The 124825-nt window shown below is 37.1% G+C and overlaps 5 protein-coding genes and 1 non-coding gene across 14 annotated transcripts; 2 read left to right on the top strand and 4 right to left on the bottom strand.

The window, feature by feature from the left end:
* Positions 1-3717: 3717 nt before the first annotated feature.
* On the bottom strand, positions 3718-38438 carry FASTKD1 (FAST kinase domains 1). Its single transcript, XM_068968236.1, has 15 exons — positions 38276-38438; positions 36186-36705; positions 34450-34518; positions 27962-28087; positions 25577-25975; positions 23770-23880; positions 22902-23033; positions 17876-18362; positions 16477-16591; positions 11366-11494; positions 10535-10666; positions 10056-10169; positions 5665-5803; positions 4409-4523; positions 3718-3865 (listed from the first exon to the last, which is right to left on the bottom strand). The coding sequence occupies exons 2-15, from the start codon at positions 36518-36520 to the stop codon at positions 3773-3775; spliced, it is 2496 nt and encodes an 831-aa protein (XP_068824337.1). The 5' UTR covers positions 36521-36705; positions 38276-38438; the 3' UTR covers positions 3718-3772.
* LOC138077336 (small nucleolar RNA U13) lies at positions 19955-20061 on the bottom strand. Its single transcript, XR_011144781.1, has one exon. It is a non-coding gene; the product is annotated as a small nucleolar RNA U13 (small nucleolar RNA).
* Positions 38439-45294: 6856 nt separating the features above from the next.
* Positions 45295-80330, top strand: PPIG (peptidylprolyl isomerase G). 4 transcript variants are annotated; one of them, XM_068967454.1, is made up of 14 exons: positions 45295-45369; positions 59685-59732; positions 59985-60119; positions 60221-60295; positions 60866-60973; positions 62015-62059; positions 62741-62828; positions 67198-67227; positions 67321-67460; positions 74695-74905; positions 75629-75796; positions 77172-77259; positions 78755-78891; positions 79057-80330. In XM_068967454.1, the coding sequence occupies exons 3-14, from the start codon at positions 60059-60061 to the stop codon at positions 80162-80164; spliced, it is 2259 nt and encodes a 752-aa protein (XP_068823555.1). In that variant the 5' UTR covers positions 45295-45369; positions 59685-59732; positions 59985-60058; the 3' UTR covers positions 80165-80330. The 4 variants fall into 4 exon arrangements, with proteins under 4 accessions (XP_068823555.1, XP_068823554.1, XP_068823557.1 ...); XM_068967453.1 differs by lacking the exon at positions 45295-45369 and adding an exon at positions 45695-45780; XM_068967456.1 differs by lacking the exon at positions 45295-45369 and adding an exon at positions 45726-45757 and having other exon boundaries at positions 60042-60119.
* A 4948-nt stretch (positions 80331-85278) lies between these two features.
* On the bottom strand, positions 85279-113282 carry CFAP210 (cilia and flagella associated protein 210). The gene is made up of 10 exons (XM_068968452.1): positions 113205-113282; positions 112938-113157; positions 110028-110254; positions 106724-106897; positions 106435-106628; positions 99453-99609; positions 94255-94394; positions 91673-91865; positions 90854-91018; positions 85279-85620 (listed from the first exon to the last, which is right to left on the bottom strand). The coding sequence occupies exons 1-10, from the start codon at positions 113280-113282 to the stop codon at positions 85279-85281; spliced, it is 1890 nt and encodes a 629-aa protein (XP_068824553.1).
* On the bottom strand, positions 111830-112505 carry LOC138076053 (large ribosomal subunit protein eL13). The gene has a single exon (XM_068968237.1). It carries the CDS (start codon positions 112479-112481, stop codon positions 111846-111848), a length of 636 nt encoding a protein of 211 aa, XP_068824338.1. The 5' UTR covers positions 112482-112505; the 3' UTR covers positions 111830-111845.
* PHOSPHO2 (phosphatase, orphan 2) lies at positions 113216-118617 on the top strand. Of its 6 annotated transcripts, XM_068969133.1 has the most exons (5): positions 113216-113303; positions 113936-113966; positions 114976-115147; positions 115527-115657; positions 117866-118617. In XM_068969133.1, exon 5 carries the CDS (start codon positions 117892-117894, stop codon positions 118615-118617), a length of 726 nt encoding a protein of 241 aa, XP_068825234.1. In that variant the 5' UTR covers positions 113216-113303; positions 113936-113966; positions 114976-115147; positions 115527-115657; positions 117866-117891. The 6 variants fall into 6 exon arrangements, with proteins under 6 accessions (XP_068825234.1, XP_068825233.1, XP_068825238.1 ...); XM_068969132.1 differs by lacking the exon at positions 115527-115657; XM_068969136.1 differs by lacking the exon at positions 115527-115657 and having other exon boundaries at positions 113247-113343.
* Positions 118618-124825: the final 6208 nt, after the last annotated feature.

The raw sequence follows: 124825 nt of genomic DNA, 5'->3' as shown, positions 1-124825 counted from the left end.
GTCCAAAACCATTACATTCTACTGTCTGCAAGTCATGAACTTAATCATGGCATATGGGTCTCATGTGCTTTCACAGACATGTTTGACTTCTACCCTTATCTGTGTTATTTTCTGAGAGGCCTGAATTGGAACTGACTTGGAGTATTCCATTATTACTTGTTAAGCAACTGCATAAAAATATGAATGTTCATATTTATAAAATAAAGCTATAGCTTTATTTTCTGCATCATAAATATGGAAACATTCAATAAAATTTAGCCTTACTATGGATCTCTGAAGTATAATCTTGAGTATTTTCTATATTGAACTGCACCCTGTGTATACAATCAGCAAATCCCAAAGGTGGGCAACTACAGGTTATTTAGCAGATAAATTGTTAAGGAGAGATGCTAATAGATTAAGACAGACTTAAAAGCTGGGGTAGGAGGGACTTCCCTGGCAGTCCAGTGGTTAGGACTCTGCACTTCCAGTGTAGGGGTCTGGGGTTCGATCCATGGTTGAGGATCTTCCTGAATGCTGCATGGTGTGGTCAAAAAAATTAAAATGCAAAAAAAGAATGTTTTTAAAGATTAGGTAGAGAAAAATAACGTAGGGGTGGGAAATTATGTCTAGAGATGCAAACTTGGGTGACAGAATTATTAAGGGAAAGTCTTTACTATAAGAACATGATGGTGGTGATAGAATTATTAAGGGGAAGTCTACTATAAAAGCATGATAGTGGTTACTTTGTGGGGGAGTGCTGATCTATGTAGACATGAGATTAAGTTGTAAAAACAATGCTTTGGGATGATGTTCTAGAATAAATAACTGTTCTAGAATTAGGTAGTGATGACGTTCTAGAATAAATAACTGTTCTAGAATTAGGTAGTGGTGTTGGTGGCATAATCTTGTGAGTACACTAAAAACTGACTATATAAAGTTGGATTTTATGGAATATATAACTCAATCAAAAAAAGGGACACTTTTATTTATAACAACCAAAGTTATTTAGATAGAAAAATCATCAAACAGAAATATAAGGACATAAAACCATTTGCATCAGGCAGCCTAGAGAAAGGGAAGTAAGAGATGTACATGAGAAGTCAGATGGTACCTTAAGGGTCATTTAATCAAGATTTCCATGTATGAATATATTAATTATACAAAAACTGGGTTTTAATTTATATCCAAAGGAAACCACTTATAACCCTCATCAGCTTAATGATTTAACTCTAAAAGTTGGACAGTAAGATATTTCAACCTACTTGGGGGTTTAGTTCCTATAATCATTTGCTTGGGAAATAAAACACACTCATGAATGTGGATAACAAGCCCTTAGAACAGGATTTCAGCAAACACAAATGAATATCATGAGGAAATTCAAAATGAGGGAGATGGGTTACAAGGAGACATTTTCCATTTGCTTCCAATTCTGATTCTGTTTTTCAAAGGTTCTGTGAAGTTCACATTTTGGAGCTCAAATCATGCACAGTAATTGGATATTTTAAACAAGTACTTCAACTAAACCGAAATTAAATATCAATGGACCAAAACACGTGCAGGTCACATGTTCTAAAGCTATGCTTAAGATTCAAGGCACTCTGGCTAACAACTTGTTTTGGGACAGGATGAATTTAGAGGGTCACAGAGTTGGAAGATGAAGTTTCAGATGGCCAATGACCTGCAACCCCACCAAGTAGCCTGTGGGTAGTTACAATATGGCTTTCTGCTAAGCACACATATATAACTCTTGGAATAAAGGTTAGGGAGTTTATCACACAGTAGGCTCTTAGTAACTGTGTTATGAAATAAATATAAGACAGAAAGAAAATCGTTATTCCCTCAAAATGTATGGGATCAGACCAGCTCAAGATTGGCCTACTTTGGGGGCTTCCTGGTGGCTCAGTGGTAAAGAATCCACCCACCATTGTAGGAGACACAGGTTCAATCCCTGGTTTGGGAAGAGCCCACATGCCACAGAGCAACTAAGCCTGTACGCCAGAACTACTGAAGCCTGTGTGCCCTAGAGCCCTAGTGCTCCACAATGAGAGAAGCCACGGCAATAAGAAGCCCAGGCACTGCAACTAGAGAGTATCCCCCTGCTCACCGCAACTAGAGAAAAGCCCTCACAGCAATGAAGACCCCAAAATAAATAAATAGAAACAGTTTTTAAATAAATGAAACAAAAGTTTTTAAAAGATGGGTCTACTTTCCCCTTAGCTACGACCCCCTTTCTTTGCTTCCATTTGTAAGAAAACTATCTCCTCCCACTTTTTCTTGAAGCAGTCAAGCTTTCATACCCACCACTTCACCAAACGTACTCTTTTCAAGGCTAACAGTGATTTGCATGTTACTAAGTTTAATGGACACTGCCCAGTCCTCATCTTACCTGAACCATCAGCAGCATCTGGCTCTTCCTCTTCTTCTTGACTTCATGTTGGGGGGCCAGGACTTCAAATCCTCAGACCTCTCCTCCATTCACACTCTCTTCTAATCACATTTTAGCAACTCCATCATCTCTCATCACATTAAAAACTGCTGTCACCTGACAAATGTGTAACTAAGGCCTGGACCACTCCCATGACCTCCAGATTCATTTATTGAATTGCCTGCTTGATATCTCCTCTTAGATGTTTAAAAGGTATCACAGACTCTATATGTCTAAAACCAAACCCATGATCTCCTACCCCACCCCCTTCCTTTTTTCATAGACTTCCCAATCTCAGTCAATGGCAATGGCATCCTTTTAGATGCTCCGGACAAGAACTTAGAATTATCTTTGACTCCTTTCTCTCATACCTCATTATCCAATCAGTGAGCAAGTGATGTTGCTTCTGCCTTCAAAATACATTAAAAAACTGACAACTTCTCGTTACCTCCACTGCTACTACTCTCTCCAAGTCACTTTTTGTCTGGATTACTGCAATCATCTTTTAATGGATTTCCCTGCTTATACAGTTGCCCCACTGCAGTTTTTTTCTCATCAGCTAAACAGAGCAGCAAAAGTGATCCAGTGAAAATACGAGTTTTTATTTCTTTACTAGGAACTCTCCAATGGCCTCTTATCTCAGGGTAGCCAGGAGGTAGTATATATTTGACACTGTTATCAATCTTACCTTTTCATATACTTCTAACCTCCAACTCCCACTTGTGCTCCAGCCACGGTAGATTTCTTTTATTTTCAAACATGCCAGGAATACTTGCACTTACTGGTGCTTCTGCCTAGAGTTCTCCACTCCCAGATAACTCCTTATGTCTTGACTCAAATATCACCTCCGTGAGCCTTTCCCAGATTACCCTATGTAAATTACACCCACCCACAATATCCCTATCACTCCCCCACCAAGGTTCAAATTTTTCTCTACAGTTTTTAATATCATCTAAGATATTGATATAACAAACTGTGTTAATTTATTGTGTTTAACTCAATCCATGAAAGATATACTGTACTAACTCCAGTATACCCAGTATCTAAAATAGTTCTTGGAACAAAAAATAATTAAAATAAAAAATAAAATAGTTCTTGGCATATAATATGCACTCAAAGAATGAACAGCAAACTATTTAAGTTTCCTAAAAGCTACATATCTTTTATATTAAGAATTTTAAAGTTTCCCAACTAGACAGTAGAGAAAATACTCAATTGTAAAATGTCTATTAATTTTAATATTCAATTGACCTAGAAATCAGTCAGTTCTACATTATTACTTTTTAATTGAGTCAAGCCACTTAATTAAATTCAGTCCAAATATGACACAACATGATAACTCATTTTCAGTAAAAGCTACAATCATCATTTGCCTTCTCCAAATATCCGTTCTCTCAGGTAGTCCATTTGAGCATCCCTTGTTGACAGTGCCATGGAGTTCCATTCGAAATGAGGGATCTGTAAAATAAGTACTGTAGTCTAAACAAAAGCTCGAAAGCAACAACAAAAAAGATCAGGGAAGGTTTCTAAGAATACTGAAAAGAGCTGTAAGACCCTAAGACGTTAGTTTACATAAGCATAGCCTTTGAACCCTTTTTGGAAGGTTGTCCTCCATGACAACAGCTGGAAGACCCTTCTCTGCCTCAAAGCTTTCATGCTCCTAGTTCCTACAATAGCAAGAATGGACGCTTTTTCCTATGTGACTGTCTTATATTTATACACTAGCCTTTTTCTCTTATAACTCCATCCATCTCCATAGAGTCTCTCTTCATTGTAAGATAAATATAAAAATCAAGAGATTGTCTAGAGACAATTTAAAAACTGATTTTTATTTGCTATTCTTCAAAAAAAATGGAGAGTATTCTATTTCAGAGATATTTTAATATAGCTCTTCTTAATATTAAAAAAAAGGTAAATCTATAACTTTCACCTTAAAAGAGGATACATGTAAAACCAATGTCTTGGGGTTTTTAGAGGCTGAATTATATAAGTATTTCATACCTGAATCACATGATAGCCCAAAATTTCCAAATGTCGTTTTTTCATAGCAGATTTTCCTTTTAAATGAGGGATGTTTCTACAAAATGCTCTTGAATCCAAAAATTCCAAAGCAATCCTATGTAAGAAAAATAAATATTTACTTCTGAAATTAAAGTGAGAAAATGAGTAATTAGAAACATTTCAGAAACAAGGGTGTATCCTTATGAACTAGAAAAGCCAACTGACTATACGAAGTTATTTTTATATTTAGTTATTAATGACAGGTAATCCTCTTCATTAGATTAAACCAAATTATAGTATCTACATGCTTTCATCTGTGTTTCTCTGTCCTGCATATATTTATTATTCACCTACCATGTGTAAGGTACTGTGAGAGACATAAAAATAAAAAAGACACAGCTTATAGTCAAACGTATTAAAAAGCAGAGACATCACTTCGCTGATAGGTCCATCTAGTCAAAGCTATGATCTTTCTAGCAGTCATGTACAGGTGTGAGAGTTGGACCATAAAGAAGGCTAAGTGCTGAAGAATTGATGCTTTTGATCTGTGGTGCTGAAGAAGACTCTTGAGAGTCCCTTGGACTGCAAAGAGATCCAACCAGTCCATCCTAAAGGAGATCAGTCCTGAATATTCACTGGAAGGACTGATGCTGAAGCTGAAGCTCCAGTACTTTGGCCACTTGATGCGAAGAGCTGACTCACTGGAAAAGACCCTGATACAGGGAAAGATTGAGAGCAGGAGGAGAAGAGGGTGACAGATGATGAGATAGATGGTTGGATGGCATCATCGACTCAATGGACATGAATTTGAGCAAACTCCAGGAGATAGTGTAGGACAGGGAAGCCTGCCATGCTGCAGCCCATGGGGTTGCAAAGAGTTAGACACAACTGAGCAACTGAACAACAAATAGTCAAACAAAGAACGTAAGATATACAGCATATAACTGTAATTCAGTGCAGGAAGCAGCTGTGTGCTTTTCAGAAAAGTATAGAGGCATAGGAGGTTCAAAGAAGAAGATACTATTTATTTCCAATGAAGACAATGGGAAGGTTAGTGCTTTAGAGACTGCTCAGCTTTGGAAAGTGAAGGATGGAGATTCAGGCAGAAAGCACAACAAAAGCAAGGGTATGTAGGTAGAATTTGTGACATATATGAGGGGTATATTCTACTATAAACAATCCTTGATAGTTGAGCTCATTAAGTTGTGTCAAATTTAGCATTTAGATAATCAAATCTGAAGCTAAAAGAAAGTTACTTTTCAGCTCCTGGTGGCAGTCTTGATCCAGCTATTTGAGTATTTGATTCCAAATGTGTTTTTGGCAGTTTTTCCAAAGTTGTATTATGGCTTCCATAAGGAATAGGGTTTCTCCTTTTATCCAAGATACACTCAAAGTCTATAAGGAAGCACAGGAACCAACAATATGAATCAGGTAAATTCTTATAGGTAAAATTTTAAGATATATCTTAAATATTTACACATGTATAAAAAGACACACACTCACAAACATGAAGAATGAGGTACCTCTCTAATTATCCTCTCTAATTATTCCATTTATTTATTTAGGCCACACCGTGTGGCATGCAAGATCTTAGTTCCCCTGCAGTGGAAGTGCAGAGTCTTAACCACTGGACTGCCAGGGAAGTCCCTATCCAACTTATTATATGATCTTTGAAGTCAGTCAATAAAAATCAACCAGCAAGTATTACCAAACTATTGGTTAGCATGAGGGCTATAATTAGCACTGCACTAAGCCAAATCACAGCTTCCTTGGTAGCTCAGATGGTAAAGCATCTGCCTGCAATCCGGGAGACTCAGGTTCGATCCCTAGGTTGGGAAGATCTCCTGGAAAAGGAAATGGCAACTCACTCTAGTATTCTTGCCTGGAAAATCCTATGGATGGAGGAGCCTTGTAGGCTACAGTCCATGGGGTCACAAAGAGTTGGACACGACTAAGCGACTTCACTTCAAGCCAAATCACATTAAGAAGTTTTATCTCAATCCCTTTAAATCTCTTGTTCACAGTCTAAGAAGCTAAACCAACTCATCAGAAAATTAGCAAAGACAAAGATCCAGGCAAGCATCCTGTCTTTCCTGTATGAACTGTATACCGGGTAACTAAACAGCTGACATAGGAAAGTTCTTTTTAGACATATTCTAGCTAATAAATGCAGAAGAAATGATAGATGCACAATATCACTACTTTGCTACCCCTGATGAATGATGCATTTAAGTAATAATTTAAATGGCTGCTAAAATCATTAGGTGACAAGCTGAGGAGCAAACTTCCTAATGGATGCACTGATGACCTACAAACACACTGATGAATCTTAATATAATAATAGTAAGACAACTAGAATTGTATGTCTTATGATAAGATGCAATAAGCACATACCACTTATGAAAGAGCTGGCAAAAAAAACCACCACTACTGTCCCCAAACTAACCTAGCTGACTAATCTAGTCAAACCTCTAGATCTAACTATTGGTTTACAGGAAAAATGGGGGATGCAGGAACATGTTGAATGACATCACAGAACTGCAACTGGAAAAGTTCAAAATATGAAAAAACAAATAACTTATTTTCAATAAATAAATTGTAAGGGGAAAAAAGACAGAAAGGTAGAACTTAAAAAGACAGATCACCCAAAGGTAAAATTTGGATTCCAATTTTAACAAACAGTAAGATACAACATATACAAGATAATGGAGATACTTAAATGTTGATAAGCAATATAATATTAAGAAATTATTGTGAACAGTTGTAGAGATGAAAATGATGGCACTATGGTTATATATCCTTTTAGATATACATTCTGAAATGATATATTATCTGTGATTTGTTTGGAAAGGATCAGGTGGGATTCTGGTTAGTGAGTATCGATCATTTTTAATGCTGGATGAGGGTTCATTATACTATTCTATTTTTGTATATATATGAAATTTTTCCCATAATAAAAACAATGATAAAAGTATTTAAACCAAGAAAAACAGAAAAATAAAAAAAGAAACAAGGAATGAAAAAGAAGACTGGATTTAATTACCTATTCTTAAGGGAAACTGAGGCACTGAAGCATCTTCAAGTTAATTATGAAACATGAAATATACTTTTCTCATTTTTAAGAGAATGAATTCTGGAGCTAGAATGCATAAGTCATTCTGGCTTTGCCATTTGCCACCTATATAACCTTGGGCAAACAATGTCTCTGGGCCTCAGTTTCCTCATCTATAAAAATATAGTATTTGTAAAACTTAAGGGGATATAATAAGCTTATTATATATAAAGTACTTAAGGGCTTGCCTGGTAGCTTAGCGGTAAAGAATCTGCCTGCCAACGCAGGAGACATTGGTTCGATCCCTGGTGTGGGAAGATCCCACATGCAACAGAGCAACTAAACCCATGCACCCCAGTTACTAAGAACACAACTAAACCCATGCACCCCAGTTACTAAGAATACAACTAAACCCATGCACCCCAGTTACTAAGAACACAACTAAACCCATGCACCTCAGTTACTAAGCCCACGCGTTCTTAGAGCCTGTGCTCACAACAAGAGAAGCCACTGTGATAAGAAGCGCACACACTGCAACTAGAGAGTAGCCACGCTCAGCACAGTCAGAGAAAAGCCCGTGCAGCAACAAAGACCCAGGAAGCCAAAAATAAATAAACAAAGTTTTAAAATAAATAAAATGATTAAATGATGTCTCACATGATAATCAATATGTGAGTGTATCACTTACTATTAGTGTTGTTATATGAAATTATAGCATTGTTTGAGAGATGCACAGAGCAGCAAAAAACCTTAGTAAACTATAGCATGCTCATTCAATGAAATACATACAGTTACTAAAAATAATGTTGTATATTTGCTGACATAGAAAAAATATTCACAATATATAAACAAAGTTGGGCTTCCCTGTGGCTCAGCTGGTAAAGAATCTGCCTGCAATGAATGAGAGCTGGGCTTGATCCCCGGGTTGGGAAGATCCCCTGGAGAAGGGAAAGGCTACCCATTCCAGTATTCTGACCTGGAGAATTCCATGGACTACTACTACAGTCCATGGGGTCACAGTAAGACACAACTGAGCGACTGTCACTTTCACTTCACTTTTAAAGTTACATACTATAAAAAGTCATTTTGGTTTTAAAAATTCAGAATTTTTTAAGATACATATTGCTTGTACACATGAACTCCTTGTAAAATTTAGAAAGAAAACAAATGTCATTAAAAATGAAAAAAAACAGCCAGAAAGAGAAAAACAGACATCAAAAGTAAACAGTGGTTGTATCATGGGTGGTTTTCCTTTTTTAGGTTATCTGTCCCTTCTCTATAAGCATGTGTTATGTATCATATAAGTAAGTGTTTTCTTCCCAATCTTAGTACCATTGTACTAAGTGGTACTAAATGGTAATCATACCATTGTATGAAATGGTACTAAATGGTAATCATACAATTGTATTCATTATACCATATCTTTATATACAAATATTACCAATTAAATCTTATTTTTAATGACATATATATTTTCACATAAAAATAAGCTACTTGACAACATAAGGTATTAATACAAATATGAGCTGGCAATACAATGGGCTTGGGACATAATAATCTCAGTTTCCTGTTCAGTTCAGTTCAGTTCAGTCACTCAGTCATGTCCGACTCTTTGCAACCCCATGAATTGCAGCACATCACGCCTCCCTGTCTATCCCCAACTCCCGGAGTCCACTCAAACCCATGTCCATTGTGTTGGTGATGCCATCCAACACTCTCATCCTCTGTTGTCCCTTCCACCTCCTCCCCTCAATCTTGCCCAGCATCAGGGTCTTTTCAAATGAGTCAGCTCTCTGCATCAGGTGGCCAAAGTATTGGAGTTCAGCTTCAACATCAGTCCTTCCAACAAACATCCAGGACTGATCTCCTTTAGGATGGACTGGTTGGATCTCCTTGCAGTCCAAGGGACTCTTAAGAGTCTTCTCCAACACCACAGTTCAAGAGCATCAATTCTTCGGCACTCAGCTTTATTTATAGGCCAACTCTTACATCCGTACATGACTACTGGAAAAACCATTGCCTTGACTAGATGGACCTTTGTTGGCAAAGTAATGTCTCTGCTTTTTAATATGCTATCTAGGTTGGTCATAACTTTCCTTCCAAGGAGTAAGTGTCTTTTAATTTCGTGGCTGCAATCACTATCTGCAGTGATTCTGGAGCCCAGAAAAATAAAGTCAGCCACTGTTTCCACTGTTTCCCCTTCTATTTCCCATGAAGTGCTGGGACCAGATGCCACTTCGTTTTCTGAATGTTGAGCTTTAAGCCAACTTTTTCACTCTCCTCTTTCACTTTCATCAAGAGGCTCCTTAGTTCTTCTTCACTTTCTGCCATAAGGGTGGTGTCATCTTCCTATATGAGGTTATTGATATTTCTCCTGGCAATCTTGATTCTAGCTTCTGCTTCCTCCAGCCCAGATCAAACCTATGCTCCCTACAAGTGGAAGCACAAAGTTCTAACCACTGGACTACCAGGGAATTCTCTGAAAATCTTCAAGATAATGAAATAACTTTTTTAAAGTTTTAAAATTCCAATTGATGAGATGATTCTATTTAGTCTGATTTCCTGAAAATTGTTAATAACCTATGAAAGACTTACCTATTGTGTAGTAATAAGGTGTAAGAACAGAGGCTTTCACAAAATTGATTCCTCCCAGTACCTCTGCTAACATTTTATAAATCTGCTGTTGTGCTCCATTCATGCTGCCAAAATCTTCATGATATAAAAACAGTTAGCTCACTTAAAATAATCAGTTTTTGAACAAAAATCATTTCACATCTATAAACTAAAAAATAAAAATTAATATTTCCAACAAGAGCCTTGCTGTATTAATAATACCATATGCAATGACATTAAATTCAATATAAGCTCTTTGGCTCTCTCCCAAAAGAGGTTTAGTGTCCTAAATATTAAGAAATTTTTACAACACAAATTTCATCTACAAAATGTTTCCATTAAACAAGTTATGGCACTTTGGAATTCTGGTGTCATGATAGGTTAAACAATAAAAACAGTGCACTACCTAATAATGTGCTTTAGAATTAAACTTTACTTTCTGACCCAAAGAAAACTCAAACCTTTATTATAGTGTTGTTGACAGAAGCGGTCATGAAACCACGGAATCTGATATTCAGGACATTCCAAGCAGACTGCTCTATTTAATTCCATAAGACGAAATTGGACCTTCATATTTAGAGATGAACATAAAACTGAAATTTTTAAAATACATTAACAGACTTTGAACTCAGCAAAGACAATTCATTTTTCACATTCATTTATCCCATTAATGACTGTAACTTTTCTTTTCATATTATAAAATCATTTCATTTGTATATATATGTTCTATATTTTTAAATTATTACACTCAATGGGATCATTAGGACCAACATCTATGTTGTTCTCCCTAATTATGAATGTTAAAACCATATTTAAAAAAATACTGCCAAAGAATATTCATTGACCTAATATTCCACATTTAGCAACTTATCCTAAGGAAACAAAGATGAGGACAATGCCAGATTCTACAAACAAAAAACAAACAATGACATCAAAAAAATATATAATGGCATGGAAAATCTTTCAAAATATAGTTCAATGATAAAAGGCAACAGACAAAGTGAATATATATATAATTCAAATTTTGTCTTAAAACATATAGATATATCAACGTATATATATGAAGGCAGGAGACATAAAAGAAACATTCTAAAATATTAAAAGTGGTAGTTTCACTTGGTGGTAAGATTATGAATAATCTTTCATTTTCTATTTCATACTGTTCTATATTCTACAATAGTAAAGAGAAAAAAATCAGTATGAACATTTAAATGCTTTAAGTAGGTAGGCAGAGCTGAAACTTGGATTTAAATATAAGTCATAATGTAGTAAATTAAATTGTTGATACATACGTTCAAGTTGAGAATCTAATCTGGCTAAGAATTTGATGTTAAAAATTGCCTTCAATAGATCTTCTGGAAAATACTGAAGCGTGGCCAAAGAGTAACCAAGAAACACTAACACAAGAGGATCCAATACACCTACAACAAAATTAAGAAAAAAAAATTAAAATGTACAGCTGCTTCACATACATGTAAATACATACTTTATTCAGTAAAACCAGGTTTTTAAAAAATGATACGAACACAACCTTGACAAAATTAACCTATAGTGTCACAGGTAAGTATGGTAGTAAAGTGGTTACTTTTGGGTGGAGGAAGAACAGAAAAGAAAGCCAGGAAGGTTACCATGCTCTTGATAATATTCTATTTTTTTGATCTGGGTACTGATTTCTTACATGATTCAATTTCTATAAATCCACATACACTATGTATATATGTGTGTGTGTGTGTGTGTATATACAATACATGTATATATATATAAATGATGTATAAACATGTCTGCATTATTATTATACTTCCAATAAAAGTCTTTAAATTGCCTTGAAAAGAGAAAGACTGGAAACAAAAGGTCATACTACCAAGCCATCAGCCACTGCAACCACCTACAATGGTGCACCCAGAGGGGAATTCAGAAACACAGGACACTGGCCCTAGGTAGTTAAGATTCATATCAAAGGAAAAATTTCAGTGAGCCCAGGCTCTTGTATTTTACCACACATAGAAAAGCACAAAAATCATTAACTTGAGATGTCTGTTTCTGTGACTAATAATAACTTTTGATGTTCAAGTACACGTGTTTGTTTTTGGTTTTGTTTTTCAATAAAAACTCCTATATATAATGGGGGGGAAAAAAAGGAAACAAAAAGGTCAGTAAAGTATGTAAAAGTAAGAAAGGCCACCATTCTCTATATACTGATGATAATAGTGCTCAGCCTGTGTGGGGAATCATTCTAAGCACTTTACAAATACTACCTCATTTAAAACCTCATTTTAGTGTACAATAGGAATGATTATTATCTCCACTTTATAAACCAAGTGTACTGAAGCACAGAGAAGTTTAATGTCGTGCCTCAGCATGATTGGCTAGTGGAGGGTGAGATTTAACTTGGGAGAGTCCAGCTCTGGAGTCTGAACTGCTGTGCTATGCTGCTTTCTAGGGTTCTCAGACCCCCAGGCGGAGGACAGACACGTATGAAGATCAGGTCTCATCTAGCACCTCTTCCCTGATAGGTCAGCCAGCACCACACTGTGCATCCCAGAGTACAAGGCTTGTAGTTATTTACCTGATTTGCTTCATCCAAGAGGAATTTCCTTTCTCTCTTTCTTTTTAATTTTTTATTGGAGTATAGTTGATTTACAATGTTGTGTTAGTTTCTGAGGTACAGCACAGTGATTCAGTTATATATATATATATTTTTTTAAAAAGAGAACATATACATATATTCTCTTCTTTCATACTCTTTTCCATTATAGTTTATTACAAGACACTGAATACAGTTCCCTGTGCTATATGGTAGGAACTTGTTTATATACTTTATTTATAGTAGTTTTTATCCACTAATCCTAATCTCCTAATTTATACCTCCCATCCCTTTCCCCTTTGGTAACCAACTGTAAGTTTGTTTTCTATGTCATGACTCTGTTCCTGTTTTGTCAATATGTTCATTTGTATGATACTTTAGATTACCCATATAAGTGATATCACATGGTGATATCTGTTTTGATATTTGTCTTTGATATTGCTATTTGTCTTTCTCTGCCAAAAGACATTTCTGATGAGAGGGAAGAGATCACCTAAAATGCACCTTCAGCAGCAAATGTTCTTTCAAATGACAAAAAACAGATGTTAAATCTTCCAACTGTTTTGCTGAGTTTATTTAATAAAGCAAGATCAAGTCACAAACAAGGTTACGTGATGATCTCTACCAGCAAAACTGATCTGTCAAAACTAATGTTTGTTTAAAATAAAGAAAAGTATCATTCCATAAATTACTTAAAATTCTGCTTTAGGTCTCTAAGAATTTTGCAATCATTTTCACAGTAAAGTCTTCAAAAATCAAAGCTGTACTTCTCAAACTCTCATCTCTTATATCCCTTATTTGAAGAAAAAAAAAAAAAAAAAAGAATGTACTTTCATTTCCTTCTGGTTGTTGACACACAACTGAACAACCAAGAAAGCATATGCAAAGTCTCACCTTTCAGTTTCAAGTCTCATCTTTCTATGAATAGTTCTATTACTAAAAGGGGAGTATATATGAATGCCACACATGCATACCTCTGTACATGAATAAACACACGCATGTCACAGTCGCATTTTACTTGTCTATTAGAGACACAAAAATAGGTCAGATACTATCTGGCACAAAGATCCTACGAAAAATGTACCAAAGTCCATGAACATCTTACTGAAGTCATTAATATATTTATACTGTCTCACACAGACTAACTAGAGGTCTATAAGCCTAGAGAAACATACCATAAAATAGAGCCTAACATCTTATGCTGGACACAGAAGCTCTCAGTTAAGTATTTGTTGCTTGGATAACAGAATGAGTATTTCTTACTCTCCAGGCACAGCAAAAAGTTCTGAGGAAAGCCAGTTTCTTCTCCTATCAACTTGGTCTCCCTCATTCCATTCCTGCCACACTGAATCTGCTGTTCCGAAAAAGAAATCAAGCATGTTCTCACCTCATGGCCCTTTGCACTTGCTTTTCTTTATCCTGGGATGCTCCTCTCCAACTTTGGGCATGGGTCACTCCCTCACTTCATTCAATCCACGGTCAATGATATCTCCTTACTCCACCTGGCCCGCCTCACTATCCTCCATCCTACATACCTGCCCTGCTCTAGTACTGGTAGATTCTTATCACCATTTGAGCTTATGAACTTGCTGATTATGTACAGCAGTTTCACCCCGCCAGAAAGTAAACTCAATGGTGGTAAAGTCTATCTGGTTTTTACTCTCTCCTATATCTCCAGCGACTAACGACCACCTGACAGTAAGTACTTGGTGAATACTGACTGGAAAAGCAGTAACTACTGAGCCAGACATTTCACCTCTAAAACTCTCACATTATCCTGACATGCAAGAAGTATGAGTCTGAGAAGAGAAGCCCCATAAAGCCTTTTTCTTTAAGGTCAAATAGAAACAAATAGAATTCAGGACCAAAATAAATGAAAAGAAAAAAATAATTTCCTGTCTTTGCTGTCCTCACATACTGCTTCTGCTAAGGCCAGTAGTAGGAAGGAATATTTCTATTCCACCTTTTTTCTGGTACTAAAACACTATTTAGACTTTTTAAGAAGTTAGAAGTTAAGTCGCTCAGTTGTGTCTGACTCTTTGTGACCCCATGGACTGTAGCCCACCAGGCTCCTCCATCCATGGGCTTCTCCAGACAAGAATACTGGAGTGGGTTGCCATTTCCTTCTCCAGGGGATCTTCCCAACCCAGGGATCGAACCCAGGTCTCCTGTATTAGAGGCAGATGGTTTAACCTCTGAGCCACCAGGGACGAGACATAATAATCAGCACCAGAGCAACAACCTTTCTGACAATTAATAAATATCTATAAAGGACCTTAAGAAATATTTGTTTTCTATTTTAAAAAAACCAAAACTATTAAAATTGACAAAAACAATCAAATGTTATATGTCTCCAGAAATGATACAAATATCAGATATACAGCTCCACATACAAAACATTTTTTGCTGAAAATGTTTACTCTGAATCTAACCAAGCATCTATAACTAACTTCCAGTTTACTAGGGATACAGGTGATGGAGGAGCAAGTTAAAAGAAAGCACTCAAACAAATCCAGAATGTGGCACAACCCATAATAAATGGCCAATCCCTTTTAGAAAAAAAAAAAGTCAAGAGAAAAAAAGATAGGGAGAAAGTGATGTAGCCCAACATTAGTTTCTTTAAAAAATTTATCAAAGAAAATTTGGTGACAATTGGGAAATTTTTATTATGGATTGAGTAGGCAGTAGCTTCCCAGTTGGCTTAGAAGGTAAAGAACCTTCCCACAATGCAGCAGATGTAGGAGATGTGGGTTTGATCCCTGGGTTGGGAAGATCCCCTGGAGAAGGGAATGGCTACCCACTCCAGTATTCTTGCCTGGAGAATTCCATGGACAGCAGGCTATGGGGTCACAAAGAGTTGGACATAGCTGAGTGACTAATACTAGGTAGTAAGTGGTACTTGTTCATTTTCTTAAGTGTGATACTGGCATTGTGTTTACATAGGAGAATGTCCTTATAACCTGAAGTATTTAGGGCTGGCATTTCCAGTGGTTCATCATATACACAAAACCACACACACACAAACACACAGAGCAAATCTGGCAAAATGTTAGAGAGATAACCTACTGGAATGAGTGAACCTTGTTTGGATCCTGTGTCCAAAATAATCACTGTAAATAAGGTATTTTGGGAATAACGAGGAAGACTTAAAAATAGATTGTATATTATATATTGTTGTTGTTTAGGCTCTAAGTCATGTCTGACTCTTTTGCAACCCTATAGATAGTAGCCCTCCAGGCTCCTCTGTCCATGGGATTTCCCAGGCAAGAATATTGGGATGGGTTGCCATTTCCTTCTCCAGAGGATCTTCCAATCCAAGGATCTTCCGACCCTGTCTCCTGCATTGCGGGCAGATTCTTTACTGATTGAGCTATCAGGGAAGCCCTATATTATATATCAGGAGACAATTAATTTTCTCTATGTGGTAACAGTATTGTGGTGACTTAGGAGATCATTATTCTTAAAAGGTGTATGTCTAACAATTAAATGTAAAGAGTCACATTGCCTACAACTTACTTTGAAATGGCATAGAAAAAATGAGAGCAAGAGAAACGATAAAGCAAATATGATAAAATGTGAACAATTACTGAATCTACCTAGTGAGTTCACAAGTGCTACTTGTTCAAGTCTCTATTTTCTAATGCAAGTTTGACATTTATCATAATAAAAAAGTTTTTAAAAATGGATCCAAAACATTTTTTTGAAGGTATAAAACTCATGGATATTTTTGTTATCCTTTAAAAAACAGTATGTCTTAAGAGTAGCAGCAATAGTATTCTCCAACCTCCTCATCCATGTAGGACTAAACAATATACCTACTTAAGTAAGAATTAAGGTGTTGAATGCAAGTTCCAAAAAATTCATCCCATTGAGGTGGATCATAGTTCAGGGTGCTGAATGGAAGAATAATAGCAAGAATTGCAAAAGGATGAATCTGTAAAAAATAGAACAAAAAAATTACTGTTTAAACCTCAGCAAAACAAAACAAAATTTAGCCTAATTATTATCCTAAGTAGAACTCTTTATCAAACAAGCCTATAGTTAAATGAACATGCCCACAGTTAAATGACACATGTATCACTGTTAATAAGTTCTCTATCTGGCTATAATCTATTTAATTCCATCACTAATCTCTAGTAACTAAATATTAATGTAGGAAAAATAAATCAGATAAGTTACAAATTGATTTTATAAGTATAAAATTCTGTTCCAGAATTCCTTAGTCGTTGAAATGACAAGACAGTATCACTAATTTCCATGATATAAGTGCATTTTATAGACTCTTCATATAACAAGAATGCTTCCTAATTTATAATAATAATCAGACTTCATTTTTCTTTCATTCTTTTTTTAAAGTTCATTCATCCAATACTTAATAAACAGCAGGCACTATGCTAGGCAAAAAGATAGACTTTAATTTTCACTTATTAGAAATACTGTCTTCTAAGTAAAAACCATATTCTGATATATATAACTGATTTTGTAAGCAACTGTTTTCTCACATAATTCAAAAAGCATCACTGGGGCTTCCCTGGTGGCTCTGCGGTAAAGAATTCTGCCAAAGCAGGAGACACGGGTTCCATCCCTGGTCTGGGAAGATCCCACATGCCATGGAAAAACTAAGCCCATGTGCCACAACTCCAGAGCTTGGGCTCCCAGCAACAACAGAAGCCACTGCAATGGGAAGCCCATGCATTGCAACTAGAGAGTAGCCCCTAACTGGAGAAAAGCCCATGAAGCCACTAAGACCCAGCACAGCCAAAAGCAAATTAATTAATTTAAAAAACAAACAAACAGCATTTTACAAGTTCCAGAAATAAAACTGCAAGAAGACACACTGACAATTGCACAGCCAAAAGTAAATAAATTTAAAAAACAAACAAACAGCATTTTACAAGTTTCAGAAATTAAACTGTAGGAAGACACACTGACAATTCAATTATTCTAAAGTCCGTGAAGACCTACAATTTTCTCAGTTTTCACCTTTATCTTACTCTTTTGAATAGTTTTAAATAGTAAAAGTATCACAGGATTATAGAATATAAGAAAAAGAAAGCAAAAATCATACATCTCCATTATCCTAACACAACTATTATTATTTAACCAGAAACTAGAGCTTAAGTTTTAAACTTCAAATTCCAATCAAGCTCTTCAAGCACTTATTATAAACATTTATGCTTCTAGAAGTCGACAATAATATGCAACATTTCAATTTCACCTTTTCAATCTGTTGAAGGACCACTGAGGCTATCTTATCAAGTAGTGAAGTACTGAGGTAGTTGGTTCTAGAAATGAAAGATGCAATCCCTGCAACATTGATGTAATTAATTTCATCCATCAAACGCTGTAAGGTAACAACTGTTTCTTCAAGAAGTGAATCAGCAAACCAGTCTCCTTTTAAAGATTTAACTTCTTTCCATAACAGATTCAAACTTTTACATTCTTGTAGTCTCTGATGACCATAGTGATCTAATTTTTGAAGTACTTTCAACTGTTTCCCAGGAATATTATCCAGATACATGTGATCATACTGAATACATCTTAAAACAGATGCTGCAAAAATATTCAGGTCATGTAGGTCACACTGTGGCAAAACTGCTTCAATCTGAGACATCCTCACTTCGTCCAGATGAGCAGAAAGAAGCATCGAAAGAGCATAGACCAGGATGGAAATCTCACTAGGTATGACACTGACTTTCAAATAACTATAAAGAAAGAAGGAAAAATAAAAAGAACAGAATGAATCTATCAGCAACAAAACTTAGTTATAAGAATTAAAACGTGAATATATAATTATTACTACACTTAATAGGTGTGGCAGTTTTAAAATATAATTTGAAAAGGGTTAGGGGCTTCCCTGGTGCTCAGTGGTAAAGAATCCGCCTGCCAGTGCAGGAGATGAGTTCGATCCTTAGTCCAGAAGACCCCACAAGCCTGGATCAACTAAGTCTGTGTGCTACAACTACTGAGCCTGTGCTCTAGAGCCCGGGAGCCTCAACTGCTGAGCCCACATGCTGCAAGTACGAAAGCCCTTGCACCCTGAAAGCCCACGCTCCACAACAAGAGAGCCACAGCAGTGAGAAGCCCATGTACCACAACTAGAGTAGCCCCTGCTTGCCACAACTAGAGAAAAGCCTGCACAGCAGCCAAGACCCGGTACAGCTAAAAATAAATAAATAAAAATAAATAAATAAAAGGGTTAGATAAATTCAAAGATGACAAGTTTCCCTTACCAAGGGAAGTCAAGGGAAGCTGTAAGATGTTCTAAAGCATATCCTCATTTTTTAATGCAAAAATAAAACCATAGTCCCTGACAAACAAAAGGTCGACGTTAAAACAATGTCTGCAGAGCTGTTGCGAGAGACAGAATTTGGACTGAATTTCTGGATGTGACCTGTCAAAAGCTGGTATGATCTAGAACAGGCAAAGAGTAACCACTCAATAACAGTGATCCCCTTCTTCTGCAACATAAGAAGCCCAACCTTTAAAAAAAAAAAGACAAAAAAGACAAACACAGAGCATACAATCCCTTCTCTACTCCTTCTTTCCCAAATCCCTATGCTTAGAGACCCACCACCAGGACAGCAGTTGCTAAAATACAAATTAAAAACTGGGAGCTTTTAAAGCATCTTTTAAGTTTAGAAGTACTGGAAGAGATGATCAAATATAAATTAAAAGAAAACTGATTGACTTTTAAACAGATTAAGTTAGCATATTAAAATAATGATGATATTCAAGGCTAGCAAGGGTATATTGATACAGACTTTCTCATTCACTAATAGTAAATTTAAAAAGTTGGTGCAACCTTTCTGGAAAGTAATTTAGCAGTATAGCTTAAGAACTTTAAAAGTAATTACATCATTTGACATGATCAATCTTAGTCTAGTAAACTAGCCTAAGAAAATAATGTAAAATGAAGGCAAAGATTTTATGTTACATTATTCATCATATTTTTTTTATGTGGCTAAAATTTGAAAACAGTCTACACACCCAGGAAGGGGAATAGTTAAGGTAATTATGATACAGTCGTACGATGGGCAATATCCAATCACTAAAAATATTTACAAATAGCTTTAAAGGATGTAGAAAAATGCTGTTAACGTTAAGCGTATGGGAGGAGGAACACAAAGCTGTACGTTCCTGATTCTCAACTGTGAGAAAAACATATAGATGATACACACCACAAGCAAATAAACCAAACAATAAACCAAACTGCTCACCATAAATGAAAGGGCTTGCAAATGACTATTTTCTCCTTTATACTTTTTTGTTTTCAAACTGATTTTTTTTTTTTTCACATGAGATGGGTCACGTGTTGACCTCATAACAGATCTGAGGGAAGCACATCTCACCCAATAGTGTGAACACCCAATTATTATGCTTATAAACTACAATCAAAATGATTTTCACATATCTGGCCCACTGCCTGACACAAAGTAGGTACTCAATAAGTACTAAATGAGTATTGTATTCTTATAACCACAAAAAATTAATATGCTATTTTATATAAAGAAAAGAAAAGACCTCCAGAGTTGTATCTGTTTACAGAATTGACCCAAGGGGTAGGAACTCTCAGTATTTGCCAATCTTGTGATACTAATCTGAAAATAAACCTCCAAGAGACACAAACATGCCAGACTCCACTTGATGCTTTCCTTAGTGTTCCCTAAAATTCCAAAACTCACAACAGATGCAATTGCGTTTATTTACGTTCTACCACAAACCTATCAGCATGGCTAAAATAAAAATGTACCAAGAGTTGGTGAAGATCTCAAGAAACAGGAATGCTCACATTTTGCTAGTGGTAAATAAACTGGTACAGTCACTTTAGAAAACTATTTAGAGTTCCCTGGTGGACTAGTGATTAGGATTCCGGGTTTCACTGCTGTAGCCCGGGTGCAATCCCTAGTTGGGAAACTGTTAAAAAGAAAGGAAGACAAAATAGAAAACTATTTAGCAGGATCTGCTGAAGGTGAACATATGATAACATATGTATAATCAACAATCATACTCCTCAGTAAATACCCACAGAGATGTATACATATGTTCACTAAAAGATACAAATGAGGATGTTCACCACAGCAGTATTTATAATAGCCAAAAACTGGAAATAAATCAAATATCTATCAACATTAAAATAGACTAAAAAAAACATGTTACGTTCTTACAAGAATATATAGCAAACACATGGGTAAATCTCATAAATAAAATGTTAAACAAAAGAAGCAAGGCACTAAACAGGCAAAACTAATCCATGCAGTTAGGAGCAGGGACAACAGTTAGCTTGGGGAAGGGTAGGAGTAAAGAGGAGGGAGGAGGGTCAAGAGGAGGGAATATGTCTATTTTATATAGATAGTTCAATATATCATCTTTTTTTTTTAAAGAACATATTATTCCAGTACATGAATTCCCTGGGTTCCCCAGATAGTTTCAGGAGATATTCACACAAACATTTATGTCAACTATTTTAACTAGATTGTATTCCTTCGCACAACCTGCACTGAAGTGGGGGAAGGGTTAAATTTAAAACTAAAGAGGTATGTAGAGGCTCTTGCTATGCAGAATTACTAAACTTCAACATTGCCATATCTGCTTCAAATTTTTTAATAAAGTAAACAAAACATTACCGATAAAGTGAAATCTCCCGTGATGCTCCCACTCCTGTCTTACTTTTCTGTTAGCATACCTGTAGGCCAATCGTATTGTGTAATTTGCTATTTTAAGAAACACTGTACTGACCAAATAAATCATGTCTCTGGGCCAGTTTATGATACCTAATTTAGAACATAATTATATTAAATTCTTAATTCAGAGGCTATATGAAAGTGGATGTTATTAATAAATATGGAGTGAAGAAACAATCCTGTACCTAATCACCTTGATAAGAAAGCTACTTAAGAAAACAGTGAACCTTCTTGTAACATATCTATTATGCTAAATTCTCACCTGATAAAGTGCTACCTCTTATTCCCCAGTTCAAATCCTTAACCATAATAGCATATCATTTTATTACAGCAAAAATCATTTTCAATTATATGTCAGTCTTGATTACAACATAAAGTCACATGCCTGGTCTTTCAAAAATCACAGTAAGAAATCAAACTAGTATGGGAAAAACAGAGGAGGAAAAAGATTAATCTGGTTTTAATTTCATTCAAGTCATTATTTTGATCCTTAAAGTCAAAATTTTTAATTGGAACACTCCATCTTAAAGTAAAATAAAAATCAATGGAAAACTGAATAACTTCTTAGTTGAAACAGGAATGCTATGTTCATAGAAATGCAAAATTTTTTTAATTATAAAAGGGAAAATCATATGAATATACTTGACTAACATTGCCACCACATATTTTAGTTTTAACATTTTAAATTTTAATATGCCTTGGACCCTCCGGGTGTCTCAGTGATAAAGAGTCCACCTGCCTACTCTTGCCTGGAGAATCCCATGGACGGAGGAGCCTGGTAGGCTACAGTCCATGGGGTCGCCAAGAGTCGGACATGACTGAGCGACTTCACTCACTCACTCACTGCCAATGCAGGAGACACAGGTTAGACCCCTGATCCAGGAAGATCCCACATGCTATGGAGCAACTTAAGCCTGTGTGCCACAACTACTGAACCTGAGCTCTAGAGCCCAAGAGCCGCAACTACTGAGACGACATGCCCCAACTGCTGAAGTCTGCGAGTCCAGAACCTGTGCTCCGCAACAAGAGGAGCCATCGCAATGAGCAGCCCGGGCACCACAGCTAGAGACTAGCCCCGACTCACTTCAATTAGAGAAAAGCCCAGGCAGCAGCGAAGACCCTCACAGCCAAAAGTAAATAAATACCTTTTAAAATAAGTTAAATTGTAATTATTCCTTAAAACAGGCAAGCAAGCAGACTAAAGGCCTACAAATGGGAGTACTCCTAAATGGAGCTTTGCCTTCTTCAGCAGCTCTAATCTTTTCATGGATGGTTAGTCCATTCCTGCAGGAAAGGAGAATGGCTTGGTTTTATGTGTTCATGCCCTAGAGCTCTCTCATCACCCCCCTGACCTCACTTCCATTTGAAAATATATCAAGCACAAGCACTGGCAGAATGGGCAAGGCAGCAAGATAAGTGTCTTAATAATTTTAATAATAATCTACCCATTTCTGTTCTCGAAAGTTCCAACAACTTTTATATAACTAAACTTATACATAACTAAACGAAACAGGCTAGATTATACAATGAAAGACTTAAACACATCTATTTTAATCTTACCTAAGTAGTAATTCTCTGAGTCTCACAAAAAGCTCTTTACTTTGAAAATGTAGAAAAATCAACGCTTGAGTTATTCTCAACAACTCTACTGGTTTATAGTTATCCAAATGTTTATGCAGAATTGAAGTAATCCTAAAAAGAATGATAAAACATGCATTATAACCAGTTTACTCTTGTTCTATTATTAAACTTTTACTGAGGAGCTGTTTCATGCCAGACATGCTCTGTGCTAGAGAAATAGCAATGAATGATCCAAGGTTTTCTGTTCTTGAAGAACTGTCTCAAGATGACGACAGAAATGTAATAAAACGATTTTTCTTCCTTAAATCCAGTATGGTCCTCTAATGGAGATGCTTAAAAGCAATGAAAAATGCAAACAGTCAATAAACTGGAGGAACTAGGGCAGAAGGAGTATTTTTTAAAGGAATATATAATATACAATGAAATATTAAATATACACAATCTGAACCACATGTTTGTTTCTCCTTAAATCTCAAGTTTAAAAAGCCAGTATGCTGCAGTATGATTTCAAGGTAACAACTATAGTATGAAACAATTCAAGTTCACGTAGATAGATGTTAACTGTTCTTCAGAAACTGTCTTTTTAAGAAGTCACTTGTGCTTTATCCTCTTCACTTTCCTAGATTATAATCCTCAGCCTGAGAATAAGAATAGCAGCAAATGAAATGAAAGATGTTGTAAACAATTAAAAACCTGTTTTGAAAAATTATTTAGAAAATAAACAATGACTTAAATGTTATTTATTTCTTCAAAACCAAGATTATAGGAAAAAAATTTTTTTTTCTCAAAAATAAGCAACTTATGAATGTCGACTAAACTTAACACAAAAAATTTCAGGAAAGTATACTTTTTAATCAGACGTGAATTTCTGCTTTCCATCTCTTCCATTGCTCCCATCACTGCCAGGGCCTGCTGGCCAGTCAGCTCCTCTGACATCAATAATATAGTTGATTTAAGTCTAGAAGCAAAGAAAAATATGTTAGAAAATTAATGACTAGTTTGTTAAATTTTTATAAATAACAGTTCTTAGGCAATAAATAGAAATAATATAAACAAAAACTAAATTTAAAAAATAGATTAAATATATAATTCTAATTTTCTCCCCACCTAATTGGGGATAACACAAAATATTATTAAATAAAGAAAAATGTATTTTCTTCAAAGAAACTAAGGCCTCAGTATAATCTTAAACTCTTAAAAAATATAAATAAAATGTTTTTAATTAATGATTTTCAAATAAGGTATGGTTTCGTTGGGTATAAAATACAATAATTCAGTGAAATTATTCAGTAGGAGACAGCTATAGAGCAAACAATTGATATTTCAATATTGCCCCAATTTTTTAAAACTTAGCAAGATCTGACCAGGAAGTCACCTTATCTACATATTAACAGAAACCTTAACACTAAGTACTTATTATAACACTATAAACTGAAAATTTACAAAGATGGTAAATTTTGAAATTATCCAAAGTAGTACAGTGATAGGTATATAAGTGTCTTTTAGAATAATTTAAAAGGCAAGTCCAAAAGATGAAATCTGAAGAAAGCATGGCAAACTAATTCTCTATTCATCCTGGATAGTTCCACACCATCCTTTTCACTAACCTTATCAAGTATTTCAAACCCAGCTTCTCCCCATAGCTTTTCCCCAACCATTTTATCCACATTTTTCTCTCACTTTTCTGTCTGCCCACAGCAATTACTATCTATATCTATTTTTTAGTATACTCATAAACTATATTGACGTGTCATGGTATTTACATATTTCAATTACCTATTTCTATACTTCCAAGTGGAATAAAAATTTCCTGAAGTCAGAGACTGCCCTGTCTCTGCCCTGGCATAAGAGATTTTAACAGTACTTGGTGACAAGAAAAAACTGCCAATAAAAGTTTTTTAATACTTATCTTATTCCCATCTTGATCCAGTCTCTTAAAATGTACCCTTAAATTTCTTCATGTAATTTAGAAGACTCTCAAAAACTCTCTATGAAGTCTTTGCTAACAGAAACAAAGACATATACATATACCCAATATGTAATTCCTGGAACCCCTGCTTAACTGAATCGACTTATCACACTTAATCTGTTTGCTCATACCTACTAATCATGTACTAATTTAATATTTGCTCATCTTTACAGGGGCTTCCTTGGTGGCTCAGTGATAAAAAATCCACCTGCCAATGCAGGAGACACAGGTTGAATCCCTGGGTCAGAAAGATCCCCTGGAAAAAGAAATGGCAACCCACTCCAGTATTCTTGCTGGGGAAATCCCATGGACAGAGGAGCCTAGGGGGCTACAGACCATGGGGTCACAAAAGAGTGGGACACTACTTAGTAACTAAACCACCACAACCACCAAAGCCAGTCACGCGGCCTAAGAAGGGAGAAGAATAGCACTGATCCGATGTTCTCCTTCAGCAGTGCTATGTTGACCCCCAAGGGATTACTGGCCCCCATTCAAAACACCTTAGCAGACTGAGTTTGAGATATAAGTTAGGATAACCAGAGAAAGATCAAGGAGCAGAGTACTCAGCTCCCTTCTACTTTTGAGTGGAGCGACTTTTCTGACTTCTAGAACTGCAAGGAGATCTATGCCTGAAGACTCCATATATTCTCAACAGGAAAAGTAAAGCACTTTTAGCTGAACTTACTGTTTCTTTTCTTCAGGTCCTGCCATGGGTCCCAACGCTACAAACAATTTTACACAGCTAGCAGGGTGGTCAAACAGAGGAATCATTTCTGTTAGCCTCTTCTTAGTCATTAAAATAAATTCAAAACTATGAAACTGTAGAGAGTAGTATAGACTAAGTATTTTACTGATGGAGTCCAAATCAAGATGGTTCATATTGCTCAAAAATACTTTATTACACCTTTCTAATAGTGGGTAATATCTATATCTAATATTTCGAAGAAATTGTACTATTCTTCTTGCAGTGTTGACCTGGGAAGAATCCATAGTGTCAAAAAGTAATTCTGCTTTGTTCACTAATTTCTCTTGAAAACGCTGTGATATTAAAGAAGATATGCTGACCATCAAAACAGACAAGGACCTGAAAGAGGAAGAAGATGCAAAAGGTTTACATTATCTAAGAATAATGAAAAATTCTAAGACTAAATGCTTAGAAACAGAAAAGAATTGATAAAAATACTACAGGCTTTATTTATACAACAAAACTTTTCTTTTAAATACTAGTGGAACTTGAATTCTGATCTCCTAGTAATCAAAAGCCTGTAGACAAAAAAAGGATTGAATAATAATTTTTGTTGAATGTGTATAATATCTTGTTCTTTAGATAAATACTTTGAAGGGAAATATTTTAATGAAATTTACTCAGAAATCACTCTGTGCCAACAGCCAATTGAATGCAACACGGAAGGTCTCATTCTATAATTTCCAGAAGCAGACTTTGCTTTATTACTCCTTCCTCTGTATTCATAATCTACCAGTAAAAATACCGGAAAATATTTCTCGCTAATGAATGATTTCATATTTTTCATGTTTTATGCTATATTGATATTAATATATAACAGTAGGACAATATTGAACATGAGTATTTTTTCACTCAATAAACACTTTTAAGAAACATAAATCAATCTTCTGGCACTGTGGAAGACACCAAAATTACAAAGGAGACATATCTCCTTTCAGAAGGAGACAGTTCTTACATAATACAAAAATCATAAAACTACATACAGGAATACACCTAATAATGAGTAAGGAATGTAAAATGTAAAAGGTATGATGTAACAAACATGTGGGGATGATAATTAGAAAACATCTACAAAAAAGACATGAAAAATGTAAATCTAAAACGATCTCAACCATTCCACTATCTCAGTTAGTGGAACTATTTGAAGTTTTTTGTTTCAAAATTTCTTCAATCTTTCCAATAAAACAAATTAGTTTTTAAAAACCCAGTTGTATAATATTTCAGCTTCTCTAATCCAAATGTTTAATGTTAACATCAATTAACAGAAATTAGTAACCTAGTGTTGCTATTTAGTTTAATTATAAACTTGGATATGATTTTTTTAATTGTAATTGCAATTTGGAGTGGGGAAGTACCCAAAGATTTCATTAGATTCTCAAATGGGTCTATAAGAATTTTTTAAAGTTAAAAAAATTTACGGTGCTTTTTATTATCTCTGCTTTTATAAGCTACTTTCACGTGTGGTGTGAAAATAAATATAAAGTAAAATTTACCGTTTTAAACATTTTTAAGTATACAGTTCAGTGGTATTAAGTACACTCACATTGCTATACAACCATCACCATCATCCACTGCAGGACTTTTTCATCTTCTCAAACTAAAACTTCTTACCCATTAAATAGTAACTCCCCATTCTCCCCTCCTTCAACACCCGGCAACTACCACTCTACTTTGTTTCTATGAATTTGACTACTCTAGGCACCTCATATAAAGGGGATTCATACAATATCTGTCCTGTGTCTGGCTTATTTCACTGGCATAATGTCTTCAGGGTTTATACATGTTGTAGGATATATCAGGATTTCCTTCCTTTTTAAGGTTGAATGATACTCCATTGTGGGTATATACAAAATTTTGATTGCCCATTCATTTGCTGACAGACACTTAGGTTGTTTCCTCCCTTCAGCGAGTGTGACTAATGTTACTATGAACACTGGTGTAGGCTACAAACCAAACTATGCCCTCTCCCCACAAATTTATACGTTAAAGCCCCACTGGCAATGTGACTATATTTAGAGATAGGGCCTTTGGGGAGGTAATTTAAGGTTAAATGAGGTCGTAAGGATGGCAAGCAAACATGTTAGCTTGCAAGTAAGGAGAAATCACAGAGCTCAACAATGTTGTGTCATAGTTTACATATTTTATGTCTAATTCCCACAGCAACATTGCACAGTAGATACTACTTACTATTCCTGTTTTGTAGGTGAGGACCGTGAACTTGCAAGAGAATAAAGTCACATAGTTAGGAACTAGCAAGTCTAAGTGTGTGTGCACTCAAAGTCCAGAATCTTTCTACCACAATACAAAGCCCCTAAATAAACTTACCTTAAGTCCTGTATGTTTTCCAAGTTCCTATTCACAATATCAGCTATTTTTCCCATTAATGGACTATAATATAAATGTTGATCTGCCAGGCAAGAGGAAAATTTTGACAGCACACTAATATCAAACCTATTAAAGGAAATATACAAAGAGGATCCTTACTATTTATTCTCACTTAAAACATAATATACAGTTATAAAATAGGCAAAATTTTAAAAAACTAATACATCACTAACATAAAATGAATTTTCTAAAATGTTATCTATTACTAAAAGTAACCCAAGCTAAGAGTTAAAAAGCCACATTCTTCTCGAAGATTTTAAAAAGGGGGGAGAAACACTCAAAGTTATTTGAATCATTTTACTTATTAATTTTTTCAGGTGACAGAACAATTTCAACTCAAGGTTCTATGTGAAAGTGAAAGTCGCTCAGTCGTGTCTGACTCTTTGCCACCCCATGGACTGTGGCCTGCCAGGCTCCTCTGTCCATGGGGATTCTCCAGACAAGAATACAGAAAACAACAAAATTCTGTTAAGCAATTATCCTTCGATTAAAAATAAATAAATTTTAAAAAATCACCCATTAAAAGTTTTCTGCAAAAAACAAAAAAGAAATAAACAACTTTAAATAAAAGACATTGCTTTCTAGCACACACACAAAAAAAGAATACTGGAATGGGTAGCCATTCCCTTCTCCAGGGGATCTTCCCAACCCAGAAATGGAATCCAGGTCTCCCACATTGCAGGCGGATTCTTTACCATCTGAGCCACCAGGAAAGCCCATATTAACACATAAAACCAAAAATATTTTAAAAATAAATAAAACAACCTCTACTATAATCATGCTTGAAAAACTTGATTTTGTCTATAAGACAGATGAGCCAATTTCTTCAACAAAAATGGCAAGACAAAAGAGCAGAAGGGAAAATTGTTATAGACTTCTAAAGACTTTGAATTCACTTAAAGACAAGCATAAGGAATTTCACAGCAGCACGATATGTAATAGCAAAAAAAAAAAAAAGCAACGATCTCAATCTCCATCAAGAGTATAATGAATAACTGCACATATTCCTAGAATTCCATACAGCAATAAAAAAGAATAGTGCAATAACACAGAAGAATCTTTAAAATATATTGAGTGAAAAAACTAGGTATAAGAGTTCTTACTATAGGATTTCATTTTTATAGAAAGAAAACTAATTTCTGGTGTTAGAAGTCAAGACAGTGGTCACTGTTGGGACAGAGAAGTGGGGAGTAACTGGAAGAGAGCACGAAAGGAACTTTGGGGAAACTAGTGATATTCTGTGTTTTGATCTTGGTGCTATTACATAGAAGTATATGAGTATTTTAAGTATGTGAAAATTTATCAAGATGTATACTTATGACTGGTGTAACTATAAAAATCGGTATATTTTTACGATATTCTTTAATGAGTACTTACCAGAAAAAACAAAAGCAGAGAAAAACTTGAGACATGGCAACTAAATACAATGTGTATACCATGTTTGGATAGTTATTTAAACAAACTGCCTTTAAAAAGACCTTTATAGAGCAGGCAAAGAAATTTGAACTCAGACAGTTATTAGGTGATAATAAGGAATAATTAATCATTTTTCTTAGATATAATAATAGCATGGTGATTATACATACTTTTAAAAGAGTGCTTTTTGTCTCTCAGAAATACATATTAAGGTATTTACTGGTAAAATTATACCACAATTTTAACTATACTGAAGGGTAGGGAGGGAACTGGAGAATATCCAGAAAAAACAAGACTGCTGTATGTTGGTAATTATTGACACTGGTTGGTGGGTACATCAGAGAAGGCAATGGCACCCCACTCCAGCACTCTTGCCTGGAAAATCCCATGGGCAGAGGAGCCTGGTGGGCTGCAGTTAATGGAGTCGCTAAGAGTCGGACACAACTGAGCAACTTCACTTTCACTTTTCACTTTCATGCATTGGAGAAGGAAATGGCAACCCACTCCAGTGTTCTTGCCTGGAGAATCCCAGGGACGGGGGAGCCTGGTGGGCTGTCATCTATGGGGTTGCACAGAGTTGGACACGACTGAAGTGACTCAGCAGCAGCGGCAGCAGATGGATACATAGGAGTTCATTATACTGATCTCTCTACCTCACCAAAGGACAAAGATTGTTTTCCTTACCCTCAACAAAAAGACAGTTTCAGGTAGAGAGAACGCAAACCTGGAGATACGAAGACAGATCGGTTTAGATAATGAGATTAACTATAAACACCATTCAGTAAATGGATGTGAAATTTCTAAGCCCAGAAATTTGTTGAATCAGTCCAGTCGCTCAGTCGTGTTCAACTATTTGCAATCCCATGGACTGCAGCACGGCAGGCTTCCCTGTCCAGAACCAACTCCCGGAGTTCACTCAAACTTATGTCCACTGAGTCTGTGATACCATCCAGCCATCTCATCCTCTGTCGTCCTCTTCTCCTCCCACCTTCAATCTCTCCCAGCATCAGGGTCTTTTCAAATGAGTCAGCTCTTCACATCAGGTGGCCAAAGGATTGGAGTTTTAGCCTCAGCATCAGTCCTTCCAATGAACACCCAGGACTGATCTCCTTTAGGATGGACTGGCTGGATCTCCTTGCAGTCCAAGGGACTCTCAAGAGTCTTCTCCAACACACAGTTCAAAAGCATCAATTCTTTGGCACTCAGCTTTCTTCACAGTCCAACTCTCACATCCATATATGACCAAAGAAAAAACCATAGCCTTGACTAGATGGACCTTTGTTGACAAAGTATTGTCTCTGCTTTTTAATATGCTGTCTAGGTTGGTCATAACTCTCCTTCCAAGGAGTAAGCATCTTTTAATTTCATGGCTACAATCACCATCTGCAGTGATTTTGGAGCCCAGAAAAATAAAGTCAGCCACTGTTTCCACTGTTACCCCATCCATTTGCCATGAAGTGATAGGACTGGATGCCATGATCTTAGTTTTCTGAATGTGACTTCCCTGGTGGCTCAGATGGTAAAGCATCTGTCTACAATGCCAGGAGACCCGGGTTCAATCCCTGGGTTAGGAAGATCCCCTGGAGAAGGAAATGGCAATCCACTCCAGTACTATTGCCTGGAAAATATCATGGACAGAGGAGCCTGGAAGGCTATAGTCCATGGGGTCGCAAAGAGTTGGACACGACTGAGCGACTTCACTTCACTCACTCACTTAAGCCAACTTTTTCACTCTCCTCTTTCACTTTCATCAAGAGGCTCTTTAGTTCTTCTTCACTTTCTGCCATAAGGGTAGTGTCATCTGCATATCTGTGGTTACTGATATTTCTCCTGGCAATCTTGATTCCAGCTTGTGCTTCACCATGCCCAGCATTTCTCATGATGGACTCTGCATACATATAAGTTAAATAAGCAGGGTGACAATATATAGCCTTGACGTGCTCATTTCCTGATTTGGAACCAGTCTGTTGTTCCATGTCCAGTTCTAACTGTTGCTTCCTGACCTGCATACAGATTTCTCAAGAGGCAGGTCAGGCGGTCTGGTATTTCCATCTCTTTCAGAATTTTCCACAGTTTCTTGTGATCCACACAGTCAAAGGCTTTAGCATAGTCAATAAAGTAGATGTTTTTCTGGAACTCTCTTGCTTTTTCCATGATCCAGTGGATGTTGGCAATTTGATCTCTGGTTCCTCTGCCTTTTCTAAATCCAGCTTGAATATCTGGAAGTTCACAGTTCACGTATTGCTGAAGCTTCGCTTGGAGAATTTTGAGCATTACCTTGCTAGCGTGTGAGATGAGTGCAATTGTGCGGTAGTTTGAGCATTCTTTGGCATTGCCTTTTTTTGGGATTGGAATGAAAACTGACCTTTTCCAGTCCTGTGGCCACTGCTGAGTTTTCCAAATTTGCTGGCATATTGAGTGCAGCACTTTCACAGCATCATCTTTTAGGATCTGAAATAGCTCAACTGGAATTCCATCACCTCCACTAGCTTTGTTTGTAGCGATGCTTCCTAAGGCCCACTTGACTTCACATTCCAGGATGTCTGGCTCTAGGTGAGTGACCATACCATCACGATTATCTGGGTCGTGAAGATCTTTTTTGTATAGTTCTTCTGTGCATTCTTGTCACCTCTTCTTAAAATCTTCTGCTTCTGTTAGTTCCATTCCATTTTTGTCTTTTATTGTGCCCATCTTTGCATGAAATGTTCCCTTGGTAGCTCTAATTTTCTTGAAGAGATCTCTAGTCTTTCCCATTCTATTCCCTTCCTCTATTTCTTTGCACTGATCGCTGAGGAAGGCTTTCTTATCTCTCCTTGCTATTCTTTGGAACTCTGCATTCAAATGGGTATATCGTTCCTTTTCTCCTTTGCTTTTCGCTTCTCTTCTTTTCACAGCTATTTGTAAGGCCTCCTCAGACAGCCAATTTGCTTTGGGTAGCTTGCAATCTGTTGGGTCCCTTGTTTAATTTAACTCAGCTCACACAACAAAAGCCTACAGAGCTCACCCTGCAGTCATGTACGACTACAACTGTAAGAATTTATCATTGTTTATGCTTTAAAAAGCAATATACTAAAAAAGAATAATGAGGATGACTGGTCCTCTCAATTACAAATAGTTACTATTTCTTATCTTAGGCAATCCCTTCTCTTCTGCCCTAAGTTACTATTTGGTTTAGAGGGAGTGTTGTTCTGTGGTTTCTAAAAGCTCCTGTCTCTTTCCCACCTTGATTTTTCTTTCATCACTAATATTTGTTTTATCCCACTAATTATGGACCATGGATACCCAGAACCCTTAAGTTTAAAAATTCTAAGTTTTCAGAAATCACCAAAATGCCCTCTGGTACAGCTAAGAGCCCTCAGCTGTTTTATAAATGGAGAGCTTTTCATGTATTCTTTTATTATTTTTTATATATTCTTATAAAATATAAATAGTATAGTACAGAATACAATAAGCTTCTCTGTACTCCAAATTTTCTAAATTTTCTGGCAAATTAAAAAGCAGAGGTATTACTTTGCCAACTAAGATCCGTCTAGTCAAAGCTATGGTTTTTCCAGTAATCATGTATGAATGTGAGAGCTGGACTATAAACAAAGCTGAGCACCAAAGAATTGATGATTTTGAACTGTGGTATTGGAGAAGACCCTTGAGAGGCCCTTGGCCTGCAAGGAGATCCAACCAGTCCATCCTAAGGAAGTCAGTCCTGAATATTCATTGGAAGGACTAATCTGAAGCTGAAACTCCAGTACTCTGGCCACCTGATGCAAAGAACTGACTCACTGGAAAAGACCCTGATGCTGGGAAAGATTGAAGGTGGGAGGAGAAGGGGACAACAGAGAATGAGATGGTTGGATGGCATCACCAACTTGATGGGCATGAGTTTGAGCAAGCTTCGGGAGTTGGTGATGGACAGGTAAGCCTGCCGTCCTGCAGTCCAGGGGTCACAGAGTTAGACATGACTCAGCAACTGAACTGAACTGAACTCATAATACTCTGAATAAATTTCATATTTTTCTACATATTTTTAAATTTATTTTTTTCTCTCTCTTTTTTTTCTATTTTAATTTTTTTACAAACACTGTGTCGAGGGCAGACTCTCAGCAGGGAGCTGCTCTGCTGTGTAGGAAACCCCGACCCAGAAGCAAATTGCCTATGAATGCTTTAGCACCAGGTTCCCCACAAACGGGCGAGCAGGCAGCCAACTTTCTGGCGTTCCCTGTTTTAGATGATCATTGATTATGGAAGTACGCTAAAGATATAGCTATGTGTAGAGTAGGAAAGATATCTAAATTGATACTATTCACAGTAGTGGACCTGAAATATTCTAAGATACCTATGAGCTCTGTTCATTGCATCTTCATAAAAATGAAGTGATAGGCAAGTACCTATAGATGTTGTTAAACAGTAAAATCTTTCTTTCTCATAAACTCATTCTTCTTTCTCTTTTTATGAACATCTAGGGATTTTACTGAGAGCCTATCACTCAGAATTTTTTCCTTCTGAAGCAAAATTCTTTCAGAAAAGAAAGTTTAAAAAGCATAGCCTAAGAATAGCAGTGACTTTAGCTTAACTATATTTTGATTAATTACATATGTTTAAAAGCACCTACATTCTGCAGCCTTAAGGAATATTTGAAATACCTTCTTTCTCTTAAGGAAAAAAACACATTCCCCATTCTTTTCCTACAAGATTTCACTGTGCTAGAAAAACACACCTTAACACAATCAAAAAACCCTAAAACTAAACTGAACTTAAATATATTTTTTTCTTTTAAAAAATTTTTTGGCCACATCATGCATCATGCAGGATCTTAGTTCCCCAAAAAGGGATCAAACCCGTGCTTCCTGCAGTGGAAGCACAGTATTAACCATGGGACCACCAGGGAAATTCCTAAATACATTTCAATAAAGCTTGATAGTTAGGCAGCAGCTCCCTATTCCTCCGCTACAAGATTTCACTGTGCTAATCCTGAAAAGAATAACCCTGATCTTAGCTGAAGAACCCAGAGTACTTGCCTTTCCAATCTTCTCCATGCTTCTGTAACAAGTGCTTCAACTAGTGAGTCATGGGCCTCAATGCCAAACCTCAAGAAAATCAAGAGAAAATAATTTTCCACAGAGAAACATTTTAAAATTATTAAAAGCACATATGCAATAAGAATTATAATGCAAAAGTGAACCTCAAGTTACTACATTCTTACACAGTCAACCCTTATTTCTGGTCTGGTCCCATTTCAGTATTCTGATTTCTCAGCACTACCTAATAAACACCTATACTTTATCCCATGCCCTCCTCATCCTTTTATCTGTAACATTTCAGTGCCGTCCACTGAACAATGAAAATGTTCAATGGTATGTTTTATCTTAAAAGTACATCTAACATGTACTACTTTGCTCTGATTACAAAAATATTTTTAAAAGAGAAAGTTTATAAAATAAAGAGAAACTTCAATTGGGTAATAAAAATAATTTATAACTCTGCTACTCATAAATACTCACCATCATTAATTTGGAGCATTTCTTTTCAGTTTTTTCTCTACACACTTAATGAAATATATGTATTTCTTTCACATGTTTGTATCTTGCCTCTTTTAGTAAGTTAACACTATATTGTGGACATTTGCCCATTATCTTCACATATACTTCAAAACATAATTTTTAATGGTTGTATACTATTAATTATGTGAAATAATATCATTTAAACATTTACCTACTTACTACTACTACTAAGTTGCTTCAGTTGTGTCCGACTCTGTGCGACCCCATAGATGCCAGCCCACCAGGCTCCCCCTGTCCCTGGGATTCTCCAGGCAAGAACACTGGAGTGGGTTGCCATTTCCTTCTCCCGTTAACTAGGATCTTAGTTTTTCAATATTATAAACAATGCTGGAATGAATAACCATGTACAGGAATCTTAACTTGTATTTTAGATTACTTTCTTAGGATAAATCTTAGAAATAAAATTATTTTGTTTATAGGTATATCACTATAAACAGTATTATCACTCATATAAAAGGTATATCATTCTTTTTTAGTCTAACCCTACCCCCCAAAATAAGAAAAGCCTTAAGCCCCTTTCTGTATACACCGATCCCTAATAAAAACAACTGTATCTCTGCTCTGTGTGGTGCTGACATCTATAGCTACTTAGACAACTATTTAACTTCAATAATTTCCACCAATGAGACTAATAAACAGATTAATTTTAACTTTTTTGCTCTTTTTTCCTTTGTACAGCTGCTGAATTCCTCTCCAAATAATGTAAAATTTCTTTTTTTAAAATTTTTTCCCAGCTTTATTGATGTATGATTAATAAATATTGTATATATCTAGGTTATACAGCATAATATTTTGTTGTTTTTTTTTAAAAGAAAACATGACTTTAAACATTCATATCTTATTCATTTCGAAATGTCAGAGTTCTCGGTCAGACTTGAAAACACTTCAAAAACAAGTCTTTGGCAACCTCCAAATTATTCTTGGTGACCTTAATATCCCTCTGGCCATAGTCTTGGGATAGAGGGCATATAAAAAGTCACCTTCAGTATTAAGTTTTGATACACATGTACACAGTGGAATGATTACTGTAATCAAAGAATATCCGCCAAGTATCTTTAAAATATTAGATGATCAGGAAAACTATTTTAAGGGAAAAAACCACATTGCTTTTCATTTCAAAGAGATTTGTATAAAGTTAAAATATAAAAATAAACTATAATCATTTCTATAAAACCTAAAAGCACATTACTTACTGTTGTATGATGTATAACACATTCACCAAGGTACTGTCGCTCATGAATCCCATTTTAGTTGTAGCTAAATTACAAAGAGTAAGAAATTGGGGATGGTTTCTGACACAGTCCACATTTTTTACTGAGCTGGTCTTCTGCTTTTGAAACTGCCAAAGCATACTGAGTGCACATCCCACTTGCTTTTCTGAAAGTAGGGATTTGTTTTTTTCAATAAGACCGAATATTTGCTCTTCATCTGTACAGTTATTCATCTGACTAATTAATGGCTCAAAACTAAAGGGTCGAAAGTGAAACACTCTCCAGGAGAATGGACGAATAGCTCTTAGCCAAAGCATATTGTAAATAATGAATCTAGGGAAAAAAAACTATCTTTTCATTTACATCACAAATTTTCTTAGGTAAAGAAAACCATTTGCAATTAGTAGTCAGGTGCAATGTGCTGGTATAAAAATAACTGTTTTTCCTTCATGTATTTTGCTTCCATTATGATGACTCCAAATCCCATTTCAATATGCAGCTTCTGTAAAGAAATTGGTTTAACATAGTCATACTTATGTTATTAATACCAAATTAATTCCAAAATTCTCATTACAGGAACAACTTTTTTTCTGAAATAACTATAGACTTTGTTCTTAGCCCGACCCAGAGAGCAGGATTTGATCCAAAGCGACATGTCCAGGAAAAGGGGTTTCTTTCTGCATTTCATCTAAAAAAATGTTAAGTCTGGACTTCCCTGGTGGTCCAGTGCTTAAGAGTCAACCTGCCAATACAGGGGACACAGGTTTGATCCCTGGTCAGGTACGATTCTGTATGCTGCGGAGCAACTAAGCCCTTGCACCACAGCTACTAAAATCTAGAGCCTATGTTCCTCAACAAGAGAAGCCATTGCAATGAGAAGCCCCTGCTTGCTGCAACTAGAAAAAGCCCATGCACAGCAAGAAAGGCCCAACACAGCTAAAAATAATGTTAAATCTGACACATAGTTTTCAAATTTGACTATAAAACCAGATGGGGTTGGGGGACCCAAACCAAACTCTTTGCAATAAATAAATATACCGCCTTTATAGTTTTTACAAAAAGTAGCCATTAATTCATAGCCACAATTTTTCAAATTTTTTTTCAGAAGGATAGTCTCTGGTATATTTAATTTCAAGATAATTTCTTCCTTCTTTCTCCTTGTACTCTAAAAGCATCCGATCAATTTAATCACTATATTGGCCTTAGGTAGGTTTTAAGCAATAAACGAGATGATTAGAGCCCAATCAGGAAATATGAAGAAATCAAGTAATGTATCAGGGTGTGGTGAAGCAACATGGAAACGAAAGATTATTATGAAACAGAATAATTTGTTTTTAAAGTATGTCTAAATTTCTAGTTGAGAAACAATGGTTAGAAAAGCTGGGACTAAAACCATATTATCTAACACTTCTACAACAGCTTACAACGGACTTTTAAAGTATTATCCCAATAAATTCTCTCAACCTGCCAGAGAGATACTATCATTTGAATTTTACAGATAAAACCTACTTTCATAAAGATTAAAAATCTACTCTAGTACTAATGAAGCTGGGACTACCACGTAGTTTTTTCACCGTTTCAACCTGAACATCCTCATTACACGAACAAACCAATGTTAAAAGTATGCCTCAAAATCCTGTCTATCGCTACGCCAAGCTGTCTGCACGCTACTCTGTGGCAATCTGCACTGAATCCTGACCCAGCCTGACTTGCGACACACACATACACAAAAATCCCCGCACAAAGCAAAGATATCTTCAAGAATCTCCTGCCTGTCTACAGCTGAAAGAGGAAGTAGCTCACGGCTTAGAACACCAGTGACAAGTCTAACCGACCCAGCTAACCGACCTTGGGAAACTGACTCTACCAAAGGAGGGATCTCGGGACTATAGAGATAGGCACCCGCCGCGAACAGGTATAGTGCAGGGTATATAGTGCAGCAGCACCCTTTGAAAATGGCAGGCATCCTCGGCGCTTGGCACACAGTGGCGCTGAACGAATGTGGTCTCCTGGTCCCGCAGGGAGAGAGCTCAGCCCTGCCCTAGTCCTCCGCGCTACGGGAAATACAATACCTGGAAGGAAGCCTCAGAACTCTGTACCGGAACCGAAACGTGCGGGGAAAAGAAGAAAACCTATCGCCGTCACCCGATCCTGATTTTCGGACAAATTATTTCCTCAACGCCAGGGAACTTTTCTGGAGAATCGCGGGGAAAGCTGGTTGGGAGGGCTGAGAACTCATGGCTATTCCTGGTCCCCTAGTATGGGACGCAACAGGCTTGGTTATGTCACTCACGCCTCCCTTCTATCCCAGACCTTTCTTATGGTGGTGTCCTTTTCAAAATCCGGAAAAAAGGCCGAGGGAGCCCAGCGTGCACAGCCAAAAGCATGCACTACATGCCCCAGGGGACCTCGCGGCGAGGGACGTGGAATAGACGTGGCATACGTATTTTGGGGGAATTCTGGGTATTGTAGTTCCTCATTGAGAGAGACTTGGGTAGCACGTCTTCAGTTCAGTTCAGTTCAGTCGCTTGCTTAGTCGTGTCTGACGCTTTGCGACTCCATGAATTGCAGCACGCCAGGCCTCCCTGTCCATCACCAACTCCCGGAGTTCACCCAAACTAATGTGCATCGAGTCGGTGATGCCATCCAGCCATCTCATCCTCTGTGGTCCCCTTCTCCTCCTGCCCCCAATCCCTCCCAGCATCAGGGTCTTTTCCAGTGAGTCAGCTCTTCGCATGAGGTGGCCAGAGTATTGGAGTTTCAGCCTCAGCATCAGTCCTTCTAATGAACACCCAGGACTGATCTCCTTCAGGATGGACTGGTTGGATCCCCTTGCAGCCCAAGGGACTCGCACCGCAAGAGTCTTCTCCAGCACCACAGTTAAAAAAGCATGTCTTAAACCATTGTAATTATAGGTCCGTGTTGTTTAGTCGCTAAGTCGTGTGGGACTCTGTTGTGACTGCATGGACTATAATCCACCAGGCTCCTATGGCCATGGGATGGATTTCCCAGGCAAAAACACTGGACTGGGATGCCATTTCCTCAGGGGGTTTTTCTGACCGAGGGATGGAACCCGCGTGTCCTGCATTGGCTGGTGGATTCTTTACCGCTGAGCCACCAGGGAAGCCTTTAGGGTACTTGTTTCTCGACTATAATAGGTTTTCTCCCAGTCCATGAAACACTGATATTTTTATAACATACAACATAAATGAGTATTTAGAAAAGTGAAATCTGAAAACTTAAATGCGGAAAAGACATGTGCAGATTTTTATTTCTTATTATATTCAATATGTATGGAATAGCTTCTCTGATGGAATAGCTATTGGAATGACTATAAAAGCATCAAAACTTCTCTCCATTTCTGCACTGTGTCATGGCAGGCAGGTCCCAGTTCTAGACCACAATTTTTTTTAACAGCTTTATTGAGAAATTATTTACACACCATACAATTCACCCATTCACAGGGTAAAATTCCGTGACTTTTTGTAATTCAGAGTTGTGGAACATCACCACAATCAATTTTTGCCCTTGTGTTATCTTGTGGAAGTTTAATAGGGATGCTCTAGATTGGCGAGTATGAGGAATTTACTGGGCATCTTAACATATTTTATCTAGAAAGCAGAAAGAATGAAGCTAAGTTAAAGCTGGGATTGGTAAAGAAGCAGCTGTCACCCCTACTGGCCACAATAGGTGGATGTTTGGTCATTTTTCGTGGTTTGGACAATACTGTTTTTTGTCTAAGTTCAGGTATGATTATGGTAGGGTCTTGTTTTGGTCCTGATGCATCAGTCAGAAAGTGGCCTTGTTTCATGTTGGTATTCTGTGCAATTGTTATGTTCAGCAGAAATACCAAGGCTAAGCTATGAGTGCCAGACCAGCTCCCGGAAACAATAGGCCTGAATGATAGTGACAGTCTTCTTTATGGTCCAACTCTCACATCCATACATGACTACTGGAAAAACCATAGCTTTGATTATATGAACCTTTGTTGATAAAGTGATGTCTCTGCTTTTTAATACACTGTTTAGGTTTGTCATAGCTTATCTTCCAAGCAGCAAGCATCTTTTAATTTTGTGGCTGCGGTCACCATCTGCAGCGATTTTGGAGCCCAAGAAAATAAAATCTGTCACTGTTTCCACTTCTCAATTTGTCATGAAGTGATGGTACTGGATGCCAGGATCTTAGTTTTTGTAATGTTTTCCTGATGGCTGAAACTCAAGGCAATACACTCTAATTTAATCATGCAATGTCAAGGCCCTGGAGTATGTTGGAATTACATATAGGGAACGTAAGGTCCTGACTGACTATATGGAGGAGAGTTGCCCTTTGATCTGGTCCACTCACCAGACCTATTATTTAAGAGAGAAATAAGTCCTTTGTTTCTTAAGCCACTATACTGTTGGAGGTAATACTTCCTTTTACTTGCAAGACGTTCTTTCTTAGAACAATAAATCATGTCAAATTTATTTAGGAAAGTTTTCGATTTCAAAGACCATTGAACTTTCAACATGTTTGGGACCCAGCAAAGCACACCAGTTTTTCATTCATTCAAGTAAGGACATCTGGATAAAGAAAGCAACTACCACAGTCTAAGAAAAGATGTGGCTTATGGGATTTTAGTTCCCTGACCAGGGATTGAACCCAGGGTCCCAGTAGTGACAGCGCTAGAGTCCTAACCACTGGATCACCAGGGAATTTCCCCAAAAAAACTCTTCTTAAGAAAAGAATAGTGAAAACTTTGTCATAGTTAACCACCAGCCACAAGTCTTTGAACTGACATTTGTAAAGCTGCATCAAGACTTCTTTCACGAATCCTCTAAAATGTGACCATTTATAATGGATACTATATCTAAGTACTTATTAATTCTCTACTATTAAATAATTCTTCAGTGACTTCATATAAAAGTCTATCTCTCTAAGAAAAAAAGTATATCCTGGAACAAACTAGTAATACTACCTTTGTACACCTCAAAATGTTAACTATGGTATAATCTGTACCATATCCTCAAAGATTGTGTCTAACTAAATGGATGAGAAAGAGAGAAACTACACCAATGTCATAGCAATGTTACACATTACCTCTACAAGTAGAAATCTAAGAAATGAATCTGTATATCACAGTTAAATAAAAGTATATTCTAAGGAATCTGAATTAGCAAAAATCAAATCAATGCTTACAAAAATCTATCTCAATATACTGCTCACTATAAATTAGAATTTTAAAGGTACTAAAGAATTGCCCTCCTCACTGCAAAGTGTGAACTCACATACCCTCTAAATCGTTTGAAGATGAGTATGACGCTGCTGCTGCTGCTGTTGCTAAGTTGCTTCAGTCGTGTCCGACTCTGTGCGACCCCATAGATGACAGCCCACCAGGCTCCCCCGTCCCTGGGATTCTCCAGGCAAGAACACGGGAGTGGGTTGCCATTTTCTTCTCCAATGCGTGAAAGTGAAAAGTGAAAGTGAAGTCGCTCAATCGTGTCCGACTCCTAGCGGCCCCATGGACTGCAGCCCACCAGGTTCCTCCGTCCATGGGATTTTCCAGGCAAGAGTACTGGAGTGGGATGCCATTGCCTTCTTCGGAGTATGACTCTACTTTCCTGCAATGAAAGCAATGGCTTAAAGTGGCCAGGATTGTCCTCTCAGTTTTATAGCTAAAAAAACCGGTGAAGACCCTTAAGTGTACCTACCACACGCTCAGCTGTTGTTGATAATTACTAATTTACCAAAGATAAAGGGGTGAAAATTTTAAATAATTGTAACTTTCTTTTCATACAATAATAAAATCTAAGTCCTCTGTTTCGTTTGTTTTTACAGAAAAACAGATTTATTGTAAGGAATTGGCTTACAATTGTGGGGGCTGGAAAGTCTGATATCTGTAGGGTGGGTGAGCAGGCTCTAAGTGCATGTAAGAGTTGATACTGCAGTCTTGAGTTTGAAATCAACACAGCAGGCCAAGCATGTTGGAAACCCAGGCAAAGTTTCTATAATGCCATCTTGAGGCATAACGCTTTCTTCCTTAGGAAATCTCAGCCTCTGCTCTCAAGGCCTTAAGCTGATTGGATGAGCCCCACCCTGCTTTACTTTAAGTCTTGGAATTGTAAATGTTTACCACATCTAAAATATACCTTGGGAAACACATCTAGACTATCTGACCAAATAACTGGGCACCATATCCTAGCCAAGTTGATACATAACGCTAACCATCACAAGGGGGCTGTTTTCTTTAAAACACATGGCATATCTTCACAATGACTGCCCTCAACTCTCCTGAATATCAGGGGGGATTATTATAATTCTAACAATCTTATTACCAAATTCAGACTCAAATTGAAGAAAATAGGGAAGACCTAGACCATTCAGGTACGACCTAAATCAAATCTCTTATGATTATACAGTGGAAGTGAGAAATAGATTTAAGGGCCTAGATCTGATAGATAGAGTGCCTGATGAACTATGGAATGAGGTTTGTGACATTGTACAGGAGACAGGGATCAAGACCATCCCCATGGAAAAGAAATGCAAAAAAGCAAAATGGCTGTCTGGGGAGGCCTTACAAATAGCTGTGAAAAGAAGAAAGGCAAAAAGCAAAGGAGAAAAGGAAAGATATAAGCATCTGAATGCAGAGGTCCAAAGAATAGCAAGAAGAGATAAGAAAGCCTTCTTCAGCGATCAGTGCAAAGAAATAGAGGAAAACAACAGAATGGGAAAGACTAGAGATCTCTTTAAGAAAATTAGAGATACCAAGGGAACATTTCATGCAAAGATGGGCTCGATAAAGGACAGAAATGGTATGGACCTAACAGAAGCAGAAGATATTAAGAAGACATGGCAAGAGTACACAGAAGAACTGTATAAAAAAGATCTTCACGACCCACATAATCATGATGATGTGATCACTAATCTAGAGCCAGACATCTTGGAAAGTGAAGTCAAGTGGGCCTTAGAAAGCATCGCTACGAACAAAGCTAGTGGAGGTGATGGAATTCCAGTTGAGCTCTTTCAAATCCTGAAATATGATGCTGTGAAAGTGCTGCACTCAATATGCCAGCACATTTGGAAAACTCAGCAGTGGCCATAGGACTGGAAAAGGTCAGTTTTCATTCCAATTCCAAAGAAAGGCAATGCCAAAGAATGCTCAAACTACTGCGCAATTGCACTCATCTCACATGCTAGTAAAGTGATGCTCAAAATTCTCCAAGCCAGGCTTCAGCAATATGTGAACCATGAACTCCCTGATGTTCAAGCTGGTTTTAGAAAAGGCAGAGGAACCAGAGATCAAATCGCCAACAACTGCTGGATCATCGAAAAAGCAAGAGAGTGCCAGAAAAACATCTATTTCTGCTTTATTGACTATGCCAAAGCCTTTGACTGTGTGGATCACAAGAAACTGGAAAATTCCAAAAGAGATGGGAATACCAGACCACCTGACCTGCCTCTTGAGAAATCTGTATGCAGGTCAGGAAGCAACAGTTAGAACTGGACATGGAACAACAGACTGGTTCCAAATAGGAAAAGGAGTACGTCAAGGCTGTATATTGTCACCCTGCTTATTTATCTTATATGCAGAGTACATCATGAGAAACGCTGGACTGGAAGAAACACAAGCTGGAATCAAGATTGCCGGGAGAAATATCAATAACCTCAGATATGCAGATGACACCACCCTTATGGCAGAAAGTGAAGAGGAACTAAAAAGCCTCATGATGAAAGTGAAAGAAGAGAGTGAAAAAGTTGGCCTAAAGCTCAACATTCAGAAAACGAAGATCATGGCATCCGGTCCCATCACTTCATGGGAAACAGATGGGGAAACAGTGTCAGACTTTATTTTGGGGGCTTCAAAATCACTGCAGATGGTGACTGCAGCCATGAAATTAAAAGATGCTTACTCCTTGGAAGAAAAGTTATGACCAACCTAGACAGCATATTCAAAAGCAGAGACATTACTTTGCCGACTAAGGTCCATCTAGTCAAGGGCTATGGTTTTTCCTGTGGTCATGTATGGATGTGAGAGTTGGACTGTGAAGAAAGCTGAGCGCTGAAGAATTGATGCTTTTGAACTGTGGTGTTGGAGAATACTCTTGAGAGTCCCTTGGCCTGCAAGGAGATCCAACCAGTCCATTCTGAAGGAGATCAACCCTGGGATTTCTTTGGAAGGAATGATGCTAAAGCTGAAGCTCCAGTACTTTGGCCACCTCATGCGAAGAGTTGACTCATTGGAAAAGACTCTGATGCTGGGAGGGATTGGGGGGCAGGAGGAGAAGGGGTCGACTGAGGATGAGATGGCTGGATGGCATCACGGACTCCATGGACGTGAGTCTGAGTGAACTCCGGGGGATGGTGATGGACAGGGAGTCCTGGTGTGCTGCGATTCATGGGGTCGCAAAGATTCGGAGACGACTGAGCGACTGAACTGAACTGAACTGAACAATCTAGGAACACTTAACCTCTTGAAACAATTAAATAGCAACATATGTCCTAAATAGTGTTCTCCCCAGAAAGCACTGGATTTGGAGTCAAAGCCTTTCTTTGGTATTTAGGAACAATGTATTTGGGAACGCAGTTATCTTCCTTGAGCCTCAATTTCTTTATCTTTGAAACAAGGATAATAACATATCATGGGGTTGGTGAGAATATTTTTAAAAGACAACAAAGGGCGTCAATGTCCTCTATAATTTCCTTCTTTTCTCAAATAGCACTTGTTCATTTCTTTTTTTTTTTTTTAATGTGTGTCACAGCATTAACTAGAAGCTGACCTGGGAAGCTCTTTGAAACTAGGGTCTCCTTCCCAATACCCTGGCAGAAGCTCAATCAATGTTTATTAAGTGAAGCACTTCCATTTCACGAAAGACTTGGCATTCTAACGGTTACATACGCTATCAATCAACTTACACAGAAACCACTAAGCTACCTATGGGCCAGGCATTTAACTCGCTCCAAAATCCTAGAACTCCAGGGACGGCGAGGTAACGCAAGCAAAGGATCACCAGAAGACGCGGGCCACCGAGCAGTGACGTATTTCCGGCGCGACGTTTCCCCTCCACGCCGGGACTGGGTTGTGGGGGGAGGGAGTCGGTTAGTGGTCTTTAGCGCCTTTTCTGGCGGCGGTAGATTTGAAGCGCTTTAAAGGACCGGACCCCGGGAAGAGGAGACTGGACTGGTGCAAGTAGGTGGCGCAGAGCCTGCGTTGTTTCGGTACTGTCCTTTGCAGCAATGCCGGGGTGCGAGAGCGGGAAGGGCCCTAGAAGAGGGGCGGAGCCGGCGCGATAGGCCCAGACCGACTTAACCGTCTTCCTCTCAAGATATTGGGGCTGCCCGATCCCAGAGCGGTCCCCGAGGATCGTGGCGCTAGCTTTGCAGCAGGTGCTGCTGGAGAGGGCTTCCAGCCGTGCCTTCCGGACCTGGAAAATGGCCCTCCCCTTCCCAGCCCCCGCCCTCCCTTCTCGGGCGCACACCTCCCTCCCTGACGCATTTTGCCGCACAAGCTGTAATATGGCGGCAGCGACGGTGGCCTGAACTCCAGGGAGCTGGGGTGATTTTGATGCTTCAAAATCGTAAGACCGAGCACGAGTGCGGGGTAGGTGGGAGGATAGGTGGGGAAACGGGACGCGTTACCTGCCATCCTGTCACATTAGGGGTGGAGAGTGGCAGGCAAGGAGCCTTGGTCTCAGGGGTTAAGATTAGAACGAAGACAGGCTTTCCCCCTGCTCAGACCTTTTCCTCTCATAGCGACTGTCTTGCGTAGTGTAGTGGCACAGGCCACTTAGTTCTCCCCAAACTCCAATCCAGGCTCTTCCCTTCTTATCCCAGAACTGACTCCAAGTTCTCCCACGTTTCCGAAGAACTGTGAGCAGCGCAGGCCTTTTAGGAGGGATTACTCTTGGAGGAAGGTGATGGCTTCGGAATTCCAAATGCTTTGCGGGAAGTGTGCGAATTTGGCTAGTCTTTAGTCTTTTAAGGCGCTGAATCGAGGTCTGCAGGAATGGGAAACTCTTAGTCGTTTTAAAAATATTGTAAAAGCACCATTTTGTGCATTGATTTTCATTTCTTCCCACAATAGTACTTTATGCAGGACCAAGTGTTTGCAATAGTGGTCAGAAATGCGTCCAAGGAACAATTAAATGTTGTGGAAATTAGGGGGTACGGTTAATTTTCAGTAGTCAAAACGAGATAAAAAAAAAGTGAGTCTGTGTTTTACCGTTTGGCAAAGAATGGCCGGTTTGTACAGATGATGGAGAGGGGGTGTGTAAACAGTTTTGAAATCGCGGTATAAAATCCAGAAAAGGCACCGACATCTAGAATGGCTATTTCTCTAATTCATGTTTTTTATGTATGCGAAAATGTATCCGTTTTATCACTCCTCCTTTTTTTTAGTTTAATCATTTAAGGTGGGATCTTCTCTGTAAGGAATTACGCACATCTGTTTTAAACAGAGCTCCCTTTACCTTAACGTTTTCTTTATGATTCAAGAGTATTGGTGTCCTGAGATCCTAATGGCGTCTTGTCTTGTAGTAGGATTCTGTGCGTTTTTAAAAATTTTGTTTACTTTTTAAGGTTTTTGCGAACTTTTGTCAGGGTTGCCTTCCCCTGTTGTCAGGAGTGTACAAGTAAGCAAACTTACAAGATTCGAAATTTTGAGTTCTTTTCTGATCCAACCATGTTTCTGAACCTCAGTTTTTTTTTCATCTATAAAATTATATTCTAATTTCAGGTTATTATCAAGCTGTGGGCTTCAAAAGTAAATATTCAGGTTTGTTAAAATTCTGTGTAAAATTAGCTTTGAGTAAGAGCTCAGTGGTTCCCCTATGAGTGAAAAGCATACGTTACATTTATTGTGACTTACTAAAGGCCTTTCATTTGTGGTGCTTGATACTGTGGTCTTGCAGTATTGGTGTTCTTTAGGTAAAGTCTTTATTCTTTTGATATTTTGCATATTTTAAATTAGGTTTTCCTGTCAGGCAGCATCCATTCTCCCATACATCGGGAAATTGGTAATAGTTAGAGTGGGATGAACTAGTTCTACTAGTTGTCAGGACATCATCTACAGTTCTTCAAGTGTTGCTCTTTTGAGAAATATATGTTGATGTTTTCCCTTATTGTTTTATGTGTAGGATATTTCAACAGGATTAGAATGTATTATTTATTCTCTATCCTCATGTACTAATGTGTCTTACTTGTTATATGTAGTTGGAATCCATAGATAATTAATTCAAGTTATTTGAAGAGTTTATTGCCAATCTCTCTGCTACACAGTTTTTTTTCTTCTATTTTGTTCTTAATATTAGTGCCAGTTTTTAGTTTTCAGTGGTTTTGACTTGGTTTAATGAATATATGGTCTCCATAAGAACTCCATATATTTTTATTTCTGTAAGGCAGTTCTTGCATCTTGAAATATACTACAGGCAGTGTTATAAATTCTCTATATGCTGTAACTGGGACTTTGTATTTTTAGTACCAGACAGAAAATGTTTTATACTTCGTTTTAGTTTGAGTAGTGGCTTAAAATGATTACCAGCTTGTTCTTGGAATTTAATTATGTCATACTTATGGGTATCAATTTTTGATATTAAAAGTTATTTTTTGAGCATGAATGATTGCTTAATCTACTTATTTTAAAACTGCATGAAGCCTGATTGTATATATTAATAAGCTACTGTTAATTGTGCATAAACTTTAGCTTAAGGTTTATTCATAATTAAATCTTTGCATCGTGGTCACTTGATAAAAAGTAAAATTATGTAACCATTATCTGGAATACTTATGAATAAGCTACTTTCTTTAATTGGAGGATAATTACTGTACAATATTGTGATGGTTTTTGCCTTACATCAGTATGAATCAAGCACAGGTTATAAGCTACTTTTAACAGTGAAGCTATAATCTTAACCAGAAAACTTGCCTTTTTTTTTCCCACTTGGGACTTTGAGCCAGTCACTTCAACTCTCTAGTCTTCTTGTTCCCAAGTCTATACAATTAGAAGATTGGACCAGATTACCTATTTCCTTCAAACTTCAAAAGTCTGTAATTTTTTATTTAGGAGTTACTGGATTAAATAACACAGTGCTAAGATGGTTTGGTTCTTTCTGTTGAGACAGTGGGATGTTTATCGTTATAAGAGCTTAGATAATTGCAGGTACAATATTAAGAATATTAGCAGCGACTCCCCAGTTGGTATATGCTTTTTAGTTTGCACTAGCATAGTTGTCGGAGAAGGAAATGGCAACCCACTCCAATGTTCTTGCCAGGAGAATCCCAGGGACGGGGGAGCCTGGTGGGCTGCCGTCTGTGGGGTCCCACAGAGTCAGACATGACTGAAGCAACTTAGCAGCAGCAGCATAGTTGTACTAGATTTTTATGTCTCTCAGATTGTACGTGCAGTAAGTTATTTAACACCAAACTTGGCGTCACACCAGCTTTTCTCTTTTTAACTTTTCTGAAGGATTTAGGAATTTAGTAAGTGCCTGAAAGTGAAGTGAGTTAGTTGCTCAGTCGAGCCTGACTGTTTGCGATCCAGGGAGTGCAGCCCACCAGTCTTCTCTGTCCTTGGAATTCTCCAGGCAAGAATACTGGAGTGGATGGCCATTCTCTTCTCCAGGGGATCTTCTTGACTCAGGGCAGACCCAGGTCTACTGCATTGCAAGAAGATTCTTTACCATCTGAGCCACCAGGGAAGCCCTACTAACTGCCTATACATTTTTAACCATGTTTTTACCAGTGCAGAGGTTTGTGACTATCAGAGACACTAAGGGAAAAGGAACTATATGGAAGATCATAGTTGCCTTTTCTGACACCCCAGAATGTCAACTTATTTGTACTTAGTTCACTAACAACCTGGCATTCATAAATGTATTTAGATATTTTAACCAATCTGTTTTTATTTCTCATTCGATTTCTGTGAACTACATTAAGGTAGTTCAGTTCAGTCGCTCAGTCATGTCCAACTCTTTGCGACCCCATGAATCGCAGCACGCCAGGCCTCCCTGTCCATCACCATCTCCCGGAGTTCACTCAGACTCATGTCCATCGAGTCAGTGATGCCATCCAGCCATCTCATCCTCTGTCGTCCCCTTCTCCTCCTGCCCCCAATCCCTCCCAGCATCAGAGTCTTTTCCAATGAGTCAACTCTTCGCATGAGGTGGCCAAAGTACTGGAGCTTCAGCTTCAGCATCTTTCCCTCCAAAGAAATCCCAGGGCTGATCTCCTTCAGAATGGACTGGTTAGATCTCCTTGCAGTCCAAGGGACTCTCAAGAGTCTTCTCCAACACCACAGTTCAGAAGCCTCAATTCTTTGGTGCTCAGCTTTCTTCACAGTCCAACTCTCACATCCATACATGACCACAGGAAAAACCATAGCCTTGACTAGATGGCCCTTTGTTGGCAAAGTAATGTCTCTGCTTTTCAATATGCTATCTAGGTTGGTCATAACTTTTCTTCCAAGCAGTAAGCATCTTTTAATTTCATGGCTGCAATCACCATCTGCAGTGATTTTGGAGCCCCAAAAATAGTCTGACACTGTTTCCACTGTTTCCCCATAAGGTAGAGAATAATGTAAAATGTGATGTTAGATTGCTGTCTTTGAAAGTCTTCAATATTTGCTATACTTTTAATTAATTTAACTTAATATGATTGCACTTAGAGGTGCAAGTCTTCTATGAAAATTGCTACCTGTTTTATTAAACTTAAACAGATGAGAGCTTCCCATCATTATTTCTTGCTCTTGAACTGAAAATGCTCTCTTATAGTGGATTCTGTTTAAAGAAAAGAAAATAGACACTTTGTTAACAGAATGCAGCCTCAGTAGGCATATCTAAAGAATAAGCTCCTTTCAGTTGTGGAATAGGCTGAGAGGATTTACTCACTACAGATACATATTAGCAATACTCCCTATGGGAAGCATGTGGGAGAAGAGGCACTGGGTAAGTCTGCTCAAGCCTTAACTAGCATTCTTTTTGGCAGTGTAGTGCTGGACCAGGCATTGTGCTTGGTGTTGAAGATAGAAAGGTTCTAAGTTCAAGGAGTTTGTTATTGTTTAGTTGTTAAGTTTTGTCTGACTCTCTTGCGACCCTATGGACTGTAACCCGCCAGCACCTCTGTCTATGGGATTCTCCAGGCAAGAATACTAGAGCAGGTTGCCGTTTCCTTCTCCAGGGGATCTTCCTGACCCGGGGATCAAACCCTGGTCTTCTGCATTGCAGGCAGATCTGTACCTGCTGAGCTATGAGTGAAGCCCACGTGTGTGTGACTGTGTGTATATATTGCAAAATGATCACCATAGTAAGTCTAGTTGCCGTTCACCTCACATACAAATTTTTTTTTCATTGTGACAAGATCATCTGTTTAACAACTTTCAAATACAGAGCGCAGTATTACTCGCCATGCTGTACCCTGTATTCTTGGGGCTTCCCAGGTGGCGCTAGCCATGCAGTGCAGGAGATGTAAGAGACATGGGTTTGATCCCTGGGTTGGGAGTATCCCCTGGAGAAGGGCATGGCCACCCCCTCCAGTATCTTGCCTGGAGAATCCCGTGGACAGAGGAGCCTGGTGGGCTACAGTCCATGGGGTCACAAAGAGTCAGACCAACTGAAGCGACTTAGCATGCATGCATGCACACTATTTTCTTGGGACTTTATAAGGTCAGATTTGGGGGGTTTTTTGTTTTGTTTTATGATTCCATGTGTGAGATTGTACAGTATTTGTTTTTCTCTGCCTGACTGTTTTCACTTAACACAATGTCCCTGAGGCTCATCCATGTTGTCACAAGTGGAAGGATTTTCTTCCTTTTTTGTGAGTAAATAATATTCCTCAATGTGTGTGTGTGACACATTTTCTTTATCCACTTATTAGGGGACATTTAAGTTGTTTCCATGTCTGTAAGTAATGCTGCATAGTTCACGATTAATATTTTGATGTAAATCCTGTTGTTCCTTTTAGTTTTATTGAGGTATAGCACTGTGCAAGTGTAAAGTGCATAACATAATGAATTGACTTACACATTGAAGAATGATTGCCACAATAAGTTCAGTTTAACATCCACCATCTCATACAGATACAAGGGGGAAAAATGATGCTTTTTCCTTGTGGTGAGAACTTTTAGAACTTTATTCTCTTAGCAGCTTTCAAATATACCAAACAGCAGTGCTAACTGTGTTAACAATGTTGTATATTACATCCCTAGGAGTTACTTATCTTATAACTGAAGGTTTGTACCTTGTAACCATTTCATCCAGTTCCCTCAAGCCTAGCCCCTGCCTCTGGTAACCGTAAATCTGGTATCTTTCTCTCTGAGTTCAGTATGTTTGTGCATGTGTGAATATATTTTTTAATTTACTTTCAGATTCCACATACAAGTAAGATCATACAGTATTTCTCTGTCTGACTTAATTTCACTTAGCTTATTGTCTTTAAGGTCCAACCATGTTGTTGCAAATGGCAGAATTTCCGTTTTTTATTGAATGATATCTTTTTTATGTGCATTTGATATGTGTAAAATTGGAATCTTACAGATAATACTGCTTGCTAACTTGCTTTCTTTCACCTAATATATTATGAATATCTTCTCATCTGTGAGTGGTCTTTGATAATTTTTCTTTTTCAGTTTTATTTTTAAAGAACTTTTAACGGTAGTATTAGTGTGCTTTAGTATTAGTAGTGGCATAAAATTGAAAAGTTATACGGTAAAAAAAATCTTCCCCATCTTCCCCAGCTACCCATTTTCTCTCCCACCAGATGCGTCTGTATTAGACAAAACACATTTTCTTTAAAAGTTCTTTTGAAAAAATACAAAGAAAATATACCATATACGTTTCTGTAGTTTGTTGTTGTTGTTGTTTGTTTTTTGTTTTTTACTTAAAAGGCCTGGGAGATAGCAGATAACCAGCTTCCTCATTCCTTTTTATAGCCAATAACTTTTATGGAGGTCGTATGATTTATGTAACCTTTTCCTCCTTTATGTACAGTTAGGTTTATGGCCTTTTAACTATTACAGATGATGGTGCCTTGTATGACCTTGTGCATACCTTATTTCGTGAATGATACATAAATTCCTCGGAATAGGGTTGTTGAGTCAAAGGGCCGTTAATGCATTTGTAATGTGTGTTTCACGTTGGCAAAGGATTATCAGATTTACCCCTTTGCTAGCGTCAGTAATATATGAGGTCAGCATTTTTTATTTCCTTCAATCCAGTTGGTGAAAAATGTTACCTCTGTTATTTTAACATGTAAGAATATGATTTCCAGTAGCTAGATGAATACCATCCATTTCATGATGATAGCATTTATTTAACCAATTCTATCAGTATACAACTTTTTTTACTATTATAAAAAGCACTACAGTGACAGTATATGAATTTTTTTACCATTAAAATCCTTTATACTACATAATTTTGCTATTTTTTTCACTTAAACATTTTTTCCATGTTATATTAAAAATTATATTTTCATAAGCAGCATAGCAGTCCATCAAATGAATAGTTCTTAATTTACTTGTCATGTTAGACATTTAGGTTGGTTTTTTGTTTCGTTTATTTTTTATAGAAGTAAGGTTAATTTACAATGTTGTGTTAGTTGCAAGTGTACAGCAGAGTGATTCAGTTGTGTGTGTGTGTGTGTATTCTTTTTCAGATTCTTTTCCATTATAGATTATTACAAGATACTGAGTATAGTTCCCTATGCTATACAGTAGGTCCTTGTTGATATAAAGTAGGTCCTATTTGATATAAAGACACATTGCCTGGAAAATCCCATGGACGGAGGAGCCTGGAAGGCTGCAGTCCATGGGGTCGCTGAGAGTTGGACACGACTGAGTGATGTCACTTTCACTTTTCACTTTCACGCATTGGAGAAGGAAATGGCAGCCCACTCCGGTGTTCTTGCCTGGAGAATCCCAGGGACGGGGGAGCCTGGTGGGCTGCTGTCTATGGGGTCGCACAGAGTCGGACACAACTGAAGTGACTTAGCAGCAGAAGCAGCAGCAGCAGTGTGTCTTTGTGTATATAATTCCCAACTTCTAACTCCCTCCCGCCGCATCCCCTTTAGTAACCATAAGTTTATTTCCTATGAGTTTATTTCTGTTTTGTAAATAAGCTCATTTGTATCATTTTTTAAGATTCCACATATAACTGATGCCATGATATTTGTCTTTCTCTGACTTACTTCAGTTAATATGATAATCTCTAAGACCATCCGTGTGGCAGCACTTGGGATTTCATTCTTTTTATGACTAATAGTCCATCTTGTATGTATACCACATCTTTATCCATTCATCTACCGACCAACATTTAGGTTGCTTCCATGTCTTGACTGTTGTAAACACTGCTGAAATGAGCCTGTATCTTTTTGAATGGTGTTTTTCTCTGATTTTATACCTGGGAGTGGGATTGCTGGATCATATGGTAATTCAGTTTTTAGTTTTCTTAAGGAACCTGTATACTATTTTCCATAGTGGCTACACCAGTTTACATTCTCATCAACAGTGTAGGAGGGTTATCTTTTCTCCGCAGCCTCTCCATCATTGGTTGTTTGTAAATGTTTTCAAAATAATTTTATTTATTTTTGGCCGTGCTGGGTCTGTGATGCACTGGCTTCTCATTGCAGTGGCTTCTCTTGTTGGAGCTCCTGGGCTCTAGAGCATACTCTCAGTAGCTTAATTGCTACTGGGGCATTTGGGCTTAACTGCTCCAAGGGAGGTGGGATTTTCCCAGATCAGGGATCGAATGTGTGTCTCCTGCATTGGCAGGCAGATTCTTCACCACTGAGCCACCAGGGAAGCCCTGATTTTTTGATTATGGCCATTCTGACTGGTGTGAAGTGATACCTCGTTGTAGTTTGGATTTGCAATTCTTTTAATAATTGGCGATATTCAGCGCCTTTTCATGTGTATTTTGGAACATCTGTATGTCTTCTTTGGAGAAATGTCTATTTAGGTCTTACGTCTGTCTGTTTTTTTTTTTAAGCTGTATGAACTGTTAGATTGTTCCTAATTACTATTCCCTGGTGGCTCAGACGGTAAAGCATCTGCCCGCAATGCAGGAGTCCAGGGTTCGATTCCCGGGTTGGGAAGATCCCCAGGAGAAGGAAATGGCAACCCACTCCAGTAGTCTTGCCTAGAAATTTCTATGGCTCGAGGAGCCTGGTGGGCTACAGTCCATGGGGTCGCAAAGAGTCAGACACGACTGAGCGACTTCACTTTCACTTTCTTTAAAGAAGATTTTATTTTAAATGGCTGCCTTCAGAGACATTCAGCGGAGAAGGCGATGGCACCCCATTCCAGTACTCTTGCCTGGAAAATCCCATGGATGGAGGAGCCTGGTGGGCTGCAGTCCATGGGGGCGCTAAGAGTCAGACACGACTGAGCGACTTCACTTCCCTTTTCACTTTCATGCATTGGAGAAGGAAATGGCAACCCACTCCAGTGTTCTTGCCTGGAGAATCCCAGGGACGGGGGAGCCTGGTGGGCTGCCGTCTCTGGGGTCGCACAGAGTTGGACACGACTGATGTGACTTTGCAGCAACAGAGACATTCAAAGAGTTTGAGTTACTAAAGTGTTAAAGGTTAGAATGATTATGAATATATTCTTGGTCTACAGTGCCAAGTTGCTTAGCCAAGGTTTTCATACTGTTTATATTTTTTATTTCATTTTTTAATGAATTGTTTGTTTATAGTCCCCTGGGTAGCTTTTGTGCTTTTAATTGTTGCCTTCATGGACCGTACAGTCCTCAAGGAGGGGAAGAGGGACAGTGAGAGGGCTGCTTTTGGTTGTCACATGGACTGATATTTACATATCGGGACCAAAGGTGCTTCATGTTCTTCAGTGAGTAGTATGGGCCTTGCCAGTGTTCTGCAGTAAGGAAACTAGCACATCATGTTTGGAAATATTTCCCCCAATTTTTTACTTTCTAATTTCCCTTTGAAAAATAGAAATAATACATTTTTTCATGAGATCAAATCTGTTTGTCTCTGTTATTTATTTATTTATTATTTGTTGTTCAATCACTAAGTCGTGCAATCCCAAGGACTGCAGCATACCAGGCTGCCCTATCGTCCACTATCTCCTGGAGTTTGCTCAAGTTCATGTCCACTGAGTTGGTAATGCTATCTAATTGTCTCATCTTCTGCCCACCTCCTTCTCCTTTTGCCTTCAGTTTTTCCCAGCATCAGATCTTTTCCAGTGAGTCAGCTCTTCACATCAGTTGGCCAAAATATTGGAGCTTCAGCTTGAGCAACAGTCCTTCCAATGAATATTCAGGGTTGATTTCCTTTAGGATGGACTGGTTGGATCTCCTTGCAGTCCAAAGGATTCTCAAGTTTGTCTCCATTATTTATTTCATTGTTAGTGAACCTGAAAAGTTACTTAACATCCAAAGTTTATTTAGGTAAATACTTAAGTATTTTTCCTTACTTACTTTGGAGCAAATGTACCCTTCGTTTGGAGGGGTACACAGTTTTGTGAAAAGAAAAATAATTTCCTGAAATCTTCTAGATTTAAATATGAAACAACAGTAGTAAGCCTGAAAGTGAAACACTTTAAAAATATGTTAAGTCTTGAATGCTCTTTTGAAGAGTTACTTTTACAGGTCTGTATTTGTCATAGAAAACTTGGAAAATGAGAAAACTAAAACAAAAATCATCTATGACTCTTTCACTTAGAAATACGCTCTAAATATTTTCACATATTTTCTGCTATTTTATTTTACTTTGGAGATATGTCTTTCTTTAAATTGGAAACTAATACGTGAACATATTCTTGTTGCAAATTCAAACATTATAGTTAAAGACCCTCACTGACTTCCGTCCTTACTCCTGTACCCCTATAGAGTACTTACTGTTTGAAGTTTTGGTATTTATCTCAAGACCTTTCTCTCTGTGGAAGCAGACTATTATTTTAGGGTATTAAAAAAAATACTTGAATGCAACTTTGTTTTTTCTTTTCACCTAAACAGGTGTTTTGGATAGTGTGCGTAAAGACTTTTTAAGCTGTTTTATAGTATTAAATAGCATGTATATACCACAATTTACTCAGATATTATCTCATTTGGGGACATTTTGGGTGTTTCCTTTTAATTATTGTTATTGCAGTGTTGCAGAAAAGCATTCTCACACATGCCTAGTCTTCCTTGTATGTTTATTGATTTATTAAATATTGGTTTCCTGCCATAATCAAGTACTGTTTGAGGCACTTTGGAATTAAGAGGGGAGCAAAACTGAAGAGGTCTCACACATCATGAAGCTTACATTCTAGTAAGAGGAAAATATACAAAAACTTAAAATATCAAGTAGCAATAAATGCTAGGAAGAAAAGTAGAGCAGAATAAGGGAAAGAAAGTGCTGGAGGATAGGGCCTGCTTCTGTGAATATACTAGCAAAGAATGATTTCCACGAGGAGGTGATCCTTGAGCACCGACTTAAGTGGAGACGTGAACCGTGTGAAGAGCCGGGGTAAGAGCATTCCTCAGAGGGCACAGTAAATGCGAAAGACTTGACGAAGGCTGGGCCTTGCCTGTTGGGTCTTCCCAGGTGGCACAGTGGTAAAGATTCAACCTGCCGATTCAGGAGATGTGGATTCGATCCCTAGGTTGGGAAGATCCCCTGGAGAAGGGAATGGCTACTGGAGTGGCCAGTGTTCTTGCTTGGGAAATCCCATGGACAGAGGAGCCTGGTGGGCTGCTGTCCATGGGATTGCAAAGAGCATGACTGAACACAGACTTTTGAAGAACAGCAGGATCTCCAGTGTGGCTGAAGCCAACTTGGGAATTTTTCCATAAAGTTGTAGAGATCAACATGAGCTGAAGTATTTAGAACCATGCTGTCCAGTACAGTAGCCACCAGCCACGTGTGGTTATAGAACATTTGAAATGTGGCATAAACACTGATTTCTGGAAATTCCCTGGCAGTCCAGTGGTTAGAACCTGACCTCTGCTGCAGTGGCCCAGGTGTGGTTCCTGGTCAGGGAACAAAGATCCCACAAGCCTCGCAGTAAGGCCAAAAAAAAAAAACAAAAACAACCCGCTCAGTTTCCAAGACTTGTAAGACTTGGTAACATGGCAGATAATTCCCTTATTTTTGCCTGGAGAATCCCACGGGCAGAGGAGCCTGGCAGGCTACATACAGTCCATAGGGGGTCTCACAGTCAGATATGACTGAAGCAACTTAGCACAGGATAGTAACAGAAAGAGAATGTGAATCATCATTAATAGCATGTTATGTTGATTATATGTTGAAATAATGTTTTGGACATACTGAGTTCAATAAAATTTATGTTTTCTTCAGTGGTAGCAGCCGGGTTGGATAATGGTGTTTACTATTTTGAGAGAATCAGGGGTAGAGAAATAAGAATTTCATTTTTAAATAATATTTATTTATTTATTTTTGGCTGGGCTGGGTCTTCCCTGCTGCTCGGGCTTTTCTCTGGTTGTGGCAAATGCGGGGCGACTCTTAGTTGTGGAGCACGGGGTTCTTCTTGCAGTGGCTTCTCTTACTGTGACGTGCTGGCTCCAGGGCATGTGAGCTCAGCAGTTGCAGCTCCCAGGCTCCAGAGCACAGGCTCAGTAGTTGTGGTGTCTGGGCTTAGTGCTCTGCAGCATGGATGAGGGATGGAACCCGTGTCTCCTGCTTTGGAGGAGACACCAGGAACCCCAAGAATTTTGTTTTAGATAAAGTTTTAACAAAGTAAATTTAGTGTAACATAACATACCAGAAACTACACAAATTCTAAGTGGAGTTTAATGTTTTCCCAAAGTAAACTTACCCATATAAGCAGCACTTAAACAACAGCCAAAAAAAAAAACAAAAAAAAACAGAGCAAACAGCTATCCTAGTAGCTTCTACTTATAGTCCTAACTCCATAAATTAGTGATACCATTTATTGTGATTGCAAAGTCTCAGAATTATAAGACTGTTTACAGTATGCCTTAGAATTGAGAAACCTGGAAAATCATCAAAAATTTTATGTAGAAGATTAAGGGTATTAGGAAGTACTTTCTAAGCTTTTATAATATTTACCTGGTTTTCAAATAAAGAATTTTTAAGAATACAGTAAATAGGAGATCAACTGTAATTGTAAACAATGTGGTATGTTCTAGGCAGTGCTATCTATACTCTTTTTCTGAGAATGGAAATCTTTGGGATATTGTGGCTAAACAGCTAACTTTAGAAGTTTTTTATGGAGGAAAATAACTAAGTCTCTAAATTTCCTCTTTTTTCTGCCTCCAAATGTAGAGAATTTAAGAAGGCCTGCACAAGTTATTTAGAAGATAAAAGATAATCAGGTACTAAGTATCAATAATAATTTAATATTTTTCTTTGAGATAAGATAGTTTCCTCAGATTTATGGATCCAGTGTATTCTCAACTTCAGATGTGCATACATTGAAATTTTATACAAATAAAAATGCTCAAACTTAGCAAGCTATTAAAATTAATAAGTTTTGTTTTGTTTTATTGTTTTCAGGAAGTCTATGTCTATAATCTTCCTGGAGGATTGAAAGGCCTCTTTTTGTTTCGTATGAACAAATTTTAGTTTGTTTAGTTAGTATATATATTGTATCTTCTAGAAATAAAAAATGGAGGAGGTTGCAGAAAAAGTAGTTTGTAACCCCCCTTTTCCATACAATAATGAATAAATACATAGGATTTGTATTTTTCAAATTGTTGGTGATTTGGGCAGTCTTTTATTGTTGACTCTTCTTACCTGTGGTTGTGGTGTGTGTAAAATTGATAAGGAATGGTGGTAGATAAAATGTACCTATATATTTAATAAAATTTTGTAGAACTAAGTAAATACACACAAATGAGTACTGCTAGAACTGGGGAAATGTAGATTGTGTCAGCATTGTTATGCTTTTTACCCTACAGCTGTGCTATTATACAATAGTTTTGTAAAATGTTACCGTGGGGGAAACATGTATCTCTGTGTATTATTTCCTATAACTCTGTGAATGTATAAAAATTTCACTCGATTTAAAATATCATTCATTGCTTACTGAGCTTACTGAGCTACTGGCTTTAAGACATAATTTTCACAAAAGCATAAACATTTCATTTAGTCTCTATTTTGAACAGATAGACAGATTTTTATAGTTCATTGTTTTGAATGCTGTTTATACTAAGTACCTTTGTTTCTTCTGCTTTTCACTTTACCCTGTCATTCTCCACCAGGTATTAGAATTTGGAGGAAGTCCTTACATGCTTATGAAAACAATGTCTTAACTAGTAGCTACTACTCTGTAGATAAAACTTACATAGAGTATCTCACTTATTGATGTTTTTGTCTACATTAGATAGATCAGTATAGGCTGTTGTTCATGATCAAAAAATAACTTCATATGTAAAATGTAGTGTATTTTTACTCATAATGTAATCTACCATATATATAACTATTGTTAAAGTAGTCTACTTTCTTTTTTCCTTGGGGAATTATTTTTAGGAATTTGAATGTCTTTCTTTTTAAAACTCCACTATTTAATCAAAATTTATTTTTGTTTTCTAGGAGCAAAAAGATTGGATCAGTTTGTCCTTGATTTTTCCCTATTTAAAGGTAACCTGTCTCTAGTTCACTAATCATACAGACTTGATACAATTTTCTGTTTGAGGTGGCAGTCTATATTTGGTTTTTAAAATAGAAATTGTATTATATAATGGCTAAACCTTTTATGTCTTTTCTACAAGATGCGGTATAATCTTTCAAAGAAAATAATCATGTAATTTATGTCATGGAAGTAAATACTAAAATAAATTCAGACTACATTTCTTGTTTATGCTCCACAGTTTTGTTTTGTTTTCTCTTCAGAAATTTATGAAAAATCTTTGCTGTTTTAATGTGTTTGCCTGAAACCATTTTACTCAGATTGAAGTATTGACGCCATGGGAATAAAGGTTCAGCGTCCTAGATGTTTTTTTGACATTGCCATTAATAATCAACCTGGTGAGGAAATTAATGTCCCTATTTGACATTTATATATGAATATTTAATATTTTAAATTATCTTTACATGAAGAAATATAAACCAGCTACCTTCTTTTTCAGCTGGAAGAGTTGTCTTTGAATTATTTTCTGATGTGTGCCCCAAAACATGCGAGAACTTTCGATGTCTTTGTACAGGTTTGTTGACATTTTCACTCACCCTAATAGTTTCAATTTAACACATTTTAGATTTTTTCATGCATTTTATTTTTCTGTCTCAGGATGCTGATTTGCAACATTGACTAGACATGAAAGTAATTCTTAGACATATTAATTGCAATAGGATTATATCAGAGATTGATTTTTCCACTCACTAGAAAAGCATGGGTGCTTTTTAAATTAATTTTTAAAATAATTCCTGAGAGGAGTGAAAATTCTGTAGCTTAAGAAGTCTTTATAGATCAAGAGAAATAATTTTTTATTTATTTATTTTATTTAAATTTTTCCTTCAGTTTTATTGAGATGTGATTGACATATAGCACTGTATGAGTTCAGGTGTGGAGCATAGTGATTTGATTTACATACATCATAAAGTGGCTATTGCAATAAATTTAGTTAACATTCATCATCTCATCATTCATCATGCTTCCAAAATTAAAGAAGTATGGAAAAAAAATTTTTCCTGTGATGTCATCGTTAATATTGCTCTAATAATATTTCCTTAATTTCTTTTCTACTTAATAGCCTACTAATTTTTCTTCTCTTTAGGTGAAAAGGGGACAGGGAAGTCAACTCAGAAGCCATTACATTATAAAAGTTGTCTCTTTCATCGAGTTGTCAAAGATTTTATGGTTCAAGGTGGTGACTTCAGTGAAGGTAAGACTTTAATTCTTACTAAACAAAATCAGATATTCTTTTTTTATAAATTTATATTCTTTTATTCTTATGTACATTGATCTGAAAGTTAGACAAGTATCTGGAAGTACTGGTCCAATTTTCTTTTCAGCCCACTTAATCATTTGGTCAAACAAAAAGTACTGGAAATTCCTTGGTGGTCCAGTAGTTGGGATACGAAGCGTTCACTGCTGAGGGCCCAGGTTCAGTTCCTGGTTGGGGAACTGAGATTCTGTAAGCTGCCTGACATGGCCAAAATAAAAATTGGAACAACTCATAGAAATAGACATTAAGGAGGAAAAACGTAGGAAAAAAAAATCATCTTTGATGCATGAATTAATTTCAGAAATTTGCTTTTGGATAAAACACAAGACATTGGCTTCCCTGATGGCTCAGTGGTAAAAAATCACCTGCCAAAGAGGGGGATGCAGGTTCGATTCCTAGGTCAGGAAGATCCCCTAGAGAAGGAAGTGGCACCCCACTTCAGTATTCTTGCCTGAAGAATCCCATGGCCAGAGGAGCCTGGCAGACTACAGTCTGTGGGGTCACACAAGAGTCAGACACGACTTAGCAACTAAACAACAACAACAAAAAAAACCCCACTATATATCTCTTAGTAGCCTTTCTGTGTTCATGTTTCATTTTGTCACATCCAATTATCTTTTACTACAGTATAGTTTTTACCATCTTTCTTTTTGTAAAAATACTGAAACTGTGTTTTTAAAGACACTTTGAAAGCTACTAGTAATTTCTGTTAAAGTACCTACACAATCATTAGAATCTGAACAGTCTTTTTTCTACAGATATTAATAGGCTTTGTCACACTCATATTGTTGTATCAGAGAATAGAAAAAGTAATTTGGGAACTTTTCAGTATTATCTTTTATGATTTGCTGTGAACCTTTGAGTATTGTTGGTATAAAGTCATTCAGGTACCTACTTTGTAAGAAGCATTTTGTTTAGGAATACTTCAAGGAAATTACTGACCTAACAGTTCTAAGAGTTCACGCTTTTCATTCGTAGGAAATGGACGAGGAGGGGAATCCATTTATGGAGGATTTTTTGAAGGTAAAAATATTTATGTTTAAATTAAACATTTAATGTTTACTTGTAAATTAAAAGCTTCATCTTAATCTTTATTAAAAGAGAGATTCAGCTGTATTTCTTAGTGATAATACCAACATTTTTGTGTGTCCATTTTTCTATGAAGATTTTTTAAAAAATCTTTGATATTCTAAATTTGGCTGTAATGTTTTCCCCAAATTTAAGTTTTCTCTGTGGAATTTCTATTAATGTGAAGATCATTTGAAAGAGTAAACATGCGGTTGTGGAATTAAGTTCATATTACCCATCTTTAACTTTTGGGAGTCAGTGAAATTTCACATTCTTTTTTCTTGTTCTAATACAATATTGGAAGACAATCTGCTTTCTTTGCAATAAGCTATTTTCTTTATCAATAGCAGAAATTAAGTTAATGAGTACCTCTGTGTGCTAAAAATAATATTGAAGAAAGATTGGTATAGTATTTGGATTTTATAGCAAATGATTGAAAATTAAAAATATTTTAATATGAAAAGATAAGGGAGGGAATTGGTTAATATTAGATTTCTCTTACCCTGACTTTTTAATCTAAATTTTGCTTGGCACTAAAGATCACATGATAGGAACCCAAGATATATAGAGGGTGAAAATGAATTTTGAGAGGAAAATTATGCCTGTAATGTAACTGAAAACTTTGCTTCTTTATAGATGAGAGTTTTGCTGTTAAACACAATAAAGAATTTCTCTTGTCAATGGCCAACAGAGGGAAGGATACAAATGGCTCACAGTTCTTCATGTAAGAATTTATGATCTGATTTAAAATATCCCTTTTTTGGTGTGTCATTTTTCTGTATTCCTGCTACTGATCACTAATAAGAGAGGTACCTATAAGGGGGAGAATTTTTAAAGGTGGAAGAACAAAGAATTTAGCAATACAGCTGGCCTCCCCTTTTGCTGAAAGGGGAGGTCAGCTGTACTGCTAAAGTTTTCAAATGATGAAAACTTTTGTGAAAAGGACACAGGAGCCAGTTTGAAGGGGTAGAGTTTCCACTGGCCAAATGAGGACAAGTTGAGCATTATTTTGAAAATAAGTAGTGATGATATCATATTATCAAATAAAATAGAAATCCAGGCATCCATTTGGAAATAAATAGTAAATGAATAAGAAGGGAGAAAGAAAAACTTCTTAGTAGAATGCAGCTAATACATGTAAAAGAAATTGTAGAGTTAGAGATGTCCCTATTTTGCAATCATCTCAGTAGTAATTGATCCAGGAAAAAATTATCTATGGAGGATAAATTAAGGAACAGAATATTTGCAGTGAGTATCTCTTTATAAATTACTTACTTAAAAGAGAGTAAAAAATGTTCCTCATTTTTCAAAGATTCTGTATTTGTGAATTTGCCAACTTACTAAGTTTATTTGTAATCCAAAGTCAATACTACTACTGTTTTCCAATTCTGACCATTAAAAAATTGTTACTAGGGCTCATATCAGCAATTCATGTTTTTTATCATGTTCCATGGGTAAAAATTTGCTCTGCTCTTCAGTAACATAAACTCTTTTGGTCTCAGAAGAATTTAATCTGTAAGCACCATATGGATTATTTCTATGTTTTCTATTTCATATTTGTAACTCCCTTCTTCAAGCATGAGAAATCTCTCTTTCATTATGTTAAAAACATTCTACTCATTTGTTGACTCCTAGATTTAAAAATTGCCACCCTATAACACTGGGAAAAGTAACGTACTAACTAGAGTTCACTGTTTATAGCAATTTTTGTTTTTAAAGTGAGGATATGTAGTTATCACATTTAAAAGTGACTTTTGTTAGTACTTTCTAGTATAAATTTTGTATGGTTTTATGACTCAAAATGTGTTATATTCATTTGTTTCTGATTATATTTCATTTGTTTTTCCTGCCAGATTGATTTGGTTTTTGTCCTCTTTTTTAAGCTTTTAAAACATTAATATGATTCTAAGAGTCAAAGCAGAGAGAATACCATGGAATTATCACTCCCACCTAACTCTTCACTCCATTTCCATTCCCCCATTTTTTTACCCCTTTTTACACCACCTGTCCATATTAGTAACCAACCTCATTAGTTTCTGGCTTATTTTTCTGTGTTTGTTTTTACAAACATAAGCACAGATACACACTTTTATCTTATTTTTCATTTTTTCTTATACAGTAGGTAGCATACTGTACATAGTTTTTCTCTGTTCACTTGATATATCCTAGAAATCATTTCATATCAGTTCATAGAAGTCTTTTTCATTTTTTTCATAAATCCATAGTACTCTATTGTATTTTTATATACTGTAATTTATTTAGCCAATTACCTATGTATGGATGTTCCTGATTTTTTAAACAGAAACAGCTTATATCACATTTGTTGTTTAGAAGACACAGATAAAAAGAAGAAAAACAATCCTCTCCCCAAATGCATCTTTTCATGGAATAAAAATACAGAGTTGCATATACTCTGTAATCAACTTTCGGATGTAATATAAATTTCTTTGTATGTTACTAAATATGAATTAGTAACATTTTAATAGTACATGTTAATCCATTGTTTGAATGTTCTATGGTTTTATTTATTTAATCTCAGTTTTGAACATTTGGTTGCTTCTTGTTTTCAAACTGCTCCAGTGAACACTGTTGTACCTATTGTTTGATGCATTTTTAAATTCTTCTATGTAAGTGACTGGAGGTTTACTTAGTCAGATATTTATACATGTTTAAGGCTTTACATATATATTGCTGCATTGACTTCCAAAGTGAAAGTGAAGTTGCTCAGTCGTGCCCAACTCTTTGGGACCCCATGGACAGTAGCCTGCACCAAGCTCCTCTGTCCATGGCATTTTCAAGGCAAGAGTACTGGAGTGGGTTGCCATTTCCTTCTCCAAAAGGAAGTGCTAATTTTACCAGATCCTCAGCAACACTGTTACCATTTATTTTCACTTTTTAAAATAAAATCATTCCTGTGCTAACCAAAACCCCTGTGTTAAATTCACATGTATATTCTCAGAATCTTCCTAGTGTTGGTTTCTCCTGTCCTCTTTCCAATTCTGGTTAACTCATCTTTACTTCTTTGTTTTGTTTTTTTTTTTACAGAAACAACTTCAGTTTTTTAATCTTTAAAAAAAATATTGTGGTAACATATAAAATTTGCTGTTTTAACCATTTGTAACTAAGTCAGTGATATTATTTATATTCACAGAATTGTGCAGCTACCACCACTATTTCCAAAACTATTTCATCATTCCATAGAGTAGCCATTTCCCCTTCCACGCAGCCACTTGGTAACCTTTATTCTACTTTCTGTCTCTGAGCATTTGCCTATTCTGTATATAGAAGAGGAATCATACAATATTTGTCCTTTTGTGTCTAACGTATTTCACTTAGCATGTTTTGAAGGTTTATCCATGTTTTATAGCATGTATCAGAACTTCCTTCTTTTTTGTGGTTGAGTATCTTTCCAGTATATATACATACCACATTTTGTTTATCCATATTTATTTGTTAGTGGACATTTGGGCTGTTTCTACTTTTTGTCTGTTGTGAATAATGCTGCAGTGAACATTGGCACATGGACATATTTGTTTGAGTCCCTGTTTTCAGTTCTTTTGGATATATACGTAGGAGTAGAATTGCTGGATTATATGGTGATTGTATGGTTAGCTACTTAAAGAACCATCAAACTTTTCCACAAAGGCTACATCATTTCACATTCCTACAAGCATCGTACAAATAATGCTAGTTTTTAGCATTATTTGTTCTAGTTTTGCCATTCTCATCACTTTTTCACCAGTCTGAGAATGACTGTGAAGCACTGCAAGTGTTGATTTAGGGGTTACAAATAAATTATAGTGAGCAAGCCCGTGGGCAAATATGCAGTCTGTGAAGTGAGGATTTACTATATCTTGATGCAAATTGTATATACTGAATGTAACATAAATACATATATAGTGTACACCTAGGTTTTTACATTTCTAGGTGCTTTTATCAAGTTGAGGTGATTACAGCTGTTACAGTGAGAAAACAATAACAGGTTATCACTTTTTAAAATAAGGTGAGCTTATTTTAAAGTTCTAACTTGTACATGAAATACATGTATACGTTAGAATTTTTTTAGTAGTATTGCTTGTGTTTTAACCAAAGGTTAGCTTAAATTGTGTTCCTTCTTTCAAATTTCTAATGCTTTTTAAAAGATTTTTTAAAATAATGAATCTTAGACAGTACCCATCTTTAGTCTGATGTATCAGTATTCTTCATAGCTACTCAGATAGCAGCTTTCTTAACTACAAAGTTTTAAGACTGATGTGAAGAAAAAAAGGATTTTTTTAAATGACTTTGCTTATTTTAGATTTTGTCTAAATTTTAATGCAGATCTCTTTCTTCAACATGAGATTTACTTTATGTTAGGGATAACAAACTCTTAAGACCTATAGGTCTTAGGCAGGTAACATAAGGGAATAAAGACTGCTGGGATGAGAAACTTAATTATTAATTTTTATACTAGAAAAGACAGGAATACTCAGCTTGACCAATTATTGCCACATGCCAAGTGCCGCATCTTCCAAGTTTTAAAAAAGGTCTGGAATATGGATTTTTATATAGAAGTATCCAAATTTGTAAATCTTGGCACCTAGCTTAAAAATTTATAATATACAGGATGGACCACTTCTGTTCAGGCCCCATGGAACACATGTGAATGCATCAGAATGTGACCTGGGCTCTAACTGTTTAAAATGCTAAGGCTGAAAAGCACTGTTGTTAAACTGGTCCAATGTTTTGGTAAGTTATGGTATACCCAGATAGTAGATATTGTACAGTTACGGATATTCAGTAAGAACCCAGTTTCATGTAAGAAGCATGGATGGATAGATGCAACAACAAAGCATCAACTTTAAGTTCATGTATGTTTTCAATAATGTATAGGTGTTTCAGAACAAAATTTTGAAAATGCATTATGTCAAAAGCATCTTGCATTCGATTCTATTTAAGATTAAGGTAAATAAGATCCTATTATGTTAATGTATGTATGAATTCTTGTTTTCTACATTGTTTCCAATGCAGTTATTTTCTTTTCCTTTTTAGAGATGCTAACTTTGTTTTTCTCTGACTTTGTTTTTATTCTTCTATTTGATGACTTCCAAAAGAACAACAAAACCAACTCCTCATTTAGATGGGTAAAGATGATTTTCATGTATTTTACAACCTATTTTAAATTAATATATTAAAATAAGAAACTTTTATTTAATCATCTTTACTTGACTTTTTAGGCATCATGTGGTTTTTGGGCAAGTGATTTCTGGTCAAGAAGTTGTGAGAGAAATAGAAAACCAGAAAACAGATGCAGCTAGCAAACCATTTGCTGAGGTGCGGATACTCAGTTGTGGAGAACTAGTTCCAAAATCTAAAGGTAAATGCAAGTGTATATTTCTGCTAACTTTTATGTGCACAAAACAGTCTTAAATTAGTTGGCATGAACTTTATACTAGAGTGAACATCAGTATGACATTTTTGTGTATTTTTAATGTATTTTTGTATTTTTTAAATGTTTTACCTTACTCCATGTTTTGTTCATTTACTGTGAAACTGATTAACTTTCCTTGTCATTAATTTATAGTAATTCATCCTTCTGCTTCCACGTTATTTTTTAGATTTTTTGAAAAGTGTAGTTGTCTAAATAGTATGGTAAGTTCTCTTCTAGGAAAAGAGTGTGGGGAGGATGACAGGTGAAGAGATTAACAGGCTAACAAACTTTATGGGGATAAATCATTTCCCCTTCATGCATTGCTTAGATTCATAAGCATCTGGCACGTTTGAGACACTTTTTTTACTTAAACAAGAACACTTCAAGTTAACACAACTGGTAGTTTGCTGTGATACTATCTGAAATGGTAAGAACTTGGTTTTAAGTATTTAAAATCTTTATATTAAATATGTAGTTTCTATTGTTTATTACACATATTGAGTCTGACAGTCTCAAAGTAATGAGGTGAGTTTACCTTCAAATCTGTATGGAAAGCAATAAAATATTGAATTGACCTATTCTTAACGGTCTAAGGAATAATAAGTAATATCAGTACTTAGTTTTTCATGTTTAACAAATGTGAGCATCATCTATAACCTTTCTTCTCTCAGCTTCATGAGAACTGTATAATACTATTTCTCTCATTTTACAGATACAGTCAAGGAAATTGTTCTTTACCACATCAGGGAACTGGACCCAAGTTTGCTGGCTCCAGATCTAAAGCTTTGTTTCTTAGGTGTTGCTAACTCATTAAAATCTTTAATATTCCTTTCAGAATTCCCCTAAGTAGAACATTCTGTTCTCAAGTTTTAAGTATACTGATGTGCTCTGTAATATGTACATTTCATTTTGTTTTAATATAAAAAGACCCACAATGTTTCTGGAGGAGAATCCACAGACACACAGACAGGGTTTGTGAGATCTTAGTTTCCCAACCAGGGATCAAAGCTAGGCCCATGGCAGTGAAAGTATCAAGTCCTTACCACTGGAGTACCAGAGAAATCCCTGGAGAAGACTTATTTTTAATAAAAACTAAAAAGCAATCTATATTGAACTTCGAAAATTTTAGACCCTGAATCTTGCCATTTTATTCTTCAAAGTGTTGTTGGTACAATTAGAATATTTTGGTTTATATTTCTTACCATATCATGTAGAAAAGTCTTCATATTTTATTTTGTACTCAACAGTTGTTTTTTGGCTTTTTTCTTGTGTTTTATGATTTTTAAGGATCTTATGTTAGGATCTATTCTTTGCTTATAACGGTTAAGAATGCTGTGTGGTTACATATTTAGAAAGAGATTGAGGTAATTAAAAAGCTTACATCTTAAACCATAAAAGTTATCATAGACTCTCTATTACATTTGGTGTAAAAATTCTTTTTGGTATTAACTGGTCAGTGTTTGAATATTTGCTGAATGGATGAGAAGGTGAATGAATGTCACTGTTTATATATTATTATGTTTTTATCATATATTTTCACCTGAAGTGATAAATACTAATTTTGCCCGTGCCGTTGTGGCCAGGAAGTTGTGCTGAAAGCTGATGTAGTGTTCTAGTGTGTGTTCCTCAGACTCATGCTAAGGAAGCATATCTTGCCCTTATCAGTTTCATCAGTTGAGGAAAATTTGTCCCTTTGTTAGTGTCTTCGCAGGAGTTATTGAAAAGTTCAGAGTTTGTTTCAAGCATACTGTTCATGCCTGCTCTGTTCTGGATCACAGTTTGGCGCCTGTTACCCTACAGTCCTTCAGTTATCATTCAGAACACTGGTCATAATGAATTTTGTCATGCATATGTATGATCTTTTTTTTTAGGCGTAGCTATGTCTTACATCCAGTTTATGTTTGATGGCCTTCTTACAGTCTTAAACTGGAAATAGTCAAAAAGCTTTGGGTAGCACAGTGGTATTCATTGTCATCATATTCAAAACCTTGTTTGAGGGATACACATCCCAATTTAAAAAAAAATAAATATAGAATTTTTTTTCTTTTCTTTTTCTAACTTCCTTAAAGAAAACAAAAAGACTTCTGAAGAAATCTGACTGTCTGGGCCCACCTATATGTGGTCTTGGTGAGTCTGGGCAATCATCTTGTGCCTTTGTCCCTTTGCTGTTGTGAGATTGGAAATTCTACTTTTTCTGGCTATTTGAATGTGCCTGAGAAGGTTCAGAGTCAAGGGGAACGTCCTTCCAACAGGTGCAGAGGGGGAACACTGGAGACTAACCAAAACTGCATCCATGTAGAGGTTATCAAGGGGCGGGCAGAATGGAGGATAGAACACAGACCACTGCTTTGATAAGAACACTTCCTGGTTTTTTAGAAGTTACCATGATCTCAGATCGTGCTGGTCTCTTCAGAGTTCACTGCAGTTAAAGAGATATCTGTACACCTTTACCATGCAGCATGAGATGGGACCAGTGATATATTAACAGAGTACATAGAAACACAAGAGCTGAGTTATGGCAAATGGCAGTAAACAGTTAAATGAGCAGAAATCTTGCATATATGTAATAGAAAACAGATTACCTGGCAGTACAAAAGAAGAGCACAACAGAGGAAGCAGCTGGTAAACCTTGTTCTTAGGGAACAGTAGACAAGATCAGAGACTCATTTGTATGGTGACAGGATCCCATTTCAGTGTCCTTATTCTGGGATTAAGAGCCATGGTGATGGCACTTTTCATGGAAAATAGTGGGATATTAAACTTAGAAACTGTTTAGAGGGGAGACCCAGTAATTTTTAAATGAAAAGAGGGTTATTTTAGGTATAATTCCATTTTTCAAACCTTATTTTGATGATGGCCTGGAAGTTTTCTTCAATATAAAAGTTTCATGTGAAATTAATTGGTATAAAATTTATAGCTCTCAAAAAGCTAGTAAAGCAGCATTTTCTTACCTTACATTTTTATAAGTAAAATGTTCTGGAAACTTGTCTTTTCACCTTAACATCATACTAGTAAAGTCAGTATCTGGTAATATTACCACACCTACCAAGAGTTTAAAAGTGTTGCTCTTTGTAATTCCTTTTTATCCATTAAATCCATTTATCCAGTTAATGATTCTTACCTTGCATTGTGTTTTGCTTTCAGTACTATTTCATTTTATTTTAAGGATAGTTACATGCTTATAAATGATGCTTTGAAATAGATTTTATTTAAGTGGTTAGATAGTAGGTTTGGGGGTTTTTTGGAGAATGTGGTGACAACTGTTATCAGATTTGAGAGTATTAAATTTTCTTCAATTTTAAAAGTATTGTTCAAAATTTAGAAAGCATAAAACAGTAGTCCTTGAAAAGCCTTTCCTCATCTCTGTCCATATCTCAGGCAGATTATATTCCCCTAAAAATAGTTATGAATCTCCTTCTGATCTTCTGTACTGTTGTGATATTTTGCTTCTCTCAAATGCTTACATGAAAAGTGATGTGAAAACTAAATAATGGTTTCTTAAATGTATTTAATACATTTAGAGGGCTTTCCTGGTAGCTCAGACAGTGAAGAATCTGCCTGCAATGCAGGAGATCGGGGTTTGATCCCTGGGTCGGGAAGATCCCCTAGAGAAGGGGATGGCAACCCACTCCAATATTCTTGCCTGGAGAACTCTATGGACAGAGGAGACTGGCAGGCTGTATGTAGTCCATGGGGTCGCGAAGAGGTGGATGCGAGTGAGGAATTAACACTTGCATCCTCAATACATGTAATAGGGAGACTGGGCTTGCTTTTTAAGAAACCAACTGGAAAGAATCACAATGTAAAATAAGTATGAATTGGAGCTGGTGAGTAAAGCTTTGTTAATCATGGGGTAAAGCATGACTATGTTTTGTCAGGTAATTTTAACAGCTGTATTCTGTGCTTGTTGTTGTTGTTTAGTCACTAAGTTGTGTTCAGCTCTTTGAGACCCCATGGACTTTAGCCTGCCAGGCTTCTTTGTCCATTGAGATTTCCCAGGCAAGAATACTATAGTGGGTTGCCATTTCCTTCTCCTGGGGATCCTCCTGAGCCAGAGATTGAACCCATGTCTCCTGCATTGGCAGGCAAGTTCCTTACCACTGAGCACCAGGGAAGCCCCTTCTCTGCTTAGGTGAAATATTTTTATTTTGCCTGCATATTATATAGTCTCATATTTTTATTTAGAGTTTCTCATATTCATTATGAATTTATTTCCTTCCTTGGGTTTCTTTAACTTTTATTCCCCCTCCTAATCCCCATACCTCAGGTTTTTAGTATATACAAGCAGGTTTTTCAGTTCACATTCCCACTGTGCCTCACCAGCAACAGTGGTCTTGGGATGAGATGAACAGGTGGATTCATGAGACAAGATAGGCTTCCCTCAGCACTAAGCGTATTGATCATTATGAAAGGATGCAGGACAAGAAGTAGCACAGCTTGAACAGCAGTGTCATAGCGGAGATCTCTGGTTCTAGGCAGAGCTTGCATATGTCCCGGGCGTCTCATGCTTAGTATTATTAGGTTCATGGTCCTGAGAAGCCTGATAAGGTGAGAAAAGACTACCTTAGTTTAGTGAAGCTTTTACCTCTGGTATCCCTTCAGCATTTATATCTAGTTGCCATTCTCCAGTGCAGCAGCATCTCATCATTACTAAATCTTGCTGGTGAATCACAAACCCTTGGTCAAGTGTACAGTAACTTAGCCAGATCCTCATTTACCTCTACAAATCATTGCACTCCTATAAATTCTGAGGTAAGAGTTTCAAGAATCCCCAGCAAGATCAGCAGAGCCCTAGAACTTCCCTGGTGGTGCAGAGGTTAAGACTCCATGCTCCCAGCGCAGGGAGTGCGGCTCTGATCCTGCAGGGAACTAAGATCCCACATGCCACACAAAATGTCAAAAACAACAACAACAACAACAATAAATCAGTAGGTCTCAGGCCTGTTCAGCAAAGCTACTCAGCTGACCTTTTGATTTGTGAGAAATAGTAAATAGTTGTTGTTTTAAGCCACTAAATTCATTTAAAAAAAAAGTTTCAAGAATCATTGGGTCCAGTGCCAAATCCTCAGGTGTTCCTGAGAGGGGAACACAGAAAGGTTACAAACCAACTGTGAACCCTTTCAGTTAAGGTCAGTAAACAGAGAGCCAATAGTCAGTCCCAAAGATAGATTTTTTTTGTCCTCTTTGATTTTTTAAATTATGGAAAATATTAACATTTACTAGAGTGGTTGAAATAGTATAACAAATCACCATGTTCATTACCCAGCTTTACCAATTAATTTATGACCAATTTCATGTTTCCTATCCTGGGCCACTTCCATTTCCTGTTTGGAGCAAGTTCTAAGCATAATGTTTTTATTGATAAGTTTTTCACTATTTATCTCTAAAAGGTGACTCTTCTAAAAAAAAAGTAAGCATACCATAAGCATATGTAGGCATATACACATATATTCCTAAATGTAAAAAATCTTCACAGTGTTCACATTTCTAAGTTTATAAATGTTAATTTTTTTGATTTTTGAGTTTGAATCGAAATCAGGTTCAAGCATTTGGATTGGTCTTGTCATTTTTTGGTTTGTTTTTCATAGATTTCCCACCATTTCTTTTTATGTTTTCTTGAGATTTATTTGTTGAGCAAGCTAGATCATTTTACCTGTAGGGTTTCTTTCCTATTATTGCACACACTGAATTTTACTACTTGCATTGTTGTATAATGTAATGTGTTCCTTCTGTGCTTCTGGTTCGTATAACTTTGTAGTTAGACCTAGAAAATTGATCAGATGCTGTTTTGTTTTCTTTTGGCTGTGTGAGTGTTCATTGCTGCGCAAGGACTTTCTCTCGTTGTGGGTGGGGCTGCTCTGTTGTGGTGCGCAGGATTATCGTCGTTGAGGCTTCTCTTGTTGGGGAGCACAAGCTCTCGGCACGTGGAGATCAGTACTTGCAGCACGCATGCTCAGTAGTTGCGACTCATGGGCCCCGAAGTGCTGGCTCAGCAGTTGTGGCCCACGGGCTTAGTTGCCACGTCGAATGTAGGATCTTCCCAGAGTAGGGATCAAACCCATGTCCCTGCTTTGGCAGAAGTATTCTCAACCACTGGATCATCAGAGAAACCACCCCCCAGCCCCCGCCCCTGTTTTAATTGGATAGTTGAATTCACTTCTTTAAGTCCACCATGGTTTGAATTAGAATAATTTTAGGTGGGCCAGACTCTATCCAGTCTGTCACGTCTTTCCCCAGTTCCTGATTAACTTCACTTATTTGTGTTAGTTTCCTAGTCCTTAAATCATTTGAGTTTGGTGATCCCTTTTAAAAATTAAAACTTTCTTTGACCCAAAATAAAATTTCAATTTGAAATTAACTTTTTGGGGGGCTTCCCTGGGTCTTCATTGGACTTTCTCTATATAATACAGCATGTGGGGGCTTCGTTTGTTGGTGAGCACAGGTTCTAATCATTAGAGGGATGCTTAGGCATTGAATAAGCCCATTCCAATGGAATCGTGTTTCTTACCTTTCCACATACATGCAAAGTATTTTTTCTGTTACTTCTCTCCTACAGTTCTGCTTCCAATATTGATAAGAGAAAAAGTTGAAAACTATAAAAATATTAGAATCTGAGATTCTTGAGTGTTACTTCTGTGCTTTAAAAAAATGTTATTCAACTAATTACTGAAATTGACTTAGTTTAGTGTTTTTACCTGTTAACTTTCCCAGAATTCTTTAGATATAGATATAACTCAGACCCATGAATCTAGTGGATGTGTGCGTGTGCACATGTACGTTTTCAGTGATGCCCGACTCTGTGTGACCCCATGGACTGTAGCTCACCAGGCTCCTCTGTCCATGGGATTTTCCTGGCAAGAATACTGGAGTGGGTTGCCATTTCCTTCTCTAGGGGATCTTCCTGACCCAGGGATCGAACCCATGTCTCTGATGTCTCCTACATTGACAGGTGGGTTCTTTATCACTGAGCCATCTGAGCCATCTGGGAATCCCATGAATCTGAAGGTCTGGATTCTAATCTTGAGTCTTAACTGCTTTCCTGTACTGTTCAGTTCAAATAGCTGGATGAACTAAGTGTTAAATACTGGACTTGGAGAATCTGCCAAAAAAAAAATCTAAATTTCCTCTTACAAAGTTTGTCTAAAAAGTATTGACCGAACCATTTTGCTTTTTATTAAAGCTAAGAAAGAAGAAAAGAAAAGGCATAAATCATCTTCTTCCTCCTCATCATCCAGTGACTCAGATAGCTCAAGCGATTCTCAGTCCTCTTCTGATTCTTCTGATTCTGAAAGTGCTTCTGAAGAGAAATCAAAAAAAAGAAAGAAGAAACATAGGAAAAATTCTCGTAAACACAAGAAAGAGAAGAAGAAGCGAAAGAAAAGCAAGAAAAGGTCTTAATTTACTTTTACAGTACTGGCTTTGTATTATAATTACCTGTTTATATATAAAGCTATTGGGATATTGAGTCAATTAAAAAATAGAAATACTTCGTAGCATGACATATAAGACCATTCTGATATTCTGCAGTCTATAAATTAAATTTGGGTAACATTTCAGTTTTCAGCAAAATCATGCAGTTCATTTTGTCTGAACTCAATGACTTTTTTGATTAACGTTTGTATTTTATGGAAGGAATTTAAAATTAGTAAGAATTGTAGGAAACCAATGAGTATTTACCTTATTTTTTCCTCCTATGATAGCATAAAGCAGATTATGTCAGCATATTTACTTTCTTTTCTGTTGTGTCTGAAAAAAATCTGTCTTTGTACTAAAGCTCACCTTCATAAGCCCGTTGCCTCTAAAGCAGTTTCTTTTCCTATATTTTAAAGTATTTTAAATTTATCAGTGCAGTGCATATGGAATATTTTGGTTCCATTTTAAAGGAAAGTATTTTTTGAAAATGTGATAATAGGTAGATTTGGATTTGGTTTTGGTTTTAGGTTGGTTTGTCAGAGGAACGAGTATTTTCCCCATGTAACTGCATCTTTGGTCAGCAGTGGGGGACCAGATGATAGATAGATAGAATATTTGCAAAGGAAAGAAAGACCAACAATTGGAAAATTGAGGTGGGTACATAATAACCAAATGGAACTTGTTTATGTATTTCTTTTAAGTGCATCTAGTGAAAGTGAGGCTGAAAATCTTGAAGCACAACCCCAGTCTACTGTCCGTCCAGAAGAAATCCCTCCAATACCTGAAAACAGATTCCTAATGAGAAAAAGTCCTCCTAAAGCTGATGAAAAGGAAAGGAAGAACAGGGAGAGAGAGAGAGAGAGAGAATGGTATGTCAATATGTTTATTTTACAAAGAGCCCTTCATTCTCTACCACAGAACCTTTCTTTAAAAAAAAAAAGGAACAGTTTTTAAAATTTTAGATAAGGTTTAATTGGTGACCTTGTCCTAAGATTGTAATTTTTTAATTGGATAGTGTTAGCAAAGCTCCTATTTGCCAGTCACACAGCTGAAAAGATAAATTGACTTAATTTAGACAGATTTTTAAATAAAAGTAACTTTTTAAAAAACCACTACAAATGGCAAAAAGGTATGTTAAGTGGCATTCCAGACAAATTCCATGTAAAACAGATGTTTTACTCTGTTACTTATATACCTTAAATTTTTAAGCAAGTGAGAACCTTTATGTTTCAGTTTGTCTGGTGGGAGAAAATGCTTTTTTCCTTGCCTGGTTTACAATATTGTGGTATTAAAAATTGATAGTATATTCAAGTACTTTGAAAATGTTTCTACATAATTCACATTATTAGAATTAGTAGTTGTGTTGGTTCTTTATGTATCATTTTAATATTATGTCCAAAAACAGGGAAAAAAGATAGATATCTTTCTCTTATTTTTGATCAGAAATAACATAAAAGTGATAAAAACCTGCTCATTCACCCTGTACTTTCACAATACAGTAAAAATATAAAAATAAATCTTGGTTACTTGAATTGTGTTAATTTTGATGAATTGAATTTTGTTTACTCAACTGTTAGGAAAGGATGTTTCTAAGGACATAAACATTAAGGAGAAAATATTTGAACTACTTTAAAATACATTTTCAAATATAGCGTACATAAATATTGTTAGTGCTAATATTCATATTATTATTTGAAAATAAGTAGTTTCCCTTTTTTATATAAAGCATGATATTAAATATTTTTCTAATTCAGACCAAGTTATCTCTTTAATTCACATCAGTTGCACTTATCCATAGTTTTATCACCAGTGAATAACTGCTGGTAGGATAATGAGGTACTTAAGAATCAGATAGCTTTAAAATTGTTCTCTTAACAGCATACAGCCTACTCCAAGTTTTCTCATGTTCCTTAGCACTATCAAGTTGACTTTATCTTCCTAAAGATTATGTAACAGTATGTCTCAACAAAACAGTTGGCATTTGGGAACAGAATAGTTGCTCATCCTCATGCATTACAAGATTCTAGCATTCCTGACTTGTGGTCACTCAGTACCAGTAGCACCCTCTCCTCACTGACAGTTGTTAAAATGCTCCCCTACTTTTCCAAATACCTATTAAAACTGATAATATTCCTCGTTGAGAACCACCATTTTAAGTCTATTAGTTTAGATTAATAGAGCGATGTTCTCCAGATTTATTTTTATTATATAATGTGTTTTAATTTTCCCTTTGCTTCCTTCTAGTAATCTACCTAACTCCCAGCCTCCTTCATACCAGAGACGACTTTTAGTTACTAGGTCTGGCAGGAAAATTAAAGGAAGAGGACCAAGGGTAGGTGATTATTTTCCCAGAAATCCTGATAATATTGCATTTATCTTAAATCTTGGAGTGTTTGATTTTTTTTCACATAAAAAAATTTAAAATTAAAAATTTAGTTAAAATTTAGAGTAGATGTGGATATTGAATTGTATGTTCTCTTTTTATAGTACTTCTTTGTGTTGGTTCTTCTATGCTGAAAGTCCATGAGATGTTAATGGATTTTACATGTACATGGTATAAAATGAGATTGAGGTTTTTCTTGTGCCTCTTTATTACTTCCTGACCACTGTGTGTCTACTCTTATTAAAAATTAATCCTATTCTTACGTTTCATACCCTTTTTCTTCACTGGATTCTCCTCTTCAGAATTTAAATATCTTCTTGTGTTTGCAACCTTTTAACAAACAAGGCTATACTTAGTATATTATTTCTTCACTTCCTACTTGTTCCTTAGTCATTTCAGGTTGTCTTCTGCTGTTCTCCTGAAAACAGCACTTGCTTTATGGTCAGTTCCATGTCACAAAATCCACTGGATCCTTCAGCCTTTGTCTTTGTTAATCTCCCTCCTTGTTACTCTTTCTCCTTTACTTCCATTGTCTTTCCTCGCTGTCTCTGGCTAGGCTGTCTTAAATTTCCAATGCCAGTTCATACTCCTCTGCCTGATCTTTAAATGTTGTAGTACCTTAGAGTGCTAACTCTTCTCACTCTGTATTTGCTTCTTGGGCAATCTCATCAGTCTCATAATTTCACTGGGTACCTGTGCACTGAAAACTCAGTTTTTCATCTGCTTTTATGGTACCAGAGCCTTATTTGATGACTGTTTAGGTGCCTAGTGGACACTTCAAACTCAGCATTTACAGGGTTGAGCATAAGCACTCTTCTTCTTCAGGCCTGACCCTCCTTTAGGTTTCTGGTCTCAGTGATCAACACCTCCACTTGTGCAGTTACTTAAACCTGAAGCCCAAGAATCATTTTATTTCTCATCTTTCTTTTCTACCATTTGTAACTTCTCTGTCACCAAATCCTGTTAGTTCAGCCTCTCAGATATGCTGAAATCCATCTACTTCTCTCAAGTTACACTCCTACCATCTGAGTTCAATTCACCATTATATATTCTCTGAACTATAAATGGCTTCCTAACTGGTCTCATGGCAGTTCTTAAACTTTTTTGTCTTAGGACCTCTTTACACTCTTAAAAATGATGGAAGATTTAAAAGGGTTTTTGTTGATGTGGGTTATAGCTGTCAATATTTACTCTTTTAGAACTTAAACTCAAGAATTATTTAAAACAAGAATATATAAGGACACATTTCATTAGCAGTGGAAACATATCAAACCATGTCATGCCTCATTGATTTCCTACCTGAAAATTGGGAGAGTTTAGTTATTTTAGAGGGCATGGAAATATCAGACATTTTTTGAAACCTAAAAGTACATACACTTTAGCAACTGTTGTAGTACTTTCATGTTTTTATATGTTAATTTTTTTCCCCTCTATTTTTTTAAAGCGTTATCGAACTCCTTCTAGATCCAGATCAAGGGATCGTTTCAGACGTAGTGAGACTCCTCCACATTGGAGGCAGGAGATGCAGAGAGCTCAAAGAATGAGAGTATCGAGTGGTGAAAGATGGATTAAAGGGGATAAGTAAGATTTAACTCTTATTACAAATGTGGTAATAAGTATTTTTTTTAACTATTTTAAATTATTTGATTTAGAGTCATTTCAGTTGTTTCTGAAAATCTTAAGGAAAATAGAATATTATTTCAGCTAATAAAGTCTCCCCAAAACTTTTTTTTCTTCATTTTTTAGGAGTGAGTTAAATGAAATAAAAGAAAATCAAAGAAGCCCAGTTAGAGTAAAAGAGAAAAAAATAACTGATCATAGGCATGTGTCTGAGAGTCCAAACAGGAAAAGTGAAAAGGAAAAGAAAGTTAAAGACCATAAATCTAACAGCAAAGAAAGAGAAATCAGAAGAAATTCAGAAAAAGATGATAAATATAAGAACAAGGTAAAGAAAAGGGCCAAATCAAAAAGTAGGAGTAAGAGCAAAGAGAAATCCAAAAGTAAGGAAAGAGACACAAAGCATAATAGACATGAAGAAAAGAGGATGAAGTCAAGGAGTAAAGAAAGGGATCATGAGAATGTTAAAGAAAAAGAAAAACCCGACTCTAAAGGAAAAGATCAGGAAAGGAGTAGAAGTAAAGAGAAGTCTAAACAGTTAGAATCCAAAAACAATGAGCATGATCATAATAAAAGTAAGGACAAAGACAGACGTGCACAGTCTAGGAGTAGAGAACGTGATGTCACTAAAAGCAAACACAGTTACAACAGTAGAACAAAGGAACGAAGTAGAAGTAGGGACAGGAGCAGAAGAGTGCGCTCCAGAAGCCATGACCGAGACCGCAGCAGAAGCAAGGAGCATCATAGACACAGGGAACAGGAGTACAGGAGAAGAGGCAGGTCACGGAGCCGAGAGAGAAGAGCGACGCCAGGAAGGTCAAGAAGTAAAGATAGGAGGAGGAGGAGGAGAGATTCACGGAGCTCGGAGAGAGAAGAAAGTCAAAGCAGAAACAAGGAAAAATACAGAAACCAAGAAAGTAGAAGTTCACACAGAAAAGAGAATTCTGAGGGTGAGAAGAGAATGTACTCTAAAAATCGTGATCATAGTAGTTCAAATAGTAATAGGGAAAAAAAGGCAGATAGAGATCAAAGTCCATTCTCAAAAGTGAAACAAAGTAGTCAGGACAATGAATTAAAGTTCTCCACCTTGAAAAATAAGGAGGATGAGAAGACCAGATCCTCAGTGGAAAAAGAAAACCAAAAATCAAAGGGTCAAGAAAATGACCACGCACATGATAAAAATAAAAAATTTGATCATGAATCAAGCCCTGGAACAGATGAAGACAAAAGTGGATGAGTGAGTTATATAAACTTCTTATTTCCATTCTGTCTCAGATTTTAAGTTTTAGAGACTTGCTGATGATCTTCTTTATGTTGTTTTTTTCTTTTCATTGTTTTGGGATTGTCTTTTTTTTTTTTTCCAATGTGGACTTTATTGAGTTGATCTTTTGATAATCTGCAGCCTGGATAATTTGTACTGCTAAAGTTTTAATAAACTTGAAATGAGAAAAACATTTTGGTGTAATACTGTGTGCTGTGTTTAACTATTTCATGTATGCATTTTTGTGTTGCAACAATCAGCCAGTAGCAAACATGCTCTTCTATTCCCTAATTTGTGTGATCAGCCAATTGGAAAGAAGGATAACTGATTGTTGGAATACATTATTATAGAAGCTTGTGTTTCTCATGATTAAAGTAACCTTAGAAGCCACTTGGTAGAAGAAATCTTACATAGATTTTTTGATTGCATTTATAATAGAGGCTTGCAACAGCAGCTTTTAATTATACAGAAGTGGGCCCCTAATAACTTGAGATATTAAGTCATCACTTTTGATTTTATAGTAATTTGTGTTTTAAAATATTTATATTGCACTTCATATGTTATTCTTTATAGTGCTACCAGTAGCTTGTTTCTTATTTTTCCTGTTTTATCAACTGTGTATAGATATAGTTGAGTATTTTTTTCAGTTAATGTACTGATTGGGCTTGAGTTGCTGTTATACAGCATCTAACAAGAGCTAAACCTTGAGGATCAGGTTGTAATTCTCAATTCTGTGTTTCTTTTGGTCTGAAGAGATGAAACTTACTTTTGGTGAATGTTCTGTAATTGTTGTTATTGTCATTGCCCTTCTCTAAAATGAAAAAAAATACTTTCCTCACTAAAACATACCACTCGTGCAGGTCTTTGTTAGACAAATTCTAAAAATTGTTGGTACTGACCCATTAACTTACGAGAGTTCTCTTTTTGGCCACTAACCTAGAGTTCAGTGTTAACGTTGCATGGTGGTTGGTTTTTTTTTTTTTTAAACTTTAACTGACCCCTCTAAGTCTCATAACTGAGTTTCAACTGGCAAGAAAACGCATCTCTCTTATATATGTACCACAGGCTGTAGCATGTTTATGACTCTGATTTCCTTCTCTTCAGGTGGCTTTATATTATTACTATTAATCATTATTTTAACTTGGCATGTATAACATTGCCACATAGAGTAGAAAGTGGCAAAATTTGATAGCTTACAGAGTTAAACACTAAAGATATCCAAAGTCCATTTAGAAGTTTGTGTGTTGCATATTGCTATTTTAGTGATGTGTGGCCTTTTATTCTGTAATTTCTCTTCTAAATAGAATACTGAACATCCAGTAAACACAAAACCTGCCTCATTTGAAAAGAAATTTCAGAATTCCAATTAGTAGTTGCCTTTAGAGTGTTTTGTACTTTAATATTTGTCAACATAGTATCAAATAGCTCCTTACTTATCCCTTATTTGATACTTATAGCTACTTATTACCAGGTAGCTTCTTGGTAAATCCAGTAGCTACTCATGCTATTTGTACTGAGCAAAGCAATGCTTATTAATATAATACTTCCCATTATTGATTAATACAGTAATGATACTTATGTAATAAATAGGGTGATGATTATAAGATTGTTTGGATTTCCTGAAACAAATATCCATATCAGGGTCTTACTGAATCTTTTTCCTAATGATAAAAGTAATAAATGTTTATGATAATCCAGGGTGATTGATTCCTTAGAGATTTTTATCACAAACCTTAGAGATAATTGAGTCCTGAGTCCCCAAGCTGTATAATGTGTTATATATTTTAGTTTTTGCTTGTCTTAAATTCAGTGAACTGCATTTAAAAAGTCTTTGTTATAAACTATTTGAGCTTCAAGAAGGGTGCTGTTTAAGAAAGGATTTCTAATAACAACAAAAGAAGAAAATCCATGCTAATTAAAAAATACTTGTATGTTGTCTGATGCCAGAAATTTTATCTACTAAGAATTTACAGATAAGTAACCACAGGGGGGAAAACTAGTAATTGCTTTAAGTAATATTCTATTTTGGTTATCAAAGAAGCAATTCCATGCTAAGCATTATTTCTAGACTTAGAAAAACTGTTAGCTCTTTTTACAGTTAGGTATGGTGAAGGAGTTGAAGTGAAGGATGACAATCAGCTAGATTTTATTTTCAGAATGTAAATAACATTTAGAAAATGATCAAACAGCATTAACCATACATCTGCCTTTGCATCTGAATACTGCACTGATCAAGTAATTCTTTCATTACTTTTTTAATAGTTGTGCAACCCTTTTTACTTTGAACAACTCTTTTCCTGAAAGTCAACTATTTGTTTCCTGCCAAGTTGATATAATTACTTTGAGGTAAACTGTAAACTCAAACATGTTTAAGCGGATTTAAATCCATTTAAAGATTTTTAGTTTGCTTTTATTGCCTGGTTGGCAATAACTGAGAAATAAAAATTTTTTATGATTATTTCCTGTGAATTCTTTTTTTTTGTAAATCATCTGCCACAGAATTGACGCTTCAGAGAGATTAATGTTAATGAACTTGTAGGGAAGATACCAGCTTGCTTTAAAACATTTAAAAACTATAGTTAAGAGAGTTCATAGAGCATGATAGTTTCTAAGTTGTCTTAATCAGATCCCTCACAGAGATTTCAAAGAATTTGTCTTATAGAAATCTGTCTTTGCACAAATGTAATATTAACTCATCTGAGCTTTGCCTAATGGCCTTTGATCCTTGTGCCCAGTAGAAAATGAAACTGAAAAGTAAAATTTTCTTTAATACTGGGGATAGCTACGCGTTGGTGTTCTGGTATTTGGAGTAGTAATATTAATTGGCAGTTCTAATTTGTTTTCAAGTTAGTGGAACAAATCAGTATATTTTTTAGTAGTTGATTTTGCTTTACTCTAGGTGGCAGTTTATGGTTTTTTTTTGGTAATCACACTTTGAACTTTTATAGTAGATGTCTATATAAACTTGTTTCCTTTACCTTCAATAGAAGGTACTTTAAATATACACCATATCATTGTTAAAAAGAAACATGAAATGGGCTGTTTTTCTGTCTCCTTTTGGTTGTATTTACTGTAATCATTCAGTTTGGTATTCCAACATTTACTGTTGAATAGACTCCCCAAGAGTAGTAGGTTTTAACCTGTTTTATTGTGAAAAGATCTGTTTTGCTACAAATTATTGTTTGAAAAATAAACTCCAGGAGTGGAACATTGGCTAATAGTGAGTTCCCAACTGCCTTTAAAGCATTGAGGCAAATGTAAATTCTGGCCTGTGTTGTGACACAAGTAAGTATGAAAGGAAAAGAAAAATCACAAATTTTTAAAAATTCCATCAGGAAGGTTGAAGGGAGTTGTCAGGGGATTTGTTTGTTTTTATGTACAGGGAGGTATGGTGGGATTGATTGGTGTGTTTCCCCACCACCACCTTTTTGCAAGCAAATACCTATGTTTACCAAAAGCACATGCTGTACATTTTGTTTCCTCTTTGTGTGTTTATAGTATTTTGAAGGATAAGATAATTGGGTATTTGTATGTGAGGATGTTAAAAGTTGCGGCTGCTCTCTTTGTGGAAGGGAAAAACAAATGAGGTTAAAATGTACTTCTTTTCCTAGCTCAAAAGTCACTGTGATGTATATTTTTTTAATGAAATTTAGGAATAAAACTTGTTGCAGTTGTATAATTAGTCTCAAAATGCTGCTTCTCTTATCATTAGTCTAGTAACTGTTAAACTGTTTCATGCAAACTGCATTTTACAGACTTTAAACTCTGAAACTGTATCAACTTTTATAGTTAAACATTGTATTAAATAAACTATACTATCAAATGGTTTGTTTTGTATTTTTTAAATTATTGATTGTATTAGTTTATTTGGACTTTATTTTTATTAAAAGCTAATAATGAAATAAATCATTTAATACTTTTTATTTTACCCACAAGGATACAGAAATTGTACTGGGAAAACACTGAGCAGAATCTTAACGGTAGTGAACTTTAAGAATTTGGCCAGCAGTGACAATTTCCAGGTTTAGGGATAAGTTTTAGTGTAATTGTTTAATCGTAATGCTTCATGTTGCAAGGTGTCTTTTGCCTCAGCAAACTTTTAAGGTTATACATGGAATTACTATCTACTGGAATGCTACCATTTGCTTTTTAATTCCTCCAAATTTCTCAGCAGTGGGAACATTGTATTATATTCTGTGCCTGCTAGTTTTAATATAACACTTACCATTATAAAGCCATATAAACATTAACTAAGTTTTATAAAACATACTGTCTAGTTTTTGGTTTCTTCTTTTTTTTTTTAAATTTAAATGAGACATCTTTAGGGAAAATGAACCTAGTTAACTTGAGAGTCAACATATATATGCTTAAATAAAAACATTTTGACCATTCAGTGATTTATATGTGTTAGTAGGTGAATATTACTAAATTTTCAAATTCTGGAGTGTTTTTAAATGTTTTATTAAGCCAGGAGAATATGTAAAATGTGAGTGTGTCATATGGGCTGTACAGATTTATGTATTAAAATACTTTTAGTTTCACTTTGTGTTTTCTATTTTCATTGCTTTCTAGGTTTCTTTCCTAAACATATTTCCTAATGTAATACTGTATTTCTTTTTAAGTAGTGCTGATTCATAATTTTCACACCTCCCCCACCCCCAAGACCTCAATAACCCGAAATGTTTTAGTTCCAGTTTACATCTTTGCCACAAGTTTTAGCTATGCTTTATCAAATTAGTGAATTAGAACAGTTGTGTGCTAACAGGTATAGATAACAGGGTTTCCGTTTGGAACAATGAAAAACTTCTGGAACTAGATAAATGGTAATGGTTGTACAATATTATGAATATACTTAATGCCACTGAATATTCTTAAATAGCTAAAATTATACATTTTGTTATATATATCATTTATCAGAATAAAAAAGAATCTGACTTAATCTTAAATGGGGAAGAATCAATTAGGTCAGACATAATTGTACTTAGATGAAAAGCAGCTTTATTAACAAATTATAAGCATATAATTCACTTGAATGTGTAGCTCAGATTAGCTACAAATTAGTCTTCTTAATCTTAAAAATAAACTTTTTTCTACCATGTAAAACCTAGCCTTCCCTTAGACTTTTGAAAATTATATTTCGATCCCCGAGAGTTATAAAAAGGGAGCTGGACTCCAGTGATATCATTCGCCTGATAGCTGGGTCTTAATCCACCTCTGTCCACTAAAACTGGTCCGTGGCCACCTCCAGGTCCTTCCTGTACAGCTTTTACAAGAGGATAAATATATTTGTTTGTCGATTCAGACTCAGATTCAATTACTTCTCTGGCATAATCCTGAAATTCCTTCTCCTTTTCAGCCACAAGTGCTTCAGTAAGTCTGCAGTACTCAGATTCTGCTTGTTTTGCTTGCAGTGCATTAAACTTATGTTTGGCCTGTTTGGGAAAGAGAAAATATAATTACATACTGATACGTTTAGAAAATTGACCAATTTTCTAAACACACATAGCATATGAAGTTGTAGATACAGCTTTTAAATTCATTGACATTTGACAAGTCCTGACTTAACTATATAATTTATTTCAGAAATTCTCCCATGCTTCTCCCATTATGTTCACAGCAGTGGCTCAGTGAAGCTTACCTTACTATGTGATTGTACGTCTTCAAACAATATAGCATGAAGTTAAGATTAAAATAACCAAGTTTAAAATCCTGTTTCTACCGATTATAAGGTGTGTTCTTTCACAAGTATAGAAGGCATACCAATCACTGTCCCAGTCCATCTGCTCTTCTGAAAGGATGCACCCAGACCTGCTATCCCAAACCAGCCACATACACCATGTGACCCAGCCACATACGATTAAATCTTCAATGAATATCTGAATTAAGTTAAACTAATTACATTCTCTGTTTCCTAAGAATCTGAAGTTGGACATTTATCAATGTAGGCTGATCAGAAGCTAGGTAGAATAAGCAACCTGTCAAAGAACTAGTTTACTAGCATTTCCTTTTTTCCTTTTTATAATTTACAAAAATGTTCTGTTTATATTATATGAAGTGACTAATGGCTTTTTAAAAATTTCTATATTTTGGTTGATAGCTTTTCATTGTATCTGATGCATTTTAAGAAGTGCTGAGTTTATAAAAAATTCACTTGTGAATATATTATTATAACATTCATGCAAATATTTTCAAAATCAGTAACCAAACACTTCAGCATAAAATAGTAGCTTAAAATCAAACTGAAATTTGTGATGAAACAGAACAACTATTTTGTATTCAATACAAAATACCAAATTTTTATTAGAAAGCTATATTTCAACGCTAGGACTTTTATGCTATTTGTTGAATAGGGACAGACACCAGGAGTTTGAAAAAAATAGAAAATGACATTAAATAACATTAAGAAAAAACAGAAAAGGCTAAAAACTGTCTCATCAATGGTAAAATGCTAAAATTTGGGATCCTGACAAGGAGCAATTGGGATAAACTGATTTGGTAGCAGTTTTGTAGAAACATTGAGGGAACAGGGATAAATGTTTTTTAAGTACAGAAAGGAAATGAGAGTGGAAGGAAAGGATAATCATAATGAATCATATGACCGGTAGGTACCTCAAAGTATATACATCAAATACAGATTTGTAAAATATTGATTGGTTTAAAATCCTAAAAATGATCACATGGGAGGTAAAGTAACAAAAACCTTAGGAGATGTTAGAGAGCTAATCATTTGAAAACAAAAAAGTGAAAATCAAATATTTATCCTGTCTTAAAATTGTATTTAAGGGAAACCAATTGCTGATCATGAAAATTTATTTGAAAAGCAATCAATGAGAAGGAAGGAGAAAATGCATTTTGCCACCTATGAATTAAATCTAGGTAACAATCACCAAAGTCTGCTTGTGTCACAAAAAGTGAGACAACAGTTATCACATGCCTCCTAGGGGAAATACACAGCACCAATTGTGAGGGATTTTCAGCAAAAAATTGAGCCTGAATCTGACTGACTTGGATTTTGCATGAAATATAAGGAACTATACTACCCTGCATGGCTGCCCACAAGATCCAGACTGTAATTTGAAAAGACAAACCCAGTTCCTTCAACAAATTGCAAGATAAACATAATGAAGACAAGGAGACTAAGAACAAGAAGGATGGGGATGAAGGAAGAGTTACAGGTTACAAGAAACTTGAAAGATATATCAATCAACCAAATAGAATATATGGACCCTGTTTCATCCTCAAAAACCTTTAAAAAATAATTCATGAGACAATCTGGTGGAAATTGAAACAACACTGAATGTTAAATGTTACATATTTTTTGAATGTTTTAGGTGTGATAACAGGATTGTGATTATGTCAATTTCTAAAGAGTCCCTGGGTTTTAGAGATAGATACTGATATATACATTGAAATATACTGAAATATACATTGATAAAATGATAATGATATTTGGTATTTGCTTCAAAATAATGTGGCAGATCCTACTTCTGATAATGGCCACATGAGGTTGGGCAAAACTCCACAGAAAAGTTGATTATTAAAGTCAACCATTTTAGAGCATTGGTAAATGACTGTACAGGCTATAGCTTGAAAAGTTTTTTTTTTCCTGAAAAACTAGATCAGAAGGTAAGAAGTACAAGTTTGTAACATTCTTGTCTGGAAGGCATTGCTATCCCTCTAGCTCAGGTTGTGAAAACATGCAGATTATTGGACAATGACGGCAGATTCTATTTGGACCAAGTGACAAAACAGCTAGAAATAGGAGGAGATTCTGGAATGAGAGAAAGCTGTAATGATAAATCTACACACATTCCTGACTGATAAAAATACATCCACACGAGAACTTCTGGACTACCAATCTCAACCTGCACACAGCTTTCATAGCAGGCGTAGGAGTAAAAGCTTTACTGGCTAAAGGTGTCTGAACATAAACTCTACCCATATTACTGGATGAATGTCAAACAAAACCAGTACAGTGAGGAAAGAACCCTAGGGATCCAGGCTTTAAAACGTAAAAGTGAGCAAAGACATCAGAGGTACTATGGTGAAGGCAGATTTCATAGTTTGCATCCAGGGAAAGCAACTGCCTACTAAAAAAGCAACAACCCTCAGAACAAAACAATCTGCAACATATTCTATATAAAGTGTTCAATTTTCAGCCAAAAATCACTGCAAAGAAATAGGAAAATGTTATATTATTTTCAAGAAAGAAAGTTCAACAGAAAATTATATAACTAATAGTTATAAAAGTTACAACTATTAATGAGACTACATATTGACTTTGGCAATTAGATTTCAAAGCAGTTATGAAAATATCCAGTAAATTAAAAGAAATATGCTCAGAACAAGTGAATTGGGAATCACAGAAACTATAGAAAACTGTAGAGTTGAAAGTTCAATAACTGAAATGAAAAGCTCACTAGGTGAGCTCAGCATCAGAATCAGTGAATTTGAAAGTAGGTCAATAGAAAGTATCCTATCTGGAGAAAAAATTATTGACTAAAATTAACAGAATGTCAGATTTCTGGCACAATATCAGATGTCTCTGCATGTGCAAACTAGGTCCCTGAAGAAAAAAGGGATAAAGAGGTAGGAAAAAGTACTTGAAATAGTAAAATACTCCCCACATTTGGTGATATTAACTAGCACGTCCAAGACCCACCACAAATCTCAAATAGGAAAAACAAAAACACATCAGAGTCAATCTGCAGGAAGCCACAATAAAAAAGCTTGTAATCAGCAAGAGAGCAAGAGACAAATGACACATCACATACAGGGACAAACACTATTAACAGATTTCCAGTCATAAATGGTGAAGGCCAGAAGACACTGGAACAGTCAAAAGGCTGAAAAAACTAATGACATCCAATTAATTTCGTATCCAATAAAAGCAAGATAAAGACTTCTCCACAAAAACATTTGTCACTAGCCTACCTGGGCTATAAAACGTGCTAAAGGAAGTCTTGAGCCTGAATGGAAATGGTCAGTAAGTATATGAAAAGATGCTCAATATCACTAATCATGAGGGAAATGCTTCAAATCCACGATGATAAGCAACAACAGACACAGAAAACGAGTGTTGAGAATTTGGAGAAGGTAGAACTCTTGAACGTTGCTGGTGGCTCCGTGAAATGCTGCAACTGCTGTAGAAAACAGTATGGTGTTTCTGAAAAACAACTGCACAGAATTACTATATGATCTCACAATTCCACTGGTGGGAATATAAGCAAAAGAATGGAAAGCAGGAACTCAAACAGGTATAGCAGTGTGCACAGACAGTCATTATTTGCAATGGCCAAAATATGGGGACCACCCAAATATCCACTGATGGATGTGTGGATAAGCAAAATCTGATACATATGTACAATGGAATATTATTCATCATTAAGAAGGAATGAAACTGACATGCTGCAATGTGAGTGAACCCTGAAGACACTATGTTCAGTGAAATAAGAGAAAAAAATACTGTATGATTTCACTAATATGAGGTACTTAGAAGAGCAAATTCACAGAGACAAAAAGTTGAACAGTGGTTACTAGGAACTGGGAGGAAGACAGAACAGACAGTTGTTCTTTAATGTGTACAGAGTTTCAGAGTAGGATGATGAAAAAGTTATGGTGACGGACAGTGTTGACAACTGCATCTCAGTAAAAATGTGCTTAATGCCCTTGGACTGTATGATTAAAAAGAGTAAATATTATGTATGTTTCACCACATTAACAACCCAACTAAATAACTGGCAAAAGATTTAAGTAAACACAAAATAAGGCACACAACAACTAAAAAGAACATGAAAAGATGTTCAGCGTCTTTAGTTGTTAGGAAATGCAAAACAACACCATGAGATAACACTATGCTGCTGCTGCTAAGTCGTTTCAGTCGTGTCCGACTCTGTGCGACCCCATAGACGGCAGCCCACCAGGCTCCCCCATCCCTGGGATTCTCCAGGCAAGAACAAGTGGGTTGCCATTTCCTTCTCCAATGCATGAAAGTGAAAAGTGAAAGGGAAGTCGCTCAGTCGTGTCCGACTCTTAGCGACCCCATGGACTGCAGCCCACCAGGCTCCTCCGTCCATGGGATTTTCCAGGCAAGAGTACTGGAGTGGGATGCCACTGCCTTCTCTGAACACTATGCTAGAATTGTTAAAAATTAAAAGATGGCAATAACAAGTGTTGGCAAGGATGTGGAGTGACTTGTCTTTGCATACATTGCTGGGAAGAATGGAAAATGGTAGAGCTATTCTGGAGAACAGTTTTCAGAAACAAATGATTACATGCCCAGTCCTGCATACATGTTCTCAAATCTGTGGGACCCCCACTCACCTCAGAAATGAAACCTATGAGATCCCAATCAACATATTCTCTGGAAAATAGTTATAAATGAGGGGAAAAAGTAAAAGAAGCATCATGGCCTGCCATACGCATTTGTATTTTCTTTCACATTTACTAAAATGCAATGGAAACTGAAGAAAGATAACTATCTGTACAAAAGACATAAACCTAGTACGGAAACTTCAATACTGATAAAAAGTAACTTCACATTTTTAGTACATTTTATTGTGTCATAACCATAGCAACTGTCTAATCTTACTTGGTAAAACTGTTTTGGGAACCAAAGCTCATGAAATCTACATTACATATTTATTTATAAGTAGGAATAATTACCATTTGCTGAATATGGGCATCTTGAACTTCTTGACGTTCTTTATCAGCTTTCCGCTTTTTTTCCTTTTCATGCTCCCAGAAAATCTGGTCTGCTTTTAGGATAGCTAGCAATTGTTCTGTAGCCTCTGTTTTCCTTTGTCTTTCTTCTTCCTCTTTATTCTTCATCTAGATGATAGAAGGCAAAAGAAAAAACCATTTTTAGCAACCAATGGCCTGGAAGTTAGCAAGTTCCAAGTGGAAAGTCAGCCAGGCGCAATGAAAGCGCCGGAAGTTGGGGTGACTCCCACATGGCCAATTTACTTTTTGTTCTAGTAATATCAAGAAACAATGAAAACGTAAGTAGAATGATACTGGTTTAAAAAAATATAGGAACAGAAAAGCAAGACCATCTCAAAATAGGGAAACATTTATAGCATTATATAACTGCTATAATGCTTAAAAACTATCTAAATCTTACGAAAGTCAGTCATGTAAGGGATAAATTCTGAAGTATTAAGATACACAGAAACACAATGGGGTAATTTTTACCTGGTTTATCTTAAAAACATTCAAATGAAAGTTAATAACTTTTTTACATTTCAGATGGTTCTGAAACCGAAGAGACTATTACTTTGCATCTATAAAGATCTTATTTGTAATTATCATGTCATCTTCTATTAGAAAGTAAACATGGTCTGATTTCAAGAATATTGGAAGATAATTTTATGCAATGTTTTTCAAATAGCTTAGTTTTTTGTCAGAGAAGCAGAGGGAGTAAGTTAGGAGAAACTGCAGCAAAGGGCTCCATTTTGTTTGATTTTTACTTAGTGAATTGCTTACCACAAGAGCTCTATGTTCTGCGATTGCTTTTAATTCTGCTTTGTTTTTTTCATACTTTTCTCTTTCTCTTTTTTCCCACTCAGCCTCAGCTTCTGCAATATCTCTAGCAATAATCAAATCTTCATTGTCAAATTTCTCTTTCATTAGTTTACTCAGGAAGTTATTTATTCTTTCTCTCCGTTCCTCCATTAGCCTGTAACAAAATAGCCATTTACTAGTCAAGTCTTCAAGAATGGTTTTGTTACGGAGCCAACATACTTTAAATGAAGATAGATAACTTTCCTTTTGCACCAGGTTAAGTCCTCTCTCTAGTTCAGGGCCAAGCATAATGCCTGGCACATCATCAACAATAACTGCCTATCTGTTAAAAGAATGGGGGCATTTTGGTTTAGGAAATTGGGCAAAAACTTTTAACTTGAGTTGTGACATATTCACTGATCAGAGTGAGTTTGCAAAGCCACACTGGAGAAGCAAAGAGAAAGGACACAGTGCGTGCCCCAAGGAAGTGACAACCTAAAGTGGGAAAAGGGCTTCCCTGCTGTCTCAGTGGTGAAGAATCTGCCTGCCTGTGCAGGAGACACAGGTTTGATCCTAGTCTGGGAAAATCCCACAGGCCATGGAGCAACTAAGCCCAATCCACAACTGCTGAAATCCACATGCCCTAAAGCCTGTGCTCCACAAGAGAAGCCACTGCGATGAGAAGCCGCGCTCTATGACTAGAGAGCAGCCTCTGCTCCCTGCAACTAGAGAAAGGCCACACAGCGCCAAAGACCCAGAACAGCCAAAAAGTAACGAATAAAAAAATAAAGTGCAGAAAAGGCAGTTACGGAAATAACTATGCAGGCAAAAGGCCACAATAAACCTAGAAAGTGATGTGGGCAAATGGAAAAGGAAGGCTTCGTGGAAAAAGTCACATTTCACCTGGGCTTTCAAAAACAAAGTGCTTTTCTAAACACTTTTATTGATTATCTACTATGTGCCAGGGACTATTGCAGTTATTGGGACATAGAAGTAAACAAAAACATTAAAAATCTCTGCCTTTGTGGAGCTTTCACAATAGTTGGGGTAGAGACACAGCAAACTAAATAATTTAAATAGTATTGGATCACCAATGAAAAAAAGAAAGCCGTTAAAGTGATAAGCAATGTGGGGTATGCGGTTATAATTTTAAATAACACAGGGATGTCCTGAATGAGAAGGCAATATTTGAGTAAAGATCTGAAAGAGTCAAGGGAGGTGAGAATTTCCCAAAGAGGGTACAGGAGAAACTCAGTGTAAGTGAGGAAGAGGGAAAGAAAGAGAACAGTAAGAGATGAGGTTTGGGAGAGGGAGTTAGGGTCACTGGGAATTAGCATGGGTACAGAGCCTTATGGGCCATAATCAACACTCTAAGTGTGGTGTGAAGCCACCAGAGGGTTTTGCACAAGTGAAAAGCATAATCTAAGCAAAAACACGATGTACTCTATCTTCACTCATCTCATCCCAAATTGCTCACTAAGGTAAGCAATGACCTCTACATCTGATGAGTGCTGTACTTTAAAACTCTCTCCCTCTAGTCACCTAACACTGATGACTGCTCTCTGCTTAGTAAATTTTCTCTCTCTCACACACACACCCTTGGCAGTTTCTTTGCTTTTCCTCCATTCTCTGGAAACTATTCCTTGGTCTTCATATTATCTTTGTTCTCCATTTGACCTTTAACTATGGATTTCCACAGGGACTACGTCACCTTCATTTCTTATCTACTCCCCCTAGGTGAGCTCACCTGTACCCACAGTTCCAGCTGCGACTTGTATATCAATGGCTCATAAAGCCATCTCCAGCTTTTATACAGCTCTCATACCCATCTCCTAAAGCAGAGATATTCAGTATTTCCAGTCATCTACCACATAGATGCAGAGACATTACTTTGCCAAAAAAGGTCCATCTAGTCAAGGCTATGATTTTTCCACTAGTCATGTATGGATGTGAGAGTTGGACTGTGAAGAAAGCTGAGCACCAAAGAATTGATGCTTCTGAACTGTGGTGTTGGAGAAGACTCTTGAGAGGCCCTTGGACTGCAAGGAGATCCAACCAGTCCATTTTGAAGGAGATCAGTCCTGGGTGTCCTTTGGAAGGAATGATGCTAAAGCTGAAACTCCAGTACTTTGGCCACCTCATGCAAAGAGTTGACTCATTGGAAAAGACTCTGATGCTGGGAGGGATTGGGGGCAGGAGGAGAAGGGGACGACCGAGGATGAGATGGCTGGATGGCATCACCAACTCGATGGACCTGAGTTTGGGTGAACTCTGGGAGCTGGTGATGGACAGGGAGGCCTGGTGTGCTGCGATTCATGGGGTCGCAAAGAGTCGGACATGACTGAGCGACTGAACTGAACTGAACCACATAGATGACATCAATATTCCATTGGAACCCCAATTCACATGCTCCAAGCTGAAATCACAAAGTCACTAAATACCCTGATATACATAAAATAATAAGACCTTTATTCCTAAAGACTGCACTTTCAAATCACAACTTCTGATCTAAAATAATTTCAGATAGTACTTTATTAAGCACAAAAATTATTTTAGACACTGACCTGTGTTTTTCAGCTTCCTTCTCTTTCCCCATTTGTGTAAGACGCTTTTTTGCTTTGATGAATTTTCTAATCTTTTCATCTTCTTCCTCTTGCTGCTGCTGTTCTACAGCTTTGATGATATGTTTATCATTCAAATGTTCCTGGGGCAGGGGGAAATTGTGTTATCACAAAGAAAAGTCTCAACATATAGATATCTAACAGGAACCTGTCAAACGGTCAGCTTCTAATATAATTATTTCTCTCTTGGAAATTTATCTCAAGGAGATAATCATAGCTGGGCATTAAATTTCATGTACCATGTATTTCATCTCAGAGTTATTTATAATATTGAAAAATTGAAAACAACTTCTAAATATTCAATGATGGAGAAACAGTTAAACTATGCTCTCAGGACATTGGAAGATATAAATAACAATCAGTAACTAGGAGGAAAAAGCAGAATATAAAGCATTACCATAGTGTATTTTAGTTTCCCATGCACATATAAGTTTATACTGAATATATAACTGGAAGAAATGCGTCAAATGTTAACAGTAGTTGTCTCTAGGGTATGAGATTATAGATGACTTTTACATCTTAATTTTCTGTATTTCTTTTCAAATATCTCATTTCTTTACAACTATGTAATCTAAAACAATACTATTAATATAATTTAAAAATATAGTAAATATATATAATCTCATTTAATGTTTGAATAGTTAATATATGCTATACAAATTTTTTGTTGTTGTTGTTGGTTTTTTTTTTTTTACAAATTTAAAATATTTTTAAAACACACAGTGTAAAATTTTTCCTACCACATCTACTCTCTTCCTATGCCTAATTCCACCCACCAGGCTTGATTACTCTGAAACGAATTTCTTGTCTAGGCTTTCTTTTTACACATATACAAAAAATTATACAGATGTATATTCTGATAAAAATTTTTAAACTAGGTCATTTTTTAAACAAAAATAAAAATCTGTTCATATCAGCACATATTCTACTACCTGACCTCAGCCATCACAATAATAGGTGCCTTTAAACACAACAGCCCGGATATACAGGCAGATCCGTGCTTCTGTTACCATGGGCGGGGGGTTCAGGGTTGGGAACTCATGTACACCTGTGGTGGATTCATGTCAATGTATGGCAAAACCAATACAGTATTGTAAAGTAAAAAAAAATAAAATTTAATTTAAAAAAAAAAGAAAAAAAAAGGGGAAAAGGAAAAAAAAAAAGTAGAAGTGAATTCAAGGTAAAAGTTACTAGGTGCAATTATTTATTATTCCAACATATTTATAACTCAAGGTTACTATGCTTAAGTACTCTTCTATTTTATGGGATATTACTTTTAAAAGCCTGTAATCTGGCTAGGAGATAGATTAGTAGACATGAAAAGGTAATGAAAATATCAAACTCTTAAAAGTGATTGTTTTGAATTATTTCTTAAAAGCTTTATTTTACTGTTCTTTCTAAGTTACTGTAATGTTCATAAGGATTTTTATAATAAGAAAAGACTAGAATTTAAAAGTTAATTCTGATTTTTTATAAGTTGAAAGCCTCAGCTCAAGGTCACATAGCTAGTAAGAAGCCAAGTTAGCATTCAAAACAGGTCTGTCCTATTCCAAAGTGACTTGGAGAGATAAAAATATTATATTCATGAACCAAGAATAAGATTTCATGCAAAAGGAATAATGATATTACTGGTATTCTATAATACTTTGAAATTAAAACTTTCATCACTAAAATTAAAAATTCAATAGAAGATTTAGAAGACAAAGTTGGGGATAACTCTTAAAGTAAAAAAAAAACAAAAATGGGAGGAATAATTAACTGCCTACTGAAGAGTCTTTCTTCCCTTCGGCATAAGTAGCAGAACCCAGATTTTGTTCAGAGTGGCAACAGTCTCAGCTAGAAGACTATATTTCCAAGCGTTCTTTTCAGCGAGGTGTCACTAAATTACAACCAATGAGATTTAATGGAAATTGTTAAATGGGAGTTCTGAAAAAGTTCCTTAAAAGGAGAAAAGTTAGAACACTCTTTTCTGTCCTTCATCCTTTCTTCTTCTTGCTGCCTGGAGTCTGGTCAGGACAAGGGGAGCTCCAGCAGTTATTCAAGGCCATGAAGCAATCCTGAGAACAGAAGCCACCTCTGTTCTGAGAATAGGAAGGCAAAAAAAGAAAAGCTGTCTCATTCCTTGTTGATTCTGGAGGAATCATATCAGCCTTGAAAAGATTAGCTCTGCTCTTCAAATAAAGGATTAATTTTTAAGGTACTATTGCAATTTATTTTGTAATTTTTTACATTTTTCATTTTGAGTTTTCTGTTATATGCTTGTACCCTAACTAATAATATGAGAAACTATTTTTTAAAAATTACAGCATCACTTCAGAAAGTCCAGAGGGGTTTTAGAACAGAGAAAACAAAATAGAAAGGGACAAAATTATAGAAGAAATAACAAAACTTGACACACTTATGGGTTAAAGCATCAACTGAGTGCTTAGCAAAATGAAAAAGACCTACACAAGGTATGTCCCTGTGAAATCTTAGAGACTCTGAGAGCTTTCAGAGAAACAGAGAGAAGGAAAGAAAAAGCCAAACACAGTAGCTTACACACATAAGATGAAGACCATAAATGGGATGTAACTTCACAATAGCAACACTGAAAGCTAGATGATTAAGAAACTCTAAATACACAACTCTGAATTCTGAACCTGGAATTCTACATCCAAACTATAAAGCAAGCACTACCTTAGATGATAACCTTTCCAGATAAGAAGTCAAAAATTTCACCTCCACTATAGCCTTTCTTCAGAAGCTACTCAAAAATGTATTTCAGCAAGATGAAGGAATAAACCAAGAAAGAGAAAGGCTTAAGGTTGAGGAAATAGGAGCTGTGACCCAGGAAATTGGCACAGGGAAGGCCCAGAGTGGCAGCTGAGCAGCAGGCCTAAAGAGCAGGGACTCTGGATGTGGGAGTACCAACAAAACCAATAACATAGATAATTTAATATTACTTAGTTGAACACTTGAAAACTAGTATCATCCATTTGACAGAACATGGAACATATGGAAAAAATTGAGGTGTACAACTTTAAAGCAAATGAAAACAATGACAATTATTTTAATCACAGAAGCATATTTATGGAAGCAAAAAATACAGTCATAGTATTAACTCTTTGATGAACAATATTCATTTAATCATAATAATGATTAAACTAAAATTATACCCTGATTATTTAGGGAGAAGAGAATGAGAAGAGGGTAGTATCAGAAAAGAGCTAAATCCTCTTTAGGACAGAGAGACAGAAAACATTTAAAATTGATAAATCCAGATACATATCTTAAAGCTTAATATATTTTTTAAAATATGTGGATTATTTAGAATATAATATTCCAAGAAGCAGACGAAGTAGAGCAAGGACTGCTACTCTAAGCGATTTGTGATGTTTGATGTTTTAAATCTGTATGTATGTAACTTCGTGAAAGTCAGACACAACTTAGCGACTAAACAACAACAACGAATATGTTACTTAAGAATAAAAACTAACTTTATAAAGAAAAGGATGTTAAAAATTACAAAATAAATTACAACAACCCTAAAACAATTATTAAACTACTGCACAATGACACTCATCTCACATGCTAGTAAAGTAATGCTCAAAATTCTCCAAGCCAGGCTTCAGCAATACATGAATCGTGAACTTCCTGATGTTCAAGCTGGATTGAGAAAAGGCAGAGGAACCAGAGATCAAATTGCCAACATCCGCTGGATCATCGAAAAAGCAAGAGAGTGCCAGAAAAACATCTATTTCTTCTTTATTGACTATGCCAAAGCCTTTGACTGTGTGGATCACAAGAAACTGTGGAAAATTTTGAAACAGATGGGAATACCAGACTACCTAACCTGCCTGTTGAGAAATCTGTATGCAGGTCAGGAAGCAACACTTAGAACAGGACATGGAATAACACACTGGTTCCAAATAGGAAAAGGAGTACGTCAAGGCTGTATATTGTCACCCTGCTTATTTAACTTCTATGCAGAGTACATCATGAGAAACGCTGGACTGGAAGAAACACAAGCTGGAATCAAGATTGCCGGGAGAAATATCAATAACCTCAGATATGCAGATGACACCACCCTTATGGCAGAAAGTGAAGAGGAACTAAAAAGCCTTCTGATGAAAGTGAAAGTGGAGAGTGAAAAAGTTGGCCTAAAGCTCAACATTCAGAAAACGAAGATCATGGCATCCGGTCCCATCACTTCATGGGAAATAGGTGGGGAAGCAGTGGAAACAGTGTCAGACTGTTTTTTGGGGCTCCAAAAATCACTGCAGATGGTGACTGCAGCCATGAAATTAAAAGACGCTTACTCCTTGGAAGAAAAGTTATGACCAAGCTAGACAGCATATTGAAAAGCAGAGGCATTACTTTGCGGACTAAGGTCCGTCTAGTCAAGGCTATGGTTTTTCCTGTGGTCATGTATGGATGTGAGAGTTGGACTGTGAAGAAGGCTGAGTGCCGAAGAATTGATGCTTTTGAACTGTGGTGTTGGAGAAGACTCTTGAGAGTCCCTTGGACTGCAAGGAGATCCAACCAGTCCATTCTGAAGGAGATCAGTCCTGGGATTTCTTTGGAAGGACTGATGCTAAAGCTGAAACTCCAGTACTTTGGCCACCTCATGGGAAGAGTTGACTCATTGGAAAAGACTCTGATGCTGGGAGGGATTGAGGGCAGGAGGAGAAGGGGACGACAGAGGATGAGATGGCTGGATGGCATCACAGACTCGATGGATGTGAGTCTGAGTGAACTCTGGGAGTTGGTGATGGACAGGGAGGCCTGGCATGCTGCGATTCATGGGGTCGCAAAGAGTCGGACACGACTGAGCGACCGAACTGAACTGATGGAGCACAAGTTAATAGTGCGGCAGATACTGAACACGTATCACCCCATTCATTGCTTGTAACAGCTCTCATTTTAAAGATAAGAAAATTCATTGGACAAAAAGTCTCCTTCTCTTAATTCTTGTTCATAAGCAATAGTACATACATGTGAAACAACAGCAAATATAGTTCCCCTCAACTATACCTAGAAACCCAACTTAATAGTAAACTTGTTTTCTACTCCACTATTGTTTATAAAACATATACTGAAAATTAGGCATTGGACTTTGTACATTTCTTGAAGAGATACATTTCTGAGTAATATCTACTTACAAAAAATAGCCTCCTGCTTTCATTGATCTCTTCTTTTTTCTTTCCTTGTTTTTTTTTCATTTCTATTTCATATAGTGAGTTCTGTCGTTTTATTTCGTCAGCATCCTTTTCTTCCTCTTTCCTCCTTTTTTCTTCTTCCTCTTCATGTTCTTTTATTCTAAAGAAAAAAAACAAAACAACTAAAACAGAGTGAAGCAGAAAAATACAATATATTTTAATGAAATGAATTAGATTCTTACTGGGATGATTTGAAGCTGTAAAAGAAAACTTCTGGATTTCTTTGGGGACAAGAACAGATAGGTAAAGAGCAGTGATAAAAACCAAATCCAAACTTGGTTATCCCAGGATTGCCAGTTATTTTTCTTTCTTCAAATTTGCTTCATTACTCACCAAAATTAAGCCCTACACCAGATTCAAATGTTTCTTTCCTTTAGAAAGAACCAGCCTACTGAACAACAGACAGTATGCTGAGATGGTGACACTGTGTTACAGAGAAGTCCCTAATCCCTTCTGCTTTTCCACTTCAGCACTGCAAGACACTATCTAAGCTATGGACCTTGCCCCTTAGAAAATAGGGTTTGATAGAAGAAAGGCAACGATTTCCTTACCCTGCTGGCCATTCTGGCTGTTATCCTCGCCCTAGCTAACACTATTGATGCCTTCAGACTGATGAGTCATCAAGTGCTGGTTCTCTCACAAGCTTGCCTGTGAGTTCTTCAGAGATCCCTGAGCAGCCTCCTCACTGCAGAGCTCCGATCTGGATTTAGCACCAGCTCTGTACAATCCACAACAAAGCTGACTGTGGCTCAGATCATGAACTCCTTATTGCCAAATTCAGACTTATAGGAAGTAGGGAAAACCACTAGACCATTCAGGTATGACCTAAATCAAATCTCTTATGATTATACAGTGGAAGTGAGAAATAGATTTAAGGGCCTAGATCTTGATAGATAGAGTGCCTGATGAAATATGGAATGAGGTTTGTGACATTGTACAGGAGACAGGGATCAAGAACATCCCCATGGAAAAGAAATGCAAAAACACAAAATGGCTGTCTGGGGAGGCCTTACAAATAGCTGTGAAAAGAAGAGAAGCAAAAAGCAAAGGAGAAAAGGAAAGACATAAGCATCTGAATGCAGAGTTCCAAAGAACAGCAAGAAGAGATAAGAAAGCCTTCTTCAGCGATCAGTGCAAAGAAATAGAGGAAAACAACAGAATGGGAAAGACTAGAGATCTCTTCAAGAAAATTAGACATACCAAGGGAACATTTCACGCAAAGATGGGCTTGATAAAGGACAGAAATGGTATGGACCTAACAGAAGCAGAAGATATTAAGAAGAGGTGGCAAGAATACACAGAAGAACTGTACAAAAAAGATTTTCATGACCAAGATAATCATGATGGTGTGATCACTCACCTAGAGCCAGACATCCTGGAATGTGAAGTCAAGTGGGCCTTAGAAAGCATCACTACGAACAAAGCTAGTGGAGGTGATGGGATTCCTATTGAGCTATTTCAAATCCTGAAAGATGATGCTGTGAAAGTGCTGCACTCAATATGCCAGCACATTTGGAAAACTCAGCAGTGGCCCAGGACTAGAAAAGGTCAGTTTTCATTCCAATCCCAAAGAAAGGCAATGCCAAAGAATGCTCAAACTACCACACAATTGCACTCATCTCACACACTAGTCAAGTAATGCTCAAAATTCTCCAAGCCAGGCTCAGCAATATGTGAACTGTGAACTTCCAGATGTTCAAGCTGGTTTTAGAAAAGGCAGAGGAACCAGAGATCAAATTGCCAACATCCGCTGGATCATCGAAAAAGCAAGAGAGTGCCAGAAAAACACCTATTTCTGCTTTATTGTCTATGCCAAAGCCTTTGACTGTGTGGATCACAAGAAACTGTGGAAAATTCTGAAAGAGATGGGAATACCAGACCCCTGACCTGCATCTTGAGAAACCTATATGCAGGTCAGGAAGCAACAGTTAGAACTGGACATGGAACAACAGACTGATTCCAAATAGGAAAAGGAGTACGTCAAGGCTGTATATTGTCACCCTGCTTATTTAACTTCTATGCAGAGTACATCATGAGAAATGCTGGACTGGAAGAAACACAAGCTGGAATCAAGATTGCCAGGAGAAATATCAATAACCTCAGTCAGATATGCAGATGACACCACCCTTATGGCAGAAAGTGAAGAGGAACTAAAAAACCTCCTGATGAAAGTGAAAGTGGAGAGTGAAAAAGTTGGCTTAAAGCTCAACATTCAGAAAACGAAGATCATGGCATCTGGTCCCATCACTTCATGGGAAATAGATGGGGAAACAGTGGAAACAGTGTCAGACTTTATTTTGGGGGGCTCCAAAATCACTGCAGATGGTGACTGCAGCCATGAAATTAAAAGACGCTTACTCCTTGGAAGAAAAGTTATGACCAAGCTAGACAGCATATTGAAAAGCAGAGGCATTACTTTGCGGACTAAGGTCCGTCTAGTCAAGGCTATGGTTTTTCCTGTGGTCATGTATGGATGTGAGAGTTTGACTGTGAAGAAAGCTGAGTGCCAAAGAATTGATGCTTTTGAACTGTGGTGTTGGAGAAGACTCTTGAGAGTCCCTTGGACTGCAAGGAGATCCAACCAGTCCATTCTGAAGGAGATCAGTCCTGGGATTTCTTTGGAAGGACTGATGCTAAAGCTGAAACTCCAGTACTTTGGCCACCTCATGTGAAGAGTTGACTCATTGGAAAAGACTCTGATGCTGGGAGGGATTGGGGGCAGGAGGAGAAGGGGTCGACAGAGGATGAGGTGGCTGGATGGCATCACCGACTGGATGGACGTGAGTTTGGGTGAACTCTGGGAGCTGGTGATGGGCAGGGAGGCCTGGAGTGCTGCAATTCATGGGGTCTCAAAGAGTCAGACATGACTGAGCAACTGAACTGAACTGTACAACCCACAGCCTCAGTCCCCCTACCATCTCCACCAGGAGCATGCACCATCAGTGGTTTATCACAGATTCTGACTGCCCACGTTTGGTAGTCGATTCTCAGCATACTGCCAAGACAGCTCCAGCCTGAGGTGTCTGTGTGTAGGCATCCACACATCCCGTCCAGCCAATCAACACACGTTCCTGCCCTCAAGCAGCTTACATTTGGGACTTCCCTGATGTAATCAACCTCATCTATATTTTTAAAGTGTCTTTACAGTAATTTTTTTAAGGGTGTTGATCAAAAATCCTCTTTGGGGGGATTTTGGCATCACAGAGTCCCTTATTTGCCCTGTCCTCACTCATCATGCCGACTGTGAGTCACAGGCAGACTCTCATACTAATTGAAGACAAACAATAAAATAGGCCATATTTTCCAAATACTGATGACAAAAATCTGCAATATGTCTAATAAATTAATATCTGCTGCTGCTGCTGCTAAGTGACTTCAGTCATGTCCGAGTCTGTGCGACCCCAGGGACAGCAGACCACCAGGCTCCCCCATCCCTGGGATTCTCCAGGCAAGAACACTGGGGTGGGTTGCCATTTCCTTCTCCAATGAATGAAAGTGAAAGTGAAAGTGAAGTCGCTCAGTCGTGTCTGACTCTTTGAGACCCTATGGACTGAAGCCTACCAGGCTCCTCCATCCATGGGATTTTCCAGGCAAGAATACTGGAGTGGGGTGCCATTGACTTCTCCGATTATTCATTCATAGTTTATGAAATTTAAAAGAAAATTTTGAGGAGCAGATGAATATACACTCATATGTTAATAGTACTTAATCTGGATCACAGCATTTCTGGTGATTTTTAATTTATATCCTATTTTATTTAATTATATTTAAAAATAATGATGAATGAATGATGTAATAAGTATAAAAATATTTTTTCTTTAAAAATGGTAAAAATGTCCTTAAACAGTACTATTTATTTTTTGATACATTAATACAATGTATATATTAATACATTTAAACTATAGTATGAGGAAAATGGTCTCACACAGGGTGGCTGATGGATGAGGAAGAGACTTTTCACTGAATCCCCTCTGTGCCTCTTCCTATGTGCATGCATCAGTTATTTAGAAAAGTAAGTACAATAGCACCCAAATATTCTCTCCATATGTACAGTAATAGCTAGGTTAAAAAAAATCAGCTTGGATTTCCATTTACCAACATGGCAAGATTTCATGACATACTAGGGACTTCCCAGGCAGTGCTAGTGGTAAAGAACTGCCTACCAATGCAGGAGACACAGGTTTGATCCCTGGGTTGGGAAGATCCCCTAGAGTAGGCAATGGCAACCCACTCCAGTACACTTGCCAGAAAAATTCCACAGACAGAGGAGACTGGTGGGCTACAGTCCTCTGAGCCACAAAGAGTCAGACAAGACTGAGCACAGAGACTACTGGTGTGTGAAGAAAACATTCCGTAAAACAATAGTGTGGATCCAGTGTTATTTTATAGAATGTGAGCATACATGCTCAGAAAAAAAGTCTGTATCAGTGGGTCAATGACTACCAAGGGCCAAGGGTGGGGGACCGAACTTAATGCAAAGGGGCATGAGGGAATTTTGGGGGGCAGTCAAGTGTTCTACATCTTGATTTGGAGGTGATTATACAGCAGTATGCTTTGCGGGGGCATAGGGCATGACTTACGGGATCTTAGTTCCCCAACTGGGGATTGAACCCTAGTCCCTTGGCAGTGAAAGTACAGAGTCCTAATTAATGGACCACCAGGGAATTCCCAGCAATATGCTTTTTAAAAAGTGGATTTTATTAAATATAAATTATACTTCAGTGAATGAGACCCTGTCTACCACTATCATCAAAAAAATCTATATGGCTACATACCAAGACAATAACAAATTACTGTGTTGGATTAAATTATTTGCCGGGGGCCAGCGTGAGGAATCCTGCCCGTGACAAGGTCATGCAGAAGGAAGCCTGACAAAACGCAAGGACGTGATCAGGCTTCAGGGGTTCCCCCTGGAATTTCCTGAGCATCCACCCCACCAAGACCAGAGTCTGCCTGCTTTTCCACTCTTCTGATATTTGCTGGAAAAAGTCAAATCAGGGCTTTAGTCTTCTGCATTTGAAAGGGATGTTTCAGTTAACCCCTTCTGATTGCTCTCTAGCTTGCCTAACAGGTTCCCCCGGACCTCTTACAGCTTGTGAATTGCTTACAGCCCCCCAACTGTGAGAGGCACAAAGCTTAAAAGCATCTTAAAGATACAGAGCATTTTTTAAAGAGCTAAAAATCATATTGGTGACAGGATTTCACTGTTGACTCAATGATTGCTGCCAGGCCTCCATATTCTTTATCTTTTAGGCACCTGGGAGAATGTTAATCAATGTAAACAGGATATGGAAAAAGATACATAGTAGTTTTGATGTTAGCAACACTAGACTAAAACTTAATTACTTTTCTTTTGTTATAAATCACTGTACTCCTTTTACTTGTTATAAATTGCTGTATCTTTGCTGTGTAAGAATGTAACTTTATTTAGTGTTTTTCTGAGAGTGGCACCAGAGTTTGGGAAGATCAACACAAATAAGCCTTCTGGTTGACAAACCTTATCAGAAAAGGACTGTAAAATGTTAATTGGCCCTTTTGGCCGGAAGATGATGTAAATTACCTAAGATTTGTGTATACAACTAGGTATGCAGAGAGAAAAGCCTGGCTTTTGATAAGAATCTGGGCTGCTAACGCTGCATAACTTTGTGTTACCCATTGATCTCCATGTTTTATCAAAAGTATAAAAGGCCTTCTGAACAATAAAGGATGGACCAGTTTCTCGGACTAGTCTCTCGGCCTAGTTTCTTGGGAATCTGGCTCCCCCCGTGTCTCTCTCTCTCTCTTTTTCTCCCTCTCCCTCCCTCTCCTCTTTACTCTAATTTCAGGGTGAATTCCCATCTGGAGCGGGGCGGCTCACCAAGTCTACTTACTTGTCCTGGCTTCTAAGACCCGCGCGAAAGGGAGCCTAAGGCGGGGCACCCTTCGATATTCAAGTGGGCGCCAGTGACCCAATGTAGATGGTGCAAATCTCTTGTCCTGAGATTTTATTGGTCTTCCCCGTAAGCCAAGTCATTCAGCCTCCTTTCTCCACTTAATTTTCCTACTACACTATTTCTTCTTAATCTCTTTTATATTTCTATATAAATAAGTTTTTCCCTCGCCTATCCGTCTCTCCTTCGAATTACCCTGGTTCCACCGGGGCTGGACCCCGGCAATTATTGTTCAAAAAGACAGACTCCCTCACGCCTCACTTCCATTCTAAGTCTATGGCTCTGTCCCACTGAAGTCAGCACAGTGATGTGACTAGAGACTCATGGTAGGCCAAGTGTATTTCCTTACCCTTTGACTCTCTTTGGGTTTGGCCATTTGCTTGCAAGCTAATTCTTTAGCATCTGTCAATACCATAAAAGCAATTTTCCCCTGGTGCTTGCTGTCCCTCCATCCTGGACCTCAAAATGAGATCCACATGGAATAGGATCAGAGCCCTTCCTGCAGTAACAAGCAAACCCAGCTGTCCTACAGTTTGAGAAGCTGCCCAGCCAAGCCCAAACCACCATACACACATGAGAAATAAATGTTTACTGTTGAGTGCCACTAGATTGTGTGGCATTATTATAACAATTGTAACTAATATATTATCTTTGGATAAAGGAATAATCCACCTGCAATGCAGGAGACCAAAGTTCGATCCCTGGGTTGGGATGATCCCTTGGAGAAGAAAATGGCAACCCACTCCAGTATTCTTGCCTGGAAAACCCTATGGACAGAGGAGGCTGGGAGGCTAAAGTAAATGGGGTCGCAGAGTCAGACACGACTTAGCGACTAAGCCACCAAAGGAGTAATAGTGATTCTTAACCTCTTTCTTGTTATTTTTTTTCTACTTACTAAGTAGATCAGCATATGTTACTTTTATAATCAGAAAAAAAGCTGTATCTTTATGAGAAAAAGAAAAAGGTACAAAAAAAGGTAATTTATATATACATACTGTTTTAAGTGATCTTTAGCAAGAGCCACTCTTTCTCTGCGTTGTTTTTCTGCTTTTTCTCGTTCTTCTTTAAAAGCTTTTTCAACATTGAGTTTCAGTTGTTCCTCCCATTTTTTATCTGATTTTATTTTACTCTTTTGGAATTCAATCTGTGCATCCCGTTCTTTCATAACTCTACTAAGAAGAAGTCCTGACTACAAAAAAAAATTAAAATATTTTAAGAAAATGAAGTCTAGTTATAGACAGATGTGTTAAATATACATAAAATGTAAGAAAACCCAAGTAGTACATGAAAGTTTTTCACTCGTTCTGTCTGGTAAAATTGGTATTGCTTTGCAAGTTCAATGGCCTTTTTCCTTTCTCCTTGTTTGTATATTGCTTCTTCTATATCAAGAATTTGTCTTTCTGCTTCTATTTCTTCATCACGCTTCTTCTTGGCTTCAAGTTTCTGTTCTTTCATCCCCTACAAAAAGATAAAAGCAGTAGTCTGTTTTCATTCTGAAATTTAACCTTACAAAATTTAACATTATAATTAGAGCTTTCCCTGAGTATTGTATTTGCACATACCATTAATAAATAGGAGGTTATACTTATGAGCTAATCTTTAATTCAATTTTTTAGGTAATACATTTACATGGTTCAAAATCTAAAATATTATAAAAGTATATAATGGAACTCTCCCTCCAATCCTGGAATCCCTAAGATAAACACTTACCTTAGTTTCTCACATTTATTTCCGTAATTCCATTCTATATTTAATAAATAATATTGCCACTTTTGTCCCTTTCTTTATCTATCTATTCCTGGCTGTGCTCGGTCTTGGTTGTGCTAGGGCTCTTCTCTGCAGTGAGCTGGGACTACTCTCTCGTGACGTGTGAGCTTCTCATTGGTGGCTTCCGTTGCTGGGGAGCACGGGCTCCAGGGCGTGCGGGCTTCCGCGGCTGTGGCTCCCGGGCTCCAGGGCAGAGGCTCAATAATAGTTGTGGAGCACAGGCTCAATTGCTCCACAGTACGTGGGATCCTCCTGGATCAGGGATGGAACCGTGTCTCCTGCATGGGCAGGCGGATTCTTTACCACTGAGCCACCAGGGAAGCCCTTTAAAAAATCAGCAACAGCATACTTTACATGTTCTCCTACACCCCTAAGGAGGTAGCCAATGTCTCGTGTCAATGAAGTCATTTTCTCCTTTATGGGTCATATTTTCTACATCTTAAGAAAATCTTGAAAGTGAAGTGAAGTCGCTCAGTCGTGTCCGACTCTTTGCGACCCCATGGTCTGTAGCCTACTAGGCTTCTCCATCCATGGGATTTTCCAGGCAAGAATACTGGAGTGGGTTACCATTTCCTTCTCCAGGGGAGCTTCCTGACCCAGGGACTGAACCCAGGTCTCCCACACTGTAGGCAGTCGCTTTACCGTTTGAGCCCAGAAACCTTGAAGCTATCCTATGATTTATTTTTAAATGTTCCATTTTCCACATTTAGGTCTTAAATCCAGCTGAAATTCATTTTTGTATATTCTGTACCATTGGGATATAATTTCATCTTTTCCATATGCCAGTTATTTCAGTATCTGTTATGGAATTTCCATCTTTTTCCATCTAACTTGCAATGACATTTCTAGCACTTGGCAGGCTCCCATGTATAACACAGGATTGCTTCCAGGCTCTCTCTACTGATGAATCATTTTGCCAATCCCTGTGCCTATACTGCAGTTTTTATTATTATGTTTCTACTACACTTACTACATATTTTTTCTTCTTTAACACCCATGAAAGTGTAAAGTATTAGGTGTAGTGTGGTACTTCTGGAAAAAAAAAACAAACAGGGAGTATATTTCACACTTCCATCTATTTACGGACCAAGGGCTTTTCTAAAATCAAATATTTTACAGTATATGTTATATACACTCTTTTAGCATACAGTTTTACAAATGCATAGTCACTTATAGAACAGTTCCATCCTCCCCTCATGTCCTGTTAGAGTCAACTATTCCCCCCAACCTGTACCCTCTGGCAATCACTGATCTGTTTTCTTTCCCTGTAGGTTTTGCCTTTTTTCAGAATGTCACATATTATATTACATATATGATATCAGTCATGATGTAACTCTTCCCTCTTTTAGAAAAAAGAGGATTCATAAATTATGAACACTGTTCCTAAAGCAAGGAAAGACAAACCTTCTGTGTCCCCTCCCAAAGATAGATAATGTACCTTGCAACACAGTGAGGAAATATGCAAAGTTGGGGGGGTAGGGAAAAGTGAGAACTCTCTAAGCAGATATTATGCTTGCACAGAGTTTTAAAAATTTAAAACAGGAAAAAATTCTGCCTCTCAGTTCCTCAGTGATCCAGGCAAGTGCTGTAGGGGGATAAGAATATCTTTTCCCAGCATTTCTCCCCAGGTGAGATAATAAAAGGAGTCAGAGGACATCTCCCCACTTTGAAGCAGATTCCCACTCATGTACATGGCACTAAAATGCAGGTTACGTACCTCTTAGGTAGAGAATCTTACAGATGCACAGAGAAGGACACAGCAAAGACATATATCATTCTAGAAAAAGATGGAATGACAGACAAATCAGAGACAGAGGAAAAGAAGCTGCCTGGATACCTCAAGAAGCTCCTTGGTTCCTCAGTTTCAAGACCTGTGTTTCTGCACAATCCTCCATCATAACAATAACCAGCATCACCCTTATATCCAAACCAGACAAAGACATTTCAAGAAAACCAATATCATTTCAAGACCACCAATATCATTTCAAGAAGACCAATATCCCTCATGAACACATATGCAAAAATTAACATTTTAACAAACTGAAACCATCAAAAAGATAACATATGACCAGCAAACATTTATCCCAGGAATACAATCTTGCTTCAATGTTTGAATACTGATCAATTTACCATATAACAAAATTAAGAATGAAAACTTCATGATTATGTCAACAGAGACAAGTAAAAAAAAAAAAAAGCACTTTAAAAATCAAACATCCATTCCTGTACAATAAGGCAAAAAGAAAAGAAAGAGAAAGAAAGAACTAAAAGACACCCTGAATGGAAAAGAAGTAAAATTCATAAAACTGTCTTTATTTTCTCTTGCAGCTCAAATGTCAATATCTCCTTGATGTCTATCCATCAACAACTGAGCATAATAACAAACTGAGTTATAGCCATACAATGCAATACCGCTCAGCAATAAAATGAATAATTGATACAAAACATGAAAGAATTTCCAAATAATTGTCTGAAATTCATAATAGACAGCAGATCAGTGGTTGCCTGGAGACACTGGAGGAAGCATGGGGAGGAATGAGAGGAAGTAAAATGGGGGTTCAGGAAAACTGTCTGGGGGGCAATTATATGTTCATTCTCTTGATTATAATAATGGTTTCAGGGGTAAATAAGCACGTCCAATCTTAAATTGTACACTTTAAATATATCCAGTTTACTATATGCCACTTATACCTAAATAAAGCTGTTGAAAATGTGTTTCAATGCACTGTAATGCTATTTTACATCCTAGAAATATTTATAAAAGAGTACTAAGAAGAGTCAGTCTTCAGTGCACGTGTACTCTCAGGTGGTTAATACTTACTGCGTACGTATTAGTCCAGTGTTTTACCACTTCTTGGGATCGTAAATGCATTTCTTTCTTTGCTTTTCTTTCCGCGCGAAGGCATGCTGCTTCTCTGGTCAAACTGTCTAGGCTATCTCGAATCCTTTCCCACTCATTGTGTGGAATTATGGTGACCTGCCGGAGATCTACTTTGCTAGGCAGAAGAGGTGGATAGAGAACTGGATCTTCTTCACAGTTCTTCATTTCTAATAAATTTTTAAAAATGAGTTAAAAACTTTCAAGAGAAGTTTAACCGATTTTTCACAGACATTTCTATATTGGCATACTATCTGGAAGTTGTTTCAAAGAATAATTTTATTCTTGTTATCTTAAGAACAGCTGGGATTAAGTGGAAAGTATTTTGGGGCTCCAAAATCACTGCAGATGGTGAGTGCAGCCGTGAAATTAAAAGACGCTTACTCCTTGAAAGAAAAGTTATGACCAACCTAGATAGCATATTGAAAAACAGAGACATTACTTTGCCAACAAAGGTCTGTCTGGTCAAGGCTATGGTTTTTCCAGTGGTCATGTATGGATGTGAGAGTTGGACTGTGAAGAAAGCTGAGTGCCAAAGAATTGATGCTTTTGAATTGTGGTGTTGGAGAAGACTCTTGAGAGTCCCTTGGACTGCAAGGAGATCCAACCAGTCCATTCTGAAGGAGATCAGCCCTGGGTGTTCTTTGGAAGGAATGATGCTAAAGCTGAAACTCCAATGCTTTGGCCACCTCATGTGAAGAGTTGACTCATTGGAAAAGACTCTGATGCTGGGAGGGATTGGGGGCAGGAGGAGAAGGGGACGACAGAGGATGAGATGGCTGGATGGCATCACGGACTCGATGGACGTGAGTCTGAGTGAACTTCGGGAGTTGGTGATGGACAGGGAGGCCTGGTGTGCTGCGATTCATGGGGTCGCAGAGAGTCGGACACGACTGAGCGACTGAACTGAACTGATACAAGATTTAAAAATCAGAAGACATAAATTTGAGTCCTTGCTCAGTCAATTCCTTACTATGTAAACTTGGGCAAGTTATTTAACTTCTTGGAATCTCAGTATCAAATGAAGATATAATGTAGCAGTGAGGCTCAGATGCAAACTTCTGGACCAACTGCCAGAGTTAATCTATCAGGTAAATATTTTCACATGGCACTTTTTCTTTCCTTTTTGCTCCCTGAGGTTTGTGGGATCTTAGTTCCTCCACCAGGGATTGCAAACAGTCCAGGCAGTGAAAGCATCCAGTCCTAACCACTGCACCACCAGGGAACTCCCAGTGCAGTACTTCATATACAAGAAAGTGAATATGTGAGAACAATTGTGTTTTTCAGTACATGCCCCTTGAGTACTGTCTCCTACATGTCGTGATCCTCTGCTGGTACTTAAGTTTTCCACAGCATAAATATGCACTAGTGCCCACTGGGTGGGAGAATGGCTGGCTCTCACTTGGCACAAGGGACTCGATTGCTACTGAAGCAATGACATGAAGATAATCTAAGTTCCCATGTTTCTAATGTCACCATGAGAACATTAATTGGGAATTTACAGACTTAAGAAACCAAAATCACTGAAATTAATAGAGTTCTTTAAGTGTTCTAAGCTACTTCTATTACAAAATCAAATTTTTATAAAAGGTCATGTGAGTTAATGCATCTTAAATAGCATTATTTTTACACTCTGATATATCAGAGTATATATCGTAGGGTGAGACATTACTTTCATTCTAGATTTGAAGAAAATGAGACTTTCCTTCAGACACTTTCCTTTTTTTTTTTTTTTTTTTATCGTAAGTTGCCAATAGCACTTTATTTTTTCTTTTCAACATCCTGTTCTGCGGCTTCCTTGGCCCTTTTTGCCCGGATGCCGAAGAGCCGGGCGTTGGCACGGGCCATGCGGAGACTGGCAAATGCCTTAAAGTTCTTCTCCTCCTCTGTGATGACTCTGGCTTTCTCCTTCTTATAGACATTCCGTATGGGCATAACAGGTCCAGTCAGCTGAGTGGCCAGTTTGAGCTCTTCAGCAGAGCTGTCTCCCTTCTTGGGGGCCGAGGGCTTCCTGGGGAACAGGATAAGTTTGGAGCGGTACTCCTTGAGCCGCTGCACGTTGGCTTGCAGGGACTCCGTGCACTTGTTCCGCCGCCTCGGGTCCACCGAGATCCCAATGGTCCGGGCCACCTTCTTGTGGATGCCGGCCACCCTAAGCTCCTCCAGGCTGAAGCCCCTGCCGGCACGAACCTTCGTGTGGTACCTGACCGTCGGGCATCTCACCACCGGCCGGAGAGGACCGGACGCGGGGCGCGGGGCAATGCGGCGCGCCTTGGCCTGCCGGGCCTTGCGTCTACGGATCTTGCGAGCCGGCTGGTTAAACCACGTGGCCACGCGCCGCTGCCAGTCCTTGTGGAAGTGGGGCTTCAGGATCATGCCATTCCGGCTAGGCGCCATGGCTGCGGCCGGAAGGCCTCCTCCGAGGGCTCACGGCCGGGAAAGCAGACACTTTCCTAAGAGCACTCAGTAGGTTCACAGTAGAGCTAAGACTCTAATGAGGTCACTTATATTTCCAAAATACATTCCAAGTCACTCAACGAATAACAAAGCTTAAGTGCGAGAGAATTCAGCAAACACCAGACTTTTGGAGCTGCAACTGCGCAGCTTGAGACCCAGACCAGCTACTCAACTGTTAAGTTTCTGACTTCTTTTCTCTACCCTTATTTCTGTAAACTTCCCACCTACCCAACCATCCATGGTCAAAACTGTCTAATTCACAAGGAGACTGACGATGCCCACAGTGCTGTTTTTATATAGTGGAGCCCGTTTCAGAAGGTAATGTACCCTCGCCTCTCCCCCCGTGCTTGGGAACCAGAAACAATCCCTGTGCCGGAATGGGCCAGTTCAGCTCACCCGTGCTTTCTTTCGCCTGGCCACTGCGCCTTCCGAATCGCACCAGCATCCCTAAGGTGCCCGCGGCGTGCTCAAGCTTGGAAAGGCGATTTGAAGCGAAAGCTCCGCGGCCTCCAGGCGGCAGAGTTTTCGCCAAACCACGCAGTTGCTTAGCAACGCCACAGGAAGTGACGGTAATCGTCGCCGAGGAACGAAGAACGCGCAGCTGTAGGCTATGGGGCTGGAGAAGGAGATTGCGCCTGCGCGGAAAGTCGAGGCCGGGTGTGCGAGTCGAGGGCCCTCTTTTTCCGGCACCCGGGCGAGGCTGGAGGACAGAGTACGCGGGAGCGGCGCCGAGTCTAGCATGGCTGCGGATCCCTGGCCTGGGTCAGTGAGGAGTCCTGGGGACCCGGCCGCGCTCGGCCAGGTGCTCCCCTCGTCATCCTACCCCGCGGGAAACGACACCAAACTAGGTTCCAGCCCCTATTTTCGGGATGTACCGGGCAGGTGTGTGGGAGAACGAGGCCTGGGCTTGGCGTGTGTGGCCCGCGGACCTTCTCGCGGGAGTAAGAAGGGCAAAGCCCGGCTCCCTTAACTGTGGATACTCAAGAATTAATTGACAGAAAATCTGTTTTTAAATACTTTGGTTTCTAAGGCATGGTCCGGGCTAGATGGGGCGTAATTGCTTTTGTTTTTTTAATCAGAATGTTAAAACTTGGATTGAAATATTCATGTTAGGACCTTTAAGAAATCTTTAATCGCTCGGTAAATGCAGTATACTAAATTGAATGTATTTGGAGGACCAGTCAGACCTCTAAGGACACAAAAACCTGTTAAGAGTAGATACAGACTTGATTTCAAAAGGTCCTTTCCTAACAAATCGAGGTACAAATGATTACAAGCTAGTTGGGTAGGACACTTACACATTAGGCATCAAATTGGAGTTGCTCAGTTTGGTAAGGGAGGTAGGATTTTTAGTCACTAAAGTTCTAACACATAGTTGTACTATTTTTATTCAGGTTTTCTATCAAATGATCCATCGTAATGCTGGTAAGTGTGAAAGGATTAATAAAAATACTTGTTGACAGAAATACAGTTTTGCACATATAACATTGGTGGGTTTTTGGAAGCATAGTTTTTAAAAAGTCAGAAACTGGCAAGCGAGAGGTTTTACTCGGCCTGCCACAGTTTTGTAGAAGATGCAGCCCCCTAGATAGGTGATGAATTAACAGCAGTAGCCAGAATAGCAGTAATTTTGCCTCAGTTGCCTTAGGATGCATGCCTTTCAAAACGGTTTGCTGTACATAACATTTTTGAGACAACAGTCCAGAGCAAAGGGCAGTGAGTACCTTGCTTACAAGGTATGCAGAACCACTAGAGACCCAAGGAGATTACTCTCAACAAAAATTCTGTGGAATTTTAACTAAATTGGTTACAAAAAGTATTGAATCTTACAAGATTTGGTGTCAGTAATTTGCCAGTTTGACATAATGTTCAGTTATGATTTGACTTAACAGTACTTGGTTCTAACTGGTCCATGGATCTTTACAGCCAAGTGTATCTAAAATTACACCTCCACTCCTTTTTTTCCCCCTTTGTTGTGAAATTAAGAAGGTAGCATATGCACTTTGAAACAGAGCTTAAATTATTCTGGGGGTGGGGGAGCACCTTTATTACAATATAAGTATAGAAACTGCATTTGAGGCTACCACTGTACATAGATATTTCTTTTTTAAAAACAAAAATGAGATTATACTGTAAACACTCTTTTGTGACTTGTTTGTTTAATTTGAACGTTTTAACCTTTTACTGCTGAAATAAATGTTCTGTTATGTGCCTGTCATGTGCATATCTTATTTAAGCAGTTTCTTATTCTTGTATGTAGCTTCTAGTTTTCCTTGTTGGAACTTATATTCACATAACACTCCCTGTTTTGTATTTAAACTTCTTGTTTAAACAAAATTTTATTTCTCCCATTGCCAGTAGGTACTTTTCTGATGTAAAAGAAAGCATATTAGAAAACATAAATTTGAAAAGGTCTTAAATACTTCTATTTTAGAATTTAAGAAGTCTCCATTCCCTTGCTCCAAACCAGAAGACTCTTTTCCCCTGCATATAGCATAGGAGTAATGTTGGTTAGAAACTGGCCGGTGTTTAAAGCTGAAGATAGTCATGACTATTTAACCGAAGCTGTATGCTGAAGGAAGATTGTCTTGGAAATACTAAATTGGGTAAGTTTTTTTTTTTTTTGAAGGTTTGTGTTGAGTGGTGGGGAAAAAAACTAATAGAAAAAGATCTGAAATTGGGAAAAGTACAGTTGATAAAAATTAATACTTAGCAGTGAAACTGAGTTAACACAGTTGGAACTTTGTTAACTTCCGATTTATGATACATCTTACTTGGAGGTTAATATTGCAGGGATTTTAGTAACTTGTGGCTGATTAAGTCTAGGCTTGAAACACTTTTCAACCCAGTTACATTTGCAAAAATTTTTTAAATTATGTATAAACTCAGAATGCCTGAAAAGCATTTTAATTTAAAATGTGCTTAGGTGCAGTCCTAATGGGATTGTCAACTGTGCTTTATTGTTATTTATTATATTGTTTCTAGGGAAAGTGAATTCTGCACTTAAATCTTTGAAAGCTAGAGACCCCTGGATAGACATTTAGAGATTCAAGGATCCAGACTATCAGAATATTTTATGCCATCTAAATGCGTACAACAGGAGATACAAACTCTAGGTTAGTTATTCTCCAGATATTCTAAATTGAGAGACCAAAAATGCTTACTTGTATATGAGTCATAAGCTCTAGTCTCAGTTTCTACTAATGGATATGTATCATTATAAACCAGAGAATACATATAGATGTGATCATGTGTGGCTCAGATGGTAAAGAATGTGCCTACAGTGTGGGAGACCAGGGTTTGATCCCTGAGTTGCGAAGATCCCCTGGAGAAGGAAATGGCAAACCACTCCAGTATCTTGCCTGGAAAATCCCTTGGACTGAGGAGCCTGGCAGGCTACAGCCCATGGGGTTGCAAAGAGTTGGACACAACTGAGCAACTTCACTTTACTCACATATAGATAAATATCATGTTTTCTATTTTTAATTGATTTCTTTTTTCATTTTGAAACTTCTTACTAAAACCTCATAAAGGTTGTAAAGTAGATCACAGATACAATATCATGGTTAGTGTGTACATTGAAATTAATCAGTGTTTTTATATTTAACATCTTTTCATCAAATTGGCTTACTTAATATTTTATTTTTAAATGGATGAATAGTCTTTATTCTATTTCTTAGGCACTAGAATGTATTACTAAAGCATGAACTTTGGAATCAGGCAGACTTGAATCCAAATTCTAGCTCTGCCATTTAACTAATACCTAACCAACTTAATACTTGAGCTCCTGTTTACCTATCTTTAAGCTCAGTTGCGTCTGACTCTTTGTGACCCCATAGACTATAGCCCACCAGGCTCTTCTGTCCATGGGGATTCTTGAGGCAAGAATACTGGAGTGGGTTGCCATGCCCTCCTCCAAGGGTTCTTCCCAACCCAGGAATTGAACCCAGGTCTCCCACATTGCAGGCTGATTCTTTACTGTCTTTGAGCTACCGGGGAAACCCTTACATATCTTTAAGATGAAGATAATAATAATTCCTACTAAATGAGCTTCTGACAGTTAAATGAGGTGGTGAGATTGTGAGGTTTTTAGTCCAATGTCTTAGTCCAGATATCTCAAAAAATACAACTTACTCTTAAAAAACAATTTTTTTTTTTGTTTATAGACATTAATTGCAGCTTTTCCTGGGAATTCTGTATAATTACCTTTTTTACATGATGATATTCATTCACACCATCTATGACCAGTTTATTCTTTCCTTTTCTCTTGAAATTTATAGCTAATGACCTTTATTATCTTTTAATGAAAACAGAGACTTGAGTAATTGTCAAATCAAAAGCAATGTGATTGCTCATGTATATCCAGATTATTCGGCACTCCAGAGTTAAACTATCTAGAGGAAATATAAATAAATGTGGTTTTGTTAACGTGTTATTTCTAGTCTGGGAGAATTTAATCCACTTCCAGTTCAAGTAATTTGAGAATTTCAGGTACAGCATCAAGCAACCATTTGATTAACATTGACAATGATTTCAAGCTAAAAACCTTTTTAGAAAAGTTATTTAAGGTTTACAAGATTTCACATTATGTCAAATGTGGTCAGAATTTTGGTTAGTTCACAGAGAATCTGTATTGTACATGACCTATTATTTAGTATGAAGATTATTGTAAATATTTTAAACTAATAAGTTTGTTAGTAATTTAAAGACAATAAGAATGATTGGCCTGCATTTTTCCTGCCTTATTTTACAACTTTTCTGAATTAAACTTTAAGGGAACAATTGTTTAATTTCTTCTCTCGTTGAATTGCTCTGTCGTTTAATTCTGAGTGCTCAAAGAAGCACTTCCTCAGGAACACAATAATATCATGAGTATCCTTTTTAGATATTCGTTTTCCATTCATTTAACATACTCAGTTATAAACTTTGTTTCTTAGGAAAAAGTGCTTAAATAGTGGGTCTTGTGCTTGGTCATTTTAACTTGTTTATATTCATCCTTTGTTTTTTAGCAGATTAAGAGTTTTGTTAAATAGATAACTATAGCTAGGTTGGGCTTCCCTGGTGGCTCAGATGGTGAAGAATCTGCCTGCAATGTGAGAGACCCAGGTTCCATCCCAGGGCGGGAATCCCTTGGAGGAGGGAATGGCTACCTACTCCAGGGTTCTTGCCTGGAGAATTCCATGGACAGAAGAGCCTGGGGGGCTACAGTCCATGAAGTTGCAAAGAGTGAGACATGACTGAGTGACTAATACTTTCACACTTCACCTCATAGCTAGATACATAAAACAACATATGTTTAGGAAATAATATTTCTTCTTTTCCAGGGTAACCCAAATCTGTTTCTGGAACCATGAAAATTTTGTTGGTTTTTGACTTTGACAATACAATCATAGATGATAATAGTGACACCTGGATTGTACAATGTGCTCCAGAGAAAAAGCTTCCTATTGAACTGCAAGATTCTTACAAAAAGGGATTTTGGACAGAATTCATGGGCAGAGTCTTTAAGTATTTGGGAGATGAAGGTGTAAGAGAAGATGAAATGAAGAGGGCAATGATATCAATGCCTTTCACTCCAGGGATGGTGGAACTTTTAAACTTTATAAAAAAGAACAAGAATAAATTTGACTGCATTATTATTTCAGATTCAAATTCAGTCTTCATAGATTGGGTTTTAGAAGCTACCAATTTTCATGATGTGTTTGATAAAGTGTTTACAAATCCAGCAGCATTTGATAGCAATGGTCATCTCACTGTGGAAAAACATCACACTCATTCTTGTACTCGGTGCCCCCAAAATCTTTGCAAAAATGTAGTTTTGGTAGAATTTGTAGGTGAGCAGTTACAACAAGGAGTGAATTATACACGAATTGTTTATATAGGTGATGGAGGAAATGATGTCTGTCCAGTAACTTTTTTAAAGAGGGACGATATTGCTATGCCACGGAAGGGATATGCTTTACACAAAACTCTTTATAGGATGTGTCAAAATCTTGAGCCTATGGAATCTTCTGTTGTATCTTGGTCCTCAGGTGTTGAAATAATTTCTTATTTACAATTTCTAATAAAGGAATAATATGCCAACAATTGAAATGTGTATCAGTTAAGATTAGATACAGCAGCATAAAACTCCAAATAAGGCTTTAAAAAAGAAAAAGTTTTTCCTCTCACTTAAAAGAATTTCAGAATTTAGTATCTCAAAGTCTGTTTGTTCCACCAACCTCAGCACTTGGCTTCCAACTCATGATCCAAGATTGTTGTTCAGACTCCATCTGTCACATCAACATTCTGGCCAGCAAGGAGGGTAGTGAGAGAGAAGGTTGCAACCTCATTTAAATTTCATTGGCCAAAACTCACAATACCTAACTACAAGGAAGGATGAAAAATAGCTTTTATTCCAGATGGTCATATGCCTAGGAAAAATTGGGGGGAAATGGAGTACAAAATTGAGGTAAGTGCAACTAGTAGTTTCTACCAAAGATGGTTAATAGATAGATTGTATTTTTTAATGTTTTCCCAGAGAGAATAGTTTCACTTAGGTATTTATTTCCAAAGTATATCTTAGCAGTTACAGCTCTTAAAAATATAACTGAATTCTTAATTCACATAAGAATTCACTAGTTCCAAATCAATTAATTTTAGAGATAAGAATTCAGTATCTTGCCCAAGATCAGTTTCATAATTTTCTTTTGAAGAGAAATACAAATTAATGTTCTTCAAATTTTTTTTTTTTACTTGAACTTCATATATTTGTAATACAAATGAACAAGGGAAATTCACACAATTGATAAATGATAAGTAATTTGCTTTGGGTGTAGGAGATAACTGCAAATTCCATTTCTCAGAAAACTTTGAACAATGCATTTTATAAAAAGAAAAAAATTACTACAAATAAAATGATTACCATTTGGAATTAGTTTTTCCAACTCTAAAAAGAGAGGCTTCAAAATTAGCTATGTGTAAAATCCCTACAAAATTTAAGACTATGTATCCAGCTTCTCCTACTCGTCCTACAACCAGATAACAGAAATCATTTGTTTCATGGAATATTGCTGAACACCAAATGTTTGGGCCAATTCATCTGGACATTGAGAATGTATGTGGCACATTATGAAGATCAGTTGTCCCAAGGACAGTCATTTAAATTAATTGATGTTTTCTTCTATCTATGAGAGATTTTTATTGCATTGTCCAGATTCAATTTCAATAATTCCATTATAACTATCCTAAATATCAGTTACAAAGTTATCTTAAAGTAAGTATGGAATTAAAAACTTTATTGTTCACTAAAAAAAAGAAAAAAAAATTACCAAAATGGAGAACAAACAGTTTATGTAAAGGATAAGCCCTCTGAAACAAAATCACTCCTGCTAAAACTTGCTGAACATTATAAGTTCAAATGATACTAACTTTCTAAATCTTTGAAAGGTCAGATGTTTTAAATTTATATCATCATCACAGACTATAACTCCAGAATGCTGATTTAATCAGTATGTTATTACTGTTTGGCAGTTAAGTATTGAGTGATGTAATATACAATTTGTAGGAATATTCAGTATTTAAGAAACTGTTTCATATAGGGATATTAGCAAAATGTCAACTGACCTAGAAAGTTTTGTAGTACCATGTTAATTTCTAGGTTCACATGTTATAGGCATAAATATTCGTTATATAATAGGATTTTCTTTCCCATATGGAAAGCTCCAGAAATAAAAATGTTCAATGTACTTTTATGGGAAAAAATCAGTACTCTTATTTTTTTCCAAGTTGAAAAAGTAAACTTTGTCTTGCTTTAAATTAATAGGTTAGATTATGTTGAAACACTGTTATAAATTGGGATTTCTCTACAAGTTGAAGCCAGTAACAAATGATAAATTATAGATGTTTAAAAAGAAAAAAAAAGACTTTCTTCTATAGTTGTTGTAGATCAAGTAATTTGGACCAGATCTTCTACAGATTGCATCTGGAAAGCTGATAGCTTTAAAATATCTGCTTAAAGACATGAGAGAGCTGATGATAAACAATTACTAAGGAACCCCAAAAACTTAGGTAGTGAGCTGCTTTTACCTGAAAGGGCTGGGCATTCTCTGAATGGCATCTGAGATACTGAGTGGCTATCTTGACAATCTTAATGGGACCTGGGGGAAGAGGTATTGAAGTATGAGGCCTGCACTCATAAACCCTTGCTTTTTGAATAATCCCAAAAGGCTGCCCATGATGTGTAACAGTGCCCTACTTGCTCTGACTTAACAGAAGTAAGCAGGGATTCAAAGGGTAGGCAGCTCAATTCTGAATACTCTCAATCCCTGAAATTGGACTGAAGTTATCTACAGTTTTTAGAGTTCCCAGATGCTTGGCTAAAGCAAATCTCAACTGTTACGAGGAAGTTACTATCCCTAGTGTGGTGAGCAGTCTATCAGGTAACCCCCCGTAATCTCTATAAGCTGGTCTTGGCTCTGTGTGTGTGGAGATCTGTCACCTTCTAATCAATACACTGCCACAAAGATGATGGGATATACTATTAATGTGTCTATGATTATATCAGATTCTTACGCTGATCTTAAGAAACTCTCTCCCTTGGTGATTTTGAAGAAGCAAGCTGCCATGTTGTGAACCAGCCTTCCGAGAGGGCCATGTGGCAAACAACTGAGGGTGGCCTCTAGCTAATAACAAGAAGTAGGTCCTGGGTCCAAAAGTCTGCAGAGAATTGAGTACTGCAACCAGGTGAGTTTGGATAGTGGAACCTCAGCTGAGATCACAGCTCAGGCTAACAGCTTGATTTAGCCTTGTAAGACCCTGAAACAGGCCCTTTTGAGCTATGCTTGGACTCCTGATCTACAGAATATTGTTCAGTCACTAAGTTGTGTCTGACTCTTTGTGACCCCATGGACTGCAGCATGTCAGACTTCCCTGTCCACTATCTCCCAGAGTTTGCTTAGGCTCGTGTCCGTTGAGTTGGTGATGCCATCCAACCATCTTATCCTCTGTTGTCCCCATCTCCTGCCTTCAATTTTTCCCAGCATCAGGGTCTTTTCCAATGAGTCAGCTCTTTGCATCAGGTGGCCAAAGTATTGAAGCTTCAATTTCAGCATCAGTCCTTCCAATGAATATTCAGGGTTAACTTCCTTTAGGATTGACTGGTTTGATCTCCTTGCTGTCCAAGGGACTCAAGAGTCTTCTCTTGACACCACAGTTCGAAGGCATCAATTCTTCACCACTAAGTATTATTTATTGTTCAACTCTCAAATCTGTACATGACTACTGGAAAAATCATAGCTTTGACTATATGGACCTTTGTTGGTTAAGTGATGTCTTTGCTTTTTAATAGACGGTCTAGGTTTGTCATAGCTTTCCTTTCAAGGAGCAGGCATCTTTTAATTTCGTGGCTGCATTCACCATCTGCAATGACTTTGGAGTTCAAGAAAATAAAATCTGTCACTGCTTCTTCTTTCTCCCCTTCTGCTTGCCGTGAAGTGATGAGATTAGGTGCCAGGATCTTAGTTTTTTGAATGTTTAAGCCAGCTTTTTCACTCTTCTTTCACCAACATCAAGAGGCTCTCTAGTTCCTCTTCACTTTCTGCCATTAGAGTGGTGTCCTCTGCATAGCTGAGGTTATTGATATTTCTCCTGGCAGTTTTGATTCCAGCTTGTGATTTATCCAGCCTGGTATTTTGCATGATGTACTCTGCATATGAGTTCAATAAGCAGGGTGACAATATACAGCCTTGTACTTCTTTCCCAATTTTGAACCAATCAAATTGTCAGGTTGTTCCATGTAGCGTTCTAACTGTTGCTTGACCCACATACAGGTTTCTCAGGAGACAGAAGGTTATTTGGAATTCCCATCTCTGATAATTTCCCACAGTTTGTTGTGATCCACACAGTCAAAGGCTTTAGTGTAGTCAATGAAGCAGAAGTAGATGTTTATCTGGAATTCCCTTGCTTTCTCTATGATATAGCGGATGTTGGCAGTTTGGCATCTGGTACCTTTGCCTTTTCTAAACCCAACTTGTACATCTGGAATTTTTCAGTTCACATACTGCCGAAACCTAGCTTGAAGGATTTTCTGCGTAACCTTGCTAGCATGTGAAGTGAGTGCAGTTGCCCAGTAGTTTGCTCATTCTTTGGCACTGCCCTTCTTTGGAATTGGAATGAAAACTGACCTTTTCCAGTCCTGTGGCCACTGCTGAGTTTTCCAAATTTGCTGACATGTTGAGTGCAGCACTTTAACAGCATCATCTTTTGGGATTTGAAATAGCTTAACTAGAATTCCATCACCTCCTCTAGCTTTGTTTGTAGTAAGACCCACTTGATTTCACACTCTAGGATGTCTCACTCCCTAGGTGAGTGACCACACCTTTGTGTTTATCCCGGTCATTATAGAATATATGAGAAAATGTATGTTGTTTGAATATGCTAAGTTTGTGGTAATACTGTTTGTAGCAATGCCAAATTAACGCAGTAGGTTGCAAAATCTAAACTGTTTGGTAAGTATATTGTAGGACACTTGGTAAAAAGTAGCCACACCAAGAGATAAAAATGAACACCAGCAGAAGCTTGTACTTAAACATATCTGCATGAGCTTCAGGAATTGGAGTTTTCAGACACAAACTAAACTTATGAGAATTTTGGCAGAGCTTAAAATTACATAATTTGGAAATACTAGAACTAAAATTACCATGACTAAAATTAGAATCTTAATAGATTGATTTGATAATAGAACAGGCATAGCTCAAGAGAGAACTAGTGAATAAACACAAGTTAGAAGAAAATACACAAATACAGCAGAGAAAAAACAATGAAAATGCAGAAGAGAAATTAAGAGGTAGAAGATATAGCGAGATCTAACATAGGAAATTGGTGTCTCGGAAAGAGGAGAAAATGAAACAAGCAATATATTTGAAGATAATGACAGAACCTTATAAACTGATGAAAGACATCAAACCACACATTCAAGAGTTCTTATGAATCCCAAACAGGAAAATAAAACCACATGAAACCACATCCTTTTAAAACTACCAATAATCTATGATGGAAAAAGCATAAAGCAGCTAGAGAGGGGAAAAAGATGACTTTGAAAGAAGTAATTTATAACAGCTGATATTTTTTTTTTTTCTTAAATGTTCAATAAAGTTGAAGAGTGAAGACATCTAGACCTGGAGTTCTCTTTGTTGGAAGATTTTTAACTACTCATTCAGTTTCAGTTGTTTATAGATTCAGGTTGTATAGTATTTCTTGAGTAAGCTTTGGCAGTGTGTGACAGTGTTTGTTATCTTTTGCTGCATAGTAAATTACCTCAGAATTTGACAGGTTACAACTCAGCATTAGTTATCTCACAGTTTCTTTGGCTCAAGGGCAACTGGATTATTCTGCCTCAGGATCTCAGGTCAGGATGTCACCTCCAGCTCTAGTCATATGAAAGCTTGCCTAGAGCTGAAGGATCTGCTTGCAAGGTAGCTGGCTTACATGGTTTTTGGCAGGAGGCCTCAGTTTCTCACTGATTGTTTCTGGGAATCTCAACTTTTTGCTGACTGTTGGCAGAAGGGTCTCAATGTTCAACCACATGGGTGTCTTCAGTGTTGCTTGAATGTCCTAAAGACATAGTTTCCTGCCAAGTGACCAATCCAAGAAAGAGGGCAAAGAGGAAACCACCATGCCTTTGTGACATAGTCTCAGAAATCAAACATCATCAATTCCACCATATTTTAGTTGTTAAACCAATACAAAGTCAAGCTCACTGTCAAAGGGAGGGGAATTAAACTCTACCTTTGAGGGAGAAGTTGAAGGATGTTGGATATGCTTTTAAGCCAGTAAAGTGTCTCTCGAGGACTTTGTCCATTTCATGTGAAATTTATGGGCATAAAGTTTTTCGTAATACTGCCCTACCAGTCCTTTAATTTTACAGTGAACGCATGGATACCTGCTGTCTAGATTTTACATTAACATTTTACTCTGCTCATTTTATCACATACCTGTCCATTCCTCTATCTAGCCATCTTTTTAATTTTTTTTTCTTCTTTCTCTTTTAACATAAGCCTTTTTTTGTCCCCTTTCCTTCTTTGTTTCCCAGTGTAAAAAAACCATGTACTTCTCTGGCTTCAATTGGAACTTAGATCTTTTCCAGCTCTGTGTGAACTCTGGGAATAACTTAATTTGTGATGGTCTTGGGATCATTCTTTGCCAGACTTACAGTGTTTCGCCCTATGCATGTGTGTCTTAGTATCTAACCATAGAGTCAAGGGGACAGTTCCTCTTACAGACTTCTGAAACTCTTTCTCCATTTG

Source organism: Capricornis sumatraensis, chromosome 3 (assembly GCF_032405125.1).
Source record: "Capricornis sumatraensis isolate serow.1 chromosome 3, serow.2, whole genome shotgun sequence".
Lineage (NCBI taxonomy): Eukaryota > Metazoa > Chordata > Mammalia > Artiodactyla > Bovidae > Capricornis > Capricornis sumatraensis.
The sequence above is the reverse complement of the archived record's forward strand: the minus strand, read 5'-3'. Positions and strand labels throughout refer to the sequence as shown.

Excerpts from the sequence above, each read along its gene's own strand:
- FASTKD1 (XM_068968236.1), bottom strand. The coding sequence starts at position 36,520 with ATGCTTTGGCTAAGAGCTATTCGTCCATTCTCCTGGAGAGTGTTTCAC. Across the intron at positions 23,034-23,769 it reads AATTCACGTCTGATTAAAAA|GATTACTTCAATTCTGCATA; the intron begins GTATACTTTCCT and ends CATTCTTTTTAG. Across the intron at positions 16,592-17,875 it reads TCCTTCAACAGATTGAAAAG|ATTCATCCTTTTGCAATTCT; the intron begins GTGAAATTGAAA and ends TATTTTTTACAG.
- PPIG (XM_068967454.1), top strand. The coding sequence starts at position 60,059 with ATGGGAATAAAGGTTCAGCGTCCTAGATGTTTTTTTGACATTGCCATT. Across the intron at positions 60,120-60,220 it reads TGCCATTAATAATCAACCTG|CTGGAAGAGTTGTCTTTGAA; the intron begins GTGAGGAAATTA and ends CTTCTTTTTCAG. Across the intron at positions 60,296-60,865 it reads CTTTCGATGTCTTTGTACAG|GTGAAAAGGGGACAGGGAAG; the intron begins GTTTGTTGACAT and ends TCTTCTCTTTAG.
- LOC138076053 (XM_068968237.1), bottom strand. The coding sequence starts at position 112,481 with ATGGCGCCTAGCCGGAATGGCATGATCCTGAAGCCCCACTTCCACAAG.
- CFAP210 (XM_068968452.1), bottom strand. The coding sequence starts at position 113,282 with ATGCTAGACTCGGCGCCGCTCCCGCGTACTCTGTCCTCCAGCCTCGCC. Across the intron at positions 110,255-112,937 it reads CCAGGCGAAAGAAAGCACGG|AAATGAAGAACTGTGAAGAA; the intron begins GTGAGCTGAACT and ends AAAATTTATTAG. Across the intron at positions 99,610-106,434 it reads GCTAAAGATCACTTAAAACA|AATAAAAGAACATGAAGAGG; the intron begins GTATGTATATAT and ends TTTTTTCTTTAG.
- PHOSPHO2 (XM_068969132.1), top strand. The coding sequence starts at position 117,892 with ATGAAAATTTTGTTGGTTTTTGACTTTGACAATACAATCATAGATGAT.